This window comes from Haemaphysalis longicornis, unplaced genomic scaffold, assembly GCF_048455015.1.
Source record: "Haemaphysalis longicornis isolate Haplotype H1 unplaced genomic scaffold, Haemaphysalis longicornis Haplotype H1 scaffold_6, whole genome shotgun sequence".
In the NCBI taxonomy this organism is placed as follows: domain Eukaryota; kingdom Metazoa; phylum Arthropoda; class Arachnida; order Ixodida; family Ixodidae; genus Haemaphysalis; species Haemaphysalis longicornis.
In genome coordinates, this window is record NW_027526407.1 from 173,062,964 (window position 1) to 173,207,142 (window position 144,179).

Here is a 144,179-nt window from a genome sequence, read left to right on the forward strand (position 1 = left end):
GTTACGGCGTTTAACGCATTGAACGCACTGACACTGCTCTTAAAACAGCTTCCTCTAATTGTTAAGTAAACTCTGTGAAACTTGCCAGCCTTGCTGCTTTTTCCACCACCGATTTCAAACGTGCCATTATTTTTTTACTAAGTCAATTGGTTACCAGGATAATTAGAGATAATGAGTCACTTTGGGGGGAACAATGGACATAACAGTGTTGGCCATAAAAATGTAATCTCTACATTTTCCAACAATGTGAACCCTGTTGAGTGCAATAAGAGATTTGGTTTTCTGGTGCACCGCTTGGAACTAATTTCCCAGCTCATTAAACTTTGGTGGCACCAGTGGCAAAGAACCATTTCGAGTGCCCATTTCAAGTTCCGAAGCTTAATGAGCTGTAAAATTAGTTCCAAGCGATGCATCAAGAAACTGCTTCAATAATGGCATTCACCAGGGTTTATAGTATTGGAAAATATAATGATTATAGTTTTGTGACCAACACTGTTTTCACAAAAATGGCTAATTATCTGCAATTATCTTGGCAACTAATTGACCAGCTGAAAAAATAATGGCATATTTGAAATCAGTGGGGAAAAAGCAGCCAGATAGACAAGTTTCACAAAGTTTACTTCAGAATTAAAAGAAGTTGTTTTAATAAGACCAGTGTCCCCCTTAAAGGTCTCCGGATCATTCTGACCACCGATGCATCTTTCATGTGCGCAGACACCGTAACACACGTGTTTTTGCTTTTCGCCTCCATATGAAAAGCGGCCACCGAGGCTGAGATCGACTCCAAATCCTTGGGCTAAGCAGCACGACACGAGTCCTCCAGTGCTTTTCTGGTCATAAAACTACGCCATCACGCTATGGGAGAACTTCGTGCACTGCCCAAGGAGGCCACGCCACACCGCTGGCGCTGATTGTGTATGGCAGCCGAAGAAACGGTCGGAGGGGAATGCTGCGTGGAGCAAACACTACCGGTGGTATTATCAGGGCTTGTTCGCTTTACCTGCCGTGTACCGCTCAAATGGACTGACTATTTTATGAGTGCAAAAAAGTTATCTTGCTGCGTTCCTGACTGCCATCCTGGCTACAGATGAAACGACAAGAGAGCGACACTATTTTGCTTTCCTTCAGACGACGAGCTGTGCGCGAGATGGTAACGTGCCACTTTCCCAGAAGGAGTTTGCGGATTTAGTTTTGCCTGTACGTGCGCTTGTGTGTATGTGTGTGTGAAAAACATTTTGACACTTCGGATTTCGCTTGGTTTGACGAGCGCGTCGTTAATGGAGACAACGTATTGGTGCGATGCAAGTACCAAGGCTGAGAGCCACCAAAGCTGCACGGCGTTCAAGGGGTACAGAGTGCAGTCACGGGAATGCTTTCTGCCTTTCATCATTTGTCTGGGGTGGCCAGGATGCGCATCTAGCCAATACAAGTTATCCCTGACAGGGAAAGGCTGTCAATGTTCTTTTGCAGCAAGCCGCACCTTTGTCTTAGGCCTAAGCGGCGCCGATGGTGCCTTGAGACACCAGTGGAATGCTTTTCTAGTTGTCGGGGATAATTACCGCACTACAGCATGCAAAATGCGGGCGCATTCTGGGTTAAGCTTGCTCCGAGATCATTTGTGCAGCCAGATATGAATAGAGAAAGGTGCACCATCGCGTCTGGGGAAGTTATGCAGCCCAAGGTATGCAGTGAGGTCCAAATTCATTGTGGGTCTAGAATGTTACCATTACGGCAGAGATATGACACGAGGTAGTGACAGCTCCTTTTGTAATGCACGTGCTGTGTTGACAGACAGGAACTTCGTCAGAGTCGGGTATAATTTGGGCACGCATCGTATCGACAATACCATTGAACAACTCTGACAATACTTTAGAAAAGCCACCCGAGGGTCGATCGACAGCGATAACACTTGCTTTTAGTTGGTTGATTTATTAGTGGTGCGCTTGTGTTTTGATGAATACCCATAAGATTGAGGGTCTGGATGACGTGATTGTTTGTGTAAAAACATTTGGTTGTTGTCGACGTGTCCAAGTGGCCAATCAGCGGCCCAGTGCGTGTTAGATAGCTGTGAGGATCAACAAAGTAAGTTTAATGGCTGTTCCCTTATATACTTTAAATCCCACCTTGTTTGCGACGACATCAACGGCTACTGCCACTAGCGAGAGTAATCTTCGTTTCATGGTACTCAATAATTTGAAAGTTTACCGCACTTTTGGAAAGCACAAGCGCTGGCAACTCAGCGCACCTTTTATTCGCAACGAAGGAAAGCATTCAGAAGCTGATTCCGAGGGAGCCGCAAAGAAATAAGTAGCCAGCCTGCAGAGTTTCCTTTTGCGCAGTTGAAATGTCCCACCTGCTTTTCGCACGGGGCTCAGTGCCAACATGCGGGCAAAAGTAATTCCGCATGTCACCCACTATGTCCACCTCACGCCAAGTAAAAAAAAATGTTTAGAATGACAGCACCTATGGATACCAGCACGGAATACGTTGACCAAACCACTTAGGCTTTCTAGTGCAGGAATTTTCCTCAGAACTGAGAAGCACCATTTCCAGGGCTTGCCTAGCCGTGTTCTGGAAGTGCAGTGAAATCAACTTTCACGGTTCTGAGCTGCAGCTGAGCCAGGCTAACAGAAGAGCGGCGGTCAAGGGTCGTGACAAAATGTAAACCATCACGGAACTTAACTCCCTTCCCCTTAAACCTCCTATGCATGCTCACTGCTGAGAAATTTCTTAGAATCGAGTCTGAACATTCGTAGATCATTTTGAGCAGGTGTTCTGCCTTATACAAATTCCCTGTATGGCTGCAGTTATAAGACCTTCCTTCCGGTTTCATTTTGTAGCAACCTTGAGGGCATAACTAGCAAGACCGTGCTTTTAAAAAAACAAGTGCCGCCAAAAGTGGTTGCACTATCTGCTTCCGCAGCGCGGCCCCAAACATGGGGGACGACGCTGTGGCTGCTGGATGCCCTTTGACCGGTGGCAGCGCCCCTGGTAGTAGCCAAGAAACTTGAGTGGGAGTTTCATGAACAGAAAAGCATTGAAGGACTCTGACAACGCCTTAACCACTGAGCCACTGCGGTGGGTCGCGACGAATGTTTCGCTTCCCATAGATATTTTCGATTGATTGATTGCAGAGTTTAACGTGCTGACGCAATGCAGGCAATGAGGTGCGCCGTAGTGGAAGGCTCCAGATTAATTTTGACCACCTGGGGATCCTTAAAGGGACGCTGCAACACTTTCGATAAACGCTTTCGCTCTTTCCTTCGCGTGTGAAAGCACTGCGAAAGTTACAGTCATCGCCAGCACGGAGCGGCACTGCGTGATTTGCTCGCTACACCAGACACGTCTTCCGTTTCTGCTTTGTTTTTGTGGCTTTATTTTTAAAGTTGCTATAAAAAAGCGTTCATCGCTGAAGGAAAACCGGCCAAAAGCTGCTACATGGCCTCAGTGACGCAATTCGGTCCGTCGAAGAACGCCAAAACCGGGAAAGAGAGAAAAATCTTTTGAGCGAGTTTCCAAGTTATCTGATTAGCACAGAGCAGTAATTTTAGGCTGAGGTACTTTGCGACCCCATAATGTAAGTACTGGGTGTGTTGGGTGACTACGTTCTGCAAGGATTTAGGATTTCAAAAAAAGTTGAAAAAAGTGTTGCAGGGTCCCTTTAACATGTGCCAAAATCTCGCACACACGGGCGTTTTTGCTCTTCGCCTCCACCAGAAAAGCGGCCACCGCGGCCGGGAATCGAACCCGCGACCTCGTGCTCAGCAGCGCAACGCCTCAGCCACTGAGCCACCATGGCAGGTCCATAGATATTTTCGCTCCGTGGCTCAGGCATTGCTCCCAGTGGTGTCCCACCTCCCATGCACCTGCCTCTCATGTTCTCTCAAACTGTCAAGAAGCAAAAAGTTCCGACCGCAAAAACGGCAGGCGCGCGGCCTCTCCCCCGTGTGGATCTTGACGTGGTGCCTGAGGTTCTGCTTGTCCCGGTAGCACTGCCCACAGTGGCGGCAGGCGTAGGGCTTTCCCGTCTTCAGGTGCAGCAGGCTCCTGTGCCTCAGCAAGCTGGCCAGGCGGGGGAAGCGGAGGCCACACTCCACGCACTCGAAGGGCTTCTCGTCCGAGTGGACCGACTGGTGCTGGGCAAGGCTGCCTTTCCAGGTAAACCTCTTCTTGCAGACGGGACAGACGAACGGCTTCTCCCCGGTATGCTTTCGTTCGTGCGCCAGGACGTTCACCCTATAGAAGCACCGAACACACCCAAATCAGCTCACGAAAAAACAAAGCTCCCACTATAACAGCTCTTCAGCAAGCAGAGAACCCTAACCCGCAAATGCCTGATGTTTAAAGAAAGCTCTCTTTATGGACTGAACTGAAGATAACAACAGTTTAGATTTCTGCAGTCAAGCACTAGAACCGCCTCCCTATTGCAAATACGAACATCACTTCACTGCTGTCACGCTGACGACTGAGCTCCAGATTAGGCCAGAGTTTGCATTGGAATAAGACACTGGCTCTGAGGCGTGCGATAGTGGATAACTGTGGATTAATTGAGACCACATGTCAAGGTTATTATCCCTTTAAGGGTCAATGATGTACATGTTTGTCACCGCTAGTACTTGCAAAAAGCGCACCTTTTTTGATCATTTCTCTTGCTTGCGGATGTGCTGCTACACTGCGGAAATACGTAAAATTTTCGTTGCGCCGATGCCACTTTCTTTTTTTTTTCTGCTGCGTCTAATCTCACGGCAGCCGTGAGAATTACCTCCGGGAAATTTTCACGGCAGTTGCCATAAAAGCTGGCTGGGCTAAAATTTGGGGAATAATATAGTCTGTATTCAATAGCGAGGCACGCATGCAGGCAACCCTGTGAGTGCGCCCTCACTGGTTACGTCGGGCTCCGTAGGAGGCGGCACTTGTTCGTGCTAAGCACATGATATGGGTTGGACATTCCAAGCTCTAGCCCACCGAACGCAAAGTAATGCCTCGACTCCAATGTGAGTGCAATTAACAACAACTCTGTTGACACCACCATTGAGAATCGGGTTGAAACGGAGCAGACGACGCACGCCGGTGTATTTGTTTTTTTGTTTTTTTTTTTTCAGCATACGCCGCAGTGGCACAAGCCGCGCCATGTCTCTGGCGCTTCGCCCATGCCCGGGGCCATTTCAGTGTTGCCAAGCGAAAAAATCGACAGCTTAACTTTTCAATGAATACCACATATTACGTCCCAACGTAATCTAACATAACATAATCTCACCGAACCTAATGTAACCTTACCGAACGCATCATAACTTACCCAAATTCAGCCCAACTGCAACAAACCTAACCTAACCCAGCCAGACACAGAACACAACCTATATTAAATGTAATCCAACCCATTCTAAAAGTCCTGTGCGTTGATCTAGTATAGTAAAAACCAGAGTTAAAAAAGCATTAACAAAATCACGATGAGCGAAAAATTCTGAAAGCTAAAAAAAAAAAAAACTCGCTATGTCGGTCTTGAACCTGAACCTTCTCGATTTGAACCAAGTACTTTACCACAGCGCAACAGAAGCAGCTGCAAACACACCTTTTTAGGGAATACTGATCCTATGGAATCTCCGGGTAGTGGGCTTAGCCAATGAGAGGCGACTGCCATGAGAAATTTCTGAAAGTAGTTCCCATGGTTGCCGTGATAATAGACACTACGTTTTTTCCCCTTTCTGCTTAGCTACAGTGGTGCACCGGCTATCGCTTGTGCATCCGGTCACGCGCGGGCATGCAGCGGCTAGTTTCAGTTTCGTCGTCCGGGCGCTTCCCCCTTTTTGTGCTCATGAAACTTTTTTAGAAATTTTCTTGTTCTCATGTATAAACCACGTGTATGTGATTGATTGTAGGGTATAACGCGCCGACGCAACGGAGGCGATGAGGCGTGCCATAATGGAGGGCTCCGGAATAATTTGGACCATGTGGGGATCTGTAACGTGCGCCGCAATCTTGTACACACGGGCGTTTCTGCTTTTTGCGTCCATCAGAAAAGCGGCCACCGCGGCCGGGAATCGAATGTATGTCGTCGTGCTCAGCAGCACAACGCCTTAACCACTGAGCCACCGTGGCGGGTAAACCACATGTATGTGACAACACAAACAATTTTTCATCAGTTTATGGTCACCCTAAAAAAATTATGACAATTCTTTCTCGACATAGATTCGCCGGAAGAATTTAAAGTACCAATAAAAAAAAATCAGCCCTGGGCGGTCGCATTTGGCCAGAAAATTTTACCTTCAAAGGGTTAAAGTGTGCCAGAATTTTGCAGAAGAGCGTTTTTTTTGTCTCCTCCAGAAAAACAGCCATGATGATTCGCTAATGATTAGATGGTAACTACCAGGGTGTTGGAACAAAACGAAAACCCAAAATAGAAAAAAAAAATAAAATAGAAAAGACAATTTTGGCCGGTAATAACTGAAACGTCATTTATTATTTCGTTCAAGAGCTAAACTGAAAAAAATTCCATTCCGGTTTTCTGTTCAAGAGGGAAGGAAGCTCAGGTATTTCAGCAGTCATTCCAACCTCCAAGTAGTGATGGGGGAAATTGCCGCCGGTTCGCTGGCATACACCGTATTTCCCGGCGTACAAGTCGCGGTTTTCTTCTGAAATTTTCGTTGGTGCATCTTACCCACCGGTGGGAATTATGTATGGAATAAATTTGGTACGTGGAGGCCATGCATGGTCCGCGATTGAAAAGGTGTGCTGCGTGATGTCAGCGCACGTTAAGAGACAGCTCTATGGTCGAAATGAACGAATTATTTCTTAGCGAGTAGGAGGAAGGCTTTGATGGTATTGCCTAAACGGTGTAAGTACACGCCATCTGTGTGTATCAATAAACCATTTTTGAGAAGTTAGTTCTGTCTAGACTTTGGACGGTAGACGCCCGTGTCTAGCACTACTTACCGAGGAAGGCGTTCAGAGGTGGCGGCCGCCGCAAGCATCTACTTTTGCCGCACTTTCTAACTAACTGATCCTCTATGAGCGTATCTGATTAACAAGTGTGTTTTGTGCACTGGTGCAACTTATGTACAATTTTCTTTCGGAAAAAAACTGCCGTTTTGAGGGGGGTGCGACTTTACAAAAGTGCGACTTATAGACTGGAAAATACGGTAAAACCACCTGTCATTTTTCTGGCGCCATCTTCCCTTTGGCAGGCTAGCTGCGTGTTTCCCTACTCTCTCTGTCTGTTAGCATGTTCTAGAGCTCTCCAGAACACCACACGTCTGCCTCGATGGTCAGTGCTTAGCTGTCTGCATCATGTCCGCCCGCAGTGGGCCACAAAGAAGACGTTGCACCAAGTTGATTTACTGTTTAGTTTGTTTCAATGTTTATTTGTTCATTCACTCATTTGTTTATTTATCATATACAATCAAACCTCGGCACAATGAACACCACGTTAACGAACTTTTCAGATTAACAAACAAATCCCCCGCTGACTGCTTGTAGTTTCAATGTAAAATTACTTCATTGCTACATACTTCAGAATAGCAAACTTGTCAAAATAACGATCGTTTTATTTAGTTCCGTGTAATGTTAACACCACCTGAGTACTAGGAACTCATATTATGAAGTCTGGGAGTTCTTAGATTTCATTGAAACAATTGCGGCAACCATAGCCATCGCCTAGTGGACGGCACAGCAAAGCGCAGTAAGTGGACCCCTTGCAACTTTCTCCACGAAGCAAGCTGCAAGGCATTGCATAAAAATACAGAAGCAAAAGGAAATGTTGTTTTTGGTGTGATTACAGCAGCGTACACAGATTGCAGCAAAAACACTAGATTACAGGGGCACACTCAGTGAAAGCAGCTACAAGTCATGCTGAGGTTGTAAGCAAGTTCTGCCAGGGCGCAGCAGGAACTCAGTTTTCAATTTTTCTTGCAGGCTACCACGAACCGTTAAGTACCGCTACGAACCATAATTTTTTTCGTTAAGGAGCGCTGACTACTACCACACGGAGTATTGCACCAATAATGATACGAAGGTAACCAACTGTATATCAGTATGCATACCTGGCCTACAGTCTTTCGAGGCGCTCGCTTGAAACCCAGCCTCCATACCACCACCAATCTCATTTTTTACAATCTATCTTCAAAAATCCAAAGTTTAGTAAGCTGGACGCTTGCTTTGTTGGGCATGCACAAGTAGTATCTCATCTCTGTAATTTCTCGTACACTGATGCACATTTTTCCTTAAAAAATCAGTTGTTTCAGGGTGCATTTGTTAGGCACCAAAGATAACTCTGCCATCACTTCTCATCACATTGGCTGTTCATTAAGCACCAGGTGTGCGCCATTATCATCACGATCTGTCACAATCATAATTGTGACATGTCGAGAGCCAATAGTTATAATTTTATAACTAATGATAATTAGAATATATAACTATATCATAAATTATGATACAATGGTAACTGATACTGGATGGAGTACAAGCTACTATTACGTTACGCTCATATAATCACAACAGATGGTACTTTCTGCCATACTACCAACTGCATCCTGCCTTTGGACATGCTTGGGCTCTATTTCAAAAGTGTCTCCACAAACATCATACTGTTGCCACTGAATGAACACAGCAGTCATGTCCACTAATGGGCTATAAAGGTGGCTACCCGAACCCACACTCAAAATAAGACAAAATTTAACACATCTGCCGCACTTCACAGTAAGCACAGTCATTGTCTTCGAATGTTGCACGGGTTATTAGTGTTCAAAAATGGAATGCAACTGGGTGTCAAAAAAAAAAAAAAGAATTCGATTATTAGTTTCACAGCCCAAAAGCTGTGGGGTAGATGGAAAAAAAAAAACGGGGGATACAACTGTCTACAAGCAGAAGACACGGCAGTGTTAAAGGGGCACTCACACAAAAATTTAGCATCTTGTTTTTTTCGTTGCGATAAGTAGCTAGTGACCTACTTATAACCTGTAGAAACCTCATTTGCTTCAGCGTGCGACGGTTGTTTAATTAGAGGGATTTTAAATGCGGCCAGTCGCAGTTTCGGTTTCAGCGAGTGCCGCGAAACGATGGATTTTGTGGATTTTGTGTGAACAAAGCTGACCACGTGACCGTCGGAGGGATATCACAGAGCAGAGCCGCCGTAGCACTGTCGAATCCGCATCGACGGCAGTTTCTGCGAATGCCCCCAAGTACTGATCTCGTGAGGCGCTTAATTAAAAAGCGACCGTGGATGTGACGCAGGCGCTGCGAGTGCAAATGCTACCGCGGCTAAAGAACGACGCGCGACGCTCGAGACGGTGGGTGGCAAGACGCGCGCTGGGAGCAGCCGGCCGGTCTGCCTACAGGTCCGCCTACAGATGTGTTCGGCTTAGCACTGCGGCGGATATTCGAGTGCCGCTCTCGTAAGCGGTGCAGATGACAATTTTTAATGCAACCTGCCATCGCATCATTAACTCCTTTCTCATGTAAGCCACTATGGTCGGGACTTGGCCGCCGCCTGCACAGCGACCGTGCGGCTAGCTCAGTGGGCTTTTCGTGCCTCCGGCGCGTTTTCGCATCCAATGGTAATAAACAGTTAGAAACAGAGTGCCTGGAATCGCTGTGGAACTTTGGTCGCGGCCAGCTGCCCGATTAGCTGACGAAATCACGGCGCCTCCGCCGCCAACGATCGGGTCGTTCGTTCTCGAGAGCAGAAGCTCCGCCCTCCGGCCTTCCGATTGGAGCGGCGAGCCGGGCGAGCCTGCGTAAAACGCCGGTAGTGCGGAATCGGCAAACACAAACTCGTGACGTGTTTGGATGTTGTTTATTTACAATTGCGCGTGGTCCTCTGCTGGCTGCTCGGTTGCGTTTCGCACACTTCAAAATTGATTTTAAATATGTTCTAGGCTGTATTCGCAGCTGATATTTTGCAGATGATGTATATGTGTTCCCACCAATCTATCTCCGACGTTATCTCGCCTTCAAAATTTTGTGTCAGTGCCCCTTTAAATAAAGCACAGTCTTTGGCAGCATTTTTTGAGCAAGTACATAGGTGTCTTAGGATTTATCTTAGTTCAAAAGCTGAGGCAAAGGTGCTAAACAGTGGTAAGGCAAAGCTGAGAAAGAGGATGAATGCTACATTTCTTTTTTGGCATATTTCTTTTCTTGTAATGACAGAACGATGAGCTCGAGAGTTAGTACCGTTTTTAAAAGTCAGCTCAGGTGGGTTTGGCAAATGTTCCTTAAACAGGGGTGAGACAGCTGAATCAGATTTTGGAGCAGTTTTTGGAGCAGCGGAATCTCGATTTCGGAGCAGAAGCACCTTGATTTGGAGCAGAAGAACGACATTTATTATGTCACCTTAGGAGCCTAAAAAATCAAATTTTTTGGCAACTCACGGCAGAAAAGTGCACTTTTAATTGGGTTTGAGCTTACATAACACTGAAACAACCTTTCAATAAGTTTTTTTCTACCAGAGCATCCCGAGGTACGCACTGCACTACCTTTTTACAAACCATTTTTAAATTCGTAGTCTCCAAGCATAGACAGCGTGTAGTGCTGTTGAAAATATCGAACTGAAAAAAAAAAAAAACTAAGCAATCGTAAGGCATTTTCAGTATGTGAATGCCGAAATTGTTATTTTTGTAATCCCAGACTCGGCTTTACGCACAAACGTAGAGCCTCGGCAAAAGTTGTGCAAAGTGAGGTGACAGTCGTCGCACCCCAGCAGGCCTCCCATTTCAATTCCCAAGGTTCACGTTCCCTGCGATCGTAATTTGAGCAATGTTGGTATGTTTAGCGGCCGCCTTCTTGGCATTAAATTTCACTTCAGATAAATGAACCATTATTACTAGCGTGCAATAATAGCCCGACCCGCTATTGGACACTGCTTGAACATTTTGCGGCGATGTAGCCTGCGCCGCTACTTCTGCAGTGTCGATCGTCCCATTCCCACAGCTCGCCAGCTCGGTGTGACAGGCAGCAAAACAACATTTTATCACACCGCAATGAGTCCGAAATTTCACTTCAAGCACGCACCAGCCTCACACTCAAGGCCGAAACACGGCGAATTCGCGGGTGCCATGTTGTTTTTGATAAACTCCCGTCTTTCGAGTCTAGCAACTTCCCGCAACACACCAAACGACTAAATGTAAACCCAGCCACCCCATAACCAAAACCAAGGCAGAAATCAGTGATGAGCACTCTGCCTGAACCACGAGCAACTGCTTCGACCGGCGGCCACGTTTTCACATCTTCACCACACCAAGATGGCGGCGCCCAGTAATGTCGTTCCTGCAGTGAGTCCTAACACTGCAGTGAGTCCGAAATTTCGTTTCAAGCACGCACCGCTCCTCACACTCAAGGCCAAAACATGGCGAATTCGCGGGAACCACGTTGTTTTTGATGAACTCCTGTCTGTCGAGTCGCACAACCTCCCGCAACAACTCAGACTAAATGCAAACCCAGCCACCCCCATAACCAAAACCATGACAGAAATCAGCGATGAGCACTCTGCCTGAACCACGAGCAACTGATTCGCCCGGCAGCCCCCAGTAATGTTGTTCCGGAGATACGGCGCTCCGAAATTTGCTGTTTTTTCATCAACTTGCACAGGCAGTTTGTCGCCTCCGTACACAGAAGTATTTTTTCTGCAGGAATTTGCAACGTTTTTCGATGGGAAAACTTTAAAAACTCACAGAATATTATAACATCTGCAACCCGACACTGACATTTTTGAAAAAACTGTCTCGGGGACAATTGTATGCAGTTTTTTTATTGAATGATCAATCAATTAAACCTTTACAACAGCACGACCCTGGGGGGTGCTGGAAAATTATGCCATCAGTAAGCATTTTCCCCACTGAAACTGACGGGAGATTAAAAATCCTTGGCTCTCGGACTGTTGTGGAGCAGTTTGGCGCAATTTTTGCAATTTTGAAGCTTTTGGGGGAGCCTGGCGCAGGAAAACAAATTTGTATCAAAACTGCGCAATATGCGCAGCTGTCTCACCCCTGCGTAACGCTGTGTCCTATAACCGAACACAGCGTGTTCGAGTCTTGCAGAGAACGCGGAAAATCATAGGCAGTCCAGTGCAAGGAAAGCTTCCAAAGACTAGAAAGGGAGTAGCCGTATGCTGTTCTGACCCCACGACACAATAATTTTCTGATTTGCTGCAAACATAATTACTGGAAGTTATAAACATTATTCATGCATGCTGTTAGTGGTGGCATCAGTCTGGTAACGCATGTTGCATTACTTCACGACCACATTGTGACATTTCTCACACACATAGCTACAGCAAGGCTTTTTCAATCTATTGATGTCTGGCTACCTTCACTAATCAGTTCTTTTAGTAACAGCTGTGACTTCTTCTAAGATGAGTTTGACTGCTTAAAGAACTAAAAAAAAATTGCCGCAGCTAGCACTAATGGTGCAAGGCTGATTGATTGATTGATTGATTCTAGGGTTTAATGCACCGACGCAAGACAGGCAATGAGGCGCGCTGTAGTGGAGGGCTCTGGATTAATTCTGACCACCTGGGGATCATTCAAGTGCGCCGAAATCTCGTACACACGGCGTTTTTGCTTTTCGCCTCCACCAGAAAAACGGTCACCCCGGCCGGAATATCAAACCCACGACCTCGTGCTCAGCAGCGCAACGCCTTAGCCACTGAGCCACCGCGGCAAGTGCAAGGCTGGAGAAACAGCAGAGCTGGCGGCCCCTCTTCCTTTGTAAGCGAACCGGTAGTTGCCACGTCATCATCAGCAGCAGCAGCAGCCCACTAGGTCCACTGCATAGATAAAGCTTCTCCCATTGATTGATTGATTGAATGATTGTAGGGTTTAACGCGCCGACGCAACGCAGGCGATGAGGCGCGCCGTAGTGGAGGGCTCCGGATTAATTTTGACTACCTGGGGATCGTTAACGTGCGCCGAAATCTCAAACACACGGGCGTTTTTGCTTTTCGCCTCCATCAGAAAAGCGGCCGCCGCGGCCGGGAATCGAACCCGTGACCTCGTGCTCAGCAGCGCAACGCCTTAGCCACTGAGCCACCGCGGCGGGTGGCTCATTGACCGCCAAGCTTCTCCCATTGACCGCCAAACGCTCCTCTCCCGCGCCACTTGATTCCATTCTTTGCCCCCGAATTTCCCAATTTCGTCCCGCCATTGAGTAATTGGCCTTCCTCTTTTTCGAAACCTGTCTCTCTGTGTTCACTCTGCTACCCTGGCAGTCCACTGATTGTCATTTTGCCTAATTACGTGGCCAGCCCAAGTCCAGTTCATTTCCTTTATTCGAACTATGATATCCTCTACTCCATTCTGTTCTCTGATCCAAAAAGCTCGTTTCCCGTCTTTAATTGTTACGCCAATCATTGCTCGTTTGATTGCCCGTTGAGCCGACCTAAATTTTCTTTCAAGATGTTCAGTCAGGTGCCAAGTTTCCACTCCATATGTCATCACATCACATTTATGTCCGAACTTGCCACTGAAAGTTCTCCCTGACTGGCAGGCCCGGATCGTGTCGTTTGCAGGCTTTAACATCTCTCCCAAAGTGGACCACGTTAGCTTGCACTACAACCCGCGGCCAAGTCCAAAGCCAACGCCGGCGCTACAAACCCAAAGGGAATTCTGTGCACCCAGAACACAATATAAGCTCAATCAGATTTTGATTTGATTTGATTTGATTTATTGATTTGATAGACGCCGGTTTCCTAAGAGAAGGTACCCAGGTTTAATTCAACCACAGGAAGCGTTTCTTTTTTCCTTTCCAATCAGCTGCACATGTTATTGTTCTGCACCGCTGCTGGGCCTTTGGGGTGGCCCAGTGGTTAGATTGCCGGTTTCATGGCATAAAGGTACTGGGTTCAATTTCCGGGTCCTCCCTAACCACTACTTGTTCTTGAGGCTTTGAAATTTTTTGCCCATACTGTACAGAGTTGTGTCTGCCTAAACAGCTCTGCTGTTTACATACTGTAACTAACACACGAACAATCAGAGCTAGAGTAAAGAGCTGGGGAACACACCTAGCAGACCTAGAGTCACTAATGTCATTCGTTCTACTCTTTTTTTTTTCAATGCTGTAAATATGCTGCAAAAGAGCAAACACTATAAAACAACCAACACATAATGAGACCTGGAACAAAGAGCTTAGGCATACACCCAGCAGATTTGTGGTTTGCGATGTCATTTGTGCTGCTTATGTTTTTTTTCTTCTTAAGGTTGTTGTGTAAAATGTTGCTGTCAGCTGAGTTTCATAGGCTGGTGAATAAAATTATGCAGAAGAACAAGTGTAACGAGTAGGGCTGGGCGTCGATTCAAAATTCCAATCCCTTTATTCAGCAGGCATCAACAGAATTATTGATCCGTTAACCGGTTGGTGTGTTTTACAGAAGCAAAAAACAAGAACGCGACGAGATTTCGAGTTCGGAGTCTTTCTCTTTTTTTCTTTTTTGCTATCAGGTCATCCACACGGAGGAGTCGAAATTATATTATACTGTCACTCTACGCCAAAGCAGGCACACCGTCCCGATTGTTGCCGGGTGGGCCATGGCGACGTGTCTTTCCCTGAGTGAGCAAACAGCAAGGAGACGACGTCGTGTCGTGTGTCACCAACTACACACAAGCATGCTTCTGCAAAGGACTGAAGGCGGAGAAGTCCTTAAAGGGCCCATGAGGACAAAATACAAGTTTGTTTTAATCCAAAGTTTTGGATTCTCCCAAATTAATCAATTTAGAAATTAATCCATTTAGGTTAAAATTTGGATTCTCCCGCCGAATCGTGCATTTTCGGGGACATCAGAACGTAAGTCATAAGCACGCGTATACAAACGAACTTGCACAGCGTGATTCGGCTGCAGCGCTGGTCAGTCTTCCCAGATGGCTCTACCATACTCATGCACAGACCGCTGTTTGCCGTTGCTTTGTTTTTGACCGTATTTGCCCCTGGCTTGTTTTTGTTACTGTAGAAAATAATCGTTTCGTGAAACATCGCATATCCTCGACAAACGGGGTCATGTAAGACAACGTCACTTATGCCAATCGGCTAGTGCGTGTAAGACAACTCGAAAGCGGTGGACAACAACGATAGTGCGTGCAGTACCAACAACAGTACGCATCGGTACTTATATGTTTACGTGCGCTTTCGTAACTTCCAATTCTTATCCCCCATTCTTACTGCTATAAAAATGGGCCCTAAAATCAAGCGCAAACAACTCGTTCGGCAAGCTTGTAAGCGCTGCCTAATTTGCATTTGCTGTCACCGGCCTCCGCCAATCGCAGAGCTGGCTGGTATGACATCATAGGTTCTGTTGTGGGAAATGAGCTAGTGGGTCTCATGGCCATTCCCATTTTTCCTATTTATATGGCTTATTTGAGCGTAGTTCATGTTAAAAGTGGTGTCAGTATGATTCTAACGAGGCAATCTTTCGAATGAACCAAACAAACCAAACACCCGATTTCTCCACGATCACGAAAGTGTTAAGGACTCCACTGCATCGTGTGAACATTTGGTGGGGCCTTTTCTTGGCGTTTTCTTTAGAATAATTAATCCTTAGTTTGACTTGCACTTATTATTGTTTCTAATTCAGTGCGTAGATTCCATATTGTTGTTTGCATTGTGTTTGTTTGACAATGTACGTATATTCATAACCTCAGCAAGCATTCTCTGGGATTATTAACACAGTGGACAATGCCACTCGCCACTGAGTGCCCCCAAAGAACCTTTGCTTTCCTGACATATGCATTCCCACATTTTGAGGCTTTATCGTGTACGTGTGTCCAGCTAGACTGAAACAGACTCCTGGAATGTAAAGATATATGTGAAAACAAGGCATATTCATCCGGCACTATTTCTTCTAAGAGCAAGGCTGCCACTTCTTGTCTTAGCTAACACTACACGCAGTTGCGGTTCAAACCATGGTATTATAAAAATGGGTTGTTGCTATGCAAGTCAATGCCCTCAAATATGCCTACACCACGTTTTGGGGGGTTGGCATTTGCTCACCACACCTTGCGTAAGCTGAACCGATTAACCGGTTACAAAAATGAATCGTGAACAATGGATTAATTGATTGTTCAATAGATTAATCGATCGATTGCCCACAACTAATCAATCAAATACCAATCGATCGATTAATATTGAGTCAATCACATCCTTACAGCAAGCCATAAGCGGTAAGATGTGGCTCACCTGGCGTTGCTTGTGTACGGGCAGTACGAACAGCTGTGCTTTCCCAGGGGCCTGCTTGAATGGCTGTGCCGGAGGTGCCGGTCAAGGTGCTCTTGCGCAGAGAAGCAGCTACCGCATATCTTGCACACCAGAACAGCAGGTACTGAAGCGCCTGCAACAGACCGAAGAGGAAAGGTAGAGTCAGACACCCTAAAAGAACCTGTCCAACAAAGTATTCTGCAATTTCTTTTGCCGGCGGAGTTTTGTACTAAAATATATCAATTGCCAGTGTAAAGGCGTGTCACACTCCAACGAATGTTGTGGGTGCTTGAAAAAAAAACTGCAAAATGTTTCATTCTGGTTGGACAAGTTCACAAACAAGCTTAGGTCTTCCATGGCTGCAAAAATGGTAATTCTGTTGGTGAGAGCGTTACAGTTTGTAATTGTAGAGCATACAAATGTGACCGTATAGCTACGACCATTGGTGAGGTCACAGTGGGTAATGGTGATTGTTAGAAATGCATGTTATTTGCTGCCGTGCCTCAGCAAACGTCAGCTCAGCAACAGCTAATGCCATTACACAAAACGTTAGTTATGCTCACATCATGAAGAAAAGTGTTGCAAGCGGAACACTGGTAGTGAGCTGCACATCGAACACGAGTAAACAAAACCACAAGTGCCAATTTTGTAAGCCACATGAAGCCAAGTCGCAGGCCAGGCAAAGCCAACATGAGCACACCATTCCCTTTACAATGACTGCTGTACAAGACACTCCTACAGTATACAGTACGTAAAAGCATTACACTGTATGGTGCAGTGCGTCCACAACGCTATACAGTAAAACCTCACTACAAGAGACCCTCAAGGGACCCAAAAAACATCTCTCTTGTAACCAAGGTCTCTTGCATGCAATGTTGCTAACATGGCAAACATAGGAAAACCAACCAAACCCCTTACAACCTACACAGAACGATCAGTCAAGGCTGCCTAAAACAGTCGAGGCAGTTGAGGCTGCCTAAACATTACAATATGAGTAATGAACTAAAATCAATAAACTTTTGCTGACAAACGATTAGTAAATCGCAAACACTTAACTTTTTCCGAGAATCATTTGGGTGACTTACGTTCACCCCATACAAAAATTTTGAACACTCAGTGGTTTTAAGGCATGCCCACAGAATATACAAGGTAATACTTTAAAAAAGCACCAAAGGCTAAGCTTAAAAAAAAAAAGGCCAAGCATTTATCGAATTATATCAACCAAAAATTTTGATAATTGCTCATTTTAGTTGATAACTAAACTTCCAGCCCTCTTCCAGCTCTCTGCTCCCCAGAACGGACGGAATTTCACCGTACTTTCCTTCGTAGTGTAAGTGTGAGCCTCGAGTTTTTTTTTTTTTCTTTTCTTTCCTGTCTGTGAATCTTGAAAATTAGGTGAGGTCTGTGCATACGGATACTGTAAATGTACACTTAACCAGGTGACTATCGATGAGTACCATGAAGTGTTTTCTTTTTTTCGTAGTCTTGCATGTTGGCAGCACTGTCTCCGCGTAGCGGGCGGGACTATATTTGACATTATTATGAGTATTGTCGATCAGTGTTTCGCGCACGAAGAACTGTGTTTCCAAATGTCGATGTGTGCTTTTTTTCTTCAATGTATGTGTTTTCGAAGTGCCTGTTTTGAAGTGTTACTTATTTTGTCAGCTGCATATCCCACCGTTGTGTTTTTTCCACCAGTATGAATAAATAAATAAATAAATAAATAAATAAATAAATAAATAAAATTACATTTGCAGCCCCTCTTTTATTTTAAATTTAAAATGACTGTGTCCGATACAGCGGTCTCACAAAAGTTTACCATGATGACAGTTTGCTTGACTCTATGGTTGCCCGCAGCCCTTGGTACAGAACAGATTTAGTAGAAGCACATTAAATAGAAAAAACATTAACTAAAAGCACACATAAAACATGGCACTGAACTCTTCTGTCTGCAAATTTTAAAGTGACTTAAGAAACAGCAGTACCATCATCTTTTTTGTTGTGTGTTTTTTTGGAGATATACTTTTTTGATCAAACTGCGGCTATCTGACAGTGCTACGAACACCTGAGTTCCAAAAAACTGAGAAATCATTTCCAGTACCAATTTAAATGTAATTCCACTAATCGGCTCATCCAAAATCACCCGTGCACAGCCTTATGGTCTAGAAATTTGGGAAACTGCACAACATAAAACTGAAATTGATTATTTTAGAGCATGAAAATATTTAGAAATGGCAAGACGTCAATCTGCGCTCAACATGTGGACTTGAAACCTACTGAAAGCCCTGTTTACATTCATTACAAGCTTGGTTTTTGTGGCTGAATTTTGTCTTCTGGTGCTATACTGATAAAAATCCCCAACTTCACGTTGTTGTACCAAACAACTGAGCTAACAGCAGGATCAACAGTGCTGAAGAGCAAAATAAACATCAAACACACCTGAAAGCAGAAGAGAAGACAGTGCCAAGAAGGTAAGAAAACAGTTCATGGCAAAAGCACAAAGTATGGCCAATAGAAAATGGAGCAGGAAAAGCACGATGGAAAGCAGCAGTGAAAGCTCTGTATGAAATTGCATGCACGTAGGAATATTAGAATTGTGGCACAAGGGCACAAACGACAAAGTGCAAACATGACAGCGTAGTCAATGTGGTGCTGTGAACAAATCCAACTTCCAAACGAACAAGCACTTTCAGCTGTTAGTCAGCACTGTGTCACGTCTCCCCTTCGGGTCCTGTTCCAATGCGCTGTACCTGGAGAACAAACAAGCACAAATAGGTCCTCAAGACACCATTACGAAATTGACAAAGGAACAACTTTGTATACAAGACAACGTCACAGTTCATTGTAGTACCACTATGAAACAAGAATTGTGCTATTTGGTCCCCAATTCCTGTATGATGCAGCTCCGGACAGCCAACACAAGGCATAAATGCTTAATTTTAGAGAATTCAAGGAAAACAACCTTTCTCACCTTCACCTTTTTGTTTACAGTGGAACAAGTTTGCCCTCTCTAAGAAAATTCATTATCACAATTATCCCGGTCCTGTGCTAACTGCGACCAATTTTTCCCCGCAAACTTCTTGACCTCATCTGCCCATCTAACTTTCTGCCGCCCCCTGCAGCGCTTGCCTTCTCTAGGGATCCACTCTGTTACCCTTGATGACCAATGGCTATCTTGCTTTCGCATTGCATGCCCTGCCCACCTCCATTTCTTCTTCATAATTTCTACTATTATGTCCTTAACACGCGTTTGTTCTTTTTCCCACTCCGCTCTCTTCTTGTCCCTTAATGTTACACCTATCATTTTCCGCTCCATTGCCCGCTGAGTCGTTCTCAATTTAAGTTGAACCCTCTTCGTCAGCCTCCAAGTTTCTGCCCCGTAGGTGAGTACCGGTAAGATGTCGCGGTCATGCACTTTCTTCTTCAGTGACAATGGTAGGCTGCTATTCATTATCTGAGAATGTCTGCCATATGCACACCACCCCATTTTTATCCTTCTAATTATCTCTGCCTCATGGTTGGGATCCGGTGTCACTACTATTTAGCATTAAAATTATTTAGCACTAAGGACTATAACGTCACCTTTTTAGTTACATTCACATCAGACAATAGAAATTTCTACTACTTATAAAGAAACATGCAGGACAGTATACAGCACCAAAAGGTGTTTTTTGCCTTCGACTTGCACATTGTTTCACAAGCACAATGCATTGAAAGGCAGCAATGAACTACAGTCATTAACTACTTGTTTATACCTTCAATTTTTGGTTGTAGTTGAAAATATAAATTATCAGATAACTTTTAGCGACTTTTGGCAACCTGCCTTAATTGCTCCATAACTGTCATGTGCATTTCAATCAACGAATATTACATGTGTAGGGTTAAAATTACGCAAAAACTGTTTAAAGAACTGCAACAAAAGCTTAGGGCGTCCAATGGCCATTTCTGGGGTGTCCATTGGAGAATGACCAAGTTATCCCACCTGAAAGCAGAATCATAAGCAGTTAGCTTGTATAAAAAGCAAAGCAAACAGTGCAGCTCTTCATAAATTCACAAAGCAAAAGTAACGTACAGTCAAACCCGGCTACAGCAAACTGTAATATGCGCCGCGATTAGTTCGATATATCCAATAGTTCGATATAGCTGAACCCGTCTATAATGAATTTTTTTGTTACGAGTTCGCAATATGCGGGACTTTCCTGCCATTTCTGCATAGAGAAATGAACACATAAAGTACACCATTTCGTTACACAAAACAAATTATTTATTGCAAGCGATAAAGCTACTTTTCACTTTACAGCCTACTTCGCAAAAAAGCGGCGATTTTCGTTTTGGCGGCGCCAACTAGCAAAGCATTCTATACACAAGACATTGTTTGCACCAGTTTTGAGTGCATGTCCTTCAATATCAAAGGAATATTGGTGGAGCATACTGACTGGCGAAAGTGCTTCATTAAGCGTCGGACGGCTTTCCCTCGCGATATCCTCAGCCTCTGTGGTGCTTTCATCCGCACCAGCTCCCATGACATTCGTGATGGTGTCTGCACTCAAGGAGCTCCCAGTGACGACAGACTCATCATCAACACTTAGGAAATCCTTGTAAAAGCTTACATCCCGAGCGAGGCTGAAACGTTTTATGCCGGAAAGCTAGAGAAAACACCTTCCTTTCTTACTGTCATAAAATAATTCTGTCACAATTAAAGGTCAAGTTAATTCTTTCAATTCTTTGCGGCCCAGAAGGCTTAGGATTGGCCTTGAATTTTTGCAACCTGTGCACTTACGGCATGGCCTAGAAAATTTTGACAGAGACTGTACATGTCCACCGACCATCGTGACTAGAAAGAGAGAGAGAGAGAAAACTTTTAATGAAAGCTGAAGAGAGCAGCCACACTAACGGTAATGCTCGCTACTCTAGATGAGGGGTGAATACAGTGAGATTAAAGATGAACGTCCCGCTAACCTAAATTATTTTCGCTAAAAATTCCTGGCACCTTGATACAGTTGGCTACTCCTTTCTTTCTTTTTTTTCGGACGTGAATTTACCTTGCCATTAGACGCAGCGTGGCTTCACTCGATGATGCCGCCACCCAAATATGCGCATAATGCAATTGCAGACGCTAATCTAGCCCGCCAGATCGCCCATGCCAGGTGTGCAACGTCACACGCAACTCAGAAGGGTCACTATAAGCACTACCGCAATGTTTACTTCCCACTTGGTTTCTTAGTTAGTCTTCCTGTGCAAAGGAACCTGTGCTGTGGACTCCCTCATGCAACTTTGGGCTCTCAGGAAAGCTATTGCCCCATCTTACTGGCCCATACCGCATCACACATACGTTACTCCCATGACCTATGAAACTGCTCCACTCATGCCCTCACCATCATCACCACATTCAACGTCGTAATTCCTTCACATCTCACGTCTGAAGCCACAGCACTCCTTGGGGCCAGCTTGCCCCTGAGTTTGTTTTGTACATTGCACGGTGACGACGCTTTCACTGCTGGAGCTTTGTCACAGGCTCTTGTCCCTTCAAGAACTAAATGACGGCGCCAAGCTTTGCCTGTTTCAGCTATGGCCAACAGCTCCTCTTGATTTACTGATTGATTGATTATGAGGTTTAATGCACCAACGCTATAAACACAGGTGATGAAACGCATTGTAGTGGGGGGCTCCGGATTAATTTTGACCACCTGGGGATCTTTAACGTGCGCCGAAATCTCAAACACACGCGCGTTTTTCACTTTTCTGCTTTCATCAGAAAAGCGACTGCCACAGCTGGGAGTCGAACCCACATCAACACCTCCCCTCGTGTAGACGCCACTGCGCTGAATGGGAACAAAGCCGGCACATTTGCTTGAAGAAGGAGAGGAAGTCTATCCAAGGTGTTCTAGTGTGCTCTTACTATAACCTTGAATTTGCCTTGGTTGCCTTCACTTTTCTGAAAACACCCTTGCAGACGCACTTTGCGCGTGCAGCCTGTGAGTAGTTCCGTTGTGATCCGAGCCAGAGTCCTACCGGCCCTTGTCCCTGAAGTCGGTTGCCGGGAAGGTCGTGAACAGCGCAGTCTTGGCCCACCTTGAGTGGCTCGCAGACCAGCCCGGCATCTTCCGGGAGTAGCAGAGCAGCTTCTGGAGGCACCGCTGCCTGGCTGACTCTCTGGGCGATGTCATCATTACGCTGGACATGTGGTCGGCCTTCAACAGTCTCCCATGGGGACATCCTGGAGGCCCGGGACGGCATGGGCGTTGTCGGACGCCTCGGAGGCTACGTCCGGGAGTTCCTGCGCAACCGAACCCCTAGTGTACTTCTTTTCCTTTTCCTCTCCCTCCAACATCACATCGCAATATGATTGCTACTCTGATTAATTATAATTATCATACCATCAGTACACACCGAAATCCCAAGGTTTCAAGTGTCAGTATCAAGAACGTAAGCAAAGCATAGAAAATTACGTTAGACTTTTACAGGGCTCGACAAATTAGTACTCTGCCCCAAGCTAGTGAGCATCACTTAAAGGAGCACTGAGACGAAATTTCAAAGCTGGGATAACTACGTAAAAGGCTGCCTTTGTATATGGAGATACGTCCCAGCAAGTTTCAACAGTAATCATTCAGTATATCATATTGTAAATTCATTTCAAACTTTGCACGCACGAGAAAGCTCAGAATAGATTCCCTATTGCAATCAGCATCAGCATGATGCTATCTACTCCTTCCTCCTGGCCCTAAACTGCTGACGTGAGGGCCCTGTGACGAGGCTGGCTGTGCCAGCTGTGGTTGACACGCGCAGCTCCAGCGTGTGTATCCCGTCTTTGTTTTGGGACTGAGATCATGCTGCTTGGGCACGTGGAGATGGTGGAGACGCGCACGCATCCAGAGAGGTAGTGCTGCAACAACAACAGCGACTCCACGAGCGCTTTCCCGTCATAGTGGACGCCCTAGTGTTTGTTTTGTCGAAACCAAAACTGTCAGAAAACTGACACGAGGCTGTAAATACTTATTCACACTGCAAATGACCATCTGATGTGCCATTCTATGATTAGAGGGCTGGTAGGCACCCAGAACAGCGAAAAAGACGTAACGTGAAAATTTCCGGTCAGCACTCCTTTAAACGCTTCAACTGCTGAAGCAATGCTGCTGGAAATGTAAAAATTTTTTATATTTTTAGAGTTTACATCCTATCATGTGAAGCTCATCCTCAGTGAGGCATGTATTAGTCCTACAGCCCGTTTATCCTAGACCAATTTTTTCATCAGCACAGCCCCCACAAACCTCCATATGTACAGGGTCGTCCACTCTTGGTGCAAACACGGCGCAATGTGGCCGTTTAAAGCAAGACATTTACAGCGAGGTGTTAAACACTCGGAATGGTTAGGGCAAACGGAAACAATAATTGACAAAACAAACAACTGCACAGTAAAGACTACGGTCCTAGAAGAAACTACAAACGTTCTAGGACAAGCTAAATGTCACTAGCAAAGATAAGAAGAACTGGCTTACAGTTCTTCATGTGCAATGTTAGCTAGGCCCATCCGTGGTAGTGTTTTGGGCAGTTTCCCAAATGATTTCCCATTGTAGGGATGCCCAGTGACTGTACAATAGTGTTCCTTGGTCTTGATGCGAGGGCGCAAGAACACCGTAGCACCACTGTCTAGACTAGCAGGCTCCGACGCTTTGTGGTCACCAGTTGTACCGATACCAGGGTTCGGTTGTTGAACCCCGAGACTCGCACTCGAAGCCAATGAAGAGAGATCCACAGACAAAGGTGAAAAGCAAAGGTTTTGTATTCGAAAGAAAAAGCGGGGTGAGCTAAATGGATCGAAGAGAAAAAAAAACATTGACAGAAACGGAAGATGTGAAGAAAAAGGAGAAGAGACAAAAAAGTGCGTGACTGAACCCTACAGAAGGATTGACATTTGGGCGAGTTGGTATTGGTTGAACACCTTCGAAAAACCGCGTAAAAACAGAGACACTAGGGGAAGAAAACGACAGCACGATACTGTCAACAGCGTTGGCCTGCCATTTCCTTCCCCTAATGTCTGTGTTTTTACGCTGTTGTTCGAAGATGACTGAGTCCTACACCAGCGCACAGTCCCACGCAAGTTCCAGTTCAGCGACGATAGGGATACACCCGCAAACGCGCGCAAGTCGGAACGGGCTTACATGGGCCGTTTGCATGGGTGGTAGTAGGTGGTCACAGTCGTGTTGGTCCTGTTGCACCAGCCTCCACGTTGACTCGAACTGCAAATGGGCCGGCCCTGTGGCGAAGCCCCGGCAGGAACAGGACATGGCATGGCATGGTGCAGACTGCCCGTTGACTCAGGAGGAGTGGGCAGTGGTAGGCGCGGTGGCCCCGCCGTGGACCACCCGGTGGTGGGCACTGGCTGGTGGCCCGAGGACCAGGCACCCCGGCACAAAGCGCGGGTGCCTGCTGCGGCGGCAGGTAAGGGTGACCGTTGCCTCACACGGCCCAGTTATCCTGTGGTCGCGGCAATGTTTCAGCGCGGTAGCACGGGCACCATCGATGGGTGTGGGTGACGTTCGGTGCTCTTGAAGTGCACCTTGAGCTTCCGCCGACCAATGGTGGTCCCCGTTGCGTTCTTTCGCCTCGTCTGCTTGAGAGCAATGGCCCGAGCGACAGAGAAAACCAATGTCAATGTTGCCACACTGCACAACAAATAGGATTATCAAAGTAAGCACGGGCGCAACGTTTTTTTTATGTGTGCATTCATCAAAAAGATCGAATTAACATATTCCGGAAAGCCAGGGGTTGTGCTTCTCTGGAATACACTCTGGCGCCCGCTCCTTCCTCTCATTCACTTCTTAAACTGGAAGTTGGCCCCCTTCAACGCTCTCCTATTGGCTAGTCACTTAAGCCACTTCCTGGCGACGAGCGATGTTCTCTGTTCAGCCAGAAATGAGCAAAGCGACGAGTGATTCCCTCCACACCGAAAAGTAGGTCGTTGCTCGTCGCATTGATCCCCATTTCACAAGCAAAATCGCTCCACGCGGTTAGTGCTTAGGGACTCACCTGTCAACATTCATATGAGACTTACAACTTCGTGACCCACGGGCTTAAGAACCATCGTGCACGAATACGAAAAGCTTTACAGGCACATATCAATGTTCACAACCGCCTTAATAGAGACTAGGTGTTGGGCTCCTGCCGCCAGGTGGCCTCAACCCCGGCTGACACCAGGCTGAGTTCAATGGCAGTGCTCCTTCCATGCCTTAAGGTACACTCATCGGTGTTCAGTGTAGTCACATTGAGGTGTACCATGGTGTCCCACAGGAGTTCTCCACACTAGTTTGTCCGGCCATTGCCACATGCACTGTGGTGTGTGTTGAAGTCTCCACAGAGGAGATGCTGGACTGTGCAGAGGCCACCAGCTGGTCCAGGAAAACCGTGGCCCAAGGCTGGCTGGGGCACACATACACGCTGCACACACTCACGTCACCACCCACACCGCCACTGCCACACACTCCTGCACAGTTGTCCTGCACATTGTTGCGCACATACATGGATTTATGCCTGTGCTCGCTCCAGGGCAGCACACACACACGGCGTTCTTCCAGCCAGCACGGTCAGGAACGGTCGAGCACTGCATGGGGACCCCCCGCTGTTGCTGCACTGAGGCTTGGCTGCCTTGCACACTGCTTTGTTGTGGGTGCCCCCACAGCACCAGCACCTGCTCTCGCGGTTGCAGCTCGCCGCGGTCGGCACAGCCGCACCGGCCGTCGGAGCTTGTGCAGCACGAACTCCGTTTGGGTGATGGGCGCCAAGAAGCACAGATACTCTGCTCGAAGACGGCTCGCGGGGGCCTACCTCGATGCCATTGATGTTGGTGGTGACCAAGAGAGTCCCCAGAGCTTCCTCGGTGCTACGTCCGCTGCCACGATGTTGCGAGGCGTGTTGATTCTGACGTCAAGCACCCCAGACTGTGCCATCAGCTGCCCTGCGATAGCATCGAGCGCCAGCTTCGCACGCGTAGCTCCCGGTTCCTTCAGCCCGAAAAGGACTGTGCCTTCGTGCTGTTTATCATTCAAAAAGAGAACCAAAGGTAAAAGCAAGCAATAGCAGTAATCAAGCTACGCGAATAGCAGCCAGCAATATCAAAACTAGTGCAGTATATTCCTTGTGATAGCCAAGAGTAGCTTCAGTGGGCGACGAAACGAGCGCACAGTGAATGGCGACAGTGATGGAAGGATTCAGCAGCAATGTATTACCTTGTTGCCCACACTACATATTGACTATACCAAGTCTTTTCGCTCACCGAAACCACTTCATGGAGTTACTTTTTCAAATCGCCTACGTACGCACCACACTACGCTTTCGGCAAAAAAGTACTCACCCGTGAGCGCTTGTCACGCAGGGCGAGCTTTTCACGAGCACAGAACAAACGAATTCACGGTTTAAATACAGGTTCGCCGCTGGACAAACTCAACCGGCAACATGTCGGTAACTCAGGGGGAGAAAAACGAATAAACTCTGAACGGCAATGCAAGCGGTTCGTGATATTCTCGCTCGCAATCGCTTTGGTACGAGTTCGGTTCAGAAGAAACGAAGACTCCAACAACGTGCACGCCATGCGTTTTCCATGCCATACCGTACCCCTTTACAACGATTCCCGAGTAAGAACGTAATCGTTTGATAATCGGCTCGTAACGGTCATGTGTAATCCATAATTAAAACTAAAAAAGAGTGTCTCTTTTGCCGCGGGCATGCGAAAGGCCCTTCTACTCCTTTCTAGAGACACTAACATAATATTTAATGCGGCTCCGGTGCAGCGCAGCGCTCCATACCTTTGACGTTCGGTCCGTAGCATGAGGCGGCTAACACATTCACCGCACAGCGCGATCATCACGGAAAACAGGCCACCACTTCTTTCAGACATTGACGGAATCATCGTTAACTGCGTGTCCCGACGATCCTGGGATGAATGAAGTTCACTTGTTTCAAAGCACGAATCGACCAAGCGCAGACGGACTGATGAACGACGCCGAATAAACAAACACCACAGCGTTGACGCCTGTCACAAGGACGCTGCCGGCAAAAGCACAAAAGCAACAAAAGCTGCTAATTCAGATTGAATCCGTCTTATTTTGGTGATATTGGCGCTGCTGTCGCAAAAAAAAACAATGATGACGATGATAATAAAAGGACTCCTCCTTGAATCGGGGTAACGGCATACGCCATCTAGCCTATCTTATTAATCGGGTAAGTCGGTCTTAGTAGTAAATTTAAATTTAGTTAACCCTCAATTCGGATTCCTTTTTAATTCTGCCCTGCCGCTACTTCTGGCTGGGATGACACTTTATCGACTTCCCTGTTTTTGCTTAGTAATACCTACTGCTGACCAGTTAATGCTTCCATCAACTGCGAAGCCCAGTGCCTCAGGAAGTAGGACTTTCCCCCCAATTCTATCCGGCTGAATCTTTTGGCATTCTATTACTATGTGGTCGATTGTTTCTTTATCCCTGCCACATCCCACACATGTCTCATCCTGTGACGAATATTTGCTTATGTAAGTTCGATTTCTCAAGCAGCCAGCCCGCGCCTCGCACTACCTTTGTTGCTGTCATAAAAGTTCTTTCCGGATCTCTTGTTTGCTTGCTTTATAAATTCCCATGGTCCCTTCTTTTCCATCATCTATGTCCACATGAGCGTTTCTGTTTCCTTCACTTGCTTTTTAACTGCCCCCCCCCCCCCCCTTGTTTATTAGCCGCCATGGAGGAAAAAAAAGCTGCGGTCAGGTTATATTTAGTCGCCAGCTTTCGCGTCCTCTTTCGCCATTGGGTGTCCACACTTTTAAAGTACGTGTACCTTTGCACTCTGGCTGCCCAGTTCTTCTCATCTAAATGTCTAAGCCGCTCCTTAAAACGTATTTTACTTTGCGCTTCCCTCGCCTCAAATGAAGCCCTACCCATATTAGAGAGTTTTAGTATAGCGGAAAGCACCACTTTAGCGCGCCCATAGCGTTAGCGGGCACGCTAACCGTAGCATAACGAGGCGCTATCCGTTCGCGATTGCGGCCCGCAAAACGTTAACGCTACAGCTAAAACGCTATACTAAAACTCCCTATTACCTTGTACCGCCTCATTTGTAATCCTACTGTGAGCTCCCAGTGCTAATTTGCCGACTACCTTTTGGTTAACCTCCAGTCCCGCGAGGATATCTAACTATAGGTGTCAGATAGGTGTTCTTCGTGGGCATTCAGGTAGCCTTTTCCTTCATTAAGCCAGATCCCCAAGTATTAACTTATTTACTAATGGTATGGCTTCCTGCGTAATCCTTAGTGGTGCTGTATGAGCTTCCTCGTTAAACACCACGACTCCAGATTTCTGTGGGTTAAAGTTTAGGCCTAGGTACGTTGCCTCATCACCACAAATATCGGCCACTTTTTGAAGGTCTTCCGCATTATCTGCCAGCAACACTATATCGTCCGCGACCGCGTACATCAATCCCGGAATGCGTTGCTCCACCAACACTCCATTGCTTCGGTACGACAAGTCAAAGCCTAATCCACTCTCCTCCAATCGTCTTTCCATTCGTCTAATGTTAAGTGTGAACAGCAATGGCGAAAGGGGGCACCCCTGTTTTAAACATCTTCGAATGTACACGGGCTCTGTGCATGTACGCCCTTCCCATGTAATATGCGCCTTGTTATCCTCATGTATTGCCCATAGCAGCCCTACAAATTCTGACCCAATCCCCTCTTCTTCCAGTATATGCAACCAGAATCCCCTATCTACTTTGTCATAGGCTCCCTATGTCCAGAAACAGTAGCCATGTTGGTCTGCCCTTTGATTTCGATGGACTGGGTTAATACGAAAATATTGTCTTCTAAGCGCCGACCCGGCTGAAATCCATTTTGCAGTTCCCCTAAAATACCGTTACTTTCCACCCACTCCAACAACTCGGATTTGATGGCTTGTAAAGCTAATCTATAGAGCACTGACGTGACTAATCGGCCTGTATGAGCTCGCCTTGACCTTCTCTCCCTTGCCATAGATCCAACTCATTCTGCTTTCGCGCCATTGCGTGGGAATCCTCTCAGATTTTATAGCGCGCTCGATGGCTGTATACAAGTGCGCCTTTCCCGCTGGTCCTAAATGGTTGATAATCTCTATGGGGTTCCATCCGGTCCTGTTGCTGTTTTTTTGGGAACATCGTGTTCTTCCTTTTTCCAGTCCGAAAATTCGATATTAAATTTTTCATCTGTCGCGCTTCTATTGGCCACCTGTGTCCAGTTAGGCGACATCTCGCGTGTTTGGCCAAAAGGCTTTGCAATGACTCCATGTAGATATTTTAATGCGCTGTCCCCCAGGAAAACGTTACCGTCGCCGTCCTGTATCTAAATCTGCAGCTCTTTAGTCGTCGTTCCCAATGCGTTTAAATAGGCAGTTTTAGCATATCGTTACCGTGTTTGCGTTACCGTTTACCGTGTTACCGGAAGCCGCTGGCGAAGGTGAAGCCTGTGCCGGTAAGTTACCGTTCGGTAACTCTCGCTCTGCGCAGTCGACTCCCGCAAACACGGTAAACGGTAGCGTAAACACGGTAACGATATGCTAAAACTCTCCAATGATTCCAGAATTTTTTCGGGGCACTCTTATCCTTCTTACGTATACCTGATGCCCACTTCTCACTCGCACTTTCAATCTTCGCTTGTACTAGTTTTTGCATCTCAAATTTCTTTTCTCGGTACCGGCTCCACCGTAACTGCACCTCTTAAGCCTGATATTCCATTTGTTTTGTCTTTCTGTGCAATCTAGAAGCGCCCGTTGTCGCTCTTCAATAGCCAGTTTAATTTTCTTGTCCCACCAGCTTCGCGGTTTCCTTTTACCCCTCCAGCGGTTTTTTTCCCTTACTTTGTTTATTTCCTTTTGTATACAACTCACAACCTCGTCATATTCCCACACCTTCGTGGGCTGGGCCCCTACTTCTCTTTCGATGCTATTGACGATGTCTGCTATCTGTTTTTCGCTTAATTTCGGGAACCAACCTCCGGTGTTTCCTGCCTAGCCCCTCCACTGTCAAATTTCATGATTATACGCCTGTGGTCGCTGCCCAGGATGTTTTCTCCTTCTTCATCTCTCATCATTTGGTTCAACCGCTCATACGTGTGCTCTGAGACCAGGCCGTAGTCTATGCAAGACTGTCTATTGCCGCTTTGCCACGTTATTTGCCCGTCGCATATATGCTCCCGGTTAACTATCACTGCAGTTGCTGTTCTTCACACATATCTAGAACTAGGGCGCCGTTATAGTCCGCATATCCATCTAGACCCTCAATGTGGGAATTTAAGTCTCCTACAAATATCACCTCGCCGGATTCTTTCAATTTCTTTATGTCCTTCCTGAGGCAGTCCACCCACTCTTTATTTTGTTCTCTGGCGTCATTCCCTGTCCACAGATAGGCCTCTCCCAGCTGTGTCTTTTTTCCACCCACCGTTCCACAAACCCATAAGTGCTCCTTACAGCCCTAGTTCTCCCTTTGCCAATTCCCTTCTCGCCTAATCAACATGCCCACGTTCCCACCTTACCTCTCTCCCGCTGCCCTGCGTCTACGTGGACGTGGCCAAAGTCAGGAACAAAGACGCCTACGTGGCGGCGGCGGTCGCCGCAACGACGGGCAAGATCGTCACGTCATGCAGCGTGCGTACGCGGAGCGCGAGCCAGGCCGAGGAGATGGCGATAGCCTTGGCGGCGCGCTCCCCGGGCGTGCGGACAATACTCAGTGACAGCAAGACGGCCATCCGTAGCTTCTCGCGCGGAGCCGTGTGCGGGGCGGCTGCTAGGGCGCTGGCAAGCGACGAGTCCAAGTCGAGGCTGACACTAAAATGGTTCCCGGCCCACATGGGTAGGGACCTGATACCAGGATCTCCGAACCGCAACGAGGAGGCGGATGCCGCGGCCCGTGGTCTCGCCACGTGCCGGACCGCGGCCGCGCCCGCCTCCGAAGACGCGACGGCGACCGAAGAAGGCGAGGAGCATCTGCTCGATTACGGCGACATCCTCGCGTGGTACAGGGAGCAACGGCGTGGCTTCCCGCCTCCGCACAGGGATCTTACTCGGTGGGAGGCGGTGAGGTTGCGCCAGCTCCAAACCGAGACTGTGCTGACCCCATCGCTAGCGCGACACGTGTGTCCCGAACTCTACGTGAGTGAAATGTGCAGTGTGTGCGCGAGCGCTAGAGCCACCCTGGCTCACATACTCTGGGGATGTGACGCAGACAGCGCGGACGGTCCGGTGTTACCGCCGCAAGTAGAACAGCGTGTGGGGTCTACGGACCCAGAAGACCAGCGAAGGGCCGTCCGGCAGCTCGAGGCCGCACTGGCGCTGCAAAGGCGAAAGGGGGACACCCTCAGTAACCCGAGCGGCGCCGGGGCACGAAGGCCTTAAGGTCTAGGCCCGCGTGACACTAGGACTTCTAGTGTAACGTGAGATAGGGTGAACCCCGCGCCCTGCGCGGCCGGAGGGAATTCCGCATGCTGGAACCCAATAAAGTCTACTCTCTCTCTCTCTCTCCCGCTGCCCTGTTGCACCCCAACGTTTATAGAAAAAGTATCTATAAACGTTGGTTACATCTATATTCCCGTTTACTCACGCTAACTGCTCTTTTACCTGCTTACCCCTATTAATTAAGTCACTTCCTACTTCTTCTACATTATCGCAAACAAAAAAAGGAACGAAAAAAACCCAAAAACTTATCGTTTTCGTCTTCCGGGCCGTCACCCACGCTGCCGATGCTGCCAGAAAGAACGGCGGAATTTCTGACCTATCCTTATTTGCACTCCTAGCGCGAATAATTTTTTGGAATTGTCCGCACTACTCGAGCTCGATTACAACCATCTTTTATACAATATACTTACTAAGAAAATAATTTTGAACCGTACAGCGACTTAACAGACTCCATGAAACGGGCGAGAGGCTCGTGTACGAAGGTTTTCCGCCTACCCTCGAGGTTCTCTGTGGCCGATGCGGAATACCAAATACTCCGCGCGGTGCGTCGCAGGGCTGAGAGAGAGATATAGGGAGAAAAAAAAAAGAAAACGTGCTCGTAAAACGCGAACGCTAGACGCGCGCAGAGGCACGAACAGCGACATGTGCAGGAATTCGACTAGCGGGATAGGCAGTTGTTCTGTCTAAAATTAGAACCGCAAAAACCTCTCACGAGGACATGGAGCTTTATTACGGGCACCGCATACTGCGCTGCACCCTTTCTACTCCATTGCTCTGCGACAGAACGTAGACGTAGACGTCTCTGAAGATTTCTGCTCCAAAATCACCGCCTTGTCGGCTCCAGTCTTACCTTCCACCCTGATAGCTATGTCTTGCATCCCTATGCAAATGTGAGTCGACGTCATAGACAAGTAGTTGCCGATCCTCTTCCGTAAACAAGCCGTCAGCTATGCAGCTCTGTCGCACCTTGGAGATAAAGCTAAGAGCCAAGAGGAAGAAAATCGTCCTTGTTCACCTAGAGTGGGACTTGACAAACCGGAACGTGCATGCTCCACAGATGACCCCGAATTTACACAGTCCCGCAGAAGCATCGACAATGTGCTTACACACTTGTCAACGACATAAAGAAAAGCCCAGTATCGCATCACTCTAGCAGTGATTTTTTATTTTAAATCAGCCTTTGACTGTGTGGCACAAGAGGCGATAAGGTCAGCAGTGGAATCGGCCGGTAGGCATCGGAGGTCGCATGTATATTGGATACCCAATTACCTATCCGACAGATCGGTCTTTATGTCGACGGACGGCGAAACGGCCTCTCACAATGTCACGCGAGGTGTCCCGCAGGGCGGTATTTTAAGCCCAACCCTATTAAAATCAGCTTCATAGGAAGTAAGAAACGCGTGACACACACTGTTTGAAATATCGCTCTGTGCATGCGGATCATAGCTGCATCTGGATGGCCGCGAGCTCACCATCAAAATGACATCAATTCAATAACGAACCTATGATCAAGACGCGGCCTCGAAATCTCGGCTAGGAAATGTGCGGCAATAGGCTTTACCAGCTTGATGTCTCCCGCTATCATCTTTCAGCGGCAGGGGTCTTCATACCCTTTGTGGACTCACACCGATTCCTGGGAGATAACACTTTACAAGTCGATGACGGGGTCCCCACACGTTCGTCTCCTGAAGAAGAAGCTCGGCTCCTTTGCTAAGGTGTTACGCATACTAACCAGTGGCTCAGGAGGCTGACCTGTTGGGCTTCTCCTACGTCCCTATACACAGCACTCTGTGAGGGACTGCTCCGATACAGCCTCCCAGCACTCGTTCCATTTCCAAGACCAACACAAGGCCGTTAGAAAGTATGCAGGCCCAAGCTATGAAGTTTTGTCTTGCCCTTCCCAAGACAGCTTCTACGCTGGGGACCCTAGAGGTCTAGGCGCTTTTCATTCAGTGTACCGGTTAAAGAGGAGCAGCTTCGTACACATCTGGTCACCCGTTGAGTTTTAGATCCGCCTTAGAGGTACAAGACACTGTACCTCCCTAGTGTCACAAGTACCCTGCGCCGTTTCATTTGATGATGATGATTAAAGCCCCCCCCCCCCCCCCTTTGTATCGGAACGTCGGTTGTCCCCAACCGACTTGCCTGTGTTATTCTACTTATTCGCCCTACCCTTAACAAACCTGACGGGTTTGCCTCATTCCCCCCCGTTTTAAACTCCCATCGCTTACCCCCCCCTCCCCCCTTCATGCTCTTGCACACCTGTTTACCTAATTGCTCTGCGCCTCCCTTGCCTCAAAGGACGCCAGCCCATATCCCCCTGTACTGCTTCATTCGTCGTTTCGCGATGGGCCCCTAGGGCCCTCTGATATACCTCCAAGGCCGCTTGGGTCTCTGACTTATGCATACAACCAAATTTTTGAAAGTCAATCCTGGTACAATGACCCCGTTCCAGTCTCCCCTTAACGCCTCGTATTTGTTGTAGCACCACACTGCTCTATTTTTCATTATAGCCGCGTTCCGTCTTCCTTTTGTTGTAAGGTGGGCCTCATGCGCATGTGTGCCTTACTAAATATTTATACTCCTTTAACCGTGGTATTTCAACTTTTTGAACTGATACCGATTTGTGCTCCGTTTCGTCGCTAAAGACCATGATCCCTAATTTTTCTCTGCTAAAGGATAGCCAAAGTGCGTCGCTTCCCCTCCGCATATATCCATCTGCCCTGCATACCTATCCGGTCGTCCGCTATCAACAATGTGTCGTCTGCATACATTAATGCTGGAATTCCTCGTTCCACCACCTGTCCGTTTTTAATGTATGACAAATCGAATCCCAGCCTACTGCCCTCTAGCTTCCTTTCTAAACCGGCCGTGTAGATCATGAACAGCAGTGGAGAAAGAGGACAGCCTTGTTTCAAACCCTTGTATAGGTGTATACCGGCCTATTGTATGCTACCCTCTTCCACACTATTTGCACCTGGTTATCCCGGTATAGTTCCCTGACTAAGTTAATAAATTCTGTCCCTACTCCCTCGTCCTCCAGGATATTTCACAGCTGCTCGCCGTCTACGTTGTCATACGCCCCTTTAATGTCCAGAAAGGCTAACCACAAAGGTCGGTTTTGCATCTTCACCACCTCTATGCATTGGCTTACTACTAATAGGTTGCCATCTAGTCTTATGTCCTTTTGAAATCCATTTTGGAGGTCCCCTAGCACCCTATTCTCTTCTACCCGCTGCTCTAGTTCAAATTTCACTGCTTGCATACCTATATAGCATAGATGTGACGGTGACTGGCCTATGAGAACTCGGTTTAGTCTTGTCTCCTTCGCCCTTATAGATTAGGCTCACCCTGGTAGTGTGTCACGTGTCCGGTATTCCGGTATTTCCCGCCCTAAATGTACCCCCCCTGGTGGCTTGACCGCAAATGAATTCCTGTTCAGGCACCACCAAGTTTCCTGGGCCAAATATGAAATTTCCCCACTCTCTGGTCCATAGCCCATTCACGAGGCTTGCTTCTCCACTCGTCTTTCTATTTATTGTTTCAGAAGGGCGTGAGGAAGAGTACTGTAGCTTGTACTGAAGGGTCAGGCGCGCATTACATCTTCGTTTTAAAGGAGTACTGACACAAAATTTCAAAGCTGAGATAACTATGTAAAACGCTTCCTTTTTATCAGGAGATATCTCCCAGCAAGTTTCAACAGCAACCGTTCGGCGAAACATATTTAAAATCCATTTTAATATTCGCCCGCACGAGAAAGCCCAGAGCGGGCCGACGTGACATCATCTGCTACGTGCCCAAAACTGCCGACGTCGGGGCTCCCGTGACGAAGCCGACGCGCTGGCTGTGGTTGGTGCGCGCTGCTCGGGCGTGTGTACACGTCATGGTTTTGGGACTGACGACATCCTGCCCGGGCCTGTGGGGACGGCGAAGACCTCGGCCGGTCTGGGCGCGCGCGTGCGCTCGCTCGCGCGCGCTTCCAGAGAGGCAGCGATACGGCAAGAATGATGACGCCATGTGATACATGCGGTCATGGCGGCCGCTCGGCGTTTTTTTGTCGAAACCGAAACTGGCACGAATAAACGACGCCGTAAATGAATGTTTACGCTGCGCTCGACCGTCTAATCTGTCATTCTATGATTAGTGGGCTGGTAGGCACGCATAGCAGCGAAAAAAACGCAACATAAAAATTTCGTGTCAGTACTCCTTTAATGTAGGGCGTTTACAGGGCAATGCCCTGGGCGCGGCCATGTTGGCCGGGGTGACGTATTTCGGCGTGGCCCGCCTTTTAAAACGCGTTTCTCCGTGGCTTTCACTGGTGTTCGCGCGCATAGGAGACTGCAGGCGAGGCTCTACGGGCGAATTGGACATTTTTTGTAGCGTAAGCTACAATGGCCGAGGTTGAGCAATTTCGCGTGGGCCGTGATGGGCCGTTATGCGCAAGCGCGAGGAGCGTTGGATTGGTTTGGATCGGATCAGATTGGATTGGCTTGGATTGGATTAAATGGGATTGTGTTGGATTGAAATCCAACCCAATTAGAGTACGGGTGTGTAGACAAATGGGTCTGCACATTTGCCGGTCTGCGCATTCCAGAGGAGTGACGTCATAGCCGCGGCAGACGCACTGGCGCCGGCGCGAGCCTAGCTGTGCGCCTCCGTTGCGCAGTAGCTAAGTCTGACGCTGCGCAGGAGCCGCTTGGTAGCCGTTTCGCGTGGCTAGCCACCATAGCCGTGCTGCGTATGGGCGAGGAGCAGTGACCATAGGTCGTCGTACTCACTCATGAGTATACTCATTTGTACTCATTTGCACCCAAACTCACGAGTGAGTATGATGATGGGTGAGTACACACCCAGATAAAAAAAAACTGAGTACGATGACGAGTGAGTACAGGGGTAAGTCCACTACTCGTGAGTACAGTACTCGTGAGTACAGTACTCATGAGTACACTACTCATGACTGTGAGTACTCATGAGTACAGTATTCATAAGTATGAGTACTCTATGATTACTCATGAGTACACAGTACTCATGAGTACACAGTACTCATGAGTACTACTCATGAGTATACAGTATTCGTGAGTACAATACTCATGAATGCTGTATTTTCGAGTGCTTGCACTCGCAAGTACATGCACTTGTGAGAACAGTAGTGCAGACAAGTTTTATCACGAACTCGAGTCTGGACGCGCGTCTACGAGTCGCAAACATTTAGCGGTGCCGCTGCGCTGCTTAAATCTCATGGATGGTAAAATGAGACAACCAAAACTGCGCCTTACTCATTTCCCTGTCCCTGTTCGGCGCTGTTAGCGTTTTTCGGCGGTCGCTCACTAAGGGGTCATGGTGAAAAGGGAAAAACGAGGAGGTGAGGTCCCGGCGGGAAGTGCAGCCGCAATGACTCTGTTTTCATCGGCACGTGTTGATCGGCGCAGTTATTTTTGTTTACAAATACGCGGCCTGGGAAGAAGTAGCTGCTTCTTTCCACTTGCTCCGTTCAAGTTGCTTTAGGGGAGGCAGCGGGGGCTGCTAACAATGCAGGCACTACGCGCACCTAAGTCGCTCTTTTCCGGTCTTCAGCAGTTTCCGTAGACGCATGTCACTCTGTCTGCTCGTTTCGTGAGCCGAACCGCTCATTTCAATAGTCGCAGTTAATTTACGTGATTCGCGTCAAATCGACTGCGTGGTTTGTGTCACCGAAATTGACCGCAACATGCCGCTGTGCGCATTCAAGCGATAATTTGGCTGATGTACGTGCGCCCATACGGTTTTATTAGGCTCGTTTTGAAAGTTTTTGCTCAGGTTCGGTAGGACTATGGTCTCGTGCAGTCCATTTACAAGTGAGCATATAGCCCCACCGTGCAGGCGCGGCGGTGTAATTTGCCCCTGCATTGAAAATAAAATAAACGAGTACACCGAAGCACGTTTGTGGGTTGTAATCGGTCATCATAATGCCTAGTTGAACGCGTGCGACGCCTTGTTTTGCCCCGCATATTTTGTCGAAGAGCTCTGGCATCTTGCCATTGGATGAACGTTTTGCATTCGAATGGCTTTGCTTTCCAATGGCAACCCGATGCGCCGCTCTCGTTTATGCCACCGTGTAATGAGGAAGCTGACGACGATGGTGAATTTAGATGGTTGTTCTTCCCGTATACCTTAATCTGCTATTTACTGTCGGGGCGCGCACCCCTCGCTTGCACGAGTTTAAGTTCGCACTGTGGAAGGCCTCGTGAAGGGGCCGTTGTTATATGATGAACGGCAGCGCGAGACGTTGGGGTCTTAGCTGAAGCTCGCGTCTTGGAACGTCTCGTAAAAGATGTTGCTCGCCCATAACGACGACACCGCACTTTTGATCCATATCTGTCAGCTTCGTCAGCGCTGCTCGATACAAGAGCTGCAGATTTCCAGTGTGCAACCAACCCACCAACACGGCAATAAAGCGACGTCAGTGCAACCTATCACGCCTCCAAAAAACGCGTCTGCTCGCACACTTTGTTTTTGAGTTCACAAAGCACGCGAGAGCAGTTGGACAGTGCTGTAACAGCTGCCAAGCACAGGCAGCAACTGAGTGCACTGCGGCCCTTGACTGCGAGCGGTACTCGCTCGCAGTCGAGCAGTTGATATTTCAACTTATATCCCGCCCCGCTGTATACATGACAGCTTCCTGCCCCGTACGTTTTTCTTGCAGTACTTGCAGCGACAGGTCATGTCGCAAAAATCCTTGTGCCGATGTAATCATAGTGGTCCTTCAAACTCTCTGGCATACCAAAACTTTGCGCTATCACTAGGTCGTCCGCTCAGTGCGTGTTGCAGACAGCCATAGCTGGGCTTACAAACAATCGTCAGAGCAACACTTTCTCACTGACCTCCACTGTCCGTATCCGCATACTGCGCATACCTCGAATTTTGAGCCTTTTATACCGCGGTGACCGCTGTTTCCTTGTTTTTGTTACAACCCCTCCTCCTCCTGATATTTGTTCCGTCACCTCCTCCCGCTCAAAAGAACACCACCTAATAAAACACAAGACCACGTTAATCGTGCAATGACCACTTATCATTTTTCGGCTTCAATAATGTCATTAATATCACTGGTCATGTTTGACAGGGTGTCAGAGGACTAATTTTGAAGTCGCAGAAAGAGTGCTCACCAATCAGTCACTCGGAAGGACTGCTTGCCTAGCAGGTGTTGCGAAGACCTTCCGAGGATGATGCAACATTGCATGATGCAACATTGCGTCAGCTGTACCACTTCACATGATGCAACATTGCGTTAACCGTAACTGATGCTTGATGTAGACGATACGGTCGACGGAACATCGTGTCCTACTATTATTTATTCCCTACAGCGTGCATCCAAGCTTGGTTTGACCTCGCAAGACCGATGAAAACTTATTCTCACTTATAAAATAATTTTCTACACGATATTGAAATCAAATGATTGAAAGAAAATCGCAGAAAGAAACACATGCTGACGAAAGTTGAGCGACACGATGTGCCTCGAGAGCGCTAAAATATTTGGAAACTTTGGTCCCCTGTTCAAGGTTACCGTTGTCTAAATAAGAATTGGTGGAGTTTATTTGCACTGCACCAAACGATAACGATGATATTTGTAACAATGATATTAAAAGATGATAACGATGATATCTGTGTGACGATGGCATTTACCACCTTGCATAATTGGCCAAATTAATAGAAACATTATTAAATACGATAAAATGTTAGTGCAGATTATGTACAAGGAAATACAGGTGAGTACAGATTGAGTAGAAGTGAGTACTGTCAGTAAGCTCCGATGATTCGGAGAATTTCATCCCACCGAGAAACGAAAACGGACGAGAAAAGCTGCCGCCGCAAGACACGCAGAAAACCGCATTTTGCGGCCACGGCTGCGCCGAGAAGCCCCGATTCTCACAAGAGCACGACGCGCCCCAGACTTGGGTGCTTTATTCCTGAGAACACGAGGAGACGCCAGACGCAACGCGAGTGCTTACGTTCCGTTTCGTTCTCTCCCGTGCACGCGCCTTCGCGTAGTGCGTCGCCCTACGACAGTACACAGTGTAAGACTTTTTATTCCCGTGCTCCTTTGTCCCGATGTATATGTAACCTCAGTATTTCTAATTAGTTAGGCATTTAAAGATTTTGCCTGTTTAGCCTTTCATTAGAGCCACGACCTAGCTCACATGTCGCAGTCGACAGGATCAGGATTTTAGGCCACGGGAGGACGAACGGACGAACAGAAACGACGCAGACTAGCCGCACCATGACTGCGAGAGTGCGCCACGCTGACGTGGGGCACCGACGGAGCCCACGTCAACGGTGGTAGACCCACTGCCGACTCCAACAAAACGCTAGGTCCTACGTTCAACGAAGAAACGGCAGTTCGTGAGCGCACGACGATTACGAGGGCTGCCCTGCTCTGGTAGTAAGGACGACATCGTCTCGCGTCTTCTAGTGGACAACGGGCAACGTCGCCAGCTTTCCAAACGAACGAATGTGCCAACGATACTTCAGGCTGCCTACGACGACAAACGGCAGAGGAACTTACAAGCGGCTTGTTCGTGAAAAGGATGCTGCGTGAAGAACGAGGAAGTTTTCTGAGACAACTGGCGAGAGTTTGCCACACTTTTGCCACAGTGCCTGAACTGCACGAGATCCGGACACAGGCAGCATGCATGACGGCACGCACACGAACGAGACGACGTGTGCAAAAATGTGATTGCCTGCTCACTGGACCTCTCCCAGGTAATGGCGAGATCACGAACACACGCTGCTTTGACACCGGGCCAATCGACGAGCTACATCGCCCGCGCGCGGGTCATTCCAGCAACGAGCAACGAGGCGCGCAACGTACGCAATTCAAACGAGCCAGAAACCACCACGTGGCTGGCACCCGCTCTTCCGGTCCAGACGTACACGATCGAAATGCTGAAAGCGCGGAACGCAACGAGGCCAGTACGTACATTTTCCGCGCGTTCTGTCCCGGCCCGGGTCCGCGCAATCAACGGCATCGCATCCGGATTGGTGGATAGGCCACGACGAGCGAGACGCACGGCGCAAGGAACGGACCATACGTGGTGAATGACAGCAGACCAATGTTTGGGGAGTTTCCCAGGAAAAACGTTATGCACAGCGCACGAAACGCACCAGAGGTGACGAACGACATCCAACTTGGACCGGTGGAGCTGACCACGGCGAACGAAATGCAAAGCGCACGGAACGCGACCAAGCCAGCACACACGCAGGTAACCGCTTTTTGCGACATCCTCAGCTCCCAATGCTGCTATCCGGACTTGGACAGCGAATGTCATAACCGAAGAAATCAACCTTGCCACAAGCAACAAATTACACAGCGCACGCGATTCAACCCTAACGGAACGTACGAGCTCTCCGGCACCCGTTGCTCCAACCCGAGTCCAGCGAACGAACGAAATTACACTCGTGCAAGTAGTTCCGTCAACGAGCAACGAAACGGCCAGAGCTTGCGCCACGTCCTAGACGGAACGTACAAGATCACCCGCACCCGCTGCTCCGATCGAGACACACACGACAAACCCCATTTCGTACAAGAGGACGCTACCGCGAGCAAGCGGACTCGGGACAAACGGAAGGCTTTCAAGCCTGCTTGTACGGAAGAGAGAGCGATTTTAGCATTCTCGAAACAACGGGCAAAAGAGGACAGCTGGAGCGACGACACGGACACGGCAAGAACGCCATCGAATGAGCCCGATCCAGACGAAGGCATCGAACGCCCTACCGATGAAGTGACGCTTACGACGCCGAGGAATGTGGGCCGAACGGACGAGACGTACTACGCCCGCTTCCCCACCACAACGGTTTCACTTTCGAAGCAACCACGGCGAAAGCGAGCACGTGGAACCGCAATAATTTTGACCGATCCGCCACGCCACCCTACAACACCACGCCACCGCACGCTAAACGAAAAGCCAAGCGCCTCCCTCACCAAACGCAACGCACACCTCAATCGAAGCAACGTCCTCAACGCGCCGAACTACTATGTCCATGCAAACCGCAGCTTGCCAGCGGACAAAACCGCCGTCTACGATCTCACATGCATCAAGCACGCAACGAGCTACAGAGAGAGAGAGAGAGAGAGAGAGAGAGAGAGAGAGAGAGAGAGAGAGAGAGAGAGAGAAACTTTTATTCTGTTGAGCCCCTTGCGGGAGGCCCAGCAGCCAAGGCGTTGGAGTCTCAGCGGTGGGCCTCAGCCGGTGCCTATGTTGCCAAGCTCCCTCACCTCAGCGACCCGTGTGAGAACGGCGAAGTAGCCCACCTGATGTGGGTCTGTGAAAGACATTTAATAGAGGCAGACGACGCAAGGCGTATGCCCGAGGACACCACTCTCGCCATGAACTCGAGTGAGCACGAGATACAAATACGGATTATCCAGCGGCTCGAGGCTGCTCTTGCAGGGCAGAAGCGTAGGGAAGCGTCGTCGGAGGGTCGACGGGTCAACACCCGCACACCCAACGCGCGCCGAACGCGCCGACGCCCGCGAGGCATTGCTTCGGGGACGACCTGACCCTCGTCTAGGAGAGGCCGGCCCTGCGTGGCCGTAGCCCCCTCCCTCCGCAGGAACATTCAATAAAGTCATTTTCTCTCTCTCTCTCCCCCGGGTCCCGCACGCCCCGACACCCCGGTGCCCTCGTGAGGGCGGGCCACCGGTGCCGGCGCGTCCAGAGCCAGGCGGACCAGCCGCAGTTGGATCCCCGGGTCGTTGCTGCGCAGAGCTGTCTCCCAGTCCTGATGACTCTTAATGAAAGTCGGTGGTGCCTTCGGGCAGGCCCAGATTATGTGTGGGAGTGTGGCTTCATCAATCTTGCATCTTGGACATTGGTCGGTATAAGTCTCTGGGTATATGCGGCTGAACAGTTTGGGGTGAGGGTATGTATTCGTTTGTATGAGTCTGAGTGTGGTAGTCTGTTGTCGGGTAAACTGGCGGGAGGGGTTAGGATATTGTTGACGAGTTTCGCGGGAGTAGTGAAGAATGTCGCTGTATGTGAGCAGCGGGTGGCAGTGCAAGTCGGGAGAGACGGGTCGATCGACTGGGTCCTGGTTCGTGCATTCACAGGCACAGTCGTGTGCCGCCTCATTGCCCTCCAGCCCAGCATGTGCCGGTGCCCATATGAGGTTGATTTGCGGAAGTTGGTGCATATCAGGGATCGTCCGTAAAACTGCTAGCGTGTGAGGGCTTCCAAGGCCGTTCGATATAGTGCGATAGGAGTCCTGGCTGTGCGCGACGATGGTTCCTGGGGTTCCGGAGGCCGTTATCCGCACTATGGCCAGCGCAATGGCGCATTCCTCAGCAGCCGCTATATTCGGCGTTGGAACGGTGCAGGCCGTGAAGCTGGTCTCTGGATAGTTGCAGGCGACCGCGCAGCAGCCGGGTCGTTGGGCATACGGCGTAGCGTCAGTGTACCATACGTTGGACTGCTGGCGGAGTGTTTTTGTTAGCTGCCGAACTCGTGCTTGCCTTCTCTCTGGATGTAGATCCGGGTTCATGTTGCGAGGTAGCGGGGTCGCGTGTATGGCTGCTTGAACAGTTGTCGGTAAGGAGCGAACGTCAGGGGTTCGTAGCGGTATGGTGATCCCCAAACGCGTGAGAAGCGTGCGACCTCCAGGAGATTTCGCTAGACGCTGAATGTGCGCTGTACGCACTGCTTCTGTAATTTCAGCAATCGTATTGTGAGCTCCAAGAGCTGAGAATAACGCCGTGGAAGTGGTGGGAGGGAGTCCAAGGGCCTGCTTATAAGCTTTGCGGAGCAGGGCATCGACTTTCTGTGTCTCCAGCTTTGAGAGTTCAAGGTAGGGTAGCGCGTACGCAAATTTCGCAACTATAAATGTGCGCACCAGTCGGAGAAGTGTCGCCTCAAGCATTCCCTGGCGCCGGTTGGCCACCCGGGCAAGCATTCGCCCTACCTGCTTGGAGAAGTGTGACAGGGTCTCAATCTTAGTCGTGTTACGCCCGTTGGCCTGGATGGTCAGACCAAGTATACGGAGTGTATCCACTCTGGGAATGGGATGCCCTCGGGCTGTATATACTTGGATGAGTTGCGATCCCGAAGGTTGGCGTCGTCCAGGATGTATGGTAAGCAATGCCGATTTTTGTGGCGAGCAGGTAAGTCCTTTAACTGTTGCCAGAGTTTCAATTGCGAGCATGCCCTTCTGAAGCGCCTCCTGGATACTGCCATCCGAGCCCCCCGCCATCCATAGAGTGATATCATCAGCGTAGAGGCTGTGCCGGAGCTGCGGGATACGCTGGAGTGCTGAAGGTATGTATCGCAGAGCTAGGTTAAATAAGAAAGGGGATAGCACAGATCCTTGCGGTGTTCCCCTAGTACCCAGTGACATAACGTCAGACCTAAGATCTCCCAAGGTTATGCACGCTGTGCGACCAGTGAGAAATGCTTGAACATAATTGAAGGTGCGGAGGCCGACATTGATGTCAGTGAGTCCTTGGTAGATGGCGGCGTGGTGAACATTGTCAAACCAGCAGTGGTGTTCTTTCTGCCAAGAGCTAGGCAATCAGCTCTCTACTCGGAAGGCGTGGAACATCCTTCGACACCTGCTCAACGAAAACACCACCAAGACGGCGAGCTACAGGAACACGATCGCCTGCGGAAGCGACGCGACTGATGCAACGCCGTAAACGCTGTCAAGTTCAGGGCAGACGAGGTGATTACAACCGCACACACTTAAAAAAAAACAAGCCGATTTGATATTCACCGAACCTGATCGAGACAAATGCCCTGTAACGAAGTTTCTAGTATCCAAGACAACAACAACAAAAAAAAATAGCAGTGGCTTAGCTCCGCTATGCCAGGATATACGTAGCGTGAGCAGGTGTTCAGCTGGTTATTCTTAGGTTTCCTGGTTTTCCAGGGTTAGCTGATTATCATGCTTACTGCTGCTAAAACGATTTGCACTCCAATCCAATCTAGTCCAGTCCAGTCCAGTACAGTTTAGTCACTGCTCCTCGCGCATGCGCAGCACAGCACTCCAGGAACCACGCGAAACGGCTATCAAACGGCTCCGCGCAGCGTCAGACTTGGCTACTGCGCAACGGAGGCGCAGAGCTGGGCACGCGCCGGCGCCAGTGCGTCTGCCGCGGCTATGACGTCACTCCTCTGGAATGCGCAGGCGAATGTGCAGACCCAATTCCCTACACACCCGTACTCCAATTGAATTGGATTTCCAATCCAATCCAATACAATCCAATTTAATCCAATCCACAATCCAATCCAAAGCCAATCTAATCCAAGCCAAGCCAATTCAATCCAATCAAATGCTCCTCGCGCGTGCCCAGCACGGCCCTTCAGGTCCACGCGAAACTGCTCAACCTCTGCCAGCGTAACTTACGCTACAAAACAAACGCCAGCATCGAGCAACTGCGAATAAGCAAATAGTGATCTGGATACGAATGGACGTCAATCTAAGCGGGCACTTAAATGTGCCTGGGGGTATGGAGTACTGAGTTGAGTATTCGTGAGTAATACAAATTGAGTACTCATGAATACAGATTGAGTACTGATGAGTACTGATGAGTATAGATTGAGTACTCGTGAGTATAGAAGATTGGGTACTCGTGAGTACAGATTCAGTACTCATGATTACAGATTGAGTACTCATGAGTACAGATTGAGTAGGAATACTCGTGAGGACAAATGAGTTTGAGTACAAGTGAGTAAGATTTCAAATGAGTATGGGATGAGTGAGTATGAGTGATTCTGAGAGTAGACGAGCTTTTTCAGTGAGTTTGATTGAGTACAGCGTTAATGAAAAAAAAAATGTGATTGAGTTTGAGTTAGTTTTTTGTTTTGCCGACCTATGGCAGTGACTGTACTGGACTGGACTGGACTGGACTGGACCGGAGTTGATTGCATTGGATCGGATCGAATTGGATTGGATTGGAAATCGTTTTAGCGGCAGTAAGCATGATAATGAGCTAATGCTAGACAACCAGGAAACCTAGGAATAACCAGCTGAACCTTACCTCGCTTATGCTACGTACATCCTGGCGTATCCGAGCTAAGCCACTGCTAATTTTTTGAGTGTTGCTATGAATGGGGGCTTGGCGTTCAACTAGGTAGGGTGTGCAATCAGTGATTACTTTGTCAGAGATAAATTAGTCTCTGGGAGGAACAGCTCAAAGAATTGGCGGCAATAAAAAAGATAATGCTCTGGGTATTCTGGTTTTTTGCACGTCATTCCAGCATCTGTTGATGCCGCTCCGGATCTGCTAAATGAAAGTTTAATTTAGGATGAATGCATCACAGGGCGTAAAATACCCCGCACATTGGCGGAAAGGCAGAGGATTGAGTTTTATGGCAATTTTAAGTGCTTAAATTCCGGTCTATCCAGGATAAAGTTGGATCGGCCAATGAGTAGAAAATACTGTCGAGTGGCATTTGCTTCCATGTAACAACAACAAAAAAAATGAGCGGAGGTAAAGCAATCAGAAACAAGAAAGCCTCTTTCTTAAGAGAGATGTGCTTGAAACACAAAGCCGCTTATACGGTGTCAGAATGGCGCCTAACAAAAACTACAAACACGCAATTAAACCTTAGCACGTTTATCTTGGGACACGAGAAAACCGGCATTATATACCAAATCCTGGCCAACAGAAACATACTGCATACAGTTGCTCCAGCAAAAATAGACAATTCGTCACCGCGCCGTTTTATCTGTCTGCGTGCTTTCGCAGTCACTCGGCTTCTGATCGAACAAGACGCAGCGATTTTCTGCTGAGACTGGGGGATGGTAGCCTGGCGTTACCACTCCTTTTTTGGAAAAAATGTTGTATCATAGTTTTCCTCTTTAGGGGACCAAATACACCCTTTTCTTCGTAGCTGTTTGCTAATGAAACTAGCGACAGCCCTGCAAACTTTTGTTGTTTCATCTTTTACTATTTCAGACACAGGGACAGTGGTTTTCTGCGTGAATTAGTCGCAGATTCCCGTTTTGTTTCACGGCCGGGTTTTTTTAAGGAGGACCTCACCAATGTTTCTCTCAAGCGCCTTACTAAAGAGCTAACCGAATCCCTGTTTCCTGAACCAATTTGTACCGATTCAGGTACCGTGAGAGCACCGTCTGCGACGTTTTAAAGAGGGCGAAGAAAATTACAGCACCAGGAGCCGCAAAGACGTTTGTTTAGGCTCTACACAGACACCCTTGAAGCAATGAGATGGGAAGAGATAAGGAAACTTTTTACAGCGGAGATTACGTGCTTTTCGGGAAGAATCCCGAAAGTGTGGAGAATGTTTTCCTCGCTTGCTGGGACGCAGCAGTTTTGGGACGTCCTTCAAAGAACTATCGTAAAGGACTTGTCACTAACAGCCGACGAATTTTGGTATCTTACAGTGAAAGCGCGCGGTATTCCATGAGACTTGCCTTTTAAAGACGATAGTCTTCCTTGCGCTACTTAAACACAGAAATTTTGGTCTGTCCGTATGTCTGTCTGTCGGTCGGTCGGTCTGTCCGTCTGTCTGTCTGTAACTCGATTCAGCTATCCGGCCAAAGTAAAACGCTTACAGCGCAATAGTCTTATATACTCACAGCCAAATGTAAACGTCTAAGCCCGGCTTATATGTTCATACTTGTCAACTTTGTTGAACAAGAACAAAACATTACGCAAATATAAGTCAGGAAATTAGTACACAAGGGATATTTACAGTGTTCCTTTATTAAAAATTCCGGGATGCTAGGTTTTTCGTTAACAAATTATATTCTACATCTACTGCAAAACAGCGCGTACCGCCTGCTGTTGCCCGCGCCACCTCCTGGAGGCATATGAGAAATCACGCGGCAACAGAGAAGTAAGGTTCCACTAGCTAGGTTTCACGTTCTGCTTGGAACGCACGTGGAGCACGGCAACGCGGTTCTACAAACCTTGAAGTCGGCCGCCTCGATTCACGCGTGTCTCCGCCACACTGCAGCGCAGGCATCGAGGAACCCCGCATGTAACAGTGAAACGCGGTAAACTTAAATCTCCTTGAGCAAACCTTTAATGTGTTTACCTTGGGATGAGCGCGACGGAACAGGAACAGCATGAGAGGTGAGCGGGAAAGCGAAGGGGGGCATTTGCTTGGCAAATGTCTACAAAGACCACATGTCTTTTGACGACATTTGCAGCGAAAGGAGCAGATACGCGGCCAATTTTTCTTTCACGTTTGCGCGGAATATGGCGTAGCAGAATGCGTGTTCGTCACAATTCTGTTGTCGCGAGGTTTCTAAATAGTTAATTTATTAAAGGCGGATGTAGTCTTCCAGAAGCAGTGAAGAATGATCATTGCGACCAAGAATTTTTGCGTTTGTTGAATGAGCTGCGTGCAAGTCCCTGACGGCTAAACATTCGGCAAAGGTTTGTTGTCCTCAAGCTCAAAGGTTGATTTTGTAAAGCGTGTTGTTGGCAACATAGGCAGTAAAGAAAAACAAGTGCCGGAATAGTGCAATCGGAAAGACGTCGGCTCCATAACGCGAGGGACACACGGTCGATTCCGGTCACGGGAATCGCCTTTTTTTCTTCGCTTATCATCCCCATCGTTATGTGAAGCCAATCGTGTAAAGTTAGCTTTTCTACAGCGCGTCTTGGCGGTACATCAAACCCCATCAGTGATGCATAGAAATCTTCGCTTTATAACACACTCCGCCACTACTGTGGAGACGTGGATTCCAATTTAGCCGGCCACACCCACGTTTTTTTAGCCTTTGCAGCGGCAGCCATTTTCTTGAGGGGACAGCAACTTCTTCACCCCTAATAGCCAGAAAAACAACGGTTTTTTTGGCAGGATGGGGCATTCCAGGATTTCGCCTTAAAAGTACGGTTGATTTACCCACATCACCGCGCAGAAAAGCCTGCATGAGTGCATTATTTCTCACCGACTAGTGTGTTTTACACTCGTTTTTTGTTACGGTGTGCGTGCCACATGAAAAAAGAAGATGAAGGCGAAACTAATGACGCCATTTGGCTGTTGTCTCTCTCAGTCCAGTTCGTTGGAAATATCAGCGTGAACTGCCTCAACGCTCTCGAATATGGCCGCGACTTTATCGCGCTCTCATCCATCCCCCGGCATCAGTGGACCAAGAGGTCAAGCGCCGTCTGCGGTCCCAACGACCGGAATGGGGCCCAAGTGTGTTAAAGCGACCGAGCACGACCCACGCAAGAAGAAACCCAGCAAGAAAAAGGACAGAAAGGGCGTAAAGGGGAACCCGAAAAGCCTGGGCAACAAGAACGCAGGGAAGAAGTCACCCAAGGTAAGCGCATGTTAAAGAAAGACGTCTTTGCTTTAGTCCAGTTTGCGCTGTACGTTATAAAACTACCACTGAAAAGCTCATTTTATGAACTGCATTTTGCCCGCTGACGATAATTTTGCGCCTGGTTGTAAATTAAGGACACATGCGCCCACTATCGTTCCCCATAAAACACCTCTAAACCTCGCCACTATACATCTTCAACAACAGCTCCTAAAAGTAATAGAAGAGGTCTCTCCGTAAGCAGTGCAAGAGGTGCTAATGGTATATTTGTGGATAACGTTAACCTTTTAAGGCATCAGACCCTTTAATAATATTGTTTCAAAATAGTTATAGCTTTGGTACTTACTGGTCATTTCTGGATTAAGGTTTCACCCGTACATTGTGTTTTTAAAATAACTGCACCAAAGTTATGTTTGCAAAAATTTTCCGAGCGCGTCTTTTCTCCAACAATTTCATTCGCGCTCATTCAGTGGTTCAATGCCCACGTGTATTTATGGAGGCGGCTGTGCAGTACTAGTTTCTTTGGACTCGGCGATACGTGGGTACTAACTCATTTTGCTTTTAGCGACTTGCAATGAAAATTTTTGAGAAAGTTCGTAACATAGGCCACGTTGGTGCTTGGAGGTAAATGCGCGAGGCTGAAGAGTTTTCCACAATATGGCGTTCTGCCCCTGTGCCCATTTGACTATATTCTCTTAAAGAGCAGCATGTACCCCCCGAGCGGGTGGTCGATGGTCGCTTGTCCCAATAAACATAGCAATTGACGAACCGATGCATCGATCATTGCTATTTTAAAGCATTTCTTATTACAAATCCTGTGAACTGATGGTCCACAACAGTGTTACCAAATTTACTTAGGGTTTAAAAAGCCTAGAATATACGAGCTCTTTCCTTGATTCCAGTAGTTAGTAGCAATTTAGAGGCCCGGATGTCCCTACAGTTCACACAAAAAGAAGAGAAAGAGAGACAGCTTGCTGTTCGCAAAATAAGCCTGTAACAACTAGTGCCTGGGTGTTGTGACGCCGTTCTTCGCACTTGCATGTTTTACTAGGGTGAGTTGTGGTTCACCACACCAACACCTAAAACTTGACAGACAAATAGTGCGTGTGAGTAAATTACGGAAATCTGGGATTCGTTTTCAAAAATGGCATTTGTGTATTCATAAATAATGCGCTTTTGATGCAAAAACTTAGCATGGTGGTTACATCTTGGCGTTCTTAAATGACCCAACAAGAACAGAACAAACTTAGCATAATGGGTATATCTTGGCACCGAAAACGACACAGCAATGACGGAACGTAGTTCACGGAAGATAAAAAGACAATGAAAGACACTGTGACACGAATAAGGACAATGATCTTTGTTAAACAATATGCTCAAGGTTACGCCAGTTTATAATGGTTCGTTTAAAAAGAATATTTAATACAGTTATGTTGTTGAAGTGGTGCGATAACGAACGACTGTCGTTTTCTGGTAGCATTACCTGAACTGTATAATAGAATGTGGGAAATGCCCCAAAAGTACCGGCATTTGACTAACTGAAAGAAACTTTTAAGCGACAGGTTCGATTCTTCTTCCATTTTTTTGTTTTACTTCATGGCACTCACAATGCGCCATGACGGGCTGGTGGCCTCGCGTGATAGAATAAAGGCCTCATTACATTTTCAACAACTTTTGGCTAACGCCAATGAAAACGTACACCTGTATAAGTGAGGTGACTTCACGTGTCAAAGCACTGAAGAGCGTCACGATTTTACACTACCATGCCAAAATGAGCATCCATGACTTTGCTGCAACGTGCACCTCCAATCACAGCGAATGAATGTTGCGTATACCCCACTGCTTAGGTATCGTCTTCTTGTTACGGTTGACAACGACACACAAGATTTCCAATCGAATAAGTGACTACACTCGAATGAAACAGCAAAGTTGATCAGTTCCATATGTGAAAAAGTACGAAACAGTCCTGAGGATCAGTTCTTTACCACTTATGCAGAGATTTCTCCCACATCAGTGGTCCGGCCGCCTAGGTCGTTTCCGTTAGAACACCTTCCTTGCTGGCTTTTGCATCTCTGAATGCTTTAGAGCTAAAGTAAAGCTTCCCAGTTTTATTTATGCTAACTCGCTGCTTGTTCATGGCAATCAGCTACAATTCAAAATGCACTTACGCTTCGGCTGGGTGCAAGGGTTCTAATACCGAGGCTGACATATACTAAATATTCCCACAAATGAACACTTCGCCTAATAAACAGAATTTTGAGTACTTGTAGTCAAGTTTACGATGGCTTGCTGACTTCAGGCAATCCTAAAGGCGGAACATGCATCTGCCGTTTTCAGATTTACGCGTAACGCATGCCTATTCGGACACCAGTCAAATGCTTCCATTGTTTCGGTTTTGTTTTTTGAGCAGAGTTGAAAATTTGGCGATTGACGAGAGTAAAATTTGGATTTCTTGTTTTTTCTTTCTTTCATGGATGTAATAAAATTAATTTGATTTTTTCTCCCGGTTAGTGTACTGCTCAAATCCACTTGTAAAGCCTTTAAAGAACAACTTGTTGGCCTGAGCTTGTACATTTGTCCGAATGTAAGGAAGACCTCGTATTTGGGCCCTACGCGCATTATATTAGATGCGACGCATCTCTTGCTCTGAGGCATGTCCCTCCTGCGTCGGCGTAGTCCGGCGTCCGCACGCTAGCTGCGCATGCGCGACTCTAATCCCGTCTTCTCTCCGACAGCTGTGCGCGCAACGCTCTCACTCCGCCTCATTATCATAAACAACAGCTGTGTGCGCGCACTTCGCTCACTTCGCTCCGCTCCCGTCGTGCAAGTGTGCGCATGCGTGACTCTCCTCCGTTGTCTCCTCTCCTTGAGGCGCTGTGGATATAAAGCGGGTATCTCGCTGCGGTGGTTCAGTCAGCGCTCGCTCTCGTTCGACTTCGCGTCACTTTGCTTGACGACTGCGGGCTTGACTTGATTCTTCCGATGAAGACGTGGTGGAAGCGAGGGTCCCCTCAGTGAGTGGTGTGACACAATCCAATACCAGCGTCACTCCAAATGAACCCCCCGATGCGTCGCATCACACCAGGGTTTCCTCGCGGGAAGATGGGCGTAATTTTTTTAGGCCGGCTTTGCGCATGAAATAAATCTAAATAAGCACTGCTCATTGGCATAAAGGACCCTTGCGTGTGCAAAAAGCGCTTACAGGTGATGTCGAGCCCAACGCTTGTATAGATGGCTGCCCATTCCCCCTTCCCGTTCTTGACTACAGGAATTCTCGCACTGCTTTGTTTGCCGAGAAGGTCAGGCTAGTATTTGCTGCAGCATTGAAGGAGGCAGATGATTTATTACGCCAGCTGAGGTGATTGTCAAGAAGTGGAATGCTCGATATTTTGTGCCTGACGGGCGAATGCATCTTTGCAGTGCTCCTTTAAGTTCGCATGCTTGGAAGCGACGATAAAAAACCACTAGAGCATTCAACGTGAAGCTAAAAATCGGCATCATCCTGCCGTGCTGAAGTTGAATTCAAATTTTTAAATTGACAGATTTCTAATTTATTCGCAATTTTTAAAACCGAAATGTAAAACCATAATTTTTTGCTTCCACAACACCCACTATTGCCCACATTGCGGAAACGACTGAAATCCTTCTATGCATTCCCCTGCTCACACTAGGAAGATGCGGGGGTTCCCGCGGATTGCAAATAACTTTTGTGAACCTCCCACCTCACCTGTAGCGTGTGGACTTGTTGTCGGCTAAAAATTCTATGATGATGATAACACTGACGATGGGGTCGGAGGCATGAGGGTATGAACAGAAATGCACATGTTTCAGGAACCAAGCCATACATTTTTTTGTGGGCACTAAGGAACAATAGACGGAAAACTCGACCATTTGGACAGCCGTGACTGAAGTGCGAAATAACAGCACTCATACCCAATGTGGTGCGACTTTTACTTAAACCAATATGAGTGAATATTACGACATCCACACTCGGGGCCAGTCGAAACATGGAGCGTGTTAGTTTCCATCTACGATAGTTGCACACTTCTCTTTTTTGTGAAAGAGCGACAGTCAGAAGAAGGCTGCCTAGAACCGTTCGCTGGCGGCTGAATTTTAGGTGCGGAGTACCTTAGCACAACACAATGTCCGTACGCGTCCGTGCGCATAGCATTTACAATTGCAAGAAATCTAACACGCACCGACAGGATTCAAGCCTGCATCTGGTAGACCAGACAGAGTTAGTGTTACTCGTCTTACCCATTCGGCTACGACCGCGAGTTAGTACCCGAGAGTCAAACGGCTAACTCCGTCACCTGTAATGATGTGGAGTACCTTTCGACATCCCAATGGTTGTCCGCGTCCATCCGTGCGCACACCACCATCAAGCGAAAATCAAACGAAATTCGATTTTAGCCGTGAGTTGCAGTTTCATTTAGGGAAGGATCATGGTGCAACTCATGGGTCAAATCGAATGACGGTCGGGGCGCAAATCGGATGTCACTCGGGGCGCAACTTGGATGTCATTTCGAGTACCCGTACTCTGCACCCTCCCCATCCTCCACGAAGTGGAGATGCTGCCGTTTTTAGTAATACTTTATTCAAATCTAGCACTACTAAACAAGAGTATGGTGGACCGCGGGACGCAAAAGCGTACACGAAAATTTCAAGGCAGAAAAATCCGGCAGTTGTTTATGCGGGTGGCCCATGGTTTCTATCATACTGCACAAACGTTTACACTGTCTGAATCTGAATATCCACGGATGCCCTTTAGCTTTCGATTTTCAGTTTAGCATGGGACATTAGAGCATACTGAAGTGAAAGGACTGCGGATTCGGTTCACGTGAACATAATTCCTAAAGAGGTATGTGAATGGTTCCAGGATAGTGTAAACCTCGTAGTGGGGAATTTCGCACGCGCGAACTGAATCATACACACTGGCACACTCTAAAAACGTTCCGAAAATGTTCTGTGGCTGAGCATTTCAACATTTACAAGAATGATTGGCGCGTTGCAGGCTAGGCGACAAAGCTATGGCGCACATCACCAAAGTGTCGAGGAGCTCGAATTGCTTTCCATCGAGAAGGGGACCCCTTCGGTCGATAACTTTCGGCTTACCAGACGACCAACTCCTTCTCTACTGAACCTCAAGATGCAGGTAAACTGTGAAGACACGTAGCTTCCCACCCAAATGTGAAATCAGTGCGTTGAGAAGACAGCCATTTGTTCGAATTTCGGGCACAACACTTAAACTGCGCGAAAAGTAGCCACAGTGTGACGTCGATTCCGGTTGGCCTTAAGAAAAGTACCCTGCTATAAATTTCTCTTTGGAGGTCAAACTTGTGTTTATTTGGTTTTGATGTTTAGCCCCGTGTTGGTGGAGTTCTGTACAGGACGCGTTATACGCTCAGTAAGGCAAGGCTTATATTGATGGAATCCTCACCATAGCCCTGATCACTTTTATGCCAGCACTGAAGCGACACGCGGGTCATAGGTTCAACGCCACGTAGGCCTTATGCCCACGTTTGCAAGTAGGGAGGTGTGCCAGGCTTCTTCAAATATAAAATTGAGAAGCCTACAATGACGCAGGCCCTAAAACTAGAGCATAATGCATATCAAATGTGCTCAGCTCTCAGTGCAAGACCCTTTCGGTGAGGGCTGGCAACCTTCTCAGAGAACGCGTGTTAAGCTTTCATGCGGACGCTATTAACGTAAAAGTCGTATCAACTTGCATGTATCGTGCGCAAGTACAATAGACTGTAAACTTTCTTGTTGGGGGCGGGGTGTTGTGCGCCTGTGAGCAATAAAGCCTCTCTGCGCTAAATTGCCGTCATCAACGATATGGACCTGAAACTCATAAACGAATACATGAAAACAAGTTGTCTCATGGGACACTTTTTTTTTATTCTGTGAAAGGAAGCCTGCAGCACACAGTGCGAATTAGAAGATGCGAGCGCATAACTTCAACGCATTAACAAGAGCACACGTTGTGCCGAATACTACTTATTCCGTCCAAAGAACTTTATTGTATCTACTACTCCTAGTTTAGAGAAGTTAAGAATTCCACGCAGACCTTTGCCCAGCCTTATCCTTACGAGTGCAGCATTTTCGAATTTGAGTAGGTAATAAATTCTGCTTGTGAAATTTTTGCTTCATTAGTTCAGAGAAAAGGGCACAGTAAAGCAACCAGGTAAGTCGACAGCAATCGGTGGAATGAAGATTTTTACGCCAGGTAAAAAAAAAAACGCCAGGTGGAAAACTCTAATGTATGGGTAATGATGTTTGGCGCTACATTTGCTTATTATCATTCTGTAACCCCGGTTAGCTGTTCGTTATATAAAAACTGTTACTCTGGAAAAGTTGTGGAGCTAACAGAAAGAAAATGCTGGATTGTACCTGCATGTCTGACGTTGGCAAAGATTTGGCTGGCAAAGTTGCAACCAGATAGACAAATTCTCATGCAAAAAGAAAACTCCCACGCGTCCTGACAAACTGCAGGGAGGCTACTGCGATATTAGTAAAAAGAAATGCTCAAACCGCAAGAAATACGTCAAATGACTTGACTAGGCAGTTATGTAGCGTACGTGATACCTCCGCCTATTTCTAGTCATTGACGCTTCTTCTCTAACAAGCTGCGTGATTTCTTGCACTGAAATTTTCTAACCGTTGTTCCCGCATGCTACCTCGGCTTTTTTACGGCGAAAAGCCCACGTTGCCACCGTGTAACACGCGTGCGTTTGTATCCACGCGTGCGGCTGGGCAATCAGATTTGAGGGTTTAGGTTACACCGTAGATTAGGCTTGAGTGTTAGGGAATTGTCGCTTCTCAGGAAAGGTTCTCATTCAAATTATGGTTGTCGAGAAAGCGGCTGCACTACCAGTATCCTTTATTTGTTTATGTTCATTTCTGTACGCCTAAACGACAAACCGCGACTTTTCGGTATACATTGACAATGCGAACTTCTTAAGACAGAGCAGCGCATGCGCATCGGGAGAAGCCTCCGGTTAACGAGAGAGACATACAAAATGCTGACGTATTGTATACGTCCACCAATGAACCTTAATATGTAACGTTTCATCATACGATACCAAATATTGCTGTGAACTGTGCCGCGCTACATTTGTGAGCAGTTGTGATCCTCTTAACCTAACCTTACGTAACTCTAATTACTAAGGTAAGCAATCGCTAAATATGTTTGCCTCTCTTACGTTCTTCGAGCAGGCGAAAACCTCCGTAAGCTGTGTAGAAGGCTCTAAAGCGGACGGAAAGTCAACCACGGAGGCCGTACCTGGCCATTCACCACCGAAATTGACTTTCGTTGTCACAACCAACTCTCAAGCCGCCGGGTCTTGGCGAGAAACAGGCGGCCACGAGCAAGGGCGACTACGGGCATCCTCTGACGCCGCGGACAAGCAAACTTCTGAGAGCCCGGACAGCCGGCCAGAAACTCCAGACAACCGACAGTGCATCGCCCGGTCCGAACGTTTGTCTCGTCGCTCTGCCAGTAGTACTCAGCACCGCTCCTTGTACAACGTACGAAGCGGGGCATGGTCGAAGCAGGAGGGCTGCATTTACGTCCTCGCCGCACTCGCCCTGCTCGCATTTGCTCTGATTGTTCTGCTCCTGTCCTACTTAAGAGCCCCAAAGGCGCCCCAAAAACTCACCGGCTCCACTCGAGACGTGTCCTTGGCTAATTCCCCGACGGCAGCGATCGTACAATTACACCGAATCAACGTTATCTCCGGAAACACGACAAAGACTACCTGCCTCCATTGCAAAATGGGGCCTGCATGACCTGTACCTCATCTTCCTGTAAGATCCCTATGAAACTGGCTGGTGTGTCTGATCTCGATTAGTGAAAAGACTGGTGCCAGAGGTAGTATTGCGGCGAAGGAGGTTTTTGAATGATCTAATTTTATGTTTATAACTGAATGTTTCTATGAACATTTTGATTGAATAACTGAAATGAATAGCAGCAAGTTTTTGGTTTTGAATAAAATATGTGAAGGGTATCTTATTCGAATTGAATTATTGTCTGTAAGGAAAGCAGGCGACTTTCTCGTTGTTGTGGAAAAAGGGCAGCGTTCAGTGCTATACTGCACAACCCCTTGGTTATATTTGGGTTGCGTTCATTTACAATAGAATCGTTGCCAGCGACATAATAGAACTATATTATTGTGAATTGTTTCTAGTGTTTGTGCGATGTTTCTGAGCACTGGATTTTGAATTCGCTTGGGGAGAAATAACCATTTTTTGCTTTCCTGGTCCACTTCATCAGAGGATGGTCTTTTGCAGCTTCTGGTCACGGGAGGTTGTCGCAGAACACATTACCATATAGCTATGTCTCTACGACTCGTGAGCTACAGTTACATCCCACAAAAATCACCATGTCACATGACAATACGAATAACCTAAGATGACGAATTGCTCCACTAGTTCTAACTCACCCAAATCTGCAAGTACAATAGCTACTCCATGCCTCTTAGCAGTCCCTATGTGTGCCGGTCTTTAAAAAAGACCCCAGCCCAAACATCCATTACTTGATTATTCTTTGCAGGTGTGCCTGCCTTTTCTATATTTGCCATTGTATTTACTTTTCGCCCAAATATGTCATTCCGTACCGCAAACGATAAAGCGCCCCCCTGATTTGAAACAATATTTTTTATGCCAACCAAAACATTTGACTGCATCAGCATATAGGGGTGGGCTCAAAAAGAGGACCCTTACCGCACGTCTGAGGCTGGGTGCGCGATTCCTTCGAAGCAAATGCAACTGTTATTAAAAACGCTAGTGGTTTCACACTGAAACTCACGCAACGGTACGAAACGTAGCCCTGAATACTACACCAGGAAAGGGCAAGATTCGAAACAAGCTGCTACAAAATTTGGACACCCCTGCGTTAGAGGGTCTATTGGAATACACCAACAAACATTGGGTTACCGGCAAGCTACCATCCTAGTGGAAACACGCCGATATCACTTTGATACCAAACCACTGTAAGCCACTAGCCCCAGCAAACGTACCACCCAATTCCCTCAAAACTTGTGTTCGAAATTTATTAGAACACATGATGCAGAATTAACTTTCTCTATATACGCAGGATAATGGAAATTTTCTAACAAAAAAATTGGCTCCAATCCACACTGTGAAGGGAGTTGGAAAGTAAAGCTTTAAACGACACCCACAACAACTGCCCATGCAACGTCACTTAAATTCATACACGTGGCTCTACAAACAGTGAAACCAGAGATTCTGCCGGAGATTCTACCCCCCGTCGCTTATCCTCAAGCATGATTCGAAGATATGCGAAAGAATAATGAACAAGCTAGCACTGTCAGCTCACGCGATGCTTTTACCAAAATATTTTCGGTAGTTCAAGACTTTTGCGGTGGAATTGTATTAGGTAATTGGAAATTGCTTATGGTTTTTGTTTTATTTATGCAATGGTACCCCTTCTTCTGAAAAGAAAACGAGTTTTGGTCTCTACTGTACGGTTTGGAAACTACAAACTGTGTTAAACATTTAAAATATTTTGCACTGTGCATAGAATGCCGGGGTGAATTTCTTTTGCTTCGATGTGTCCGCCAAATATTGGGCAGAGCAGAGACTGTTACACTTAACTTATATGTCAGATATTCCTGTGATTCTTAATTGACCAAACACCTCACCACTGTCGAAAGAGTGTTGGTTGTGTTTCACGTTCACAATTGGCCACTGAAATACTCCAATCGGTTTTGTGATTTGTATAATAAAAACCAGTTTCCCCAATTTGTGCTGCAATATTTGTGTACATAGTTTGATTGCACATTCTTCATTCTATTTGAAGTTTTTATAACCAATGAAGTTTTTTTTCGTCGACTGGTGCGGGCTCAACCACATATAAAGCATAGGATAAGTTGCAGTTATAATTCCTGCATAAATAAGAACGGGACATGGGCTTAATTTCCAAAAGGGGAAATGTGCATTTTATTTCGCATACAGAACCTTAAAACGGTTACTTTCTACGAAAAAAGTTTCACAAAGAGCTTCGCTCGACTACGCACGCTTCCGGTCTGGTTACATAGATCATATTTCGTTTCAACACGTAGGCGCTCATTCCATGACTCCATGTTACGACGTGCCCCGTCGTCTCCATTCGCAGTTTTTATAATGCGTTGATCTTATGTTTTAGCACAAGCTCCCATGGGAAGTTAAGTGATTTATCCTGTACAGCCGTTTCCAGTTGCAGGAGTGAGACACCCTAGTCTTTCCTCCATGCTTCTTTCAGTGGCCGTAATTTTTCCGGAATTCTCCTGTGTCTTGCCACTTACTGAACTTCATGCGGCCAAAGCGAGTCAAACCCTATTATTCTCAGGTTTCGCTAGAGTCTGGAATGCCAGAGGCAGCCGCCCACCCCCTTTGACCAAATCCACCAATGCCAAGCACGCGATGACAGGCCCCTGAATAGGCCGAAGAAAGTAGTCATGCCCAGGGAGTCCGGCATAAGAACATCCTGACTAAAATTCAGCTACTCTGGTGGCCGTGGATGGAACGAGTACCCATTCGTCTCCCAGGCTTTCATCGAAGAGGACACGGAGGGACTCGGCGGTATTGACAATACTCGTAACTTCAGCTGTCGATGTCAACAGAACCGCTCCGTGACTTTCCAGGTGACTAGCCCTGCGATGATGTGTCGGCCGGCTCTGATTAGGGGGCGCAGGAATTTTAGGAAAGCGTGTCAGCCGCCGGTCCTGACTAGCTGTTCCAAGGGAATGGCATTGCTTGCGGCGCAGCAGATTATCAGCCATGTTATCACCTCGCTCTCTAGCTCTTGCAAGGTGAGCTCTTCCGCAGTAATGTTGTGCACCTTCTTATTGTGCAGCGTAACCTAGGAGAAAAAGAGTTGTAAAAACTTTAGGCTCTTACCCGCACCTAATTCATGGCGAGCAGACGTGTTCCGGAGAAGTTATTTGAAGCTGAACTCCAGGATATCGCTTTGCATCAAGAACTGAGCCAGTACAATGAGGTTCATCTCAATAGTATTATTGTTACATTGGCAGCAACAGAGTTAGTGAAAGCAGCGGAAATCTATGACGCCAGCGCGGGGAGAAACCACATAACACGAGGATGGGTGGGTGGAGTTATCTGTTTTTCCACATAATCGTTACACCCTTCTCTGCTTCAACCGAGAGTTGTCTGAAGAGTATTGCTTCCGATCGCACTAATATAAACCAATAGTAACAGAATTCCGTTACAATTCTGTTAAAAAAAGACGAATATTTTGATGGCATCAGAGGCTAAAGGCCTCAGAAATTCCAAATGCAGCAGTTTTGCAAAACAATTGTTTTGAACGGAAGGATTTGTCACTTTCACATCTGGCAGTTTTAAGGTGTAGGGATGTAACGTGCTTGTTAGATTGAAGACCTCATACAGCGCATATACTAGCGCGAAATAACTGCACGTTGCATTTACGCGTATAGAGTTTTAAGCTCCCTGTTTTGGAACCTTTTTATTGAATGGTTATGATTTTGCGGTAGCATTTGGGTATTTTGGGGTGCCTGGCCACTTTTATTGGACCGGAAAAATTGTAATCTTAAATCTGCTCGAAGTGCAAATCCGAGATCTTATGTACCTTCATGCAAAGTTCTCATATTACGCAAGCATCACCCGTAGTATTGCAAGGCCTGGTGCTAGCTGGATAACGGAAAGGTATAAATATCTGTAATAGAAAATCATCCAGGTTTTGCTTGTCATGGGCAACAGCAATTTGCACCTAAATGCTATTTTTGTTCTTGTGGTTCGCCTAGTTTGGATGTTTATAATGTGATGCCACAAAACTCCAGACATTTAAGCTGTGATATTCATGCTGTATCTTCGAGCAGTTATAGCATCGATCACGATCCATGCCCAGTCTATGCCATAGTTGAGTAGCGTCTGAAAAGTAGTGTTTAAGGAATTGGCTCTCGCCGTACCTTCTTGTATTCGACTTCTAGTACTGCGGGTTTACACACGGAAGCTATACGGGGATTCAGGCGCGCAGTAGTTGAGGGCTCCGGAATTATTGTGATACCCTGGGGATCTTGAGTGCTCGCAGAAATAACAAAACACGGCGTTTTTATTTCTCGCTTCCATGAGAGCGGCGGCTACGGCGGCCGGAATCGAACCCACGTCCTTGGGTTAAGCAGCACATTGCCTCAGCCACTGAGGCTGCACCGTGAGTACCCTCTGGTGTTCAGGTATTACGAAATGAGCCCATGACCTCAAGTTCGCCGTGTAGCCCAACACCTTGAGCGTCAGTTGTCTTAGCATATTGTGTAAAAATCGCAATTTTAAAGCACGAATCTTTAGGAGTTTTGATTTCTTGTTTTTCTGATGTGATGTAATTACACTCCAATCATAAAATCAACAATACTACGAGATTGCACAAGCTCGTGAGAGAGACAGAGAGAGAGAGAGAACCTTTAATAGAAAAGGATAATCACTAGTCACGATGGGGGAAAGGAATGGGGAGTGAGGGTAAGAGAAAATAAACAAATGCTGGTCGTTCTCAGTAGACTCAATAACTGGGCCAGTCTTGGAACCTGCAATTCATGGGCCAGTTCATGATGATCGCAAAAGGGTTTCTGCACGTTCACCAGTTCATTCAGGGGAGGACCCGCTCAAACAACCCGTGCCAGACCACTTTTAATTGAATAAACTGCTATTTCATATAATAGTTGTGCATCAGTTTGTTGTGGATCGGGATGGGGTTGGGGCGATTTGAATGTACGGTGTGTGGCGAAAGCTGGGCACCACCGAGTTTGTTTAGAGGGCATAGTTTGGTAGTTATCTTCGCAAAAAGTTCTTGCTGCCACGTGCTTACATGCTGCTAGTGGGCTTTCCTAAAATGCTTCAAAAACTCCTGCAAACTGCTCTTAAATTTGGTTTGTGTAAAACGAACCTTTGCTGTGGAATTGTTTGCCCGACGGGTATCCACCTTCTGTTCTTAAATAATTTCTGTCGACTGGTGTGTGGCTTCTTATTTATCGACGGAGTCTGTGATTTGGCCGTGTTTGCCGCACTATAGTTTCCAATGAAACAACCTTCGATCACCTAACGGGTTTGTATAGCATTCAGGCTTTCAGATTTGTGCAAGGTTGTGTCACGGAAATTGTGCGTTTGCGTAAATAAATGATGGTACTCGTTGCTACCAATGCCTTCGTGTATTTCAGTCATTACTTTCTTGCGAGGAGAAGGTTTGCCTCAACCTTTGATTCACTGTCCAAATTGTAATCCTCTGGGAGAAAGCTCAAAGAACGAAAGTGGCAATGGTAGAGTGAAAACTCAACTAGCCCGAAGTGAGTTATTGCAGCAAGAAAACTTCCAGGACTGCGGGAACGAGGAAGCTGACGCAGGCCAAGTGATTTTCGAAATATCTGTGGAGAGGTGAGAAAATCAGAAAAGCGGGCATACGCAAACGGGGTGGACCACATGAAACAGTCGAACGATGGCCGTCTATCACGCAGCGTCGAGCCACCTTCTCGGAGACCATGTCATTAGGAAATTCCGCGGTACCGGTGTTGCATGTGGTAGTGCCTCTCAGCGTATACATTTATGACGGTATTTCATTGTGCCCCACCTGGCCAATCAGTGCAATTTGCGTGAAGCCTGTTATCAAGTTAGCAGAGCGAAATAATACCGTGCGAGAAAGACCTACGAGCGTTTCAACGCGTTCCAACCGCGTCTCCTCCTATCTTTCTCCATTACGTCATCGCCACTCTACGAAGCATTGCAATTACTTGGGACGTGAACGCGGTTGGATAAGCGCAGTATACGCCCATTCAGAGTGCAGGAGCTACACAATTAAAATATGACGGCAGCGTAGAGGTAAGGTGAGGGTATATATACCTGGGTTTGGGATTTCGGGTGTTTTTTTTTTGCTTCGTATCGCGTCTGTAATGACAGTAATTTTTATTTAATTATTTATTTGTTATTTGTTATTTATTTATTTATTTATTTATTTATTTAATTATCTATTTATATATTTATTTGAATACTTTTCATGCCCGAAGGCTTTACAAAAAGGAGTGGGGGTTATATAACAAGAAGTGATCGAAATGCTACTATTGTTGTAAAATGGAGAGTGAACTTTTCAGGGTCGGTGACGGATGCGGTGGCAGCGGAACGGCAGTTCCAGTGTTTGTTCTTGGAGTGAAGTAACCACTGTTGTGATTACTTCGGCCAATTGGGACGCCTACTTTAAAACGATTATCGGAACGGGTGAAATGTAGGAGGGGGAAGAGACAAGCTGCTATTTTAAAGATGAATAAATTAATATATTTTATAAATTAAAAATATAGGCCAGCCCATTTTCGACGAAACGATAAGTCTGTTAGGTTTGGAGTGCGTTTCATGGTTGTGGCACTGGCGTGACGTGAGTAACTACACAAAATGAAATGGGCTGCGTGATTTTGAACGGTTTCAAGAAGGGGAGTAAGCGTGGCTTGACCAGGGTCCCAGATCGGACATGCGCATTCCAGATTAGAGCGTGCTAACGTTTTGTAGAGGTATTTTTTATTGACATGGCCACAGAAGAAAGGTTTCGTCTAAAATAGACGAGCATGCTGTTAGCATTATTCGTAACATATTCTACGTGTTTTTGCCAAGAAAGATTGCAAGTAATGTTACACCCAAGATACGAGTGCACTGACGATAAAGGGGTACCGTTACGAATATACATGCAAATGTTAGAAGCCAAAGTAATTCTAGATAAACTCATGGTTTTACATTTCGTGGAGTTAAGTTTGACTCGCCAGTAATAAGACCAAAGGGGAACGTTGTCTGGGTCATTCTAAAGTTTAGGAGAATCAGTAGTAATTGATGATTTTAGAATGCAGCACACAATCCTCAGCAAATACTTTATTGTTTGAAAGCCAAACACAGCTAAGAAGGTCAAATAAATAAGTCAAAATAACAGGGGACCTAACACAGAGCCCAGCGGCACACCTGATTTTACGGCAAAGTTACTGGAAGAACCATCTGCAGTGACATACTGTGAGCTGTTAGAAAGGATTTAATCCAACCAGGCACACTAGGGTCAATGTCAATTGATTTAGTTTAGTTTATAAGAAGTCCATAAGAAACGGTACCAAACGCCTTATTAAAATCAAGAAAAATATCATCAGTGTCGTAACCTACGTCAATATTGGCAAAAAGATTGTTAGTGAAAGATGCTAGTTGTGTTTCACATGAAAAGGTTCTCATGAAGCCGTGCGGAAGGATGAAAAAAGGAATATGAGTCAAGAAAGTTAATCAGGGGAGAGAAAATGATGTGTTCGAGTAGGTTACGGGAAATGGTTGTGAGGGATATGTTCATAGGTTTGTGGAGGATGCGGGTTGCCTGACTTGTAGACGGGAACCACCTTACCGGGATACCAATCAGCGGGTAGAAATGAAAACTTTAATGACCCATGAAAAATCTTAGCGAGGGCTACGCATGAATACACTACTGTTAATTTCCGCATCTTAGAAGAAATTCCATCAGGGCCTGCGGAAGATGAGATTTTTAAACTCTGAGTTATTTTGGTAAGCCTACCCATTCAACTAAATCGGTTCCATGGGCAGAATACTGGCATTGTATACAGGGGGAAAATGAAGGAGCTGTTTTTTGAAATACTGAATAACAAGGTGCATAAGCAGGTCAGAACTTGTCAATTGAATTATCGGTTCAGATGCGTCTTTCAATATGCTCCAAAATTTGCGCGGATGGGTATGAAGGAGCGCAGGTAGTGTGGAACTAGAAAAAATGTTGTTCGTGCGCTGAAAGGAGGGGCGTGATGTTTCTTGTTCCTACTATAGTAGCCAGACCAAGGGTTTGGAAGGTTACAACGTTAAGCGCTCCAAAAAAGACGCTTCTCGTTGTTGCGGAGTCGCCCTAAGGTGGAACCAAACCAGGGAGAGCGGGGGTCAGCGCGAATTCTTCTTGTGGGTGTGTAAGTGTTGATCAGGGATTGTAATTTATTTTTATAAAGTAACCAGTTATCATTCACCAAACGTTGCCCATAGTGAGCTGTAAATTACTTTGCAAAAAGCTCTATGTCAAAACTAATTAGCGCAGTATGGGCACCCGAATTATCACGAATAGTTCTAAAAACTTTACATTTTGAGGGGGGGGGAGGGAAAGCTTGCACGGTGATATGTAGCAACAGGTGATCACTTAGTCCATCGAGATATGTGATCGAAGAAACGAGATCGGGGGATTGCGTAAGTATGAGATCCAGAGTGCTATAACGGGTTGAAGGTGAACGTGTGGGTTTAGGAACAAGCTTGGTGAGCTTGAAGTCGTTAAAAAATTTAAAAATGCAATATTTTGTGGGGAGATTTGTTTCATGGTGACATAGTTTACGTGACATGCAATACTTGTATAATTGAAATCAACTATAAAAATCAAGGGGGAATCGGGATAGCGTACAATCAGCAAATTATAGTATCATGAAGCTCAGAACAAAAAAACGAAGGACCTGGGGATCGGTAACATGCGCACAAAATGTAGTCACGATTTGTAAAAACAATTCTAATACAAGCAATTTCCAGGGATTGTTTCTCGGAACATTTTTGCCGAAGGCCGCGTTTCTGTTATCGATGATATCGCCAGAGCATGAATCTATGACTGAAGAAACGGTGGCGCGCTAATTCGAGACGCTTCGTATTGTCACGAAGCCAAAGATGACGGAGCTGTCTTGAAGGAAAAAACAAATTTATTGGAGCGAACTTTTGCTCCCCTAACAACTCAAAGAATACTAAGGCGGCGAAGCGGCAGTCAACAAAGCGACGTGCGCAGGCGAGTGTCGGTGAATCGAATACCGCGGCGTCGGCTCTGCTGGCATTTATCTCTCGGCGTGAGTGTTTCTCGAACCGTCGAATTGCCTTCAGAACACTGTAGATCGAAGAAGATTATTCTAGGCAGGTGCCGTTAGTTTGGAACACTCTCCCTATCAAAGCAGATAACACGTGAGGCATAAAGAATGGTACACGCGCTTCCCTTGGCCCACGGATAACACAGATAACACAGCCCGGCGCAGAAGGTCGGCAAATACAAAACATAAATAAAGAAACCCAATGCATGGTTCACGGAATCATGTTGATAAAAAGAAACGATACCTTGCTTAGATGTGAATTCGAAAGAGATTGCTAGGATGATTCCGGGGAAGGACTGCTCGCGAAAAAGCTGTTACTACCACGACCCTGTGAACCACGAGGAACACGCGTCTCGTGGGAATTATCAATCGCGTGAACATTGTTAGTTATTGCGCAGTATCCACAGTGTATCTTACTAATCACAAATTCTTTGCAGCGCAGTGCAAAAGCTTCCTCACTCGTTTTCCCGAATTCAATTAGCTTTTTTCTACAATACCGCGTAGCTGTGCAGAAGTGTTCACTCTAAACTCCCGTCGGTGGGTAGCTGTTTTGATGGAATGCCGTCTCATTCCCTTGCCACGCCACACGCAGTCTTCTTCTCCAGCTGGCATCACGGTGTGGTAGTGCAGTGGTAAAATACTAAAATTATGCGCCAGAGACCTCCTTTCAACAACCATACCAGGTAAAATGGGCTTTATTTACATTTTACACTGGCTACCATTTTGTGCCGAACAGTATAAAGACGTCGTCAGTAACAACAACGCCGTTTTTTTTCGTACAATATTGCCTTCAGGCTCTCGTGATGATGTATGGGTATGCTCGCTTCAAGAGGATGAGTGCACTTCTACGAAGCGAAACTTCGCAGGATGCCTTGGCCTGGTCATAAATCTCGAATAGGATCCTATGTCACCATGATGGTTTTCCACTCTATACTTTTTCAGCACCTGCACAGAACGGAAAAATTGTGATGTTGAATAAAGCAGCAGAAGTGCTGAAACCTCAACTTAGTTGTCCACTTTGAAGCACCTGTTGCCTCTAGATACTCCCCCCCCCAAAAAAAAAATTCAGGTGTTGCAAAGAATTTTTTCTTAAGCAATTTGTGTGCCTTAAAGGTACCCTAAAGGTGTGCCTTAAAGGTACCTAGTTTGTGTGCCTTAAAGGTACCCTACAACACTATTCGACATTTGCTTAGAATTTGTAATGCTTGCACAACGTAGTCAACACGCAAATTCAGTAATTAGAATAGGGGATCACAAAGTACCGCAGGAAAATATTTAGGCTCGGTGAAATCAAATAGTTTATGAACTTGCTAAAAACGTAGCCTCTCTATGGGTGTGGTCATTTTTTGCACGCATAAGTGACGACACTGATGCAGGCGTTGCACCGCGTCGAATAAGTCGCAGCCATAAACGCATTGTTTCGTCACTTCAAAAAATTGCTACACACACACAAAAAAGGGAAGGCATATCTGCTGTGATGAGCAAATCACGCTGTGCCGCTGTGCCGTGATGCTGAATACAGCTTCAGCAGTGCTTCCTTCCAGGCCCGAAGGAACGAGTGAACGCTCTTATGGGCAGTGTTCACGGTTCCTACAAGTAGGCATAAATTGCAATGTCGTAAGACATCAGTGCTTCACTCAACATCCGGCATTTATGCGATGCTCTTTGCAGGACGTGCAAGGTATTAGCACAGATAAGGCTGGTGTTACGTTGTAAATGTTGTTCCTTTTTGATCTGAACAGTGCTGCTCAGGCGTCGTACTACGGTTGACGGGTTTAAAACAACAAAAATATAAAAAAAATATTATTTTACGTGCAGTGTCCAGATAAACAAAGGAGCGCTGCAGCCATGGCTAGAGTGAGTCCTACTACAACCGGGTTTTTAAGACTAAGCTGTACAAGCAGGAGCATCTGCTGTTGCGGGGTGGAGCTTCCATCTTAGCTCCTGGACCCCGAAGGCGGTGGTTTCCATCCGCCGGAATCACTGGCTTCATTGGTTTTTGTCTTTAGTTTCCACGATAGTTAAAGCGATGTTTTTTGTTCATTACGTGCTTAGGTTAGTTTACCTTGGCTAAGTGAGGACGAAGGAATGCAAGAAGCTGGAATGTTTTGAGAACGCCGGTTGACACCGCTTATGATATGTTCGCACAGTGCTCTGGGCCCAACCTGTATTATTTAGAGCATTATTCATAATTGAAAAAAAAAACAGGTTTCGCTAAATACACCTTCTAAATTGTGCTATAGGGATTTGGGACCGTTATCTCTTTCAGCTCACCTTTGCGAGAAGCAAGGAGAGTCCGAGCTCGCCTAGCGTACGGCCAACGCACATGCGTGACCCTGAGCTGAATGGCACCGAAGCGAACGGGTGCAATTTCCAGGCTTTTTGAATGTCTCTGTCAGCGTCCTCTTCATTCGGTCGCAGCCACCTCTCGGGAAGAAACTGGTTGGCATTTGTGAAATTTTCCTCCAGTCGCCCCGCCACGGATAGAATGGTTCTCATCTCGGTCTGAGGAAGAGATTAAGAAATGGTGAATGAAAAGTAAAGAAACAATCTTATGTATTTCAAATGACATTCACAGTGTTATCCTCAAATAGCTTACTGCATATACAACAATCTGTACATATGTACGTGGGCACTTAGACGTTGGCTAAAATTACGTCGCTTAGTTTTGTTGCTTAGCCCCTCATGTTGTATTTGAGTGGCTGGGGCCCATGGCACAATCTGATATCTTGATTCTTTTGGCAACTAATATTTTGCTCAAGGTTTCTATTGAAGACAAGGGTCTTAGGCTACTCAAACACAAAACGTTTGGTCTGCCCCTCTGTCTCTCTGTCACTGATTCAGCCACCCGACGAAATGTTACAGAAGTTCTGAAACGACAAGTTTATATTGGCTGAGCCTATTCTTCGAAACCACTACGTCTGGAGTAACACGTCATATTCGCCAACATTGTTGAACAAAAGAAGTGGAATATTTGATATAAAGCATCAATACATATTGGATACTCGCATTGTTCTTTGATTTGAAAATAACTGTGCTTGACGTTTGCGATAGGAAAGAACAAAATACGGGCTGAAAACCATATTTTGAACCAAGAATGCCAAAACGGCTCGCACGGGGCCTAGCCATAGTGGAGGCATTCTAAATCCAACGGTAACGAAAGGTTTTAACGGGTGGGCCACGAGCAGTGAAACTGGAAAAATTTAGGTTGACTTGAGCAGAACTCCACAGTGGTTATTGTGGGAAGAGTGAAGCAGGACGGGAAGGCGTGTAACGTTTGCGGAGGGATATGGGAGGTATTTACGTGGCAGGGGCAACAGAATGCGATCCTCTTTCGACGAAATTTGCAAAAAAAGTAAACAGATACGTGAGCCCCTTTTTATATAACTGGTTCGTACTTAATTTTTTTTATATGTGTGAACTCTTCTTTTCTGTCCACTGTAAGCTACAATCTAATAAGAAAAGAAAAATATCTAACACCAAAAGAGCCGAAAGAACACTGAACTGTCGTTGAATTGCTGGTATTTTGGAATTTTTTGGGTGTCAGAATAAGGTATTTTGCACTATTATTTGGCAAAAAATTAGCGAAGGGTAGACACTTAAAAAAATCGATACTGGGGGGCATTAAAAGCCGAGTACAGCTCCCCTCTAGGGCAAGAATAGCCACTCTGCCGGCCTTCCTAACCGAACACCAGCCGCTATCAGGGCGAAAGCGGAATTCGCAAAAAGTGAGAGCGAGTAGTGGGATTTCTCGCATATTTTTTGTCGACACAGAAGCACATACGCAAATGTACTTTGCCTGAACGAATCGGTGAGCATGTGTAATGACGAAATATTTATCAGTCGTGCACGTGTTATGCTCTGTATTGATTTGGGCTTGTTTTATCCTATCTACAAAGGAACCAATTTTGCTAATTTGGTAACGTCAACGTCGTCACCCACTGAAGTTTGATGATTGACCAGCATAGATTTCTGTTCCCGTGATTGGAAATGTTCCGCCTTTCGGCAAGACAGGTATTACTTGGCTTGCGTGGGTTAGCGAGTGTTGGCTGATGAAGGCTCCATCGGTTAGTTTAGAACAGTCGGCTTCAATAGCACATTTTCAATATACAAAAAATTTACCCACACCTTTTTCAGCTTTTTGATAAGACTGTCTCTGTATACCTTAGGGGATAACCCATGTTATAGATAAATGCCTTTCGCAACTTGTTTATCAACAGACGTCTTGCTGCACTGGTCAGAAGCGGTACAAACATTGGGATTACCATGGTGGCTTGCATGTTCCTGTAGTCTAAGCTCTTTTCCTGTTTGGCAACAGCCGTTTGCATCGCTGAAACTCACTTTTCAGTTGTGCTATTTTTAACTTTCTTTGCACTGGCGAGAACTCTGAATTTATGGTAACTTGTCCTTTTCACAAAGTTGGTGATGACGGCTACTATTTAATTGATCCTCGTAGGGCTGCGTCGATATAGGTGGCGGAAAATGACGTTGACACCAAGCTTCATGCAGATTGGGCCTCCGTGAGAAAAAGAAACAGCATGGTAACCAAACGGAAGACATTCAAACATTCAACGCATTTCATCGTATGCGGGTTTGAAGGCTATTTATTCATTATCGTTAGCCTTGCATAGAGACGAACTCTTAGTTTATTTTACTTTCCTCGTCTTGCTTATTCGGATCGCAGCCATTCGTTTGCACGTTTGCAAATATTCGCCCCTCGCAGAAGATTTTGATTTGATTGGAACTTTACGCGGCATAGCCCTCTTTGTACCAGTATTTGGGCGCTGAATGTGATGTCTTGCGTCACTGTGTACCCTGCCACCGATGAACATTGGCATCAAAGCGAAGTTGCCTCAATGCCAGTGTCTTCAGCCTTATTTGCAGTGGTCTGACGTAGAGAAATTGTTTGTTTCATTACGTCCAAGAGCACATGGTTGCATGCCTGATACTGACACTTTTTCAGCAAGCCTAACTCAATGCTCGCGAAGGCGTACGCCGTTACAAAACGTAACGCAATCTGCCGTAACTATGGTTGCTTTCTCAACGTTTACTACTTACATTTGCTGGTATCCGGTAACCTGACATCACGACATCGTGGTCAATTTTTCTATCCACTCCAGGTGCTACCGGTGTGAGCCTGGGAAAGGATATTACAGGTATTGAGGCTGGAGTGCATTATGAGATTGATCACCAAGCGCTTTTATCATATAAAAACATGGCCACCTTAAAAAAGGAAGGATTCAAAAGTGTAATTCTTACGCCAAGAAGGTTTGTCGGCGCCCATCTCTGACTGTGTGGTTCCTAGCTGGTACAATACTGCAGGACCGTCGGTATCAATTAGGTGGGAAAATAGCTTATAGGTCACAACTACGCAGTATGGACATAGACTTAGGAATGCTTCTTAGGTCGGCATCTGTTACATGAACCCATACGTTATATCAACTGTCTATATAATAATAATAATAATAATACTTTATTGATGACATGAGTAAATACAAACAAGGAACGGGCCTGCCAAACGATGCCGAATCCAGGTTTCCATACCACTGCTCCTTAACGCAAAATTTCACAATAAATGCGTTGTTTTATGTGCCCAGAAGAAGCGATGAGCGATGAAATACAGAAATTGGGGCGTAAACTGTGGACTCGAGCAGCCCAGGACAGGAGCGGTTGGCGGTAAATAGGAGAAGCCTAGACCCTGTAGTGTACCCGATAAGGCTGATGATGATAATTCTGATTTACATGCAAAATGAACAGAATAAAACTTTAGGTAATCTTTGCAAGAACACACCCTTATTGGGTGACCAAGGGGCGCCAATAAGCCGGCTATATAAACCAAAGCTGGTGGCCAGAGCACAGGTGGCGCGGACGGCATATCAGCTCCTGTGAAGAAAGAACCGCTCTTTGGTGTGCCTGTGTAGTTCAGAATGCTCAATAAAAGTATTTTAACACGAAAGTGTTTTACGCCCGGGTGCAGAAAGGTTTTGGTGACGTGATATCCGTCACGGAAGTGACGTCGCCAGAAAAAGTGCCATTGACGCGGCGGCGCCCGGTTTCTAGCCCGCGACTCTGTGGCCGCAACGGGATGTGCGTGGCGCTATTCCCACTGCGCGTTTTTTGTATTTATTGCCTGTCTTTGACACTTTACAACAGATTACCTATGGACATTGCAAATATGTGCACATACAAAAGGTGGAGTTTCCGGCCACTAAAGGGCTGATTTTGTCAATTTAAATGTTCTCATATGAATTAGTTGCTGTATGTGTGGCAGCCAATCAGGTAGTTACTGGTGGAACTTAGTGACTTCAACAAATCCACCAATGCTCTCTTTGAAATACTCCCTTGCTCATCGCGCATCAACATCATTGTACAAGCTTGCTGTACGTGAGCGCCATATACTATGGAGACCGAGTGCCATGACTAAATTGTAACGCACTCCATCCTCATTGTCTATGGCAAGGAAACGTATACCGTGAGGAGCTAATGAAAAATCTTTGTGTAATGTCCTCTGTAGCACATCCGAAAAATATACTCCCTCCCAACAATGCAAAAATACATGATCTATCGTCTAGGGGAATTTACAACTAAAACAATCTGTCTCTCACGGTACAAATAACCGCCTTTCTTTCATAAACGTTTGTACTAATAATGTTTCTGTATGTGACCTAAACACAAAGGACTTGACCCCTGGTTGAATCTGCATTTTTTTAAACCTCTTAAGCACACCTGGCCTTCCACAGTACATGGCTCTGTATATGGGCACAAGAAACACAACATCGACAACGTCATGGTACAATTTCTTCCGCGTAACCGTACCTAAATACTCTTTTCAAAACCTTGCGTTTAAAAACCTCACGCTGGCCACAACGTCCTTAAAGTATCCAAAAATACCCCCCATCATGTATTCAGTCGTAATAACAAATTAAGGGAGAGCCATGCCTAGCCTTAATTGACACACTGCATGAAGAAAACGGTCACTTACTTCTCTCAAAAAAAGAAATCTATTTACTAGTTGTGGCACAAATAACTGCGCTAGCCCCACTCCTCCATCTTTCACACGCCTAAAAAGGTTGTTACGACTGCACCTCTCCCAATTCGAGGCCCAGACACTCGATTCAACTTGTGGACGTTCGAGCTTGAGCAGGGCAACACCTGCATCACATACCAGAGTTTGCATACTAAGAACAAATTACACACGGTCGCCCTAGAAAACGTGGACAAATAAGCCCCCTTCCACTTTTCCGCTTTCGCGCGAGTTTATTGTGCCTGTTCTCGCCAATATGGTTCGCTGTCTCTATAAAACTGAAGGGGTGCTCCCAGATACTTGACTGGGGCTGTTGTCCAGCCTACGTTATCAAAAAGCGCTGGGGGTGGATTGCCACTCACCATGCCAGAACCCCAGACATTTTCCCCAATTCACTAGGCTTGCGGTTGTGGTACTGAACCGTTTTGTGACCTGGACTACTCTATAAATACTGTCCTTGTTTTCACAGAATACAGCAATGTCATCTGCATAAGCCAGCAGTTTCACTTCGGTCTCGAGGAGGCGGATTTCATGAATCTTTACGTCTTTTAGTATACGGAAACGCAAAGTTTCAATGCAAATACAAAACACTAGTGGGCTGAGTGGGCAGCCCTGACACACCGAGCGTTGCACGTCAGTGGGCGCTTCCAATGTCTTATTGACCACTACCCGCGTAGTGTTATTTCGGTACGCCAGAGCGATCCCCTTTGTGATAACAGAACCTACATTGATATAATCCAGTATACAAAACGACACTTCGTGTGACACACAATAAAAGCCTTCTAGAGATCCAGCTGAAGCACCACGACTCCTACTTGTGCGGCATCGCTACACTCAAGCACGCACCTGGCCTTGTGAATGTTAGTATCTAGTATACAGCAGGTTTGATGAGCGCTACTAACCGAGACGTGAACGACTCTACGAACGCCCCTTATGTCCTTCCCTATGACTCCTTCAGAAGGTGTGCGCCGTCTAGTAGAGCCGAAGTGATGTAGCGCATCATGACGCTAATGAGCGCCGACAAATGACGTCGCGATGCCAGCCCCTTCGTGTACGGGGGAGACGCGTGAATTGAGGCACTGCACCCTCCCCTGTTTTTTGTTTCGTGCGTGCCGGCGTCACTCGTCTGGTGGGGTCAGGCTCGCGAACCCTTCGCACGAGTAGGAGGTTCCTTTACATTCAACTGGTCCTGTGAAGGCCCCTTCAACTTTCGTATTTTGCCGATTCCTATAAAAGAGGGATCAACCACAATTTTTGTCCTCCTGCACCCCGCAATAAAATTGAAGTATGAATAATGATGAAAAGAGTGTGGTTAACGGTCGGCCTGTGGCCAGCCTCGAGCTAGCGGATAATAAAATGTCTGGAGGAACCTCTGCCAGACGGTACGACTCCTCCCTCAAGCCGGAGTACAGAGCTCCACCTCGCCGTCTTCGGGCTACAGCAAGAGGTGTCGACTACATGCGCTCAAGCGCCAAGTCTACCACCTGAGTATTGTGTGTCTGTTAAGCGCCACAAGGCCAGCTTTTTGGTCTCCTCGACAGCCGTGACTACTGTAACATAATGGTGGAGCACATCGAAATCGCGCAAACTCCGGCTACGCCCCAAAAGGACAATGTCGATAACACTCAGATAAATTGCTGCGCATGGGTGGTTTGCGTTTGGGGAGTGATAGCCCTGCGGACTGGCGCTAGTCCGTATTAGTCGTGTTGTTAACCGAACCTGCATTATTATCCATTCATACCACAGTTGAGAAGCAAACCTTGAAACCATAAACCTTGAAAACGCGAACTACGAGGACTGAAACCAGACTTGACGTCACCATTACAGCAGCGTTACGCTAAAATTAACGTTCTGTTCATATTTTACGTGCGTTAGTGACAGCTCCCAATACTGCAGTGAAGACAAAATGGCGTGAAAAGCGCAAGTACAACATTTTTGGCAAGCAACGATGCCAACTGAACTTTTCGACAGTATATTGCCACACGCTCCGACAAAGCGTTCCATTTTTAGTAAGAGCAGGGAGTGCCAGCGACCACCGGAACAGCGCCGCGTCATGCGACCGCGTTCGAGAAGATTCTGCGCCGGGTAGGACGCGCAAGTGTGCCGAGTGGCGTCCAGCGCACAGCTCGCGGACGCACGTGGGAGCAATCGACGAGGAACGCGTTCGCAGTGGAAGAGCTCTCTCTCTTTCTCGACGGCGGCCTCCCTGTTCGTGTTTCTTCAGTTCGGTGGGCACAAGTTCGCCTAATTAAAACAGTTGTTTTGCCCTACTCTATCCATCTGTCGTCTTGTCATCCGTGACAAAACTGGTGGAGGTGCGGGGTAATCGCAACCCATGCAGCGTACCCCTCCGACACGCCGTGCAGCAAGCCCAATTCTGAGCCCCGGACGGCGCGTCTTCCTGGATCAGGACCAGCCACGTACAAGTCGACGTCTACAAAATCAACCACCCGAATTTGGACTCTTGCACGACGGAACGAGGACGAAGGCCAAATTCGTCATGACTTCCCAAGGCCAGCAGACGGAAGCCAGTGCACCGCAAATCATCTACATGCCGATCGCCCCTCGGGCGCCGATGCCCTTCCGTGGGGAGCCATTTGAAGACGTGGAAGACTGGATCCAGTATTACGAACGGGTCGCCCGCCACAACGGATGGACCCCGAAGCAATGCCTGGAGAACGTCTACTTTTCACTAGAAGAGACTGCCAAGTCTTGGTACGAAAACCACGAAGCTTCACTTGCATCGTGGGAAATCTTCAAAGAAGACCTAAAGCGGGCATTTGCGAACCCGTACCGACGGCAGCGTGCCGAGGATCTCCTTCAGACAAGGGTCCAAGGTCCAAATGAAACCGTCACCAGCTTCGTGGAAGGAGTGCTCCGCCTGATTGCCCGCGCCGACCCCCGGGCCAGCGAAGAAAAGAAGTTGCAAACTCTTATGAAAGGTGTGAAGAGTGACATCTTTGGTGGCCTCATTCGTAATCCCCCAACGACAGTGAGTGAGTTTGTTACTGAGGCAACAAACATTGAAAGGGCGCTACAGGCAAGAGCTGGCCACTATCACAGGCTCACTGGCGGCCCTAGTGTCACTACACTGGCGCACAACCACCGTGAAACGCTTGCCGCCGAGCCCGGAAATCTTCGCGACATTATTCGTAGCATCATCCGGGAAGAACTTAACGCCGCCGTCCCCTGCGTGGCTTCCGTGGCCGATAGTCGACTGGACGTGACCACTGGCGGCACCGAACGCACTAGAGACACAATTCGCGACATCATTCGGGAAGAATTGACGAAGATGCTTCCATCGTCTGAACGCGCAGCATCCGTTTCCATCGCGGAAGTCGTTCGGCAGGAAGTGCGACGCTCCCTTGTTCCAGAACCCCCTGTCCAGGTTGTCCCTGAGCAGCCAGCCTTGACGTATGCAGCCGTAGTCCAAAATTCACCTCCCGCAATTCCTCGCCAATACCTGGCTCCAACACGACGGGAACCACCATCGCAACAATACGCACCCACAACCCATCGCGGCCCCCGGAAAAGCGACGTGTGGAGGACGGCCGACAACCAACCTTTGTGTTTCCACTGTGGAGAGGCCAATCATGTCTACCGCCACTGCCCCTACCGCGAACTTGGACTCCGCGGATATCGGCCGAACGACCCGTGTCCAAGATACGGCCAGCATCCACGGGACATCGCCGAGTATTTGCGCCGCCCGCCGTCTCCGCCACTGATTCAGCGCCGAGAATCCCGTTCGCCGTCACCCCGTCGCCCAGCGTCTCCTGCTCGCCAACTTCGCCGTGAGAGCCCCTCTCCCCTGCCCCGGCGGGAAAACTAGGCACGGCAACCCCGGGAGGTGGGGTTGCCGCCGGCAAAGTTAGCGAAGAGCCTCCAGCGGCGGTGGGACGCAGTGAGTCAAGTAAAGGTGGTCTTCAACACGGCATGCGTTTTTCCGTGTCAAATAACCTCAATGTGATGATTGACGGCTACGACGCCATTGCGCTCGTCGACACTGGAGCAGACTATTCCGTCCTTAGCGGGAGCTTCTCACGCCGTCTTAGGAAAGTGACGACTGTGTGGGATGGCCCTGAAATACGGACTGCCGGGGGACATCTCATAGCACCTATCGGAAAGTGTACCGCTCGTGTTATAATTAATGGCGAGGCATGCCCTGTGAATTTCGTCGTTCTGCAGAACTGTTCTAGAGACGTCATACTCGGAATGGACTTTCTGTGTGAGTACGGTGCTATAATCGATCTTGGTGAGAGCAGCCTGACGCTTCGAAAACCTGTCGCGCCATCCGAAGACCGGCGGCCGATATCCACGACGGCACGAGTTCTAGATGACCATGTGAGGGTACCTCCACGTTCGGGAGTTTTCTTGCTTATTGGCACTGATGCAAGTACTTGCCACGAAGCCCTGGTTGAATGCAATACTCAGCTTCTCCTGGAAAAAGGCATTGGCGTCGCAAGGGGTGTCACACAACTGCAAGATGGTCGTGCCACAGTTCTTGTGACGAACTTTCGGGACGAACCGCAGCACCTCACGAAAGGTATGGCAATAGGCTACGTCGAAGACATCAGTGATTTCTCCGACGTTTTACCAGTGATAGGAGAGGCAGGTCCACCAGGAGCAAGTTCGACTGGACTCGTGGGGCTCGACGTAAACCCAATGCTTTCGTCGCAACAGAAAGACGATTTGACCAGGCTACTAGATGAGTTTCAAGACTGTTTTTCGACTACAGAAGGTGTCAATCGAACTGCCATTGCCAAGCACAGAATAATCACTGAAGATTCCACGCATCCTATTCATCAATCGCCATACAGAGTATCTTTCAAGGAGCGAGAAGCTATACAGAAACAAGTGCAAGAAATGTTACGAGATGACATCATCCAGCCCTCAAACAGCCCCTGGGCTGCGCCAGTAGTGCTGGTGAGGAAGAAGGACGGGACACTACGATTCTGTGTCGATTACAGACGATTGAACCGCGTAACTAAGAAAGATGTTTATCCTCTACCCCGTGTGGACGACACGTTTGATCGACTACGGTGTGCTCGTTACTTCTCATCAGTAGATCTGAAGAGTGGCTATTGGCAAATCGAAGTTGACGAACGGGACAGAGAAAAAAACGGCGTTCATTACACCTGACGGCCTGTATGAATTTAAAAGGATGCCTTTCGGACTTTGCACTGCGCCTGCCACCTTCCAGAGGGTGATGGATACTGTTCTTGCCGGTCTGAAATGGCAGACGTGTCTTGTTTATCTTGACGATGTTGTAATTTTCTCGAACACATTTGACGAACACCTCCAGCGCCTCAGAGCAGTTCTACAGGCAATCAGGAACGCGGGTCTGACGCTGAAACCGACAAAATGTCGCTTCGGTTACCGGGAGTTGAAGTTTCTCGGGCACATCATTTGCAGTGAAGGGATTCGCCCCGACCCACAGAAGACAGCCGCTGTGGCTGCCTTTCCAACTCCAACCGACAAGAAGACCATCAGGCAGTTCCTCGGTTTGTGTGCTTACTACAGGCGCTTCATCCGGAACTTCTCTCTTGTAGCGGCCCCACTTACCTACCTGACAAAAGAAAGCGTCGCCTTCGAGTGGAAGGAAGGACAGCAAAGAGCGTTCGACGAACTGAAACGAGCACTACAAACGCCTCCGTTGCTAGGGCATTTTGACCAGGACGCCGAAACAGAAATACACACCGACGCTAGTAACAAAGGCCTTGGAGCAGTCCTCGTTCAGAAACAAAACGGGGCCGAGCAAGTCATTGCGTATGCAAGTCGAACGCTTTCCCGGGCCGAAACTAATTATTCGGCGACTGAGAAAGAGTGCCTCGCGGTGGTGTGGGCGGTGACGAAGTTCCGTCCATATTTGTACGGACGCCCATTCCGAGTTGTCACCGACCATCATTCACTGTGCTGGCTGGCGAATTTGAAAGACCCTGCTGGGCGACTTGCTCGATGGAGCCTCCGATTGCAAGAATTTGACATTACGGTGACACACAAGTCAGGTCGAAGGCACAAGGACGCAGACTGCCTGTCACGAAATCCCGCAGAATTAGCGCCGGTGGACAAGACTGATGACGAGGAGAGCTTCCTCGGAGCAGTGAACGCAACGGATATGGCAGTGCGGCAGCGACGTGACCCAGAACTACGGCACGTGATGGAACACTTGGATGGAAAAGGAAACGTAGTCCCCCCTGATTTCGTTCGCGTTTTACCCTCACTGAGCATTCGGAACGGCGTCCTATACAAGAAAAACTTCGAACCTGGGGGAAAATCATGGCTTCTTGTTGCACCCAGTGACCTGCGAGGAGAAATTATTGAGGCCTGTCATGATGACCCCAGCTCTGGACACCTCGGCTATACGCGCACGCTTTCAAGAGTACGAGAAAGTTACTACTGGCCGCGACTCGCGAAGACCATACGCTGGTACACTAAGACTTGCCACCAGTGCCAAAGACGGAAGACACCGCCCTTACGCCATGCCGGCTTCCTGCATCCGATTCCACCGCCAAGGGTGCCATTTCAACAAATCGGAATGGACTTACTTGGCCCATTTCCTAGGTCAGAGTCAGGAAATCGGTGGATTATTGTAGCGACTGATTACCTGAGCCGCTATGCCGAGTCGAAAGCCCTACCGACAGGAACTGCGACGGAAGTGGCGAAGTTTTTTATCGAATGTATTGTACTACGGCACGGCGCTCCCGAGGTAATCATTACTGACCGAGGATCAGCATTTACGGCACAACTTACCAAAGAAATCTTACGTTTAAGTGGCACTAGTCACCGCAAATCAACTGCGTACCACCCACAAACAAATGGGTTAACCGAAAGGCTAAATAAGACGATTTCTGACATGATCGCTATGTACGTAGACGTGGAACACAGAAGATGGGATGATGTACTTCCGTACGTAACCTTCGCATACAACACGGCCGTGCAAGAAACTACCGGAACGTCACCATTTCAACTTGTTCACGGTAGAAAGGTAACTACCATGCTGGATGCCATGTTGCCTCACCAACAGGACGCAATCACAGACGTCGATTGCCAACTCGTGTGCCAGCGTGCTGAAGAAGCCCGTCAACTAGCAAGAACTCGAATATGCGACCAGCAGCGCACCGATTCCCATCGGTACAATCTCCGCCGTCGAGACGTACGGTTCAACCCTGGTGACAAAGTATGGATATGGACACCGATAAGACGCCGCGGCCTCAGCGAAAAGCTCTTGAAACGCTATTTTGGTCCATACAAAATAACGCGCCGTGTCAGTGAATTGACCTACGAAGTATTACCCGACGACACTCAAGCGTCATCCAACAGGCGGCCGCTTCGTCCGGAGGTGGTGCACGTTGTGCGGCTGAAACCGTACTACTCTCGCTAGTGCAGTGAGTGTATTGAACGCGTAGTTGTGTGATTTTTTTTTGTCCTAGGCAGCATCGGGACGATGCAGCTTTACTGAGGGGGGATAGTGCCACACGCTCCGACAAAGCGTTCCATTTTTAGTAAGAGCAGGGAGTGCCAGCGACCACCGGAACAGCGCCGCGTCATGCGACCGCGTTCGAGAAGATTCTGCGCCGGGTAGGACGCGCAAGTGTGCCGAGTGGCGTCCAGCGCACAGCTCGCGGACGCACGTGGGAGCAATCGACGAGGAACGCGTTCGCAGTGGAAGAGCTCTCTCTCTTTCTCGACGGCGGCCTCCCTGTTCGTGTTTCTTCAGTTCGGTGGGCACAAGTTCGCCTAATTAAAACAGTTGTTTTGCCCTACTCTATCCATCTGTCGTCTTGTCATCCGTGACAATATCTTCCCCCTCGAGAGAAAAAAAAGCTTGAAGAAAGGTCTTCATCGCTGGCATTGGTTTACATACTTTCAAAAACATTTGACAAGCTTCAAAACACTGTCTTTATTTAAATAACTGGAAGCCTAACTGACACCCGTGCCCACACGAGGGAACCGCTGAGAAGCGCGGCATACAATCTTTGGTAGTGACGCGAATGTATTTTTAATAGGAATCTTTTCAGAACAGCATTTTACCACTTCGTAAAGCGAAATAATTTTTGGGGAGCCTATGGCTCTATGGGTTGTATTATTCAGGTTCACCTGAGTGACTCCTTGATGCAGGCTCGAATGTACGGTAGACTTGTAGGTGTGTCGTCATTAAGCAATTCGCTGTGAGCAGTGAGGGCCTCTCTTCGTGCCTTTTCTTGCGCCTCGGGATTCTCGGCAAGCCGGTAAAGGCAGAAGGTGGCTGTACTTGATGTCTGAAAAAGCGCATTTTGCATATGCGGCAACAGACTGTTAGGGGAACTCACTTTTCCTTTAGGCAAACTGTGATGTACGAAAAACTAAGTTAAAGGTGTAGAGCAAACACAAATGTTCCAGCCAAACGTCTGAAAAATGACTCCATGAAAAGTTGATTTTCAATTTGCAGCTTTCAAATAAAACCGTTCAGCAACACAACTGGGCGGTTATCAGTGGGATTAAGCTATTTTACTTTTGTTAAAGGTAATGGCTAAAATTACGCATTATCGTTGTACCAACTGATGTCTGCTGTGCAGCGTTTCTGGTCATGCCCTTTACTCTTACAAGATAAGCTCAATCTACTTGGCTAACATTTTTGTTACCAAGTACATTTGTGGTATCCGTCGACCCCCAAGGACGAGTCTCGAGCGTCAAGGAAGGAGAGAAGCGACCGTCAAGGTCTACATTTAATGGAACGTCGAAGGGAATAGAAGACGAAGAAGCAATGCGTGCGCTCGGGAAGCACGAGACTTGACCAAGCCAGCCAAGGGAGACTGACCTCAGTTGACTACAGACAATGGCTGGCCGCACCAGGCGTATGGCGGTCGATGGCGATGCGGCTGTGACCTGTTCAAAGAGATTTTACATCTTCCCTGCGGCCGACAATGTGGAGACAGTCTGCATGTAAAGAGTGTAGGCGCTGAGTTGGCAGCCATGGTACAAGTCTCGGCGCAGTCGGTGCGTAGAGTCTGGTACACCCGATGACAGCATGCAATGCAGTATAGTTTCCGCAGAATGTTTTCAAAACTCATGTCGGGGTCCAAATTGAAACGAATGGCTCTTGTATTGGCGCAGCAGAAAATGACGTGGGAGCGCTTCTTTGAAGATGGCGTCTTGAAAATACGTGGTCCCTTCAAGATCGTTGCCTCGGTTATTTGCTGTGGCTGCATGGGCAAATTCTCCGGGTGGGGGGGGGTCAGCTGTGCATAGAAGATATTCGCGAGGGTCCTTCCCACGACGCGTAAGTCATCAGCTGCTCGCTTCCAGTTTTCCTCGGAAGGTTCTCGTCTGAGTTGTCGCTTCTTAGGGAAAAGTTCTGATCGTGTTTCTCGACCAAGTGACCTGTTCTTCGCTCTGCTCCTTCGGAATTGTCAACTAGGTCAGTTGCCTGTTTGGAGGGAACAGCAAGTTCGTAACTTTCGCCCACAAAACACATGTTTTCCTATGGCTCTTCTGGGTCTTCGTTGCACATTGAGGGAACGTGCCGTCGTTCGCAATGCGGGCAAACGATCTTCCCCCTACACTGTCGAGCGATATATCAATGGGTCAGACAACGGAAACAACGTCCGTATTTGGTAAGAAGGCTCTTCATCTGTTCCATGGTTACATTTTCAGTCGCGCAAGACGCTGCGTCATGTGAAGCGGAGCAAAACAAGCACTTTCGTATCTCGGGAGCTGCGGCATGCAGGAATGCTGCAGCATGTTCATGTTTTAAATTCCTGTTCGCAGCTGTTCCCCTGTCTCGTCGTCCTTCTTAAACTTTGTTAGCCATGACGTGACCTGAATAACTGCTTCCAGGCACTCAAGTTCGTTTCCAAAGAAGTCCATCAGTTCATCAAACTTTTTTTGTGGTCGATCGGTTGTTGCTGACGCTCCACTCCGGTTGACGATGAAGCAGTAGATGACGTCTTTGAATGCCGGTGGCACCTCAGGACCATGTCTCGAGGGAGTGCGTGAAGAAGGATCTCACGTAGCATAACACAATAAGACTCTGGGCTCGTACCAAGTGCATTCAAGCTTCTACAGTGTATCTGCACGTCGTCGTAAAGCTTTTGTAGTTTCGTTGCGTCAATTGAGGAGGAAACAGATGGTATGTCAATGAGGGCTCACAGGTGGTCTCTGGCATTAAGAGTCTGGTCACCGAACCGCTTCTGAAGTATCTCGATTGCGTCATTGTAGCATTGTTCTGTCATAAGCAGTCCAGAAACTGATGCAGCCGCCGAGCTGGTCAGAAGGCGGTTCACGTGACAAAATTTCTCCGTCGCCGCAGTTCTGTGTTCTTTTGTACAGCGGACTCGAATATACTCCAAAATCTGATCCAGTTTCGACGGTCTCTATCGAACTTCAGCAGTTCTAATGTCGGTAGCTTCGTTCTAGTGGTTGCGGTTTCGCTATGCGGTGGTCTCGTTAAAGAAGGCCAAACGAGGGACTCACCAGTCTGTTGGTCTCGAGATCTGTACTGAAGCACAGCACTAATCTTCACCACCTTATCGTTGTTCGAAGTCGTGTTAGAGGTCTCTTCCGTGACCATTTCGTCTGTCGCTTCCAGGAAATTGTCGTCGTCCAGCTTCTGGATCGGTGGATGCATGGCCTGGATCCTCTCCTAGAAAATCACTGCGTCCATCGCTGTAGCCAGGGTGCCACTTCGGAGGCCGTCTTCTATCTCGGTCAAGACGGCGGAAACCTTGTCCCGAAGGGCAGTTCGTCGCCGCAGCTTCAGCTCGATCGAAGTCATCCTTGGTCCTTGGAGGTAGGTCCGCCGGTTTCTCAAGCAGAAGCCGTCGAAGAAAGGCTGTCGCTCCTGCTTGTCAGTGTAGACCTGGCAGACACGAGTCCCGGGTCGTTTCAGCACCAGTTTGTGGGATTTGTTAACCCCCAAGGATGAGACTCGAGTGTCAAGTAAGGAGAGAAGCGACAGTCAAGGTCTGCATGTAATGGAACGTCGAAGGGAACAGAAGACGAAGAAGAAATACGTGCGCTCGGGAAGCACGAGACTTGACCAAGCCAGCCAAGGGAGACTGACCTCAGTTCACTACAGACAATGGATGGCCCCACCAGGCCTATGGCGGTCGATGGTGATGCGGCTGTGACTTGTTCAAAGATATTTTACAGCATTAATTACACTAAATTGTTTTGTGAATACAAGTTGCTGTCTAATTAATGTTCGGACCAACAGTTCAAGTATTTTAACGCGCGCAGTACCCGTCACTGGATACACAGTAGACAGTATGCTATTATGCTGAGTATCCCAAAATTACAAGTCATTTTACAGAATATGTAAGCTATGCATCGAGCCTGAACTAGAGCGTAAAATGAGAGTGTAGGAAGTACGTCCTAACCTAACATTTTTTGGGAATTTAAGGAGGGCCATGCTTATTAAGCAAAGCACCCATGGGGATTGTTGAGAAGTGCCGGTCGTTATGTAATGTAGAATAATCCCTTCGGTAAACGTAATCAATTTCTGTTTGCCTTCTAATCGTTACTAGTTACACCGCGTAATTTGGTGTGGTGCTACTCCGGTTAAGGGCTTTTCGCGAAGTACATTTGGCAGTGAACCACTCGATTTCTATTCGGTTGTTTTTCGTCTGATGAGGTATTTTGCCTCAGCGCAGTTTTTAGGTAAAACATTTAAAATTTCAATTCATTAGGCACATGTTTCCCATGCCTTTGTTGTTTTCACGCAAAAATATTTATTCGTTTATTGCGCTTTCCTCGCGCGTTGTCCTCATTCTGGGGGCGTTTCGTCACCATTTGGCGCATTATTTTATCCTACTGAACGTTTTCCTTGCCTCATTTCTTGCGGCTAGCACTTGAAGTAGTGTGGCGAAAGTGTCCGAACATAGCTCACGTCATGTTCTGCTAGAAACCCTTGTGAAACAGTTGCCTTAAAATTGTGCTGCTACAGAATAATGCTGCATTTTTAGCAAGTACTTAATCTGTTATAATCATCGTATGTCACTATGGTCGTTGATACCTGGTGAAGCAAGCCCTGCCATAATTAGGCCGTACCGGTTCAATCCTTATTCAGAGTATTGTCTTTGTGCCTGGTTCCAATACTTCGATTAAAAATGATGAGTTGACTCATAATTTTCTAAATGCTCCTGGAAGTTTGCCAGAATCAAGAGCACTAGCGTCACAACGATCTTTTTATGCACTAAGTTTGGGTTTCGTGGTGGCTAGCGGCGTTTTGTTTCTGTGCAATTAGCAAGGAATTAGCAATTCTTCTTGTTTAAAAAAAAACTTCCACGAAAAATACGATGTGAAAGAGATACCGTTTTCAAGTTCACGTGTTATATTTTTATAGATATAAAAGCATCGCTTATAATGAAGTGAAACCCTTACCGTGTGAGTGCCGGCAATCAAGAGGTCGTTAATGAACGTGAATATTTCTTTGATATTCAGCTTTCGATCACAAAGAAGTTGTTGCCAAATTGTGTTGTGCCCGCTGCCTTCAGTCAATGCAGGGGATGCGCTGATAGCTTCGTTGAAAATTCCAAATAATCGCCTACGAAGAAAGAAGCTCCTAAAAAGCAGTACTGCCAAAGTAGGGCTAAGTTTACCATAAAAATAGTGCCCAAAAAGCAACTTGCGGCTGGATCACTGGGGTGTACTTGTGATAGTGTAGTCAACCATTTTTTCGGGGAACAGTCTTGATAAAAAAATTCCCACGGCTGTCCCCTGCTTACATTTTCGTATCTATGACATACAAAATTGGCCTTTCGCGACCGTCTTAATAAGCGAATGATGGTTAGGAAATTACAAAATTTGGATGAAGGCTATGGAAATTATCTAATACCTCACCTATTTTAATACATTTGACGCAATCCCAGCGGAAACAAATTGGTTTGGAAACATCGAATTCTCTTCTCTCAAGCGTTGCAACCAGTGAATTTGGGTGAAAAGAAAATGTTTAGTAAATAAATATTTTAGTTCGTTCGGAAAAAATCGTTTGCAGTAAATTACGCAACAAAGCAGGCATTGTTTGCGCAACTGGCAGTATGTGCGCAGCTGGCAGAAACATGGGCGTTTGAATTAAACGAACAGGTGAATACCCTTATTGGTTTAGAGAAAGCTTGAGTAACGATGCCATTCAACCGAGAATTCTAAAATCAACAGCGGAAAACGTTTTCATGGTTAACAAAAGCATGACCCGTAAGTGCTTTAGCTCAAAAACTGTTGCGATGTTTTTAAACCATGCATACAAAGAAATAGGATTTCGCTCTGCCAGAATTTTCGAAAATATCCATTCCGGTTCAGCCATTCATACCAGGGGTTTACATTCTCAGCAGCCTCCGAGGCGACTAAGTCGCGTTATTTAGAAATGTAAAGGGTCGAGCACCATCGGCTTCGCATTTTTATGTTCGAAGCCCAGACGAAACAGGGTGTCATAGAGATTTACACTGTTATTATTACAGATTTGTGTTCCCCCTTTTAATGCGACAGCTTGTAGAGTTTTCAAGTGTATATTCTTTGTCTTTTGAAGGCAACCACATACATCTCAAACTGGATGAGGAATTTTCCAGTGTATTTTTGTAACAGAAACAGCAGACAGTTATATGCAAACGTCCATCGATGCAAAGGTTCGCTTTGCATTTATTGAAATATGTATGAAATATTATTTTAACTTTATGTATGCGCAGAGAAAAGCCCAGGAAAGAAATTTATGAACCAAAACAAGACCTAAACAATCAACAGAAAATGTCACCAATTAGGGCATTAGTTACTGTAACTACGGGACGCCGGATTGGTTGGACTCGAAAAGGAATGCAGACCACATGACCAATTTAATTGGCAGCAACCATGTTTCACCAAAGCTTGATGTGTGCCTATAACGATGCTCGAGTTTTAAGGGTTAACACTGAGAAAGCGTTAGGGGTGAACGTGGTAGCCCTCGGTGAATAAGAAATTAACTGGCAGTAGACCTCCAAACCATCGCTACTCTTCAAGAACGCACACTGTAAAGGAAGAAATGCATAATTAGTTATTGGTAATGTTAAAGGGGTCTTCATAAAAAATACAACTTTGCTCGATTTGAAAAAATTAGCCTTTAGTAACCCACTGAGCTCCCCTACATCTATGATAGACGTTGCTAGGTGAAAGAAGGCAACAGATATAGAAATATTTTTGTAATACACGCTAAGTGACGTTGCACGTGAAGGAGTGACGCGCTAAGGGTCAGCACTAAAATATGGGCATCGTTGTGATACGATCACATTTAATTAGAGGACTAACTACAGTCCCCCAGTCATGTTTCGGGACAGTTACATAGGTAAGTGGCCGGAAATCGCTGAGAAAAGTCTCTTACGTTATGATAAACGTTCAGAAGGTGGCTGGCCAATCACCATTGCCGGATCTGTTTTCAGTATAGGTACATTTTTTTGAAGTTGGCTATAAAATTGATATGCGTTCTAGCTATGCAAAAAGCGGTGTATTGATGAACCAACCCAATATTTATTCTTGATGTCTTCTTTGAGTGGCCGCTAGTTGCACATAAAAATTATGCCCAAGCGAAACAAAAAAACTCAATTCGTTTAAAGCCACTTTGTAAGTTGTGTTCTGACGTGTTGACATACGGTCACCGAGCAATAGGAGAGTTCAGCAGATATGCCGTGAAACTGGCACGCATCCCCCAGGAGGACCTATGCTATTGCAGCTTTATGCAGGAAGCGTTTTTTATAGAACCATGACAAACCCAATAAAAAGCGAAGCTTTACGACATCATTCGGTTCCCCCGCTGCGGATGAGTACTGAGCGGATGAGTACTGTGGTACGCGCAGGGGATGAGTACTGAAATGAGTACTCAGAAGCGTGGCTAGGTAAACACCTGAGAACCGTCTCTGTGTTTCCATGCCGGTGGGTATATGCATGAACGCATTGTCAGTGTCGTCGGACCAGTCGCTGAAGAAGGAAGACGTCGGCGTGTTTCACACAGCAGTAAGGTGAGCGAAGGCTTCGCGGTGTAATAAAAAGGCCATGACAACAACACAGGTCTGGCTCATAGAAAATACTGCCTTGTCGGGATAGCGTTTATACCAATTTCATCGCAAATTTCAACCGGGCAATGGAGAAATTTAGGAAAACAGATGTGACACTGGCGCCTCCCCAACCACTACGGGCCAATCTTTCTTGACGTCACAAAATCTTGTTTTTGCAATCGGCGACTGCTGAGCCAAGCTGCCGCCAGGAAGCATAAATTACTGGGCGATTGTAGTGGGACTCTTAGTTCTGTTTGATTGTATCACTGGTATGCTAATGCACAGTTAACCCCTACTGCTAGTGATCGTAGTTGGAAAGAACACGTAAAAAAGTTTTATTCAACTGCAGAAATTTTACTACGATTTTTGCGTAGGAAGCTTAAGCTCGCTTCAACGGATACTAAATAAACTGGTATCTATACCTGGTCAGACCGGCATTAGAATATGCTAGTGGGGTATGGGATCCTTGTAAAACAGGGCTAATCAATATGCTTGAGAGAGTCCAACGAAGAGCAGCCCGATTTATTTTGTCTTATTACTCGCGAACCGATTCCGTTACAGAAATGTTGCAATTACTTAATTTACCCTCCCCAGCCGAACGACGTCGCCTAGCTGACTAAGATTTCTTTTCTTACTCTGGAAAAATCATTTTAAAATAGACACCTTTGAATACTTAGTACCATTACAAAGCAGAACCATAAGACTTACATATGAACATATTTTCCGGATCTCTCAACTACACATTAATGCATAGGCCAACTCATTTTCCCTTGAACAATAAAAGAATGGAACGCCCTACCAACAACCGTTGTCCAGAGTGACTCTGTAACGCAGTTTGCGGACAAATTGAAGCGAGTGATGTCCTAAGCAAGAAGTGCATTGTGAAAAAAAATTCTATCAAACTGGTTGTATTCGTTTGCTTATAGATATTACGGTTAGGTGTGTTCTTTCGTACTGCTGCGGTGTTAAATCCATACATTTTTCAAGTGACAATACTGATGTATAGTTTGTGTACACTCTGTATAATGCACTTCCCTGTTCTTCAATTTGTGCTGTAACCCCGCCCCTGTAATAGCCTCCGGGCCAACAGTATGCCTAAATAAATAGAATAATAAATAAAATACCCATGTTTTTAATTCTAGCGCCTATCACGCCACTCCTGCTCTTATTACGGCACTGCTGCGAAAAATTTGAACGTTTTAAATACTTATTCTGTGTTTTGACGAAAAAAAAAACAAAACGTCTTTTGTGGCTGGAATGAAGCGGAGGGAGCTACCAAAGTGTAGTCCTTTGAAACGTGACGCCGTTGTCTTTATGGTCACTAAAATAAATCACATCGACGTTTCTGGTGATGGACGAAAACATTCGGATGGCGAAGAGTTTTGTTTTAAACGCAGCCTAAATTCCAAATGAAGAAGATGTCACTGCATCAGAAAGGAGACCGCCGCGCAATGTGCGCCTCTGAACGGTGATGGTAACAATGAATACTGTGGCAGCAAAAACGCAAAACTAGGAACTCGTTTTCCCAAATATGGCTAGAAATGTCTAAAAGGTTTTGAGGTGAGGAAAAAAAATTCGCGAGGCCTACATGCTACTACGGGGGGCACTTCGAGGGACGGGTTTTTGTAAGACGAATAAATGCTGTCCGCACAAGGCCTTGAATGCCGGCTCGTTTGCTTAGCCCGAAAGCTCATGCGAAGCACCAAACACCAACCACGTGTTTGTTTTCACAACAATACACAGATTACCTCGATCGAGGTAGCACGGACAGCTATACCGGAAACGTTGTGCATAAATACTCGGTGTTTGCTTTTAAAACGAATAGAGGCAATTACTTACGGCACGACTTCATCGGAGATGGACTTAATTTTCTCCGCTGTGTTCGTGGTGAAGTAGTCACTGAAAGGCACCTTGACCATCAGACCATCCAGGACATTTACGAGGCGCTCTATGGCGCGCAAAATCACGCTGCCATCAGAGTTTTTAGGGAGAGGGTGTTGTAGTAGTCCTAGCCGCCTGTGCAGCGCCACAAAAACGGTTGCTGGAAGGAACACGCGCAAATTTATTTGTTGGCGTTATTCGCACACAAAGCAACAACACCATTAGTTCAACGCTTTTCTCGCTGTGGCATGTACTAGTGAATCCCAAAGCAGAACAACAGTTACTGTCTGCGCTATCTCACGTTTCAGCGTGCGTTCATCACCAGTGCACTGTTAACGCCCGGTCCTGTAATTCAAAGCATTTGCGTCAGTCGTTTATCCCTAACATTTGCGTCAGGTGGAACCGCCTTCCTCCGTCTGTTGCCGTGCTAACACGGGAGACTGCTTATCGATATGCTTTTAGCAACTTATTGTGTTCAATATTCCTGGTATTATTATTTACAGCTTGTATTTGTGCTGCTGGTTTTCTTTTTCTGTAACGCAGGCATGTAACTCGCTGCCCTGTACAACGATCTTTTTGCCCTGAAAATAACTAACCAACTAAGTAACTAACGAACTGACTAATAACTAGCTAACCGACTGACTAACTGAATAACCAACTAACCAACCAGCTAAACTACCTAACTAACCAACCAATTAACGGACTAACTATCTAACCCACTAACTTCCCGAACCAACTAACTAAATAACTAACGAACTAAATATTTGTAGTTATTGATGGCTACAAATTCCTTGTGAAGGCATGCGTTTTGCGAATTCCGTGGTGCTACAACGTGATCTACGTTGTCACCTGATAAAAACCACTGCCAGGTAGCAACCCACGTTGATCCCAAGGACGTGGGTTCGATCCCAGCCGTGGTGGCTGCTTTCGAATGGAGGCAAAAGAAAAATCGCCGGTGTGTCGATCTTTCAGCGCACGTTGGAAATTACAGGTGGTCAAATTTATTTTGGTGCTCTCGACTACGGCGCGCCTGTTGGGCCGAGTATACCTTCTGCTCGTTAAACCCCTGACATTAGATATTCGTTATCTCCAACCGATCAGTTTTGCCATGAAAGGTTTGCTCACGCAATGTTTGATTGCATAAGCAATAGCGAGACATGCCGGCAAAGTGTGTTGCACTGCTCCGCGTCCATCCGCATCAGTATGTCAACAGAGCCAGTGACAGAATCACACAACGAGAGGATAGAAGGTGGGGAAAGTTCTAGATTGGACAGAGCTGCCGTCGTAGCGACCGCCAGGTTGTGATGCAGACGACAAAAAGCACGGAACGCGAGCTGCCCATGCCTGAGAAGGCCAGTTGTAGCCGGACGAAGGTGTGCGCGTAGGGTCAAAACTCATCTTTGTTTAGGTGGGGGACGAGACGCTCACGCATTGGTGAGGCTCCACCAATGAATCTTAAAGAATTTTTAACTCAAAAGCGTCGAGAAACTTGTGTCGCTGGAAAGCCAGTGTTGGTGGCAGTTCCTGAATATGTCAACTCCCTGTGAGGGTCTCAAAGTATGGGAGTCAGGTGCAGGAGCGGGAAGTTTCCATCATTACCGGATTACTCTGGCTGGCGGTGTGATTATGACTTCATCGTCCATTTGCCGAGAATATGGTGCCTCCACCGGGCCTCCGGGGGGTCGACATTCTACTTCCTAAGCGGTACAGAAACGAAAGCAGCTAGTGCCATTTACTGGTTAATGGCACTATTTCAACGCCATGGATTTTGTTTTCACCAAGTGCTAAAAGTACTCGCCTTCGAACTTGGTTGCCGTGAGGTAAGATCTGTTCCTCCTATTGTAACTGCTTGGTTTCAGCCGCCGCATCCTTACATGTTTTAAGGTCAACTGATTTATGTTTTAAGGTCCACTGATTTTTAAGTAAAAATATTAAGAAATATTCGCGAAAACTACAATCGTGTAGCAAGCATAGCTACAATACATCCAGTATCGACCTGCTCCTATGACAGACTGGTCGTAAAATTTCTCGCCTCAGTTTATTCCATAAACGGTAATTCATAATGCATTACGCGATGAACTAATTCCTTCTGATCCATATCTTTTCCACCGCATAGATTACGTATATAGAGTAGGTTTCGATACGTGTTATACGAAAGCATTCGCTCAATCCTTTATACCTCGTACATGACGAGACTGGAACCACCTTCCTGAAGAAATTGTATCGATCGCTGATAAACATTTTTTCATGCCGCTCTAGCTAAAATAATATAATTGGGCGAATTAAACTTCGCATAACAAACTGACAGTTTTTATTGCAGTTGTATTTTAAAAATTGTAACCCCTCTCCTTTTTAATTCCTTCTGTTCTTGAGGGTAAAAATAAATACGCAAAAAATAACAATTATTCGTTATGTCTTAAATTGATTTAAGCGCAAAGTGCAGCCTATCATTATAATTAATTATGCTGTGTGGCGCCGCACAGAAATGGCCCCTTCTTTATGGTGGACGAAATGGAACGTCTCCGCATGGAGGGAACAATTGCGAAATAAATGTGGTTCGTTCTACTATGGCTGGGTGCTATACGCAGTTGTCTAGTTCCACGAAAGCGAATGGTGCACCAACATGATTGCCTTTTATGCTACCGTGTTCTTTTGTTAAGTAACGATATAGCTCAAGCATTCTACCTGTCTTTCTTAATAGGTAAGCTGTTTAGTAAACCATAATTTTTCCTGTCCGCAATTAAAAATACCAAGAAGTTTCCGAGCGAGTGCACGCGACCACGGGGCTCGTGGTGACCGCCTTGCAGTGAAAGAAACCAATAAAATGCCCAACGATCGTGTGTGCGTGCCTCGCGGTGACCACCCAGCGTCCCCGGCGCACGTTTGTCAAGCCAAGCATATGAACTTAGAGAGTTTGGCCATTATTGGCAAAAACAAAAGAAACTCCAGCGTTCGCCCTAATGGTGGCAACCCTTGCTCGGAACCAGAAAGACACGCGATAGCGCACTCCCCTCAAAGGTGATGTCTAATGATTATCTCTTCCAAAAAAACGAAGGAAGTTCACACTTGTAGCACTATTGATGAAGAAACGGTCGTTGTGGCAGCGAAGAAGGAGCAAATCGGCTGTAATCGCGGACTTAAACCTTAGTGGGGGTCGTGAACATTGCGTACAGCCTCACTACCTTCAAATTTTACGCGTTAGTGAGAGTTCCTTAAATTTTTGCACTTTGAACTAAGCGCTCATGTTTCGACAGTAGATGCACATGACCGGGCTAAATTCTCTGTCCTGGGCAACGCAATCTCATCGGCCTTGAGTAATACTAGTTTAGACAGTCTAAAACGCTTGGCATATACGCTTCTGTTTCACTCAAGCTTCGTGAGCGTTACGTATACGAATAAACGATATAAAACAACTGCCAGAAAATGAGGAAACAGAGCAGTAGGGCTGCTTAATAAATTTCACAAATGTCCTAGAAAATGTCTGAGATATTTTGGTTGTTGCATTTACGTATGAAAAGTGACTGCCCCGTATTGTACAACCAGTAATAAGGCCATCATGACCCAGTGTTGGCCGTGCATAACTCCAGAGACACTAAAGGAAGGACAATGCAGCAGACTCCATTGACAGCAATGAGATCAAGTCCAAATGAATTTAGTATAGAATATAAGAGCGTATGAATGCTAGCCCACGATAAGCAAGTTAGCCTTATAAGCTGTTATTCCTATTCCAAAGATGGTGTAATAAAGGCAATAAGAAACTTCGGTATTAGGTTTTGCTTGAGAAACTCGTAAAGAACACCCTTCATTTCAGCTTTCCTGGCTGTAAACTGAGTATTTCACGACTTCCTGTTCATATGGCCAGCTACTGAACCGATATCGCTTCAGTGTAACTTTGTGCGATGGTGTGATTTCGCACTTATTACTCAGTCACAATAACCAATTTAAAGAGCTTGCGCTTCGATAACTTCAGTCTCTTTGAGGGAAGACGACAGCTATGGATGTTTTTAATGCCGAAGTAAATAAAAAGGTTGGTTGCGCAAAAAATTGTCCGTTGGTGGTGTCTGTAGCACCAAAATGGCCCCTAAACTCACGTCACTGGGAAGCAATCAAAAGTACTCTCACAAGCTTCGGTGTAGGACTGCTGCCGCCTTTGGGCATAGCGGAGGAAGGGAGATTAAGAGATAAGATGCGCGGGCCACGCGGCCGCGCGCATTGCCGCCCCGCTCCTCTTAATGGCCGCCGCCGTAATTGGTTTTGCTTGGGGGAAAGCGGATTCCCTTTTTGGACGCCTCTGAATGAAGCGCCCTTGAGTGCTTCGGAGGTCACCTTGTCACTCTCACAGTGCCTATGCCGGGACGACGTCTTTTGTAAACGCCACCCCTGCTTCTCTTTGTGGCCGCCGGACTAGTTCTGAAGAGACTGATTCCCGTCTTCAGATGCGCCGAGAGGGCGCGGCCAATTAGGGCTGTAAAACGCCGCTTTGGGGTTGCGTGCCTCGGGGCCACCGTGTTACGCTTGGAGTGTGTAAGCCCGGGCAGCGGCTTTTGGAAGTGCCGCGGCGCCTAATGGCCACCCTGGCCGTGGCAAAGCTGCCCCGTGCACGTGTACGCGTCTTCCTGCGTCCGCTCCGTCTTGGGAGAGGAGGGAAGTGCGCGAAGTTTGGAAAGGCGGCGTTTGGCCCGACCATTGGTGGATTTGAGAGGTCGGCCGGACCAATCAAATCGGCTGCGCGGCATACAAAGGGAGCGAGAAATGATATTCCCGTGAAAAGATAGGAAGCGGCAGACTTAGCTGAGACTTAGCTTTGGGCGGGAGACCAGCTAGCCTCCGTGCTTAGTGCACATAAACCTTGCCGTCTAGGGCGTAACCCAGAGTCGATCGCTAAGGTATGGCACCTAGGGCGTAACTCGGAGGGTCGATCGCTAAGACGGCCATGCTTAACCAACCCTGTAATCAACTTTCTGTAACCAACTCTTGTAAATAACCGTAAATACAGTTTGTTTGTCATCATCTCTTCGTCCCGTCATCGTCTTTTCCTCTCTTCTGCTTCACTGCCAACACCGCTGAATTCTACAAGCGAAGGGTTCCTTCGCCACCTACACCGAACTTGAAAATCTACTTTCGGTTCATTAAAACGCAAAGACGGTGCTGCTGAAAAGTACCTGGGCATGTTATAAGCCACATGGAAAGCGGAGATTGCTGCGGTGGTTGCGGTGGCAGCGACATGGCGTGAAGCACGCGCAGAGCGTACCCCACCCAGCATCCCAACAGTAACCAACCACTCGTCTTCTCTGCGCCCCAGTAGAATTCTCATCAATAATTCCCGTATGAATCCCTTCCACAGCCAAAATGATAACGTGAACTCTAGCAATTCCCGAAAATAGAAATCGCGCAAAATTTCAAAACATAGCCCAAACCAAAATATCACTCTGTGAAAAAAAAATCCAAAGGAGCCCACAGTGGTGTTCTTTGGAAACATTACGCTTTGAAATCCCACAAAAGGGAGTGTTTTGGTGGCCTAGAATTATTCAGGCGCTCTTGCGCGCTCACTGGCAACATTCGACAGCTGTTTGATTTTAAGGTTAACTGTTACACAAAATATATTTACTGATCACAAAAATAATCCTGGGTGCTACAGAATACAACACTTTGCGATGCAAGTCCACAAACAAAACAACTTCTGCGTATTATGAACTTGCAATACAAGAAGCACACACCGGTGCTCAGGTATGACGGCAATGCAAAATTAGTGGATAATCTGCGTTGGTTACAATTAAGTGAGGTCTTTCCAGGCCGCTAGGCAGTGCTCCGACACTACACATTACAGAGAGAAGACTTATCATCCTAAGTATTCAGTACAGCAATTGGAAACAAGGGCACACTAACCTACGTCTCCTAGACCCTACTTTGGGAGATAGGCATTTCGCCACCCACAGGGCTTCACTAACACTGTTAACAAAAACGTTTGCGAAAGTGATACCTCTCGCTTTCTTTTCAGGAACGCATTGTAACGACAATCCACGCCAAGTATTCTAAATAAAATGAGCCTTTTGAAAGCTAAACGATTTAAGGAGCTGTTGATAAGTGTCCCTAAATTGAAATAAAAGGTAAACGTTTTTGAAAAATTTGCAATTCGCAGAAAGCGGACTGGGTTATTGACAAAGCCTGTTACGGCGAGTAAACTAGAAATATCTCACGTCTGTGTAGCTTGGAGGTCAGACAGTAAGTGCAATAATTAAACATTTTCGGCTGTTCTCTCCTGGGGTAGCTAAAAATAGTAATCTCGTCTTTTTTGTGCTTCATTCAAGTGAACTGTGATAAAACCTACTCACATTCAAGGGACCACCTGTCCATGATCTCCCTGCAGTCCCCGACTTCACCATTTCCATCTCGCTGTGCAGCAATCAGCGTCAGAGCATCTTCCGACACTTGTTCTAAGGCGCGAACGTATGAATGGACAGTCTTTGGCCGCAAGGTCGTCTGTTGAACTGCGCTTCGAACACGGCGCCACTCTTCACCCTGGCTGAAGGCACAGAACGAAGGTTAAGCTTATGAAGGGGAATTGAAATATATGCGAAAAGGAAAGCAGTATCGTTGCCGATTTGCCAACAACAAGTGCCCGAGGTTGCCGCAACTAGTGCCAGTGATCATAACGCTCTTCAGGTGAGGTTAATTGGTGGAGCATCTACACGCATGTCAAGCCCCGTTTTGTCGACAGATAAAGTTGTGGTTTTTTCTGACGTGGCATTTGTTAAGTGACATTGTTACCACACTCAAGATCAATGAAGTGAGGTTAACAGAACCTTGGTGATTTCACACGAGCAGGGTACAGCCCTTATGTACTCCGTAGGACACCTTGCTGCGAAAAGAAAGCAAACCAGGCGTTTCGGGATGCATGCAGATCACTGAGAAGAGAGGTGACGCAATGCTCACCTCTTCACAGAGCAATATAATCTTTACGTACTTAGCATCCTACACTTGTTGTGCGTAGTGTTCCGTTTTCTTTCAAGAATAATGGTTTGTGCCACGTTTTGTTTCGTTACAGTGTCTGGATATGTTTTGAATGGTGGCACCAATGAGACTTGTTACTGCGCGCTCAGTTTTTCGCTTTCGTGCGGCACTCAAACTTCCCAAAAGAGGGGAAAACCAAATCGAAAAGACGCTGTTCAGGAAATGCTACTCCCACGAAGCGGCTGCAGTTCTTTCTTGGCAACAAAGGCAGCGCTCACGTCACAGAAGTTGAGGGTCTGAAAGCGATCACAGGTTCACGATGTGCTTTTCTCGCCCCCAGTGCAGGTGAAACAGAGCATCTCTCCGTCTCTGCTTCGTGTGTTTCAAAAAATTCTTCTTTTATGTTGAGCTGCCTTCGAAAATGGGAATTACATACTTCATTAGCCTATTTAAAGGGGATGTCCTAGAAAGGAATGAGGCGTACTTGATGAAAGAAAAGTAGGATGAATGAGATGCATAAACAGAAAAAAATGGCAGCATCTTCACTCCGTGGATGATGGCGAGGGTTCGGAGTACGTGGACTCAAAATGACATCCAAGTCGCGCCCCGAGTGACATCCGATTTGCGCCCCGACCGTCATTCCATTTGAGCCATCTGTTGCACCTTGATTAATCCCGAGACGAAACTGCAACTCATGGCTCAAATCGAAATTCGCTTGATTTTCGCTTGATGGTGGTGTGCGCACGGATGGACGCGGACGGACATTGGAAGGACCTGAGGTACCCGCACAGTTACACACGAGAGAGTAAGCCGTTTAACTCCCGGGTACTGACTCACGGTCGTAGTGCAATGGGTATGACCACTGGCACTAACTCTGTCTGATCTACCAGACACAGGCTCGAATCCGGCCGGTGCCTGTGTGATTTTTTGTGTTTGTAAATGCTATGCGCACTGGCGCGGACGGACATTGTGCGGTCCTAAGGTACTCCGCACCTAAAACTATCCAGTTACTTAATTCCGTTCCGTGCTTACTGGACAGCTAACTCTGCTGTTATGTTGTTGCACCCGTTTTAATACGATAGTCTTTCATAGTCTACTTAAACGCGAAAATTTGGTCTCTCTGTCTGCCTGCCAGTCCCTCGATTCAGCCGCTCGGGGAAAAGCTTAAATGAATTTTGCAATTGATTTCATGAAATATTGATTTTAATGAATGAGATTTATTTAGGCGAAACCTTCCAATCCACTGAACCTGGCGATAGTGCTCGTAGCGGTCAACGATGTTAAGCAAAAGGAAACGTTGGGCATATTTGAGGCACACCACCAACACATAAGTGGTATTTGGAATGCTATTTTATTAAAAAAATAATTGTCGCCTTAGATTTGTGGTAGAAAATAAGGAAATACGCCTTTAAAAAATGTAATGTTGTTTTCACACAATTGTAAAATGCGCTCGAGCCAGAACCTAGACCTTGTGGCGGCCTTCCGAGAAATCAAGCAGCAACAAAAGGTTGCAGTAGAAGGCTCGCGAGCGGTGGAAGGCCGCAAAATTGAATTGACGTGGGAAACCTCCACTGTGAGTATATATATATATATATATATATATATATATATATATATATATATATATATATATATATATATATATATATATATATATATATATATATATATATATATATATATTTATATATATATATATATATATATATATATATATATAGAGAGAGAGAGAGAGAGAGAGAGCAATATGCAGTTTGGCAGTGTCAGTTGTTGACTTATACATACGGTCACTACCTGACAAGTGGTTCAATCTTTTTGTGCTGCACTGGAACGTAGGGAGCTTGCAAATTCTCCAGTGGGTTGACATTAAAAGTTCCTTCCCGCTATTATGAATGCTTAGGAATAAGTAGAAGACAATCGTGACAAACTGTTGAAGCAGCCATTTCTATCCGTCATATTTCTTTCATCTTTCCCTGCCACCACAGCCGACCACAAAATCCAGGGTGATTTTTTTGCCAACCTTTTTGTTTTCAAATGAATGAACCAGCTTGTTTTTCTTTCCGCACTCCAAGTGTGATTCCTAAAGAACAAGGAATGGACAGTCGAAGGTGCCACATATTCTTACTGTAAACTGGAGCACCTGGAAATTAGGAGCAAATAATTTAGCAGATACTTTGTCTAGGCTTTTCGTCCTCCTACATGTGGCAGTGTGCAAATAATGATTTATACGTTTTCGCAATAAAATAGATTTAGAGGGCGCCGTCTTTCGAGAAATTCCAGGAACCCAGTAATAAAAGTTATACTTTGATAATAATACAGCTTGTCATCAACACGGAATCTTGATGACAAACAGTACCACCACAAAGCGTAGTTTTTATTTGAAACGCAAAGCTTTCTCTGATACAAATGCAAGGTTCCCAATTTATTCATCCAAAGTCCAAATCTACGACAACGCTGGGCTAACAGGAAGTGATGTTCTGGTTTTATATCGATTAGTTTGTGTTTGGGTCATTTGAAGGTGCTGATTAAGTCAGCTCCGCATTGTCGGTGAATTTGTCGTTTGCTGATTGTATTGTGGACCTTACATTTATATCAAAGAAAGGTTCGCGCTAAATCCTGATCATCATATGGAGTCCTTTGTGTAAATTTGGGTTTCCTGAATCGCGTTTCATCGTCGTAATCAGCAGCAAGTGCCCTCCCATTGTGTAAAGTTGGAATTTCTGGAGTGCGTTTCGTCGTAACATCGCCATCAGTGAGTCTTAGAAAGGTTCGCTTAAATAAAACTTCACGCCTTGCGGTGCATGAGAGGTGTGAATAACGCACGGGCGCAAAAGTACGCACACATTCATAATTCCAACGTCGGGAAAGTGGAATGGTTTCGCCCGGTGGTATGCCATGACTGGTCGCAGCCCGGACCGGTGCGGCGCTTTCCCTTCCTGCTGGTACAGTGTCCGGAAATCATCAGCGCTGAAGAGGTGCACAAGGATTCCCCGATCGGGGTTCTCTTCGGCCACGATGGGCCCATAGCGGCGGTACATTTCCCATGAGGCCTCTTCGAAATTGCTGGATACGCCTGCAACAGCAAAACAGTGAATCTGCCATGTCGCACATTCCCGTATAAACCAGAAATTAGTGCGCTGCTGCTACAATTAACAGTGTTGCCATTTTATGGCCAAGACAACCAATTTAAAAATACAATTCAACAAATTTTGAAGATGATGGCTGAAATTTGTAGTTCGTTTGTAGCGTGAAAGCAACGCTTGGGGTGGTGCATTCTGTAAATAGGAACGTGTGCATAGAACGCACAATAGTTTTGGCAAATTCCTATGCTTGGGCGCTGAAAACATAAAGAGTGATGTAATAACCAAAGGGCATCTTTAAGATACCGACCTTTGTATGCCTACAACAGGCTACGTCACTGTTGGCGAGCAAATATAATTTGATTCCCCATACGGGCACCGCAAAATTGGGTATCCAGCAAAGCTCTTGCAAAACCACTTAACCTTCTGATGGAGGTATGCAATGACACATTAGTTTACAATAATGCTATTCGTAATCGGATTGTTTTCTCTATCAGACCGCAATGTCTTCTGCAATACCCGGTGGGGCTTGTGCCTTGCGCTGAGCTTTTGTTTCAAGAACATTAGGGCGTGCTATGCGCTCCTCGAAAATCCTGTGGGTCAGCCTCACTACGGTGTACTTCGTTGACAATTACATCCTGCTCACTCAACATTTTTTGGCGAATGAGGATGTCGAACACACTTTGTGACTCAGACATTTGAATTGCGTTTTGGCATAACGCATGACAAGCGTGCTGTCTTGTGATGCAGCAGAGGTTCACAGTGCCGATACCATTTTCAGTCAAATGGATGAACGTTGGGGCCAAACGCCGAATTGGCTGGCTTGACCGCGTGAATTGGTCGTTCAAACACATTGCGGCTATTCTGATCTACGGGATTGCCCTGGAATTGACCGCGGTGGTTCAATGGCTAAGGCGTTGCGCTTCTGAGCATGAGGACGCGGTTCATCTCCCGGCCGCGCCGGCCGCTTTTCTGATGGGGGCAAAAAGCAAATAAATGGCCGCGTATCTGCTCCTTCTTTTGCAAATATCGTCAAAAGACAATAGCCTTTGTAGACATTTGCCAAGAAAATGCCCCCGTTTGCTTTCCCGCTCACCTCTGATGCTGTTCCTGTACCGTCGGGCTCATCCCAAGCTAAACAAACTAAAGGTTTGCTCGAGGCGATTTGAATTTACGCGTTCCACTGCTACAGGCCGGGTTCCTTAATGGCAGCGCTGCAGTACGGTGGAGACGTGCATGAATGGAGGCGGCCGACAACAAGGTATATGGAATCGCGTGGCCGTGATCCACGTGCGTTCCAAGCAGAACGTGGAACCTAGCTAGTGGAACCTTTCGTTGCTGTTGCCGCGTGATTTTTCATATGCCGCCAGGAGGTGGCGCGGGCAATAGCAGGTGGCGGTTTGCTGCAGTAGATGTACAATATCATTTGCTATCGAAAAACCAAGCATCTGTTAATTTTTAATGAAGGAACACTGTAAATATCCCTTGCGTACTAATTTCCTGTGTTATATTTGCGTAATGTCTCATTTTTGTTCAACAAAGTTGACAAGTATGAACATATAAACCGGGCTTAGACGTTTACGTTTGGCTGTGAGTATATAAGACTATTGCGCAATATCAATTTTCCTTTGGCCGGGTGGCTGAATCGAGTCACAGACAGACGGACAGACAGACAGACACACCAAAATTTATTGGTTTAAGTAGCCCAAAAAAGACTATCGTATTTAAAACACCCGTGTGTTCGATATTTCGGCGTACGGTAAAGATCCCCAGGTGATCCGGTGCCCTCCACTACGGCGCGCCTGATCACCTGCGTTGCGTTGGCGCGTTAAACCCTACAATCAATCAATCAATCAATCAATCAATCAATCAATCAATCAATCAATCAATCAATCAATCAATCAATCAATCAATCAATCAATCAATCAATCAATCAATCAATCAATCAATCAATCAATCAATCAATCAATCAATCAATCAATCAATAAATCAATCAATCAAGCAATCAATCAATCAATCAATCAATCAATCAATCAATCAATCAATCAATCAATGGAATGTGCACGCCGCATTCTCTGCCCTGAGTCTTTTTGATGACTGCATTTACAATGTATGTATCCACTGATGTTTCTTTCGGGAAGATTGTGAAAAACACTCTTCGAATTTTTGTCCATGGTATTTATTAAAGGTCAAAAATATATCTTTCTGGATTGGCTTTCTCTTACGCCTGTTTTTTATTTAGCAGACCGGTGATAAATTTATAACAGTGCTAAAAGCAATCATTGGATGTGCCGAAATGCAGTAAGTCATTTGGTATGGTTGTCTAGGGTATTTTACAAGTTGCAGTATATCTCTCAACAGTTGTCACTGCTTCGGAGCATTACAAGCTTCCTTCAAATTTTCTTGAGTTAAAGTTTGTTTTTTTAACCCCGTCAATTTCACAAATTGGCTTAAACGTGTCCCTGCCTTGCTGAAATTATTGTTCTCTTATTCTTTGGTTAATTTGGGGGGTAACGCGCCGATGGTAACACTTTGTTATGGCGAGCGCGGCAGTGGAGTGCTATGACCTATGCTATGCTATGGCAGTGGAGTGCTATGACTATGACCTTTTCGTTTTTCGCCTTCATCTGAACACCAGCCACCGCGTCCGCGATCAAACCCGCGTCATTGGGCTCCGCAGAAGATCACCTTAGCCAGCGAGTCAGCGCGGCAGGTGTAGTTAATTTCCACTTTGTTATGGCGAGTACGGAGGTACACAAAAAAATTAAAGCCGTTCCACTGAACGTGAAAGCTGTCGCAAGTGCAGATCAGTGATTCGCTATAATGGGCTCTGGTGCCGTTATGCAGTCACTGCCACCACCCATCCCGCTCTTCGCCTGCCTGTCTCGCTCTTCTCGTGATGAATTGAACGGAGGTTTGTCCAACGCATTTAAAATTTCTCGCCTTCACCATGCTTGCGCGGCCCCTGCCTGAAACAGCGCGAACGGTAGTTTTTTAAGTGCAATGCACTTCTTAAGCGACCCTGAACCTGCGTCCACCGGCGATGTCCGCGCACGTGGAGATGGGCGCGCGCAGCCTGGCCGCTGACATGGCACATACCCACGTGGGGGATTGGCCAGGAATCTCCTCGTCTTCCTTGGCAACGGGGGGAGATGGGCGCGCGCTGCCTGGCCGCTGACATGGCACATACCCACGTGGGGGATTGGCCAAGAATCGGGCGTGAGAAGGGCTAATGCACCTGCTTAAAGGAGTACTGACACGAAATTTCAAAGCTGAGATCCGCTTTAGCAATCAAGTACAACGACAACACAAATAGGTGTCTGTGAATAAATGCATCTTTCTTTCTTTGTAGTTGTGTGTGTGTGTGTGTGTGTGATCTCTCTTTCGCGAACATTACCGAACCGCGCAAATTCAACTCGTGCATTCGCACTTTCACATTCTTCCCCTCGGGGAAATGCGGGGAATTTTTCTTGCACTGCCGGTTGTTACGGCTTAATCGTAAAAACCAGCCCATCGAGCGTTCCTAACTAAATAAATGCGGGAGCGGCTGGTCAATTGCATGTATATTGCCTCAATTGTACCTGCAGTTTTCTTTGCGCTAAACAACGGGAGATGTATGACAATCACCAGCGGTTCACTAGTTCCGAGCGGTTATGACTATAACAACCATTTGTTTTTCAAAGCTTGTGCGAGACGCCATGACGACGGTATCTCTTGGGGCGAGACCCTGAAGTGCTCTGCAATTAAAATTTAAAAGGGTAAATGTTAATGGCGTGACAAACATCACGTCGTTCATACCCAGTTGACGGCCACTACATCAAGAAAATTTAGAAATTATCGCCTACCTTATCGGGTATCGGTAAATGTTAGCCGAGTCATTTGAGAGGAATAGCAACGAACACGACTTACCCACAATTGGGCAATAATACCACGAAGTTCCAACAAGCGGTAGAGAAGGTAACCTTGGTACTTCGCTGAAAGGTTTTGCATTCAACAGCCGTGACTCATCACGTCCATTTTTGTCACTGGCAAATAGTTTTCTTGTGGTGCAGATTCGCTCCTTTAGCACTGTAACTAGCCTTGAAGCCGAGATCCGATGCATAGTTGTCCGACGTTTTTACGACTGCTGCGTGATATCCTTTCAGAGCCAACAAGCAGCCGCGCTCTTCGTCCAACAGCGATGTGGTTTAAAGTAAAACGTGCATTGTTCTGTGATCGTCAACCGTAAGCGTGCGCTTCAAGCACCAAATTTTCTTTTCACACTTCGGCCGTTGTTCCCCGTATATTTGCTGAAACACGGGCAGCACAAGTGGGATTTTTCCTGTTCTCTCGCACATTGCGAGGGAGAGGGAAAGGTTGGCCTACGTGATTGAAGCCCAAGGCCGGCAAACACAACCGGTTAGCATCTGGCGCCCTGGAAGGCACGCACGAGCTGAGCGCTGTTGTAATAATTCTACTGGCTTCGGTTCGCCGTTCTAGAGCGGAGGCGAGACGCGTATTATCAACGGGGGCATTGTCCCGCCTCATTTTGAACGCCCCATCTGAGAAATGGCTTTGGAAACCCTAATACTGTATGCAAGACTATGCGTGGCTACCAAAAATAGGCAGAAAATCGTTGCAGTGATTGTCTCTCTCTACATTCTCTAACAGCTCTCAAAAATTTGCCGAAAAAGGTCCTTATAGGTATTAAATACAATGCTACATTAACACTGAAATATTTCGCAAACCTGACCACGGACACGCACACCACCACTTAGTGTCCGTGGCGCGAAACACGCTTTGTGGTTTTCCCCTGTAATGACAATTTGTCTAAATAAACGTTCATGATGTCGGCTCACCCCGAACCTCTTGGGCTTCAGTCGAAGGAAAGTGTGGGTGACTTCTGCGACGGTCAAAAGTAACAAAGGCGCCGTCACCAACGCAACAGGACTTCGGTATTATTTGGTGTGGGCCTCATTGGTGGAATATCGTTCGATAGGATTGCGCGGAAAGTGTTGCTGTAAAAAAATGGCGGTTCTCGCGTCTGAATTGGAATTAATGTAATGCGAAGCCTAATGACTATGTCACTGCCTAATAAAGTTAATAATGACGCAATGACAAGGCATTCGCAGGTTGAATGAAACTAGCTTGCGGAATTTTTTCACCGTTATTGTGGCTGGCGTATTTGTTAATCTTTTAGTAAGCTTTGGCCAGCGCACTGCGGAAAAGGAGACAAAAGAGAAACGTCCAACGTTTATATCTCCCTGGAGAAGAGGCCTCTAGCTGCAAGCGCTGATAACGTTGTACACGCAAAAAGTCCGGCTTCCCTCCAGCAAACACACAATACAAAAAGCAATCATTAGAACACCATCTTCCTGATCTACTCAATAAATATTAAGGTAAAAGTAAAGTTTCTTGCAAGCCTTTACGCGAGCACATTGTTAACTTGCCATATGCCGCATAGTGCCTTGGCTTCAGGTTTAATAATGTAAAAGGGTATTTTTCAGATCTTGCGTGCCTCTGACATAAGTGTTATTGCACTGTTTGCGCCTAATTATACTGGAATGACAAATTATGTAATGAGTTCCCATTGTCCGTGCACATCTTACGGAGACCAGTGCGAGTTCGTCTTTGATTGCTTTGTTTATTGATTTTAGAGTGAGATGTTAGCGTAGAACAATTTTTTTTCTTCCAGTAGTTTGCTTTTATATACTGTTACTTCTCTGAATTTCTGCATTGCCTGCTGTCATGTCCAACGGCTCCTGGGCCCCAGTCAAGGTGCCAAGTGTGCAGCGTTTAGGCCAACAGACCATTTAGAGTTGCACTTGTGCGGGTCTGGTAAATAAACTTGACTTAAAAAAGTCAATTGTCCCGCCTACCCCTCGGGCTCTGTGCGAGGGGACCACCCTGTCCTCGTGAAACTCCGCCAGGCCCCCACCGCGAGCCGGTTTCCGATCCCCGTGGGTGCGATATGCGGAGGCCAGCTGGCGTTGTGTGCTGTAAGATAAAACCCAGCACCCAACTGGCCAGAAAGCACCAGCAGCTGCAGAAATCTCATACCCTGAGTGAAAAGTGAAAGGAAGTTTCTCTTTAATAGCATCAAGCGCTACCTTAATTGCGAGGGGGGGGGGTCGGACAGTGCGAAGAACACCTAACCACCTTGGGTTGTAAATACAAAGAAGTAATCCATAAACGTTTAATTATTTTTTACACTAAAGCCTTTTATTCCGGGATACACAGACATTTCAGTGACGTCATATCCGCCACGGAAATGACGCCAGCAGAACGAAGCAAGCGGACTGTAAAGTGTGCACCCCTGCCAACAGGGTCTTCTTGCGGGGAAGCAACCTTCAGAAATGAAGAGTGTGTTATACTTAGGGTTGTTCGTTTTTCGGTTTTATAGTTGAACATGAAGGTGTTTTATGCCAGGATACACCAAGATTTCACTGACGTCATATCCGTCTCGGAAATGACGCTAGTACTCCTTTCCCGAAGCGACCCGCGAGCAGGATGTCGCTCGGAAAGCACACCCACAAGGCAGCCCCCCAACAGCAAATCATGGTCAGCTGCAGACTTTGCTGCACATTTCACTTTCGTGTTTTATCGATTACTATAACAGCAAAATCAACCACGACCTTTTTAGCGTACTAAAAGCTGCAATGTTCCTAAAGGTTTTTTTCGAAATACCGCCCTAAAAACGAGGTTTTCATGGGTTCAGCAGCACGAGCTTGGGTGGTTAGCAAGGTTCCAGCGTTAGAGTGCACTGTTGATGCAGCATGCACGGTTGTTTACGGGCCAGTGGCTCATACTGAGGCGCAAAAGGAGAAATAAGGTAAGTGTGATGAGTCGATGGAGTGAAACGACGCGGAAATTGTGGACATAAGAGATGGGATTCAGTCAACGCAGCATCGATGGGCTCCGTACAGTGGAAGATGCCTACGATTAGCAGCAGCATCAACAACCCGATGACGGCATCAATAATGAGGACAGCGATAATGGAATACTTGCCACCAAACATCGCAACAGCCACCAGTATGAATTTCTGAAGCTAGTAAATATGAATGAAAGTATGTACGCCCTTCATTTTGCTCCCTATTTCTTACTTTTCTTTTTATGCAGCAAATACGACAAAATATTGATGTTGGGCCTAAGTGCAATATGCATATTTTTGTGGCACCTGTTTTCAATTGCTGCTGCAATAACCTTACCGTCATCGGGACTATTCCGATAGGTACACGGACGGGTGCAATACTGGGGCAGCCACTCTAGAATACTTGATTTGGCAATGCTCTAGTAAACCAGTTCTTTGAACAAGGCAGACATATAGGAAGTAATGACAGTAATAAAGAAGGAGGCTACGCTGCTCAGCTTTCTTCCCCGGGTACAAGCAGCTGTAATTCAATCGGCTGAGGACGTCGCCGGGGTCCTCGAGTTCCAGACCGCCGTCTGATCGGACGAAGACACCATACATTCCCGCACGGTACATTCGCCTTGTGGGGGCGCAAACCACTCTACTCGGGCCGCGGAAGCGCTGCCGATGCTCGCCTTCTGAGTGGGGCAAGAGCGATCCTCGCGCGCCTCCCTGCTCTCCCTACGAGGGGAATCGGGATGCACGCGAGAAATCGGAAGACCGCCATCGGACGCGCACCACATGGTACGTGAAGCATTTGGGCCACCATAACCTTTTGTTGCATTGGCCGTTGTTTTCTACAAGCGTAATCACGGCACCTACTCTGTTTATTAGCGCATGCCTTGATTGCGTCAGCTCGTCACCTAGGCCTTGTCCGGTGAGTCTCCGAAAGGCATTCGACCGCGTTTCACACAGCCTACTGATGCACAAAATGAGAGCGTCAAGAATTGATAATAACGTTTTAATTTGGATTGAGGAATACCTTTTTGATAGAAAACAATGTGTTGTTGTAGGGGGCAACAAATCGGGAACTGAATCCTGTGACGTCCGGAGTACTTCAAGGATCGCTTCTGGGGCCACTAATATTTTTGGTCTATATTATTGTCATAGTAACTACGACTTCATCCTGCACCAGGTTGTTTGCAGATGATTGCGTCATCTGCCGCACAGTGAGTGACTACAATGATGTGTCAACCCTGCAAAAGGATTTGAACAACATTAACTCATGGTGCCACACGTGGAAATTGGGGTTAAACACAGCTAGGTGTTACTATGTCTCTTTCAGTAAAATTAAAAAAAATTGTCGATTCTTCCTACCATATTGGTTCTGAAGCTCTAAAAAACGACCTGAAGTTAAATATCTTGGCGTCACACTCAGTGCGGATCTGACTTTCAATCATTACATTGATAAGACCGTAAAAAAGCAGGTAGTGTACTTAAATTACTCCATCGCAACCTTCGCAACGCTCCTTCATTTGTGGAAAAAGCCGCTTATTTTTCGCTGGTCAGACCCATCCTAGAATATGCGAGTGTCGCATGGGGCCCTCACCAAGAGTATTTAATACAAAAACTTGAAGCAATACAGAATCGCGAAGCCAGGTTTATTCTCAATAATTACACTTGGGGGGCAAGCGTCACATAAATGAAATCACCAATAGGCCTAGAACCTCTCAGGGAGCGACGAAGAAAGCATAGGAGAAATATTTGCAAACACCCCATTATGTATCCCAAAGACATGATCACATTAACAAAATACGAGAGATAAAGGGCAGGACCAGTTATAAAAGTTTTCTTTTTCCATTTGACTATATCCCAGTGAATGAATTGGCAGCCGACATCGTTTCGACTAGTGTTGTGACGTTCACTCGCGTGCTTAGTGAATTGTGATGCTTTCATTGTGTAAATGTTATACTGTTGTGTGCTCGCTTTTAGTTATTATATTGTTCACTCGCGTGCTTAGTGAATTGTGATGCTGTCGTTGTGTAAATATTATTTTGTTGTGTGCTTTGTTTTAGTTTTTACATATTAACCAAACAGGGACTGTGCTAGTGACTTTATTGCCATTTGTACTATGAAACCCACTCCTCTGCTATAATGCCTCGGCGCTGCAGGGCAATCTGTATATAAAATAAAATAAATAAAATAAATATTCCAAGGAGAAACGCACTGAAAACAGCATGACACTTTCAATCCCTTCCTTGTTATAGTGTTAGTGGGCATTCAGAGAGGTCTACTGCGGAGACTACCCATGACGGATGTCATAGGGACGTAGACACTTGCATAAACGAGCGTAAAAATACCGGGTTGGTCATAAAAGGAGAGACCCCCAGACCTCGGTGACTTTGGCTGACTAAAGATGGACCCTAGAAAGTGTTGTGGCTCACACGTGATGTGTGCTATAGACACGCACACATCACTACGGGAGAACTTGGATAATGGCACTACAAGCAGTTACGTGAGTGGCAAAGCACGTTCCCACTAATATTGTATTTGCAGGGCTAACACGTTTAATTGGCCACTCCTCTTAGTTGTAGCCGAAAAAGCAACAAAACTCCTGAAAGGGAGGTGTAAGACGATGATAAAAAGATGGCACATGCCTACCACTACATATGTGCCACAACCAGAGTGTCGAACCGAAATTTTTTCGGGTTCGGTTCGGGTTTGGGTTCAAGCCTTTTGGGTTCTGGAAGGCTGCAGAAGAGTAGCACAAAGAAAGAGAAGGCATTGAAGAATGCTATCGGGTGTCTTTCGCATCAAACCAGTTGATAGTCCTCATTTTATCTTTCAGTTTTTTTGCTTCCTACAGTCTTACCCTACATATATAACATTTTGAAAATTCTTTGATGAATATAAAATATGCATTAACCAATTAGTTATTAACTTCAGTGCGAGATGTGAATCTTAAGCTAGAAACAACATCACAGCGCCGTACGTACTTAAAGAAAAACTTTTTATAGCATTCAGGTGGTCGTCACATAACTTTACGGCTATTTTGTGCACAACGAAATTTTGTGATTGGTCGAGAAGGAGAACGCCGCAAGATTTGCAAATGCCAAGGACCTGAAAGATATCATTTTTGGTTCGAACCTCTAATCCCCATTAACTGACCCGCTAATTCCTATAATCCAAATTAATCAACACCCCAGTTCCAGTAAGTCACATTAGCTTATTCACTCATCTCACTAACACACCCCAGTGTACCCGCTAATCCGCATTAATAGACCTTATTCCATGCGCCCATTAATGTTAAGGTTGAGAAGATTCAAGATAACATGAAACTGCTATCGCATCTACTACAAAAGTGAAGACGAGAAGGCCCTAATTTTTTTAAATTCTCATGTTCTCTTAAAGCAGTAACCAAGGGACACAACGGCACTCTACAAGAAAAAGTGACGGTGCCGTGGAGACCTGTGAGTGTTTGTGTCTCAGTGATGTTTGTATATGACTGTCCATTCAAACTAAAACAAGTGGAAGATATGGATTTATTGTTGATGGTGTCCCTGAAGGCTATCACAAGCGGACAGGGATGCATTCGAAATAACAACACAGTGAATACATTACACTATTTTAAACACCATCCAGGTAGAAATCATAAAGAATGTTTCATGATATCTTGCCTCGAATTATGCGTTCTTACTTACGTTATTCTAAATGTAAAATTTAATTGGGGGAGGTGGGCAGTACCTAACACAAACTGATGGTATGTACGGACAACTTTACAATAAATTCAGGGTAATAATAAGAAGAGATCCTGACGGGCCTGTGGAACTGCAGACTATGCAAAATATTTCGTGGTGCTGTCTGGCGAGTGGTAAAAATATCTTCAGACGCAAAGCACGGTACCGAAATGGAAAACTAGAAGTCTCAGTTTCACAGTTTTGAGGCCCCGGAACCAGATCGGAACGGTTCCTTCGATTCGTTCCGATTCGGGTTCAGTTCCAAAATGGCGGAAAAAATACGGTTCAGGTTTTCGTTCCGTTCCGGTTCTGTTTGGACACCCTGGCCGCAGCAGGCAGAATGGGACAATATTCCAGAGAATGAACGTGCTGCCTTATATACGACACTTGATCGACCAATTTCAATGGTTTGGCGTATGCGGCCACGGAACCTGAATTGTCAACATCATAGACAGCTCTAAAGTACGGCAGCGCACACGAAGCCGGTACACTCTCCCTCATGGAACCCCAATGCTTTCTCTTTAACTGAGCCATAAGACGTGCTCACGTGCCTTAGAGCTTTTGTTCTTTGCTGTATTTTCTACCTAATTTACACCTCTTTCCGTTTAACTACCGTGCGTCTGCAGTCCGTATGAGTCGCAGCTCCCCGTCCTAATAAAATCCAAGCGGAACTTTGCGAAGTAAAGAAAAACCCTCCGGTAGCCTACTAGACTCCTGGGGACGATGCGAAAAACTTAACAATCCGAAATACCTACTCACTCGTCGAACTCCTAGCCGGGTAACTTTTTATTAGGAAGTCACTCAATTTTTAGTTAGCGAATTATAAGCCTGAAAGCCCGCAGAGATAAAAAAAACACGTATTGCTGCTTTTGCTGACATCGCGGCTTTTTCTTGGAGGGACTGTTTTGCGGGCTATAACTTAGCGTCGCCTCTATGGTGTTTCATGAATCCTACTCCAGAATAATTTATGCCTCAAAGGTCGAAGGCATACATTTTGAATGCCACGGTGCATCACGTCATCTCAAAGTCTACACATCGTGTCACGCCATCTTGTAATTTTGTCACCGAAACCGCCAAAAGCACTCCAGTCAAGTAAACAGAACGAGCTGGGTGTAATCGTGCCGTGTGCTTTCCATTTGCCGCCTTTTATGGATTTCGCGCTTTTTTAATATTTCCACGCCTACCCAGTTCAAAGTGTGTATATTAAAATCCGAAAAACATTTCCTTCACCAATACCTAGACACACATAGGTTTAGTGGCTGCTCACACAGCCGTATGTTTGGTCCACCTCTGGAAACAACACGACATCCAAGAAATAGGGCATGTGCAAAATGCACAGGTCGTATTGTTTGTTCACTTTGACACAGTTTTTTCCCCTTTCCCTTCTTTCGCAAGGGGTACTTATAGCTGTTTGTTCTGGAGGCTTCTGCTAGTATCTCACTCGTTCGTCTGTACTGCTTGTGCCCCATATCGCTTCTGAACTCATCACCATCGGTCTAATCAGAGGTAACGACGTACACTGCATAAGTACTTCGCACAGCTATTGGCAAGCCCTTGTTCACTCCCCATTGTGTCTACATTTTTGTTCTCAGCCGTAACGCTTACGCCTTTCCCGACAGCGGCTGAACTGACGCCGCTTCGCTGCGTGCGTGGCGGAGTCCTTACAACCTACCGGGGTTCCCTTCAACAAGGATGCTGTGAACCCTTCACCTCCTCTCTTCTCTTTTCATTGTATCAGGACGTTGTAGGGAACTTTTGCGTATACTCTGTTCCCATTTATTGATTTCTTTAAGTTTTGTTGATCAAGATGAATGGATTCTCCCATGTCAGTGTCGCTTCAATTGTAACTGGTATCTATGTGGCACCATAACAAGTTATGCAAGAAAATTGTTTAAGCTTTATACAATATATTTGACAACAAGGACATCTCTACGCCCCGACAGCAGTGAAGTAAGCATTACGAATAAACAAGCGATTACAGGGTAGCAATGTGCTACCCCATAGCAGCACGACATACACTTTTTTGTGGCACTTACGGTTCCAGAACTAATGCCTCAACGAATGGCCTGGGTGTCTCTTGTTGGCGTAGAGATTTCGAATCAGCTCTGCCGTTTCATTGATTTTGCATTGCGTGAAGCATAGTTGTGCATTCAGTATTTCTAGTCGCGAGGAGCCTGTTTTATATCGGCTTTGAAAACTCCAACTTTGTAATGGGGGCAAACATATTGCTTATTCTTGCCTTCGTGTAACTGACGACTGTGTGTAGCCGCAGTACAGCAAGAGCAGAATCTTGTTATACTGGCTGGATTGCTAAAAATGAGCATATTGCCGTTCTACTTGACCGAGTACCTGGACCTGCAGCAAGCGTGCCGATGCTTTTCCACAGCAAGGTCAGTGTGTGCAGAGTCAACGATCAGCTTTCCTCTCTCGCCAAAATTCTTCGTTTATTTCTCCGTAGCAAAGGTTTCCACGCCAAAACCATTGTCTTCGCCAGCGGTTCAAGGCTGTACGTGAAGGAGCTCCTCGAAGCAATAGTCCGCATTCCACATCATCGCATTTTAACCCACTGGGTGTTGCTTGTGGACGATGAGATGTTCGAGTTGCTGAGAAGTGTGACGCAGCGTATTCCCCCTTACGTGAGCGTGTGTCTATCGGGGACAGATAGAATAAACTCACCCGTCATTATAAGCTGCTTTCAAGAAGGTAAAGAGAAATTACCCGCCCTTTCGGCTTTCTGTAGTGCTGCACCAGATATGAAAGATATACTGGTACTTGAAACCTTGTCTTAAGACACTGTAGTTTTAGGCTGTGTAGTGCACAAAAAACTCCATCAATGTGGGAATTTACACAGTAACGCTATAAGAAATCTACTTTCGCAAAAGAATATTACTAACATACTTCTTCTATACAGAAGTTTAGGAGAAATAAATACCGCTTTTTGGGAAGGTAAAATAGACGTTATTTTGGAGAATCGGGCGGTTCTGGACACGGCGCTGCGTTGGCGTTCGTTTGCTGGCATGACCTTTACCCACAGAAAATTCTATGTCTTGGCGAACAACACCCGCGTTTTGTCGATAGTAGAGGCTATAGGAAGTTCGCTTTGCTTGGTTATGGTTCTGGCACTGTCATGTCTCTTATTTAGCGCTCTTACAATTGCTGCTACTCGAGTCACAGTAATTTCCCGAAGTTTTATATTTATTTGGTCAGAGTAGGCGGTGTTCTTGCTGTCATCTTTGTTAAGCACGTCTTCACCGGTTGCCCGTCTTCGGAGACAAGTTAGAATCCGGCATTTTGTTTATGCTTTGTGGCTATCCATGATCTTCCCATTTTCAGTCTATTTAAGAACTCAGCTGACATCGATGGTGACAGTGCTCCGTCCAGCCGACAATATTGACACGCTATCTGAACTTGAAAGATTTCTTGACGCTGACAGTGTTCTTGTTTGTGTTGCAAAAGATTCAAGCTCATTACATTACCTTCAAACAAATGCCACCAGTACCGGTGTTTTTGTACGCAAGCTCAGGGCCAGTTATCTGCGGAATAATGAAAAAGAAATTGTGAGAAATTCTCCCCTTGAGTGCCTTCGTTGCGCACTTGGCAAGACTCGTGTGTGCTTAACTGCTAGATTTCCCTCCTGTGCCATGAAACGTTTTCCTGATCTCGGTGTATTCAGGGAGGACCTTCTGGGCGAGGTAGAGGCATTTCCTCTGCAGAAGGAGTTTCCCCTAATGAGGTTCTTTCACAGGTTCATGCGCTCAGTAGATGAGGGACGTAGTTACATTTCGCCTCTCCTTCTTCAGGGATTAGGACTGCCTTCCTTGCTGGATATTAGGTTTATTTACACTATTTACATTACTCCAAGTTTACATCAGGTCAGAGTGACGGTTACATTGTCACTCTGACACAGCAGCCTGCTCGGCCGAGATATATACTGAACTAGATCCCCTCTCGACCGACCCTGGACCAAACCCAACACTCCGGTTTTGATACCAAAAACCCCGCCTCCAAGAAAGAGAGAAAAAAACCTTTCAAACAATTAATAGAAACCATTGATTGGCCACAGGAACCAGCCAATCACACATGTGTCCTCACCTGCGGTCACTTGACCCAACCGTCTCTCTTATGCACTCATAGTGTGTTTCCCACGCACGCTATTACACCCGACGAGCAAATACAGGATGTCTGCGTCCTAAAGTGGACACCCCATTACGTTCAGCGGGTGGCCTCTGCTCAAAGGCCACGATAAAGGCTTACAGCGGTCCTCGCGCGGCTACCATCCCCCCCGCGTTTGCCTTGCCCCCTCGTCTGCGCGCGCGCGTCGGGGCAATGCGGGAGTCGCCGCTAATCCCCTCCCAGACTAATGGCGAATTCCATTGGGCGAACAGGAGCAAGTGGAGCGAGCAGCCAGAGCAGCACACGGGAGTAACGGATACGTGTGCTTTCGTTCCGCGAATGAAACATTCGCGCGGCTCCGGGAGCAGCGAAAAGAGGGGGAGGGCGAGATGTCACGAGTCATGTGACCAAACGTTTCCCGCGCTCGCTTCCCGGAGCATTTCGCGCGCTCGTGATGTCCGCACGCAGTTATTCCTCGCCAGATACGTGCCGGTGGTTTTGTGTCTGCCTTCCGCATGGCGACGAATGAAGAAGCCGAGAGGATGTTCATGTTCATGATAAAGGGGTCACCATCGTGTCTCCCAAAAATTAGCTGCGAACGATAACAGTGTCCACCGTCTTTTCCAGATACGACTATACCTTCGGTCGCTGCTCCGGCGGGGTAAACAGGTGCTCGAACATAAACTCATGCAATGTCAAATCGTCGTCGTCGTCGCTGCTGCTGCTGTCCGATGATGAGCTTGCGCTTGAATCTGTGGTGCTTTCATCATCTAAAAGTAGCAGCAATTCCTTGTCCAGACGGCCGCGCTTAGCTGCTGCCGTACGCACTGAGCGACTACCGCGGCTGCTGGATTCCGCCATTTTTCCTCCGCCACCCGGGGATAAAACCAGAAGTGACGCAAAAGAGGTCATGTGACTTCCTCGGCGTTCCCTGCTACTCCGCCGCTGGCGACGGAGCACCGAGAACTGCTCTCGGCTGCTCTCGGCGCCAAAAAAGTGCTCCTCATCGACCAATGAAACACAACGCCCCTGCTCCTGCCCGACCACTGGAAGACGCCAGAAGTCGCGAGAGCACTTTGGGTGCAGTTAGAAGTGCTCCTGTTCGCCCAATGGAAAGCGCTATAAGGGGGCGCCGCCGCCCGCCCGAACAGACCACGGGAAGAGACGCTGCCAGCCCAGGCGACCATCGTCGAGGCGAACGACCCGTCGACGAAGAGCGCCCGGCGCAGGCCTCGCAAATTCTCAAAAACTTACACCGCGCGCCTTTCCGGCACTATAAGACACACCATCATTCACCTTGTCATGCCGAATGACCCAGCCACCTCCGACGCGACAGAGGTACTGAGGGTAATCGCCCCCGTCTTTTGTCACACAAAAGGACGGGCACAAAACACGCTCTCCGCGGCTCCGAACTTGGCGTCCGTGCGGCTGCATGAAAGGGACATGGGATAGCAGCTACCAGCGGAGGCCACGCCAATACATGAGCGACCGGCGGCCTTCATTAATTACATGAGGAGCCCGAACTTAACACCTCCGCACTAAGAATGTTGTCCGTACACTAGCTGTACGTACAACATTAACTCTCAGTGCACGTTATGCCTCACTGCAGAGCCAGAACAAACAAAACGCACTCAACCAGTTATGGGAGACCCACGCGCAACCTCACTGGTAATAGGCATGGTAACAATATTATCCGCTGCCTAAGACATTACCACAATACTACGGCACACACCAACGCTACTGACACTAACAGCCGGCCAACTGCACCAACAACAGATACCACACGGCACACTTGGTGCCTTGGCCTAGCCGTGGCTTCCACAACCTCAAACAATAAACAAAAGCGCTCAACTACAGGGCCCGTGAGAACAAACTCGTGGCGCCCTCTACCATTAAAGGCAACCTACCCCACGAAGGGTGTAAATGTTCAAACTTGACAACTGAATGATTGACACCATCCACTCTTAAACGTCAAGCGCATGCAGGAGCATTCTTTCACTCTAAGGGAAGGAACAGACACCCAAACAAACCCAAAAGCACAAAATGAGGCTAGTCCTGTACAAATAAAAAAAAACGTTTAAGGAAGTTCAGCGTCTCTTCACGCACTCGCGGACGCCGGTTCTTTCGGAATGCGACGCAGATTGTTCGTCCCGGCTGCGAATCACTTGCTGTCCACATGTGATGTACTCAAAGTTCACTTTTCAGTACTCAGACACTAGTTCGCACACAAGCGCCACAAGGGGCCCTACTTGCACATTCCATGGCCCACCATGACCATATGCCAATGGCACAAATAAAGGAAGGCACCGCCATTGCACCCAAAGGTAAACTCCCTACCGTGCTGTAACCACGGCTCTACTTCATAAGAAGCCAGCATTAAAACCGCCAAACTGCGCTACTCGCAAATTACACGCCTTACAACAGCTGAACGCAACCAAAACATGCACACACAAAAAGAAAACTAACTACAAGGGGGAGAACGACAGTACAGGTAAAACTAAAAATAATTCTTATCTGAGCGATCCCTACGCACCCAGAGAAAAACACGCTAACAACAAAGTGTGCGCCAAACAACACTGACCCGTTCTGTCTAGCACTGCCCACTATTCAGCGCAGACACCCCTTTCCACGGCGGCACACACCGACCATCGCACGGAAGCTGATTCTGTTTCATGCGCCACCAGCTGATTCTACCAAAGCCCTGTTTTGGCTCGCGGAGCCCTGTGCTCCCGGGAGAAAAGGAACACCCTACCCGGCGGTAGCGCTTACGACGATGTCGCACCTGCGCCGCCACACCTGCCGCCGCCTTCCGCGTTCTTGGGCCCGTCGGAATTGACCTACGCGCAAGACGCCGCGTGCCGCCTGCACCTTCATGCTTTGCGCACGGAAGCTCTACGATTAGGCGCGCCGTCTCGCTGCCCTTGCATGACCCCTGCGCCTCCTGTGCCTCCTCCGAGATGAGCATGCTTTTTGCAGCTTCGCTCGATCTCTTGATTAGCTCATCCACGAAGGGCTCCTCGCGGTCGGCCGCGGAATCTATGTCGGCGCATGGGGCGGTGCTACTCTCAACACTTCCCTGCGCGGCCACAGCAACATTGCCCGCCACCAAAGAAAGAATTGCTGCAGCTAAGACATCTGTCTCGCGAGATTCCATGATCTCATCTGCAGCAGTGGAAACGCTATGGTGTTGCTCCACAACTGCAGTGGCTTCAGCCACCTCAACTGCATTCCCACTCTCCTCATCCTGTGGCATTCAAAACGCCCATGAGGGGACGAAAACTGTAAAAACATTGGTATCCTCTTCGAGTTTAGCAATCCTGTGAAGCTTCGCTTTTTCGTAAGCGATCTCCGCTCTTCCTTGGGCTAATTGACCACTGAGCTCCTCAGCCGTCCATTCGGACGGGGTACCCGCGCCCCGGTTACTCGCTAGCCTGGCTTTCTGTAAAGCGTGCTGAGCATTTTTGAGAGCTAATTCAGCTCTCAACTCCTCGATCTCGAGCACAATGGCACTAACCTTCCGGTCAGTGCCGCGACATCCCGTTAGCATAGTGGCCGTGGTGAACCCGGAGGAAACAAATCAGGGCCCACCTGTGCTCGCTCCGGGTTCGGCCGGGTCGCAGTGTCGCTGATGCAGCAGCTCGTGGACCCGAGGCGCTGCTCTCGCCACTGGGATGGGGCCGTGCTCCCTGGGCCGGAGCCCTCGAGGCCTCCCGCTGAGGTGTCGCCCCTTTGAACCGCGGCTTCCGCCGCCCTTGGCCAGAGCCCACGAGGTCTCCCGCTGAGGTGCCGCCCCGTTAAACCGTGCCTTACGCCGCCCTGGGCCGGAGCCCACGAGGCCTCCCGCTGAGGTGTCAACCCGTTGAACCACGGCTTTCGCCGCCCTGAGCCAGAGCCCACGAGGCCTCCCACTGAGGTGTCACCCCATTGAACCGCGGCTTTCGCCGGTCTGGGCAGGAGCCCACGAGGTCTTCTGTTGAGGTGTCGCCCCGTTGAACCGCGGCTTACGCCGCCTTAAGCCAGAGCCCACGAGGCCTCCCGCTGAGGTGTAGCCCCGTTGAACCACAAGGCCTCCGCTAAGGTGTCGCCCCGTTGAACCGTGGCTTATGCCGCCCTGGGCCAGAGCCCACGAGGCCTCCCGCTGAGATGTCGCCCTGTTGAACCACGGCTTTCGCCGCCCTGGGCCAGAGCCCACGAGGCCTCCCGCTAAGGTGTCGCCCCGTTGAACCACGGCTTTCGCCGCCCTGGGCCAGAGCCCACGAGGCCTCCCACTAAGGTGTCGTCCCGTTGAACCACGGCTTTCGCCGCCCTGGGCCAGAGCCCACGAGGCCTCCCGCTGAGATGTCGCCCTGTTGAACCACGGCTTTCGCCGCCCTGGGCCAGAGCCCACGAGGCCTCCCGCTAAGGTGTCGCCCCGTTGAACCACGGCTTTCGCCGCCCTGGGCCAGAGCCCACGAGGCCTCCCGCTAAGGTGTCGCTCCGTTGAACCACGGCTTTCGCCACCCTGGGCCAGAGCCCACGATGCCTCCTGCTAAGGTGTCGCCCCGGTGAACCACGGCTTTCGCCGCCCTGGGCCAGAGCCCACGAGGCCTTCCGCTAAGGTGTTGCCCCTTTGAACCACGGCTTTCGCCGCCCTGGGCCAGAGCCCACGAGGCCTCCCGCTAAGGTGTCGCTCCGTTGAACCACGGCTTTCGCCACCCTGGGCCAGAGCCCACGATGCCTCCTGCTAAGGTGTCGCCCCGGTGAACCACGGCTTTCGCCGCCCTGGGCCAGAGCCCACGAGGCCTTCCGCTAAGGTGTTGCCCCTTTGAACCATGGCTTTCGCCGCCCTGGGCCAGAGCCCACGAGGCCTCCCACTAAGGTGTCGTCCCGTTGAACCACGGCTTTCGCCGCCCTGGGCCAGAGCCCACGAGGCCTCCCACTAAGGTGTCGTCCCGTTGAACCACGGCTTTCGCCGCCCTGGGCCAGATCGCCGCCCCGGGCCAGAGCCCACAAGGTCTCCCGCTAAGGTATCGCTCCGTTGAACCACGGCTTTCGCCGCCCTGGGCCAGAGCCCACGAGGCCTCCCGCTAAGGTGTCGCCCCGTTGAACCACAGCTTTTGCCGCCCTGGGCCAGAGCCCACGAGGCCTCCCGCTAAGGTGTCGCCCCGTTGAACCACGGCTTTTGCCGCCCTGGGCCAGAGCCCACGAGGCCTCCCGCTGAGGTGTCACCCCGTTGAACCACGGCTTTTGCCGCCCTGGGCCAGAGCCCACGAGGCCTCCCGCTGAGGTGTCACCCCGTTGAACCACGGCTTTCGCCGCCCTGGGCCAGAGCCCACGAGGCCTTCCGCTAAGGTGTTGCCCCTTTGAACCATGGCTTTCGCCGCCCTGGGCCAGAGCCCACGAGGCCTCCCACTAAGGTGTCGTCCCGTTGAACCACGGCTTTCGCCGCCCTGGGCCAGATCGCCGCCCTGGGCCAGAGCCCACGAGGCCTCCCACTAAGGTGTCGCCCCGTTGAACCACGGCTTTCGCTGCCCTGGGCCAGAACCCACGAGGCTTCCCGCTAAGGTGTCGCCCCGTTGAACCACGGCTTTCGCCGTCCTGGGCCAGAGCCCACGAGGTCTCCCGCTAAGGTGTCGCCCCGTTGAACCGCGGCTTACGCCGCCCTGGGCCAGAGCCCACGAGGCCTCCCGCTGAGATGTCACCCGTTGAACCGCAGCTTACGCCGCCCTGGGCTGAAGCCCACGAGGCCTCCCGCTGAGGTATCGCCCCATTGCCGTTGAATAGCGGCTGCTGCCGCACTGAGCCGGAACTCACGAGGCCTCCCACTCAGGTGCCGCCCCGTCGATGCTTGGAGTCTGGCTCGTCGTTGGTTGGAGCTGAACCTTGCGTTGAAGGAGTCTCCCCAGAATGCCCCACCAGCTCCAGCCCATTGGAAGAGTCTGGCTCGTTGTTGGTTGGAGCCGAACCTTGCGTTGAAGGAGTGTCTCCGGAATACCCCACCAGCTCCAGCCCATGGTCGTGGTCATCCTGCCGACTGCGCCAGTTAAATTTCGCCTCTCCATCTTCTTGGCGAACTGATGGAGACGAAATAGTGATGTTCTTTTGATGGGCGAGCCGAGAGGGCGATGTTGACTCGCTCCGATGACCGATGACCGATGCTTGGAGCGGGTGAGAGATGAGGACTGCCTTCCTTGCTGGATATTATGTTTATTTACACTATTTACATTACTCCAAGTTTACATCAGGTCAGAGTGACGGCTACATTGTCACTCTGACCGCAGCAGCCTGTTCGCCGAGATCTATACTGAACTAGATCCTCTCTCGACCGACCCTGGACCAAACCCAACACTCCGGTTTTGATACCAAAAACCCCACCTCCAAGAAGGGGGCGTACAAGAAAGAGAGAAAAAAACTTTTCAAACAATTAATAGAAACCATTGATTGGCCACAGGAACCAGCCAATCACATATGTGTCCCCACCTGCGGTGACGTGACCCAACCCTCTCTCTTATGCACTCATAGTGCGTTTCCCACGCACGCTATTACACCCGACGAGCAAATACACAGGCCGTCTGCGTCCTAAAGTGGACACCCCATTACGTTCAGCCGGTGGCCTCTGCTCAAAGGCCACGATAAAGGCTTACAGCGGTCCTCGCGCGGCTACCATCCCCCCGCGTTTGCCTTGCCCCCTCGTCTGCGCGCGCGCGTCGGGACAATGCGGGAGTCGCCGCTAATCCCCTCCCAGCCTAAGGGGGCGCCGCCGCCCGCCCGAACAGACCACGGGAAGAGACGCTGCCAGCCCAGGCGACCATCGTCGAGGCGAATGACCCGTCGACGAAGAGCGCCCGGCGCAGGCCTCGCAAATTCTGAAAAACTTACACCACGCGCCTTTCCGGCACTATGAGATACACCATCATTCAGCTTGTCATGCCGAATGACCCAGCCACCTCCGGCGCGACAGAGGTACTCAGGCTAATCCCCCCGTCTTTTGACACACAAAAGGACGGGCACAAAACACGCTCTCCACGGCTCCGACCTTGGCGTCCGTGTGGCTGCATGAAAGGGACACGGGATAGCAGCTACCAGCGGAGGCCACGCCAATACATGAGCGACCGGCGGCCTTCATTAATTACATGAGGAGCCCGAACTTAACAGACGTCTTATTCAGAAACACGCCGATGGTTGAAAGATGGACAGGATACAATCACGGAGAACGCTTGAACATCGGAGCTTCTTTGGACAGTTTTTTCTCCTCTACTGCTTCGCCAGTTCTGTGTTAGTTGCAGAAGTAATATTTGGGAGGCCTTTCTGCACGCCTTTTTCTGACTGTAGGCTTGTGCAATCTCTTCATTTTTCCAGGGCGAGAGAATTCGTGGGACTTAGCGAACTTTTAAAGTCAGAAATACACTTGCAAAACTATAAAGTTTAAGATCAGCTGTAGTGACTGGCCAGTGCAGTGTGGTGGCAATCCGCCGAACTGGTGGTGTAGCGCTTGCCGAAGAGAAAGGGCCAGGAGGGAAGAAGACCGAGAAGAAGGAAGAAGCGCCGGCGGATCTTAAACCCGGTAGACAAAAAAGAAAAAGAAAGAACGCCGCTGCACGTAGGCAAGGAAGAGGAAGACGCAACGTCCTGCTGACGTGTCTGCCATCTTGGTTGCTTGCTAGGACGTAGTTTCACTCTAGAGGTTTGGTGCTTCAGGTGATCGGTCAACCGTAAGGTGGCTTTCGGTTCTTTGTTCGTTTGTCGCTTCTCTTTGTTTCCTTCTAGGTGCTCTTAGTTACGCCGGGATGTCTCGTGACTCGTCGGGTCGGGGGAGGTCCCCTTGGGCGGCCTTCCTTCGATCTCAGTACTTGCCTGTGGAGGTTTTAAAGCACAGTGGAGTGACTTGCATCCCGGTAGCTCTGGTCCCAGTGAGCGGCGGAGCCATCCGGTTAAAGAACCCCCCGGATCGTGCAGGCGGCGCTTCGGGCTGCTGCCGAGAGGTTTTTTGAACAAATATCCCAGGTTCGGCCATTTGGGAAAGGCGGCGTCCTCTGTAGGCCATCAGATGAGACCTGTGTGGCAGACCTCTTCAAATGCACAACATTTGCTTCTCACCAGGTGAGTGCATTTGTTCCCCCCCATCTGGCATGCGTGAAGGGCATTATTCGCGGTGTCGATGTTCAGATGACTCAGAACGAGATTCTCGATGAGTTTGCGGTGACAGGAGTGACATCAGTGTACCGCTGCAGCCGCGTTGTGGAGAGCAACAGGGTCCCAACAAAGTGCGTCATGCTACATTTGTGGGCTCCTCATGCCCTACTGAGATTAAAGTTTGGCCTCTGGTTTACCGAGTCGAGTGTTTCTCTCCTCGGCCTCTTCAGTGTCTCAGTTGCTGGCGTTTTGGCCACACCGCAAAGGCGTGCAAATCATCTCCCCGTTGTCGTTCGTGCGGTGACAGCCATTCTGCCGGCTCGTGTTCCACTGAGAACGTCAAATGCTGTTTGTGCGGAGCGGGTCATCCAGCAGATTACTCTAAGTGTCCTTTCAGGGCGCAAGAAGCTCAAGTGCTTGACATCATAGAAAAGCGCTTCTGCCCACGTAAGGAAGCGTTCGGCATTATTAAAGATAGGGCGCATGGTTACACGGGAGTACCCGCCAAGTAGACTTCATCGCTGACCGAGCCAGCTGTGCTTAACGCAATCGTTGCGGCAGTAGAAAAAGCGGTGTCCAAAGTTTAACAGCCTTCCCTAGCTGACCCAGCTTTTGCTTCGCTTATAGCATCGGCTGTGGAGAAAGTTGTGTCGTCAAAGGGACTCATTAACCGCTAGCATTACGGAGTGCGTGTCCCGGACGGTAGTGGCGCAGATGGCGCTATTCGTGCCGCTGGCTCCGGCCACGTACTACGATTCTCCTCCAAATATCATTCCACAGGTGTCCTCTATTGCGGACAGTTCGTTATTCCCAGCAGAGTGTACTTCCCCCAATTCCGCTAACAAATTACCGGTTGTCACACCTCCAAGAGATGAACCTGAGCAGCTTCCTTGTTCGGATGCAGACTCTTCGTCTTATCCCAAAACTGGCTCGCCGTGCTTTACCTCCTGGTTCCCCGTCTTCAGACTCGGACATGAAATTTCAAAGTTGGCCTCTGGGTTTAGTCTCCCACTCCAGTAAACGCTCGGGATCTGCAGGTACTGGGTCCCTAGACACTCAACCGAAACCAAAGAACAAGAAAAATAAACCGTGGACAGTGATCAAAGAAAGCATATTAGACGCTGCAGTTGCAGCTGCGGGTCTCTCCGAGTCATAGGGTTCCTTAAAGTCCTTCAATGGAATTGCAGATCTGGTACAGCCAGGTTCGCGGACTTGCTTTGTCTAAGCTCCCAGTTCATTCCAGATCTGATTTTTTTCAGGAAACTTAGCCCAATAGCAATCAAAGCTTCAGTTTATGCAATTACCACACGTTCAGACTAGACAGACTTTTCCGGGGGGGGGGGGGGGGAGTGAGGATGGCCTTTTGATTTTATTTTCAACGTAATTAGCTCATAAGGCCAAAGTATCCTTCCAGCTTCGAAGATCAGGTTGTCGAACTTTGGTATTCGAGATCAGACTTCCTGGTTGTCTTCCTTTCTCTTTGGCGAACGTTTACTTTCCACTTAGGGTAATTGATTCAGAACCTCTAGATCTCACTCTTGCTTCGGCTGTGCCTCCCGTTGTTGTGTCGGGTGACTTTAATTCACACCATATTTCTTGGGGCTACCGAACGGATTCCTGCCGTCTTCGCTTGTTAGATTGGATTACGGACAACAACTTGACATGTATAAGTTCTATTTTTCCTACTTATAAACAGGGACTAACTCGATCTGTGTTAGATTTAACTATTTGTTCTAGGGGTGTTAAAGTTTCTTCATTGTCTACTGTTGACTGTGGGACTAGCATTGACCAATTTCAATATTGTCTGATATTCAATGCCCTGTTCGCTCTCTCGTCCTGCGCAGTTGCACTTTTGTAGATTATAAGAAATTCCAAATCTCTCTGAAGGAGGCCGTATCTTCTCTGTCTGCAGAAGACACAACTGAGCGGGCGACGGGTCTTTGTGCTGCCCTAACCACTTCGGCGCAGTCCTCTATCTGGAGTAAGGTCTAAGAGAGCTGTGTCACGTAGCCCCTAGTGGAATGGAAAATGTACACGCAGCTTTAGACGCAGGAAGGGAGCCTGGAAAACGCTTTGCTGTAACAATTGCTCACTGAACTAGAGCAATTTAGGTATCATTTCGCGATGTTCAAACGAGAAGGTTCTAATGCAAAACATGCCTATGACTAGCACCGCTGCTAACTTCTTCCTGAACCCACCAATAAGCCGGCCCTTTTTCGATTTCTTCGTTCTATGAAAGCGGTCCCCCAATTTGATAATTCAGACTCATAGTGTTATCTTCCAGGGAAATCAGAGAGTCTCTAGAGTTGATTGCTAGTTGCCTGCAAATTCGTTTTTCGTCTGCTGTAGCTGCCTCGTCTGTTTCCATTTATAGGGGTAGAGGACTTCGTAGAAATTACGCATGCGGAGCTTTTTGATGCTATGACGAAAATGCCAGCTGCGGCCCCTGGTCCGGATGACATTACTACTGAAATTTTAAAACTACTATACGATCAGGCACCGGATGACTTGCTGAGTATGATCAATTATTCTCTCTGGAATGCATGGGTACCCGATGTGTGGCGGACAGCTAAAATACTTCCTATACCGAAGAATGGTGGTCAGGGCCTCACCGTTGATAATATCAGGCCTAGCTCTCTGACTTCGAACGTAGTAAAACTAATTGAGCGGATTTTGCTGCACCGAATTAGGGAATTTTTGTCTAGGTATAATATCCTTAGCCCAAGTCAAATCGGATTTCGCCCAGGTTGTTCTATTTGGAGTGCCCACATCGACCTTGAGTGTCGTACAAAACTTTCCCGCCGATATAAACAGGTTGCGGCTCTAGTGACCTTATATATAGCAAAAGCATACGACAGCGTGGAGTACCGTGTGTTAATGTCTAGGTTACAGGAATTAAATTTCCCTAGATGCTACATTATAACAAGGCTCTGTGAATTCTTAAACCACAGACAGTTCTGTTGTGTGAGGGGCAACATTCGTTCCTCTCTGCACTGGCAGAAAAGAGGTGCACCACAGGGAGCTGTCCTTTCGCCGGTTCTTTTTAATATCCTTTAAACTCGGTCCCTGTGGTTTCGGGTGTTCATACTTGCGTCTATGCTGACGACATCGCGTTTTTTGCGTCAGCTTCTGACATACACGAACTGTATGTGGTAATGCAGTCGTATCTGAATACTTTAGAATCCTGGTTAGACAGTATCTCTCACAATTAATGCGAGCAAATGCTCTGTTCTAGCTTTTCAGTCCACTTTTTCCTTTAATATCACTCTGTGTTACTGTCAGCACATCATACCTCAGGTTGATTCTTTAAAATAACTTGGGGTAGTATACACCAGCCAACTTGACTCGAGTTCACATATACAGCATATAGCTACTAAAGGAGCACGTGGTGTTGGCATGTTGAGGCGCCTCAGCCATAGAAAGAAGGGAATGCGCCGTGATTCTCTTCTGATGGTATACCGTATCTACGTGTGCCCTAGTTTAGAGTTCGGGTGTGATCTATTCTTGGGGTCTGCAACGTATAAGCTTCACTGCCTTGTTCTTCTGGAATGCCAGGCTCTTGGCTGCTGTTTAGGGATACATAAAAATGCAGCGTTTCTTTATTTGGAAGCCCGAGTTACACCCATTTTGAATACTGTGAGACACCCTGACCACGACTCTGTGCTCTTCAACTGGCGTGTGCGCCGTTTAGTTATAAGGTACGGGGCGTCCGAGATACGTTTTTCGTCATTCCTGCGTGTTTCGCCAGGTTACGGACATTTCCTCGTAATCGCACATTATCATCAGTGCTAGCTTTCATGGCCCCGGCATCATCATCACCTGTAGATAATCATCATCACCACTTAATTGGGGTTTTCGTCCGAGTGTCCGAATAAACCGTTCTCGCTTTCAATCGTCTCACAAGTGGTGGAGGGTGCCTTTCGATCTCACAGACTACCTCTGCAGCGCCACTCCTGGAGCTCCGTTCGGGCCGCCTTCTGACGCTCGATCCAGCCAGCGCCACGGCTACGCCTCCGCCGCAATGTTTTATCAGCCGCTAGTGAGATCCGCCCGACTTCGCTGGCCTTCGTGGGGATGATGTAGAAGAGTGGTTTTAGAACTTCCAGAGAGTCAGCGCATATAACGGGCGGGACGACAAGATAAAACGGCTGACTGTCGGCTTTTCCCTCACCGAGATCGCGAAGACGTGGTACCTCAATAACGCGGGACGCCTACCCGATTGGACGACCTTTACAAGCGAGATCCGCAAGATTTTTGTGACATCCGCAGCTCGCTCTGAGGACGCGTAAAAGAAACTGGAAGCGCGCGTGCAACACCCGTGCGAAAGCTACACCTGTTATATCGAAGATGTTCTCGCACTATGCCGGAGGGTCAATAAGGATATGTTAGAATCGGACCGCGTACGCCAGATACTGAAAGGTATTAACCAGTTCGCTTGCACTGCGCTCGCCCTTCAGAACCCAAGAACCGTCTCGGATGTCACCACTACTTGCCAATGTCTTGACGATCTGCAGTCGATCCGCATTCAGCAGGATACATCGGCCACGCGCTTACGCGACGAAGACCTTCGCGTGCTTATAAGGCAGCTGATTCGGGAGGAGCTTGACGGCCGGGCCTCTGTGTGTGCTTCTGCTCCTGCTCACCACTCAGCAAGCACCAATCTTCGACAGATAATCAAGGAGGAGCTTGTCTGTGTGCCTGGTCGGTCAGTGCCTGATCTTGCCGCCCCTTATACCATACCGTCCTATTCGGAAGTCGCTGGAAGGCCGCCCCTGCCCATGGCCCCGGTTACCTCACAGCCTCTGCCCGGATATGTGGCAACGATCAACCATGCCATTCGGCCGCAGCCTTACTATCGCACGTGGGGACCGCCGAGCGCCGAGCGCCGACCTAACCGGCCAGTGTGTTTCTACTGCGGAATTCGCGGCCACATTGCTCGGTTCTGTCACAGGCGTGCACAGGATGAATGGTGTGGCTACGACACCTACGAGCGCGACATAACGAGCCCTCGTTATGGATACCGCCAGCGGGGTTACCAATCTCCGACCCGCCAGACTCCTCCCCCAGCCGATTCCCCTGGGATACAGCGCAATTCACGTGATCGACGACGCCGCTCTCCATCGCCTTTCCGCCGATCTGTATCGCCGCTTCGCCCCGTCGTGCACGACAGCACTCGTCTCTCGGAAAACTAAGCCATGCAGTGTTTGGAGGGGAAACTGCATACAGGAAAAGATAAAAACTCCTCCAGAGCATCTCTCGAACATTTTGTGTGTATTCGTCGAACGCATCCGCATCGAAGCATTGGTGGACACTGGGGCAAGCGTCTCAATTATTCATGCTGATCTGTGCAAAAGGTTACGCAAGGTGAGAACAACGTTTAGAGGTCCCTGATTACGTGGTGCAAATGAAGCACGCATCGATCCTTCTGCATATTGTACAGTGCGTGTCTTCATTGAAGGAATTTGTCATCATATCCAATGTGCCGTACTCTCCATGTGTCCGTACGACCTAATTCTTGGCTGGGAATTTCTTTCATCGACGTCCGCTGTTATTTGTTGTCGAACTCCTGCTATTAGCATCACAGATACTAATCATTGAACTGTTTCCCCGACAGAGCCAATTTCTTTGGTGCTGACGACCGATCACGTCGTACCCTCCCGTTGTGAGCACATCCTTTCAGTTTCTGCTAGCACTATACTTGACGGTGATGTCCTGGTCGTTCCCTGCAGCCGACTCCTTTCCCGTGGACTTGCTGTTGCCGCGTCTCTCGTTCGTTTCTCCGAAGGGCAAGCTCTTATACCTGTGCAAAACACCACTGCAGAAGACGTTCTGCTTCCGCAAGGTTCCACAATTGCATCTGTCTCCGATGTCGAGGTGACCATTCTGCCTTCGCGTTCCCGTCCCCTTACATGCCTGGCTTCAGCGACTACGTCCTCGAAGCCTTCTCTTGCAGTCACTGTCAGTCCGGACCTGACAGAGTCACAGAAATTATCAGTCCTGGAGCTTTTAAATAAGCACCGTACATCGTTCGACTCCTACTCAACTGTTCTTCCCCACACAACCACGGCCACGCATCGCATCCAAACCGAAGGGTCGTTTATTGTTCGCCATCTCCCGTATCGCGTCTCCTCATCAGAAAGGCAAGTCATCGAGGAAAATGTGGCTGACATGCTGAAACGCAATGTTATCCGGCCTTCATGTAGTCCTTGGTCATCCCCGGTCGTGCTGGTCGAGAAGAAAGATGGCACCGTACGCTTTTGCGTTGACTATCGTGCCCTCAACAAGATTACCAGAAAGGATGTATATTAAATGCCACGCATAGACGACGCCCTGGGCTGTCTTCAAGGAGCCGAATAATTTTCCAGCCTTGACTTGCGTTCTGGCTATTGGCAGATCCCGATGCATGAGCCCGACAAAGAAAAGACCGCGTTTGCAACTCCCGATAGCCTATACGAATTTAATGTCATACCATTTGGGTTGTGCAACGCTCCGGCGACATTTGAACGCATAATGGATTCGGTGCTCAGAGGACTGAAATGGAAGACCTGTTTCTGCTACCTGGACGACGTCGTTGTCTTCTCGTCGACGTTTACAGAACATCTTAAGCGTCTGGACGAGGTACTCACATGCATTTCTAACGCCGGACTTCAACTCAACTAAAAAAATGCCGCTTTGCTACCAAAACCATCAAGGTGCTTGGCCATGTCGTTAGTAAAGATGGCATCAGACCCGATCCTGAGAAAATCGCTGCCGTTGTCAGCTTTCCTCGTCCCCGCCAACAAAATGACCTCCATAGTTTACTCGGGTTGGCTTCGTATTTCCGCCGCTTTGTCCGGAATTTCGCCACCATTGCCTCCCCACTGAACCATCTCCTACAGTCTGGCGCCCAGTACGTTTGGTCCGATGACTGTCAACGCGCTTTTGACGATCTGAAAGCCGCTCTAACGTCTGTTCCGGTGCTCTGCCACTTTGATGAAACAAAGCCCACTATACTCCACACGGATGCTAGTGGCCATGGCATTGGCGGTGTTCTCCTCCAAAGTGATGATAAACTTTGGGAGAGGGTCGTCGCCTAAGCAAGCCGTTCGTTGACACCTGCAGAGAAGAATTACACAATAACTGAACAAGAGTGCCTTGCCATCGTTTGGGCTATTCAGAAATTTCGCCCTTACCTTCATGGCCGTCATTTTACAGTGGTGACCGACCATCATGCGCTATGCTGGTTGTCCACCATGAAAAACCTCTCTGAACGCCTTGGCCGCTGGGTTCTCCGCCTCCTGCAGTACGATTTTGCTGTTTCGTATAAGTCAGGGAAGAAGCACATGGACGCAGACGCTCTCTCTCGTTGCCCATTGTCCTCTTCATCTTCCGATGCGCAGGAGGCCGGCGATAACACACTTTGTTTGGCCCCCGTTATTTCCTCAAACATTGAGGGACGCGTCCATTTGCCATCGCTGCAACGCGCAGACGCATATTGCGGCCCCATCATTGACTATCTCGACGGTCGTTTAACACCTCCAAACAGCCGTGCGCATCGCCAACTCAGTAAGTTCAAACTATTTCATGGTGTTCTTTACCGGCGAAATTACCATCCAAATGGCAGAAAATGGGCCCCGTTGTGAGTCGTACACTCCGGGGCCCTATTCTCGAAGCCTACCACGACGCAGCTACCGCTGGGCACCTTGGTTTTGCAAAAACTTACAAGCGAATACGTAGTCTCTACTTTTGGTCTGGCCTGTCCACTTCTGTTGCCAAATACGTTCACTCGTGCGCCTCCTGCCAGCACCGCAAGCGCTCAACAACTCCTCCTGCCGGACTACTTCAACCTCTCCCTTGTCCGTCAGAGCCTTTCGGGACCGTAGGCATCGATTTGTTCGGACCACTACCTACAACGCCATCTGGATACCGTTGGATAGTTACGGTTGTTGACCATCTGACACGATACGCTGAAACAGCACCCATTCGCGCTGGAACGGCTGCTGAAGTAGCTGACTTTATACTGCACAACCTTATTTTGCGCCATGGCGCGCGACGCGTCGTCCTCAGCTATCGCGGCAGGGCTTTTCTGTCCGCTGTAGTCGAAGAGCTTCTGCGTGCCTCCAAGACCGTGCACAAGACAACGTCCAGCTACCATCCCCAGACAAATTGATTAACAGAGAGATTCCATCGAACCCTCGCGGACATGCTCTCGATGTACATCAGCCCTGATCATCGCAACTGGGATACAATCCTGCCATTTGTGACTTTTGCGTACAATACTGCAACGCAAAAAACGACTGGATACTCACCATTCTTCCTAGTCTTTGGCCGCTCTCCCTCTATTACCTTCGAGTCAACTTTCTTCTATGCTCCTGTCTCCTCTGAAATGTGATCTCGGGAGCAGTACGTTTCACGGCTCGCCCACTGCCGCGAACTCGCGCGAAGTCGAACCGAAAGTCAACAACAAGAACGCAAAGCTCGCTACGACGTCGCACATCGCTCTGTTCAATTTCGGCCAGGTGATGAAGTATTGTTATAGACCCCTGTTTGTGTACCCGGTCTGTGCGAGAAATTCCTTCATCGCTTTCTTGGCCCATACAAAATCACAGAACAGACTTCGCCAGTTAATTACTGTGTGACGCCAGTAGAACAGTCGTCAGATCGGCGCCGCCGTGGTACTGAAATCGTGCACGTATCTCGCCTCAAGCCGTTCAACCGCAGGACAGAACAATTAGTCGGGGCCAGGCGGCCGCTTCCGGCCGCGGATGGGTCAGGGTGTGAGACACCCTGACCACGTGTGTGTGTGAGAGAGAGAGACAACCTTTAATAGAAAAGGATGACCACTGGTCACGATGGGGAAAGGAATGGGGAGGGAGGGTAAGAGAAAATAAACAAATTAATGCTGGTCGTTCTCAGTAGAGTCAATTGAATAAACGTTTATTTAAATCAACGGGGGTGATTGTGCTGAAGCTTGAAGGAGGCGTCCTCATCCAGGATGCCTTAAACGTGGGCAGCATCGACAGCTCTTTGAGCCAGCCGAAGCTGGTCGTCCAGGCTGGTGCTCGCCAAGGCGCACTCCCAAACCTCGACAGTGGAAAGTTGCAGGTTGGGAGTGCTCTTCAACACGTTACGGACATTTCCTCGTAATCGGTACATTATCATCAGTGCTAGATCTCATGGCCCCGGCATCATCATCACCTGTACATAATCATCATCACCACTTAATTGGGTTTTTCGTCCGAGTGTCCGAATAAACCGGTCACGCTTTCCATCGTCTCTCAATACTCACTGTGGATACTTTTCTGAGAGCCTACGGCGCGGTGGTTAACAGGGCACAATTTATATTTGTGGCTGAGCAAGCTGTGTTTGTGGCGGTCCAGTGACCAAGGTCCTATCGGCCGCAAGTTAATCTAGCACAAAGCTTGCTGTCTCCATTGGTGGTTGCGGTCAATAACGTACTTCCATCTATCGATAGGGGTAATAAGTTAAAGGACAACTTCTGGAACATCTTTCCCCAAAATTCTAGAATGCTACCTGCCCGACTGCTGAATGGTATCCTACAAGATCATTTGTCCTCAATTCAGCAAGGTACTATCATATATACACATGCTTCTCAACGAGATGAAAAATCCGGAAAATGTATAGTTTCCCCTTCCCTAAATTGGTACTTTTCGGTTCGTCTGGTAGACTGTATTCCTATTATCTATGCGGAATTCTTGGCAATTGTCTTGGCACTACGAAAGCTTCACAGATCGATATCGTCTCCAGTCAAAATTACAGATTCTCTATCCGTAGGCTTAGCCTTTTCCTCTCTTAAAGACTCACCTCTTGTACGGACGTTTCGATCACTTCTGCCCCCTCACATTACTAAAGTTTACCTTCTTTGGGTCCCTGGGCATGCTGGAATCTCCTTTAATGAAACCGCAGATTCACTGGCAAGGGTAGCACTCTCCGGGCCTGTTGTCGATGTCATTGAGACAACGCCTTTATTAGACGCGACGCATCTCTTCATCTGAGGCATGTCCCTCCTGCGTCGGCGTCGGCGACGTCCGCACGCCACCTGCGCATGCGCGACTCTCCCCCGCTCTTCTCTCCGACAGCTGTGCGCAACACTCTCACTCTGTCTCATTATCATAAACCACAGCTGCGTGCGCGCGCTTCGCTCGCTTCGCTCCGCTCCCGTCGCGCAAGTGCGCGCATGCGCAACTCTCCTCCTCTGTCTCCTCTCCTTCAGGCCCTGTGACTATAAAGCGGGTAGCGCGCTGCGGCGGTTCAGTCAGCGCTCGCTCTCGTTCGACTTCGCGTCACTTTGCTTGACGACTGCGTGCTTGACTTGATTGTTCCGATGAAGACGTGATGGAAGCGCCGGTCCCTTCAGCAAAACACCAATTGAACCCCCCGATGCGTCGCATCACACCAGGGTTCCCTCGCGGGAAGATGGGCGTAATTTTTAACCGCCGCAAGGTTCCGTAGATTGTTGAAGCTGCAAGGGCAGCACGAATCAGTCTTATTGTCGTTGAGAGATTTTTACCAACTAAAATTCTACTGGAAACCGAATTGGTGCCCTTCACGCAACATGGAGGTGATTGTAACGAGCCTTCAATGTCGTCTGCCCCAGTTGAATAAATACTTCCACAGGTCTCGCTCGGCGCAGTCTGTTATGTGAGTTATTGTAATGAAGAAGAGTCTGTGGACTATTTTCTTTTGTCCTGTCGACGATTTTTAAGCCTCAGACGTCAGGTCCTTGAGGTGCCGCTACATAGCCTGGGATTGGCATTATCAGTGCCAGCTCTGATATAATTTGGGGCTCCAGAAACAGGATATTGCCGCCGGGATGTTTGTTCTGCTCTTCTGCGCTTCATAGAAAATGCGAAAAGATTCACATCGGAATTCGATTCTTATTCCGGCACCTCACTAAAACCCTCCAAAAGTCTTAATTTCTGAATATGATTCTTATTTTCTTCTCCCTTCTTCTTCTTCTTCTTCTCCTCCTCCTCCCACCTTCTTTCTTTTTCTTCTTCTTTTTTTTCTTCTTCTTCTTCTCCTCCTGCCCCTCCTCCTCCTCCTCATTCTTCTTCTTCTTCTTCTTCTTCTGCTTCTTCTTCTTCTTCTTCTTCTTTATTTATTTATTTATTTATTTATTTATTTATTTATTTATTTCCATTTTTTCTTTTGTTTTATAGTGACTAATTTTCAAATTCGATTCCTCAAACACAAGAAGAAAAAAGCTTCCAAAATTTTCCTAATTTTCCTCGAGTAATGTGCAGCCGTGAGCTGAAGTAAACGGACCACGGGAGTGGTGGCCAAAACTAATCGCTGCGCCGTCTGGTTGCGCGGCGTCTGCTGTCGAGACCGCGCACAGCGCAGGTGCAACCTAGCAGTACAGTACACATGCCGCTATCGCTCGCTCCTTCCATAAATCAGCGCCAGGGGAATCACGCCGCGCAGTTAGAGAAACACTGCCGGGCACCGCCCTATCATTGAAAACGATGCAACTCACCTGATATGCGGCAGTAGTGCTTCGCTGCCACACACAGCGTACGGTGTCTGCGTTGGGCTCGTAGCCTATTTTTTTATTTTTCGGTATCACAAGGTCGCAGCGGGAAAGCATTGCAGTAAATACATCCGATAAAAATGGCCAACCAACGTGGGTGCTTTCTCTTAGCTCAAGATGGTTTACCGACTATTTTGCTTGTTTTGATATATTTGCGGAGTGAGTGATGGCTCTTTTGTAATGCGTGTTCAGCCCGTCTTCTTAGAATACTGGCGCCGGCAATCAAAGAAAGTAATCTTCAGCGAGGAGCTTAATTTTAGGCGTGCATTGCATGGCTGGGGAGTCATACGGAGCACCTGAGGTTTTTTTGTTAAGTAATGAAGTTTTTCAGTTGAGATCTGTTGTCTTGTTGTTTGTTCGGTAGCGTGATATTGATAAACGCTTTCAAATTTCCGCATTAGAGAGGCAGAGTTGGGTCCCATGGGTATTTGTGTACACCCTAATTTACTGCCTTTGTGGCCGCTCAGCGGCCTAGTATTGACTACTTGATAGGTCCTCGTCACTGTCTGCTGTGACGTCTCTTTGGGAGGGGAGACTTTTGTAAATAAATTTAAGGGTATGGCCTTGTGAAGGAAATAGGGCTAGCTGCCCGCAGGACTTGGGATTTGTGACCTCTGATTTTTTATGCTAGTGGTACACGGCCGGTAGCGCGCCGAAGACTCCTTCTGGGGTTGTAGAAGTGGTGGGGGACCCCAAGATGAAATATGGTGATACGTGTCCTATTGTCGCACAATTAACCCTTGCAGCTAAAGTCGCTCATACACATATCTCCATGCCCGCCTTTCGAGTGTGGCTTTTCTGTATAATTGATACGTAGTTCAAAAAGCCAGCTTTAAAGTTTGTTATTTGCGGATGCGTTATTCAAACATGTCATGCGGCAAATCCACTTTTTTTGGTTTGTGGCAGAGTTTGGGGAAAAAAAAAAGAATTTGGAAGTATCGCGGAGGAACCCACAGAGTCCGAAGTGTCTTCGCGTTCCTCTTTTTGTCTGCGGAACCCCATCTGAGAACGACGGCCCTCCCTGTGCAATGCTTTGTAAAATAATACGTGTAAATAAACTTGGTTGTTTCGAACTATACTGTGGTTTGTTTGCCGCATACCGTACACCATAAGCTAGTAACCTTTTTATCTTCAATCATCGAGGGAACGACCACCCTTTGGATCAAATCCTTCAATTTCAACTCGTGTCTGAGAAGTGCGCAAGAATTGCCAATGATGTTTTTAAGTGCAAATAAGTGTAATAGAAAAATGTAGTTTGCATGCGCTTCGATAGTCGCTGGGCATTCAAGGCGCGGTTCAATAGGTATCTCGTATCGCAATGTAGTTTTTGAACATTAAATGTATGTGTCGGTGCCTCGAACCTGAAAAAAATGCCAATCGGGATTTTCCCGAGCAATTGCGAAATGGCACATATGCCGCATACGGCAAGCCAAGTTTCATAAAGCAATGAAGTACATACCTAAACACCGCAGTATTTGTCAAAACCTTAGCATGTAAGGTTAGCATCAATAATTTTTCGAGTTCGCTACATTCTCGGGACGCTATAATTTATCATCTATCCTCAAAACCGACAAAGATGGTGCTTCGTTTTATTTTCTTAGACTGGAAAGTGATTTTTTTCTGCTTCATTTTCTGCTTCAATATACGACGCGGGGGTGGGGTGGGGTGCAAAAAAACATCTTCAAGCACGAGGCAATCACCAACTCTGCCAGCGGAGCCGCGTTCGCGACAATTGCGCCAGCGCGCCGACCAGCAGACAGCGAAAGGGCAGCGCGGTTCCCCTGGCGTCATTTTATCGGAGCGTGAGACAATTACGAAGAAGCGAGCGATAGCGGCATGCGTACTGTACTGCTAGGCCGCGCCTGCGCTGTACGCGGTCTCGATTGCAGACGCCGCGCAACCAGACGGCGCAGCGATTAGTTTTGGCCACCACTCCCGTGGTCCGTTTACTTCAGCTCATGGCTGTACGTAGGCAGTAATATCTTTCGGTTTAACGACTGCTTTTTGGCCGATCCCCTAATTGGGTATGCGCCATTAGTTATAAGGAACAACAACAACAGTTCGGAAGCGGTCGGCCATGACGACAGCAGGACGGTGCCCTCGCGGTGCAGGCCCAAGGCCCGTCGCTGGAACTGCCTTCCAAGTTACCATCCGCCGCGGTGCGGCCCGGCGACACCCCTGGACGCCGCCGGGAGAAGCCGGTGTCCGACCCAAGACAGAGCTGTGTGCCGGTGACGCGGAGCACTGGCATCGAGGCGTTGTTTCGGGCCTAAGCTGTCTCCTGCCACCGCTAGTCATCGGCACCGCCACGTTCTTCGCAGTTGAAACGTAACACCGGTTTGGAGCTTGTCGGCGTACAGAGTTCAGTAGCGTCGTGGACAGCGCCGCCTCGCACCGACTCGCCCAAGCCACCGCCCTGTCTCTCCTTGACTCGACTGCACCGGGAGAGCTCCAGCGGACTGAAGTGTTCCAGTTCTTCCCTACTCCTCGAAGAGTGTTGTAAATAGTTTTTTCCCGCTTCCCGGTTCGGACCGCTGGATTGTCTTTTGAATATAACGCGTCTGTTCATGTACATGCAGTCGCACGGCTCATAACTTTCCGCGCGATCCTGCCCATTCCTTCATAACAGTGGCAGTCCGTTGACTGCAGAGTTGTGCTGTGTAGGGCTGGCTGTTCTTTTGAGGAGCTGCTTTTTTATAATGATGGAATGACAAAATGGCCATTGATTATGATCCATGATAGGGAATACAGGTTCGCCTATTTTTCGGCAGTGTAAGCAAAAGTTTAAACCGTAGGATTCATCTGGCTTGCCAAAACATAGCAGTGCTTCTTTGCACGGCCACGGAAAGCCAGAGTTGAAGTGATTCGTACTCACATGGATCTACATACTTATGATGTTATTTCGTTTCTCCAAAAAGGTGATCCCTAATTTACAACACGTGCGTGATGCCTATTCAGTTAAGGAGTCAGAGGACCGCATTCGTGATGCGAGAAGTTTTTTCGGTTCTCTGAGTGCAATAGTCCGTGGTGCGGTTATGGAAGTGCGCATGCCTCCACGTTTTATTTTACCTATCGTAATTTCTGGGAGCTAAAAAGTGTTTGAATAGGGACGCTAGTATGCGGAACAAGATTAGCGTTATCGTATACAGTAAAAACTTTTTTGCTTGTTGAGCCTCCAAAAATATTTTCCGTACGGTGGCCACTCTATTTCACATTTGTTTAGCTCTTACGCTAAGTCAAGTGACACTATATTGCAAAGGGGAGTTTCTCACGGAATGAAATACATCAAGCCATAAAGCAAACCGAGTAGTCAACTGGCAGAAGCACGTAGTATTGAATATGGTTAGCCACACCTTTGTTTGAGTAGTGTCTTGAAAGTTGCTCCCGAAGAAAACAAAGCTTCCATGTTTCTCACATCTGTTGCTTGTCGCCGAAGCTACAAGTTAAATTCAAGGCTTTGTTGTCAGTATTCTTCAAGCGTTTGTATTCCTATCTATCTTAGACTGGTACTTAAAACTCTGAATGTGTATAGGTTCCCAACTATGAATGACTGTCAAAATTGAGTCCTTTTTCGTTCGATAGCTTTACACAACTGCTGAGAGATCAGACGCTTACAGAAGTGCACGCCCTTGGTATTTCCTTCCCATTTGATCCCACTTTTAAAAAGCCATGCGTGAAAAAGGCCCTGCCTTGACCAATCGGGGACAATAAAGGGTATTTGTCCGCAGTAGTGACCGCGATACAAAAGGAAAAGAAGACATTGGCCGTGCATTTGCTCGCTTTGTGGTAAATGTCTCCAAAACACGATAGTTTTCTGCAGCCACTGCCACGTACCTGCCTCGCTTTTCTCATCTACCCATTCCTCACGGTGTTCCCCTCCTGCCTCGGTCCAGCCCTTGAAGGATTTTTGGAGTTTTTTTCCATGTTCGCACTGCAAACGCGCAATTGGTTTGGGCTTGTTGGGACTTCACACTCATGGCACGAGCAAGCCGGTGCAAGCCGTGTGTTTATTTTGTGGTTAAAACTCTTTTCAATACGTATGTTTTAAATCAAAACATTAGTGATTTCACTGATGATGTCTGTAACGGGAAAACGCCGAAGTTATAGATAAAAACGCCTTCCATTAAAGGAATTGATCCCGGGTTCGTCTCGGTATCATACCGGCGTTATCGAATTCCTCCATTTCGACATGGCCGAAGCGGTTGGGAAAACGTACACGAGAACCAAATCCGTCACAAGAAATCATCGAGTTCAACCATCGTGGTCGTTTGACGGAGGGGTGCATCATTTTTTATTTGCTCTTCCAAAAATCGTCCACACATCTACTTATAACTAAAAGAACAGTGCGAACTCCAGTTGTGCATTGAGGATCCTCCTGAAATGAGCATAGTAGTATATTCTTCCGAATAACGTTGACAAGTATGAATCGTATTTTTGGTTTAGTAAATTGAAAAAAGTTTTGCCTATTTAAACGCCTCGCTCATGAATACTTACAACTTTGGCGGGGCGGCTGACTTGAGGGACCTACGGAAAGAGAGACAGACAGACATAAAAACTACGGCGTTTAAGTAGCCATGAACGTCTGTTGTCTCTTAAAACGTCAAAACAGAACACACAGCGTTCAGAGTGAGTACACATGCGAAAAGCAAAAAGCGATGACAAAGTAGGTTGTGTGATAGCCATCAATCAACCCAGAGAAACCACGCTTCAGAACAAGGGAGAACAAAGGCCGCAGCGAAATTACGAGTGTTGGCTAGATGTTACCAGTAAGGCATTTCGTTGTAGCTTCATTTGTTTCGGGTTTTTCGACACAGTGGGCGTTTGCTTAAGGGGTACATAGTCTAGTAGCAACCTTCGTAAATATTTCTTGGTGTTACGCGGTAACCTGTGGTTGGTGTGCTGTCATATGATGAGCAGAGTCAACAACGCTGAAAATTGTTCTTAAATGCTGCGTTCTAGGAAAACCAAGTCTTTGCCGTGCAAGTGTTTGACCGACAGGTTTACACCACCTGCTCGTAAAGAAGTCTTCACGACTGAAGGTTTGCTCCAGATGCATGAACAGAACCTTTGAATGCGCCGTGTTTGTGTGGAATAAAGCTTCAAATGGAAGCCGTTTTTAAGCCCCTAACACGTTTGTATAGCATTCGGGTTTTCGGATTTTGGCGAGATTGTGTCTCCGAAGTTGTGCGTTTGCGTAAATAAATGATGAAACTTGCTACTATTAGCGACTTCGTATTTTTCTGTCATTGCACTATCTTACGTAAAAATTATACGCGTTAATCTCTCATTCGCTGTCCAAATTGCAATCTTTTGAGACAAAGCTTGTATTACAACAGTGGTAATAGTAGAGAAAAAGCTCAACTAGTCCGAAATAAATTATCGCAGCAAGAAAACGCCCAGGACTGCGTGCCCGTGGAAACTGAGGTAGGGCAAGTAATTTCTAAAGGATCAGTCGAAGGGGATGTAAAAAATGCGACATTTCTCCAAAGTCGCGTGAGTCAATGCAAAATATATACCTACTGAATCGCGTCAGAACACTCGAAGTGTGCGACCATTTGTTATTTTTATTTTAATAGTGGGTGTTTGGTTTTACGTCAGCGACAGACGGGATATATCGGCCTCTGATTTCTTGTTGTATATTGTATGACACACGGACCAGAAAAACTGAGAACAGATGAGTTCGTGCGACATGGGAGTCGTCGAGACTCAATTTTTAACGAGGAACACGCCACCAAGAAATTAATGACGCTTAAGCAGGCACAAACAGAAAACAAATTCCGCCATCTCCACGAAATGAATGATGATGAGAGGGGCGAAGCAAAAATGCTTATCGGCAAAACCGTGGAACATTCGCCCGGACATCATATAAAGACTCGACACGTCAAGCTTTCCACCGCTCCTTTGACAAGCCCGTCGACAACGTCGATGTTTGTGGTGGTTATGTAGGTGTTGTTTTGGACGATGAGAATCTCCATGGGTAAGTTGGCAAATTCGGTGTGTGACATTTTAGTTACCCTGGCCGTCGCCTTCTGCAGAGCGTCTTGTGTCGTGTACCCCCGGTACGTGCCTTGAGCCCGCAGGCGACGAACGACAACCTCTTCTTCTTCCTCTTCTCCTTGTTGGGTAGCAACGAACGCGTTGAACGTTTTGTCCTCTTCGGCGAATCTTTGGTTGGCCAATCCCTAAGGGGATCCTGCCACAATCATCATTAATGTGCCGGATACAGCAGCAATGAAGGACAAGACAGGCCCGAGAAAGAGAAGCTTCGCCCCTAAAACGCGCACACGCAGACGGAGCTGATCACATAAAACCGTCATACGATATGGCCGTCCAGCATGCAGCGTCTGGCAACCTTGCCACAGACGAAGCCACCAGATAATTCAACGGTGCCGCTCTGTCCCTCTCTTTATAAATTTAGGAGGATAGTTCAATGTTCCCCACCTGGAAAAGAAGCGCTGTTGGCGCTAAGCCTGTTAGTCACAGATAAAATGAATGGCGAATGAGCACTACAAACGAGCACTGAAGGCAACGTCTGCTTACCACATCTTCTGCTATCCTTCGCTCACTCCTCCGCTGCCGCTCTAAAAAGCATTGCGATTACTTGGGACATGAGAGTGCCTGGATAAGCGGCTGCTGAATACACCAAATGAAAGTGCAGTTCCTACACAATTAAAATATAAGGGCAGCATCGAAATAAGGTTAGTGTATATACACCCGGTTTGGAGATGAGATTGCGTGGACTATTCTTGATGTGCTTTGCGGCGCATCGCCTTTGTGGTGGCACAATAGTTTAAGAGGGAACAAGCGAAAATTTTTTGCAGATTTGTTGCCCGCATTACCTTTCATAGAGCTGATAAATGTGTAAACGAGTGTAATTCAGCGTTTCTTCATTTATCTTGACCTCACGATGACAGGTTTTTGTTTTGTTTTGTAACCACCGCCCTACACATATCCTTATTTAATGATTCGGTGCATTTGCAACAACTTGGTAACGAATAGTGCGTAGCATATTAAGTACCTGTATATGATTAAAAGCGTTAGAGTATAGTAGGGCCAGTTTTTCCTGAAGCGTGGCGTACCTAATATAGCGTCTCTATTCTCAACCCTGCAACTGGAGGCCACGTGATTCGCACTGTCCTCTCAAATGGTGTTTACAGTTGATAAAAGAACCTCTTTATGGTTTAAAACACAATTTAAGGCGGCGCCCAGTCTAGTGTAGACAATAAAAAACTCGGCGAGCTGTTTGATAGCAGCTTAACGTGAGAATCCAATGTAAAAACTTAGATAGGTCTGTTAATAATTTTGGTAGTATATGCAAGCTTGAAAGAAACTTTGGTTTCCAATTTGTCTCGAAAGCGTTCAAAACACTTCGATTTCTCAACTTACATTTTCTCTGTCTAGTGCAAGGGATCCCTCGAACCCCAATGCGCCGTATAGCACCCTTTAGAAACGTTCTGTATATACAGAATTCTGGTAATACAAAATTGTTACTTTTGTTGGCAACCGTCGGAACAAAAACAAGGATATGAGTCTACAACACACCATAAAAGAGTAGAGTATTGCGTTGAAATTTTGACACTGGTTTTATGTCTGCACGGCCGTCAGAAACGAATAAATCATGGTCTGTCTGAATTACTTATATACGGAGTATACAAGAAACATATGCAAAACGTATTAAGCTGTATTTCGCGTTCTAATTAGGACACAAGCGCGAAAACAGTGCCAAGCGTTTCTTTTCTGACAAATCATTTCATTATTCCGTTTTTGGAAGATTTATCTCCATTACATATGCTGCTGTCCGCAGTGCTGTCTATAATTTTTATCCCAATAATTCTGTGCGTACGGAACGTTTTACTGACCAGCGGACAAAGACAAAATTGAAAACAACACTCAAGCCTCAATTTGTATATCGGGTACTGAATAAGATTAACATCATCTAGATTCCGCATACTCTTCTGTCACCATTGTGTGTCAACGGACCACGAATTTTGTTCCGTACAAACTTCCGCGTGGCAAAGCCTTATGTCAGGATCATCTTGCACCTGTAGTTTTCTCTGTCGGAGAATAATGGGTACGTTGAACCCGGCAGTTGTCATTGCAAAAGGGCACAGCCCTCATTTTTATCAACAAAACGTCGCCCGAGCTTCCGTGATCACTCACGCGCAGCCCCTCTTCCTTGTCGTCGTCGCTGCAGTTGCAACTGGATCAATTGCGCAGTCAATCGCTCCATGGATGTTCCTATCTAATCTACACACACACACACACACACACACACACACACACACACACACACACACACACACACACACACACACACACACACACACACACACACACACACACACACACACACACACACATATATATATATATATACATATATAAATATTTATTTATGTATATATATAGATATCTATATATCTATATATATATATATATATATATATATATCAAAGTTGCAGTCCTTATTGCCAGTGGTGTTTGGCGTTTTAACAGTGTTTTATAGTGCCGAATGAGATATGATTGCTTTTTTTTATGCAGGAATAAATAATTGAAAATTCAGGTCGAGAAAAAATGAGCCGTTTTTTCCGGAAGCGGGATATATATATGGGGAATCAGGATACGAAATGAGGGGATCGTGGAATTAGGACAGAAATAAGGATTGGCAGTCCAGAAAACCTCAGAAAGCAAAGGGTAGGATGTGGCAGGTCATTGGAACAGATAAAAAATTTGGAAAGACTGAAAGAAAGTGGAAAAAAATGCCCACCCTGCCGCATTTTTTCTCCACTTTCTTTCTGTCTTTCCAAATTCTTTATCTGTTTCAATGACCTGCCACATCCTACCCTTTGCTTCCCGAGGTTTTCTAGACTGCCAATACCTTTTCTCTCTCTCTCTCTTTACAAATATATATATATATATATATATATATATATATATATATATATATATATATATATATATATATATATATATATATATATATATATATATATTTAGTGTGAGCTTTGTTTGAGGCTACAGCTTGTCTGCCACCGTAGGCAGCAATTGCTCACTATCATCACCACCGGCTTGAGGTGATCACTTCTTCATTCCTTGTACATACTCATCGTCATCGACGATCCTGCTTCTTCGGAGATCATCATCAGCGCTTGGGCTTGATCGCCATCTTGGGTTCTCTTCGACTCGCCTTCGAATAAAGGAGCTACGAAGCCACGGTCTGGTCGCCTCCTACCTACGGCCTCACAAGTGGTGGAGCTGCAACTCGATCCTGAGCTGTACCTCTCCTTCGACACCCCTGGAGCTCCGTTCCGGTCGCCGCTTGCCCTCGGGACCAATGCCCATGTCGCAAGATACTCCGAGTGGCGCTGTCTCCGCGCCCCTGCAATGCATCGTGACCAGTCCCCAGCGCGACCCGCCCCACTTCTATGGTCTTCGGGGAGAAGACGTCGAGGAGTGGCTGGACAGTTACACCCGCGTCAGCCAGTTCAATAGGTGGGATGATCTCCACAAATCGTTGAACGTCGGCTTCTCTCTCAAACAGGTCGCTGAGACGTGGTATTTAAACCACCGGCACGACTTTACTGACTGGGCTGGCTTCACTACGGAGCTGCGAAAGATTTTTGGCTCCACTAAAGCTCGGAGCGACAACGCAAAGAGGTTACTGGATGTCCGTGTGCAGCAAGCTAACGAGACCTATACCTCGTACATCGAGGATGTTCTAGCGCTATGCCGCCGCGTCGACAAAGATATGCAGGAGTCCGACCGTGTCCGTCACATTCTGAAATGCATCAGCGAGTTCGCGTTCAATGCACTTGTCCTTCAGAACCTGGACACCGTATCAGACGTAATCTCTATTTGTCAGCGTCTCGACGAACGTCAGTCGACCCGCCTTCCACGGGACATGGCGTCTACTCATCTTGGAGACGAACACCTTCGTGCGGTGATTCGCGCTATAATTCGCGAGGAAATGTATGGCGACGTCTCTCACTGCACACATGGTGTCCCCTCAACATCTCCTGCAACTGGCCTTCGCGAGATGGTTAAAGAGGAGCTTGCCGCCATGCCGGTACTACGGCCTCCCGTTCATCCTGTGGCTCTTTCAACACCGTCTTACTCGGAGGTCGTTGGACGGACACCCCTGCCGCTGTCCCCACTCACGGCT

The 144,179-nt window shown here is 47.4% G+C and overlaps 3 protein-coding genes across 5 annotated transcripts; all 3 read right to left on the bottom strand.

The window, feature by feature from the left end:
- Nucleotides 1-2,705: 2,705 nt before the first annotated feature.
- Nucleotides 2,706-22,333, bottom strand: LOC144141275 (zinc finger Y-chromosomal protein-like; the record flags this gene model as incomplete). Its single annotated transcript, XM_077672852.1, has 3 exons — nt 2,706-4,236; nt 16,153-16,303; nt 22,243-22,333. Coding segments are annotated over 3 exons (651 nt in total), but the record flags the coding sequence as incomplete, so codon positions are not given.
- Nucleotides 22,334-23,194: 861 nt separating this feature from the next.
- Nucleotides 23,195-27,209, bottom strand: LOC144142066 (uncharacterized). Of its 2 annotated transcripts, none has more exons than XM_077673496.1 (3): nt 26,970-27,209; nt 25,198-26,122; nt 23,195-24,778 (listed from the first exon to the last, which is right to left on the bottom strand). In XM_077673496.1, the coding sequence occupies exons 2-3, from the start codon at nt 25,205-25,207 to the stop codon at nt 24,486-24,488; spliced, it is 303 nt and encodes a 100-aa protein (XP_077529622.1). In that variant the 5' UTR covers nt 25,208-26,122; nt 26,970-27,209; the 3' UTR covers nt 23,195-24,485. The 2 variants fall into 2 exon arrangements, with proteins under 2 accessions (XP_077529622.1, XP_077529621.1); XM_077673495.1 differs by having other exon boundaries at nt 23,195-24,781.
- A 39,265-nt stretch (nt 27,210-66,474) lies between these two features.
- On the bottom strand, nt 66,475-104,013 carry LOC144141276 (putative cytochrome P450 12a5, mitochondrial). Of its 2 annotated transcripts, XM_077672853.1 has the most exons (10): nt 103,603-104,013; nt 99,455-99,686; nt 98,634-98,693; nt 95,995-96,185; nt 89,621-89,822; nt 85,149-85,311; nt 80,886-81,046; nt 70,823-70,901; nt 68,039-68,269; nt 66,475-66,709 (listed from the first exon to the last, which is right to left on the bottom strand). In XM_077672853.1, the coding sequence occupies exons 1-10, from the start codon at nt 103,793-103,795 to the stop codon at nt 66,590-66,592; spliced, it is 1,632 nt and encodes a 543-aa protein (XP_077528979.1). In that variant the 5' UTR covers nt 103,796-104,013; the 3' UTR covers nt 66,475-66,589. The 2 variants fall into 2 exon arrangements, with proteins under 2 accessions (XP_077528979.1, XP_077528980.1); XM_077672854.1 differs by lacking the exon at nt 98,634-98,693 and having other exon boundaries at nt 66,477-66,709; nt 103,603-104,012.
- Between the last annotated feature and the right edge of the window lie 40,166 nt (nt 104,014-144,179).

Excerpts from the sequence above, each read along its gene's own strand:
- LOC144141276 (XM_077672853.1), bottom strand. The coding sequence starts at position 103,795 with ATGCATCGGATCTCGGCTTCAAGGCTAGTTACAGTGCTAAAGGAGCGA. Across the intron at positions 70,902-80,885 it reads TGCATCAAGGAGTCACTCAG|GCTCACACCGGTAGCACCTG; the intron begins GTGAACCTGAAT and ends ATCCTTTCCCAG. Across the intron at positions 68,270-70,822 it reads GTTACCGGATACCAGCAAAT|ACCGAGATGAGAACCATTCT; the intron begins GTAAGTAGTAAA and ends TCTCTTCCTCAG.